This window comes from Oryza sativa, chromosome 6 (assembly GCF_034140825.1).
Source record: "Oryza sativa Japonica Group chromosome 6, ASM3414082v1".
Lineage (NCBI taxonomy): Eukaryota > Viridiplantae > Streptophyta > Magnoliopsida > Poales > Poaceae > Oryza > Oryza sativa.
The window spans coordinates 2,012,011-2,147,030 of NC_089040.1; the positions used below are offsets into that span (position 1 = coordinate 2,012,011).

The following is a 135,020-nucleotide window of genomic DNA, read 5'->3' on the forward strand; positions in this document are numbered from 1 at the left end:
CAATATAAATTTATTATGAAAATATATTCAATTGTTAATTTAATGAAACTAATTTGGTATTATAAATATTACTACATCTGTACATAAACTTAGCCAAATTTAAAATAGTAGTCAAAACGTATTATAAAAAAAAACAGAGGAGTATATCAGATGGAGTTATGTAGGATGACGGCGATATGGTCTCTGCAATTACATGGGAGAGATGTCTATCGATGGTCTTTAATTGGTCGTTGCTTATGTGGCTTGAGCCGCTTGATTGCTACAGTATATTTGCTAAGGGCGTTCGCGAAAATAAAATTTTTGAATGTCACATTAGATGTTTAATCGGATATCGGAAGGATTTTTTTTGACACAAATGAAAAAACTAATCTCATAACTCGCTTGGAAACCGCGAGACAAATATTTTGAGCCTAATTAATTCGTCATTAGCACATATGGATTACTGTAGCACTTATGACTAATCATGGACTAATTAGGCTTAAAAGATTCGTCTTGCGATTTTCCCCTTAACTGTGTAATTAGTTTTTCTTTTAATTTATATTTAATGCTACATGTATATGTCCAAAGATTCGATGTGATGTTTTTGTGAAATTTTTTTGGATAACTAAACTAGGCCTAAATTGACCTAACTAGCTGCAGCATGGCTGCAGATCGTGACTAAATGCAGTTTGAAGATGGAGGACTTACTTAGGATGAAGATCCGTGCTCTGGTGATCCATGATAAGTTGATACTCTGGTGATCCGGGCTCGAGCCGTTTTAGCAGCTGGAGCCTGGAGGAGACACAAATTAAGACGGTGTATTTCGTTAAAAAATTAGTTTAAGCGGGCACGGGCCGGGATTGGGGGCGATTTATATGAGAAAATTGTAATTATAGGACTCCAAACAGTACGCTTCGCAGTTATATGACTCCAATCGTCGACTTCGCTAAAACAAATAAGGCCTCGCAAAAAACAAATCAAAGGCATTTGCAAATCTGTTTTGTAATCGGAATCGACGTGCACATGGTACGTACAGTTTGCTCAGAACACGCACTTTCCCAGCGAAGATGTACTGGAGTATATAAATTGACTACAAATCTTATGTCCGCTTAAATTAATTTTTGTTATTCAAAGGCCGTCCTAATTTTGTCCCCACAAGATACCTACGTTTAGCGGCTTGAGCCATATACTTCCTCCGTCTCTAAATATATTTGACGCCGTTGACTATTTTAAACATATTTAATCATTTATTTTATTCAAAAACTTTTGTGAATATAATTCAAAAACTTGAGTAGTAGTAGTATATTTAGCAATAAATCAAATGATAGGAAAAGAATTAATAATTATTTAAATTTTTTGAATAAGACGAACGGTCAAATATATTTAAAAAAGTCAACAGCATTAAATATTTAGGGACGGAGGGAGTATATACTTACAAGTAGTAATATACTCCATTTCCTAATAGATAACATGTTTGACTTTTGATTATATTTAATAATTATTCGAAAAATTTAAGATGTTTATCATACTTAAAGTGTTCTTTTATTAAGTAATAAAACAACTCATAGCAAAATAAATAATAATCATGTAATTTGTTCTTTTAATAAGACTAGAAAAATGCCCGTGCGTTGCAACGGGTAAATGCTATTTTAATTTTATTATTGCTATACAGTTTAGCTAAGATAAAATTCAGTGTGAGAATTCACTTGAATATATATTTTTAAAAAAATCATGAGCTCCAATTAGGAGTCTAACTTTTACCTCAAGTTAGCATGCAGAGTTTTTTAAAAGAGATTTCTTGTACGACTTATTTGTATTTCCAAAAACAAGCAAGCTTAAAAACTGACTCAGATATGGATCTGTATTTCCAAAAGCAAACGAACTTAAAAACCGGGTTAAATACGGATGACGTACCAAAGTACCGGCAAAAACATCTTCAATTTTTATAATAGAAAAAATGCCCGTGCGTTGCAATGGGTGAATGCTAATTTTAATCTTATTATTGTTATACGGCTTAGCTAGGATGAAATTCACTGTGGGAATTCGCTTGGATATTTTTTTAGAAAATCATGAGCTGCAATTAAGAATCTGACTTTCATCTCAAATTAGCATGCAAGTTTTTAAAAGGAAATTACTTATACGACTTGTTTTGTATTTCCAAAAGTTAACGAACTCAAAATCCAATTCATACACAGATCTGTATTTTCAAAAGCAAACGAGCTTAAAAATTGGCTCAAATACAATACAGATGACGTAACAAAATATCGGTAAAAATGTCTTCAATTTTTATAATAACAGAGATATGGTGTTGGAAGCACCATCCATGTCATAATGGATTCATGGAACAAATGGCATCTTAGTATAGTTGCTCTACATATATTAAATGGATAGTTGATATATATTAACATGCATGGGACTGATTTAGGTTCACTTTCCATAGTTTATGCGGGAACCTGCCAGAACCAATCTGGATAATCCCGTGCCTCGCCGTTCGATTCCAACCAGGTCCTCCGCATGGCTCAATGAGAAATTACTGAAAATTAATCTATTGCCTCCGTGACGGTGTGACACCGATACGGATGCAACGCGGAGGGAGCGAAATGTAACCGTGCGAGACTTACAATGACGGACGAAAATCCCAGACAAAAACATCTTAAATTTTTATAATAGATAAAGATAAATGGTCAAACGTGGTCGATCGGATATAGCATACACACGACTCATTCTCAATCAAAAGCTTCTCAAAAAACAGTATATACAGGACTAGATGGAAAGCACAAGGTTTAAGGAACGTATTACGGTTTAAATTGAGAGGACACACAAGTCACGACGTCGACGTGTGATGATTGCAACAAGAGTTAGAGCGCAGGTAGTACGCGAGAACGAAACCCCAACAATTCATAATCAAGATCAAAGATAACTAAATAAAACTACAGCTCCACAACATGGTTGCATGACATATGCTAATTATAAATCCGTTACAGTTGCAACTGACATGATCTCAATCAAAGAGCTCTTCACATACACCTGGATCATCAAGACCCTAAGAAAAACACGAGAGCAATTACCAATTGAGAGAGAAAAAAAAAAGACACCATACTGCATGCATAATAACGTTCGGTCTGAAGCATGTCACATACCTGATACATTTTTCTTAGCCTCTGCTCCTCTGCATCCTCATCCTGTCAATCCAAGGGCAGAAAAATGTGTCACTAACATTGTAATAATGAATCTTAATATATGCATGAATGTCTTACAAAAACTAAATGGGGGAAAAGATAGATCATCAGACCTCTTCAGAGTCACTCGACACTATAGTGTCATATATTCCTTTGATATAACAGTGACCACCAACATATGAATTGACATCACTTGGGTGCTTCATACTTTTATTCCCAATCTTGCAGGTATAGCAGTTACCTGAGAAAGAAATAGGTTGTTCGTGAAATGACAGACACACAATCAGTTAAGCACCAATTATATGTAAATATCATAAATTCTAGTTGAGCTAATGAAGGTAAAAAGGAAAAAAAATGCAAGAACCGATGAAAAACAGATTAACTAGACATGCAAAACCGATGCTTCTCCCAGGTGCATGAGTATATACAAATTATGAAGTCTCCCAGGTGCATGAGTATATACAAATTATGAAGTATGAATCCAAGTCTATAAAAGTTAAGATGGGTATAGCTTACCATTGTCATCAGAACTTATCAAAGAGCAGCAAGTGACCACATAATCTTTTTCTCCTTTCAAAGACATCGCTTCAGCGAAAAATAGATGGTCACTGTCCAACCCATTTAGTCCTTTAGTAGTCGCAGTGAAATTAATATGATCAAACCACCTACGACTTTCAATAATTGGTTCATAGTTAATGACACCTTTGAGCTCAAAAGCAAGATCCTGCAATAAGAAATACAATAAGATCAGAAAGTGTGGAATCAATTAGACATCATCACAGTGCAGAAAGAATGAGACAGACAACGAGGGCGATAACAAACCTCCAAAAGATTGTGGTCATCGTTATACATGTCTAATATCACCTTAGCCAGTTGATTCATATTATTATTGACATTCTGAAATGCTTCTGCTTTGGAACATTTCTTCCTAGTGCCATCAGGCCAATAAAGTGCTTTCCTTATAATCATGTCCACGTAAGATTCCCCAGCTCGTTCCTCGAACCTAACTCAAATCAGATCAGTCCATACCATTAGTATAAGGCAGAATGTAGATAGTACAATGCAGGGGTTGCAAAGGCACTGGTAAGAAGTTTGTTATAGAGATTACATTCCAATAAGTTAAGAGTTTCAGGATAAGAAAAGTTTGAGTAAATGTTGTCAAATTGAAATTTAGCACTCATATTAGTTCAAACTAAAACAGTAGTATGGTTTTTTGCAGTTATCAAAGAAGCACGAAAATGCATAATTCAAAAGGCATGCGTAACTGAATTTGCTTGTTTCTAGATATATAAGGGCATGGCTATCGTCTTGTAGTTTATCAATCTATAGAAAGTATCATAGTTTCAAGGTTTAGATCCTAAACTCATCCTGGTTTTTCCGTCCTATTTTTACCTGCGATTAGACTAAGTTCTGTGTGATCACTCGTGTTTACCTCTGACACATTAAAGCTAGCTGAGCAGCAATATAATTGTAAACGCTGCAAATGAAATTGAAAATTCCTAGGTAAAAACTAGTGAAATGTAGCTTATTTGTGAACTTCGTGTTATCTTATGGTTTGCAGTCATTTTGTGCTTAACAACTCCATGCCCCCATATATACAAAGTTACCTAAAACTGCTCGTTTGCTCAACTGATCTCGTCACTATCAGCTACTTTAAATTACAAGTTACAGCCCACAATTCTGTTCATGACTCATGCCCTGAATATCATACCAAACACATGGGAAATAAATGGAGTAGTTGCAAGCTACAACAGAGTGTAGGAACCTTACTTAACTGGTGGATACAGCTTGTTAATATGGCTACTGATAACATCTTCAGCTTCATTCAAGCTCTGAAATGGACCACCCAGATCAGGATACGTATGGAAAGACCCCAAACGATCCTTTCTAATGTGGTATACGCCAGGTCGGCCATGAGGAGGTTTCTGAACCCAAATGATTGAGCCAAGGGATGAGGAAAGGCAGTGCCCTGACTGCGGAGCATCAATGGTGTCATCTGGTACTGCCTGTAGGGAGGAAGTGGGACTGGAAGCGGTTGATTCTTTCAATGTTGTAGCACCAGGAAAGTCCCCTAAGGATGAAACATCTGCAAGACCAGAGGTACCTCCCACATGATCCTCACACCTGCAGTGAACAAGATCAGTGAGTACAAACAATTCATCTTATGAAATCAATACTTCGTTGTACAATGCAGGTTAATAGACCCAGAAATATATATATAACTATGATTCATGGAAATGCATATTTTTATGAGATAACCTATTTGACACTTGACAGAAGACAACCCCAAAAATCTTGTGAATTGTGGACACGTTGGATCGTTTTGAGATTCATGCAACCAGCCCTAACCCCTTGTTCCTCCCTCCCTCAGTCCTGCCGCCATTCTGCGGATCGCCTGCCTCCTCCTCTGCCACCGGCCCAGCACGCCGCCGCTGGAAAGCACAACGGCGAGGTGCCCCCACAACCTAACCACTCGACCAGTAGATGCCTTGTCCACTCCGGCCTACCTCTAAACTCAGGAACCTCCCCCCTGTTCCCCCTCTGCCCACCACCATCGTCGCCGGAGATCAACGAGCTCACCAGAGCAGGAGGTGATCATGTTGCATGAATCTCGGAGCAGACCAGAAGGTCAAAAATCTGTAAGATCGGGGCTTCGATTTTCTATCAAATGGAGGTCCTCAAGCCTTCTTCCTCTCCTCAAAGATCAACAGTCGCAACTCGTCTCCTCCTTATTAGGGAATAGCCATGACCACAAGTAATTAAAATAATTCGATTTAATCGAAATTAACCAATCCTAGATTCCTAGTTCCTTCAGGTATTCTATCTATCAAAACAAAACTCTCTCTAAGATACCAATTAGAAACAGAGAAAGGATCGAGGGAGGTGGAAGGGGAGAGGTGGTGGTCGTACTGTGCCGGCAGCAGCGGCGGCGGGGATGGATCGCGTCCTGAGGCGAAATGCCCACGAGAATCGCTGCACGCTCGTGCGTCCTCATCGGTGAAGCGGGGTCGGAACACCGCATCCGCACAGGGGAGCCGCCGTGATCTCATGGACGTGCGGCCGCGCGTCGGTGGAGGGGCGATGGATGGATGGGGTTGGCCTCCTCCGGCGGTGGGGGCGTCGCCGGCGGCCGGCGGACGGTGGCGTGGCGGGGACTAGGGCTTGGTTCGTCGTGGTCGCCGGCGAACGCGGGTGAGCGAGGTGAGGAAGGATGGCTATTGGGCCTAGCAGAATTGGGCCCACTTTCCTTTGGACTATCCCCTCGTGTGCAAGGCCCATAATTACTTCTGTTTGGTTTCAAGTTATTTTTTTCAGATTTTCCTTTTTATGTTTTTTTCCCCTGATTTTGAGCAAATCCTCCAGGTGAATTGTGATGAACTGATGATAAAACAAAACAATAGTAGTGTAATAGAAAACAAAAAATAAAACTCGCAAGAAAAATTAATGCGTGGACAAAGCAATATTGCATATAGACAGGTGGACTTACGTAGTATGACGATCTGGCCGGCTGATCTGCTGCTCCTCCTCCATGTCGATGATTATTTTTTTCTCTCGATAGTTTCACGATTGGTCTAATTATTGGTGGAGATGAACAAATTTAGACAGGTAAACATGGATTAGCGGCTAAGTGCGAGTTATGTACGTACTACCTAACCGAATTTTTATCGTGTTCTGAACAAACCGTGCATACTACATGTACGCTGAGTCCTACAAATACACAGATTCGCAAACGCAACATCACGATCAGATTGGTAATTGGATTGCATAGATACCCAACTGAGAAACAGATCAGAAGCGAGGGAGAATCGGTGGAGATATGTACGGGATGATCAACGGAGGGCGGCTAGATGGAGACCGGCTCCGTCCGATCTCCGGTGGGGCTTCGCCGGAGATGACTGATGAGGTAGACGATGCGTAGCGGGGCCGAGGGCTTCGTGGGGCCTCATTTGGAAGACCACTGGGCCAAAATTACCGGCCCATTACTGTTAAAAGGCCGGGGATTATGGGCTTCAAAAGCAGGACTCCTTCCGACAAAGAGCCTGGAGGAGCAAAAATATCCATAATTATGAAGCAAAATTTTTATCTATGTACTCCCTCTGTCCAAAAAACCCTAGGACTGGAAGTGATATATTCTAGTACAACGAATCGGTACAAATGTATATCCAGATTCATTGTACTCAGATGTGTCACATCCAGTACTAAGTTGGTTTTTTTATGGAACGGAGAGAATACTCTTAGAGCAGGTACAATAGTAGCCTATAAGCTAGCTATAAACATATTTTAAGGAGATAAGAGAAGATAGAGAAGAGCAGTTGGCTACAGATTTGTAGCCGATGTGCGTATGGCATGTGGGATCAGATATTAATAGGTAACTATTGTATGAATTAGCTATTAAATTGACTATAAATGATTTGGAGCTGATAGTTGGCTACACTATTAAACTTGTTCTTATAGGAGTAGCAGTTTTTAAAAGTAAATATTGAAAAATAAACCATAATAAGAGAAACCTTAGATTGGACTTTAAATTAACTTTTACAATTTAAATTGTAGTTGTGGCTGGTAAGCTATCAAGCAAACCATGTACACCATGTTTCAAAGTCTTCTGTTAGACGGATTTTCATTCCAAGTTTAGAGAGGTAAATTGATTTGCTTGCTTATTCTTGTTATGCCATTTTCATGTTGTTAAACCTGTCTTTAAGAGAAAACAACCAACTTGCATTTATCCCTGGTTTAGTTTCCTAATTTTTTTCCAAAAACATCATATCGAATCTTTGGACACATGCATGGAGCATTAAATATAGATTAAAAAACTAATTGTACAGTTAAGGGGAAATCACGAGAGGGATCTTTTGAGCCTAATTAGTCCATGATTAGCCATAAGTGCTATAGTAACCCCACATATGCTAATGACGGATTAATTAGTCTTAAAAGATTCATCTCGCGATTTTCAGGCGAGTTATAAAAATATTTTTTTCATTCATGTCTGAAAACCCTTTCCAATAGCCAGTCAAACATCCGATGTGACACCCAAAAATTTTTCTTTTCGCGAAGTAAACAGGCCTTAGGCAAGGCCTGGTTTAGTTCCCAACTTTTTCTTTAAACTTCCAACTTTTCCATCACATCAAAACTTTCCTACACACATAAACTTCTAACTTTTCCGTCACATCGGGTTTGTTTGGTTTAGTGCCCTACCAAAGTATTGATAGCGCCAAAATTTAGGCATGTTTTGGCACTACCAATATTTTGGTAGGGTAGTATTTAAAGTGAATGAGTTTGGATTATACTAATTGAAAGCCAAATTTTATATTATAGTTAAGAAAGTTTTAGAATTATGCCAAATTAACTATGGGCATTACCATTTACTTGCCTCCAAACCAAACCATTAAATTCACTATTTAAGCTACCAAAAAATTGGTAGGGCACATTTTAGCATCAATCCAAAATGACCCATCGTTTTAATTTCAATTAAACTTCCAATTTTAGCGTGAACTAAACATACCCTTAAGAGCAAGTTTAATAGTATAGCCCACTACTAGCTCCAATTCATCTATAGCCAGTCTAATAGCCAATTCATACAATAGATGCTTACTATACTATTAATATATGGTCTTACCTGTCATACACACACTGTGTCTTGGAGTCTGTGCTGCAGCTGGCTACAGATCTGTAGCCCGCTGCTCTTCTCTCTCATCTTTTATCTCATTAAAATATGTTTGTAGCTGGCTAATAGTCTGCTATTGTACCTGCTCTAAGCACAATTGAAAAATCTTGGAAGTAGGGAACGGCTTCTTCTCCCTCACCACAAAATGAACATTGAACAAACCAAGAAAAAAAATAATGAAATGACCCATTTGCCCTGCATTCCAAAGCACTCACATTCATTGCCTTTTGAGCTTGACCCACACCACTCTGAGGGCCCTTTGAATAGCAGGGTAGAAAAAACGGAGAAATAGCAAAAACATAGGATTCTGACAGGGATTGAAGTGTAAAACAGAGGATTGCAAAACACAGGAAAAACATAGGAATTGTCGTTTGATTGGAGCGCAGGAAAAACGCAGGAATCGGATGAAAGAGATAGACTTAAAGGAAATTTTCCAAGAGGTTGGAGCTCTTGCTAAATTTCCTCCAAAATCCACATGTAATGTGCCATTCCATAGGAATTTCATAGGATTTAAAAGCTTTAATCCTTTGAATCAAAGGGCTAAATAGGAAAATTTCCTATAGAATTTGAATCCTATAAAATTTCTGCATTAAGGCCCCCTTTGAATCACAGGAATGAAAAAACGGGAGAATGGGAAAAACATAGGATTCTGATAGGAATACAAGTGTAAAACAGAGGATTGCAAAACACAGGAAAAACATAGGAATGACCGTTTGATTGAGCCGCAGGAAAAACACAGGAATTTGAGGAGAAACACAGGAATTTGAGGAGAGAGAAAGACTCGAAGGATTCTTAACATGAGGTAGAACCTCATGTTAAATTTCCTTCAAAATTTGTATGGGAAGAGGTATTCCATAGGAATTTTATAGGATTTCATAGGATTCATTCCTTTGATTCAAAGGGCTATATAGGAAAAATTCCTATAGGAATTAAATCCTTTAAAATTTCTATGAATTTCCTTTAAATCAAATGGGGCCTAAAAGGGGGCCATGAATCTTTCACTCCACTCTGCTCAAATATAGCACTCCACTCCCTGGTCAGTGCTACTTCACTCTCCCACTTCGAGGCTACAAGCTTTTCTTGCTTGCTGCAATGGCCGCCTCCTCCGCGCAGCTCATCTTCCTCCTCCTCCTCGCCGTTCTTGCCGCCGCCTCATCGCGCAACGACGAGGAGGCCCGCGCGCTGATGGCGCTCAAGGAGAGCCTGGACCCGGCGGGGCGGGTGCTGGGCTCGTGGGCCCGCTCCGGCGAGCCCTGCGGGGGCTCGTTCGTCGGCGTGACGTGCGACAGCGGCGGCCGCGTGACGGCCATCTCGCTGCAGGGCCGCGGGCTCTCCGGGACCCTCCCTCCGGCGATCGCCGGGCTCCGGCGGCTCACCGGGCTGTACCTCCACTACAACGGCATCAAGGGGGCTATACCCAGGGAGATTGGGAGCCTCTCGGAGCTCACCGACCTTTACCTCGACGTCAACCACCTGACCGGGCCACTGCCCGTGGAGATTGCCGCCATGGAGAATCTCCAAGGTGAGGTTTCTATGCTGCGTTCTTCAGTTCTTGTACTATTTCGTCTCCAAGATTGCATTTCTTGGGTTGAACCTTCGTTTTTTTTGTTGGGTAGATGGGGTTTGCATTTGATTTATGGTTCTTTGTTTTCTTAAAGATTGTTCGGTACTTCTTCTTGTTTCTTGTGATGCTTTTCAAATAAAACTGGCATAAAAATGTCGCTTAGGAGAATGGAGCAGTGAAGCCTTCCATTTTCCACGGTTTCAAAAACCAATGATGTACTAGTAGTCTACTAGTTCCAACTACTCCTTGGTTTGGTATATAAATGCTCCATTTTTGTATTCCATTTTTCGTCAGTTTGTGGCGGGATTTTGGCATGAATCGGTACTTTTAGTTTTGGGTTCATTTATTAAGCATCAGTACAATGGTTGATTTTTGAAATGGGGCAGTTTATCTGTTATCAAATCCGATTTGTATGTTTCTATTCCGATTCTTCTCTTGGAGCATTGCGACAGTCACGTGTTCATCCATTTTGATTTGATTTATCCTGACTGAACTGCTGCTTGGTTTATTAGAACCCCACTTGTCTCTGGTTTAGATTTTTGTGGTAACTTCAGGTTGAATCTTGGTACAAAACACTTTACAGTGCATTATGAACTTCTTTGATTTGATTTACTACTCGGCTGTTTCTGTCCAATGTTTGTGCCTTTTCTGTAAATAAATCCAGTAAAGAACAAGTGACATTTTGTTCTTCTGCTGCCTTGGCTCCTTCCTTCAGATTTCAGAATCTGCACATATATCTCATACTTGTTGATTAGGCCTTCGTCGAGCATGTGATGCTTCTGTTCATGTTTTGGAAGTCTACGTACCAGTGCCTGCTGTTCCCTAGTTGTTAAAGAGTCAAATATTATTTTCTGCCACTAGATCTGTTTCAAAGATTCAATAATATGATACATAGACTTCGCAATGGCTCATTGAGAATCAAAAGTATGATATGATGTGGTGCAGATTTTTTATGTAGCATTTCTTTCTCTTTTTTGCAGTTTTGCAGCTGGGTTACAATCAGTTGACAGGCAGCATACCACCCCAGTTAGGCAAGCTCAACAAGCTTGCTGTTCTTGCACTTCAGTCCAACCAGCTGACTGGGGCCATTCCAGCAACACTCGGCGACCTAACACAGCTTGCACGGCTTGATTTGAGCTTCAACAGTCTTTTTGGTTCCATCCCTTCAAAGATTGCTGAGGTTCCATTGCTCGAGGTCTTTGATGTTCGCAATAATTCCCTTTCTGGGAGTGTCCCAGCAGGTAATATACCCTTTTATTACCTTTCTTGAGTAAAACTTTTGCTATGTTTATATTTATCACTGTAACTTGTTGTCTGGATGCTAGGATTGAGAAGACTGAATGGTGGGTTCCAGTATGTGAACAACAAAGGTCTTTGTGGAGTTGGCTTCAGTTTGCTTGATCTTTGTTTGTCATCGGAGGATGGCTTGAAACCTAGTAAACCCGAGCCTTTTGGCCCAGATGGTACTGTCAAGACAAGGCAAGTTCCTCAATCAGCGAATACGGACAATCACTGTGAGGGATCTGGTTGCTCGAAATCTTCGAATGCATCTGTGGGAGTGCTTGTTGTTGGTGTGGTTGCAGTGGTGATTGGCGCCGCATTCTGCGGAATATTTGCATTCTCATATTACCGCCGGCAAAAGCAGAAGATTGGCAGCTCACTGGAGGTTTCTGATAGCAGGCTCAGCACTGACCATTACCAACAGAAGGAAGTTTGCCGAAGAAGTGCTTCCCCACTTATCAGTGTTGAGTACTCGAATGGATGGGACCCTTTGTCTGGTGGAGGCGTTGGGTCATCCGGCGAGGTTGGTGATAGCTTTAGGTTCAACCTTGAGGAGGTTGAATGTGCAACTCAGTACTTTTCTGAGGTTAATTTGCTGGGTAAAAGTGGCTTTGCTGCGACATACAAGGGAATTCTACGAGATGGATCTGTTGTCGCTGTTAAGAGTCTCAACAAGACAAGCTGCAAGCAAGAAGAGTCAGATTTCTTGCGTGGCCTCAAGATGCTCACCGTGCTGCGACATGAGAACCTTGTTGGCTTGAGGGGTTTCTGCTGCTCCAGGGGGAGGGGAGAGTGCTTCCTTGTCTATGATTACATGGTTAATGGTTGCTTGTCACAGTATCTGGATGTTAAGGAGGGTTCTGGTGCTAATGTCCTTGATTGGCCAACAAGAGTTTCCATAATCAGAGGCATTGCAAAAGGTATTTCCCACTCAAGCATTATCTTTTCCAGCTTTATCTTCATTTACCTCTGACTGATATGGCCATTCAAGTATTGTCGGTGTCGGTGGTGTTCTAATGCTTAATCTGATGCACATTTGCAGGAGTTGAGTACATGCACAGTAAGAAAGCTAACAAGCCATCAGTAGTGCACCAGAACATATCGGCCGAGAAGATCCTTCTCGACCACCACTTAACGCCACGCTTGTCGGTCCCAGGGCTGCACAAGCTCCTTGCTGATGATGTTGTCTTCTCGACCCTGAAGGCCAGCGCAGCAATGGGATACCTTGCCCCTGAGTACGCCACTACGGGCCGATTCACTGAGAAGAGTGATGTTTTCGCATTTGGTATCGTCGTTCTCCAAGTCATCACAGGCAGGAGGGCTGTCTCACAGCTGAAGGTCAGCACAGTTGCCAATGACCTTGATAGCCTGATCGATGAGAACCTCAATGGTGTCTTCTCAAGAACTGAGGCAGCTAAGCTTGCTGCCATTGCTGCACTTTGCACAAGCGAGACGGCGAGCCAGCGTCCAACAATGGAAGCTGTGGTTCAGCAACTCAGCAACTGCCACTGAAGAACTGAAGCTAGCTGATGATGGGATATCTTTTGGAAACCTTCACCTGAGGTATTTTGTAAGGGTAGTGAAAGGGTAATGATCCAGTTGCCACTGACATGCTAGTGCTGAACATTTTAGTAGTACTGATTAACTAGTCACTCTTTTTCTAATGATCTCACCATTTCATGGTTAGTGTATCACTATCCTTTCAACATTAGAATGTTGAAAACTACTGATGTGTTAGATGTTGAACCTTTGGTTCGGTTGATCAGTATGCAATGGATGCTGATTTGTGAAGCCATCAGGTTCAGAGAGAAATTCAGCATTTCTAATGTAGCAGCTCTGGCCAGCTTTGTAACGGCATTACTTGCATTGAAATGCTTTACCGTAATTCAGTTTAATGCCTTTAACAAACTCACGAAGAATACGTGATCAGATGTTGAATTACGGATGAGAATTTTATTGACCCTGACATGTCATTCATCATTCCGTTGTCCTATAAATCTGCATCCGCTTTGTACTGTACTACTACTAGAGGATTTCTAATTTAGCTGTGATCAGCTTTGTAGAGAATTTGCTTGCATTGAAATGATGTACCATAATTCAGTTAATGCTTCTAACAAACTCACAACGAATGCGTGATCAAATTTAGAATTACGGATGCGAATTGATATCTGGGCGTTATTGACCCTAGTTGGCAATTCATCATTCCATTGTCCTGCAAATCTGCATCTTGCTACATACTCCCTCCTTCCTAAAATAAAGAGAATAAACCCTCTTCTGGGTATGAATGTTGATTAAATAAAGAGAATAAACCCTCTTCTGGGTATGAATGTTGATTTAGTGTCTATTCAGAGTGAAATGCACCATTAATACCTTAACTCACGAGGTGGGTGCAATTTAGTCACCCATTTTGTAAAATGCTCAAACAAACAAGTCACTCATCTTGTTTCGTGGGTGCAAATCACATAAAACATGTGTCGTATGGAGTGTTCGCAATGAAGTTATATGCTATGTTAATTTGTTTACAAACATGGTCACACGATTCATAAATAATCCAATGTGCAGTACTACCGGTAGTAAAATTCAATTAAAGATGAATTTTGTTATTGATAGCCAAGCATAATATGGTAATGTTCATTGAAAGCAGGAGTAGTAGCATATACATGGAAATATAAGTGTTAATATGTAATTTTAATGCTTATCCTGTCCACATTGGTAAAAAAATACATGATGCTAGGTCAATATGGACTCCAATTTAAAAACAAACAATCCGTGTGAAAATGTATTTGGTAACATTTGCACCATCGAAGCAAGATGAGTAACTTGTTTGAGCAATTTGCAAGATGAGTGACTAAATTGCACCCACATCGCAAGTTGTGATACCACCGGTGCATTTTACTCGTCTATTCATATTCATATTTAGAAGTTTTTTTTTACGGAAGGAGTGGTAGTGTTTACCTTAATGCCTTGTACTTTTCAATATTGGTAATTTCTGGCCTTGTAGAAATTTTTAAGAGCAGTTTTTTTAAGGAGTACAGTTTGACAGAATTGCAAGATATTGGGAGTAGCTTCAAAATTTGAATCTCTAAGCAAGAAAAGGACAGTTCCACACATTTATATACCCTGCTCTGCATTTTCTGCACAAGAAGCATGGGAATGGCTTTTTTCTCCTTACCAACACTACCAGACTGCCCTTGCCGTTGGCCATTGGCCACTGTTCTTCTCCTGTGCCACTGTACTGCTCTGTTCCTCGTTTCCCTTTTCTCTTCAGAAGTTGAATAACCTGTCACAAAAAAAAAAGAGAAACAAAAATCACTACTAGTGGTTTGACAAAAGCATGCCAACACTGTTAATGCACAAGTTTACAGGGCTAAAATGCAAACTTTTAAACATGGAGTACAAAAAGCCTTGAAACATGTACTAGTACTGTACTACTACTCCTATGCATCACTTGCACATGACTTGAAAATTCAAATAATATTCTTTCTTCGACAGGGGAAAAAAATCAATTGTACTCCTACTGAATTGTCACAAAAAGGCGAAATTCAGCCAAGTTCCAACAGCACGAGCAGCAGCAGAATCTGCCCGTTCATCGGGGAGCACAACACTGCAAAGATTTGTTTAAGCAAGCCAAGAACAAAAGGACTCTAAACATTTCTAAAACAAAAAAAGAGAAACTAAACACAACCTAATCAAAGGCTCAATCACCAACCACTCCCGCATTTAATCACAGGGCCATTATGCCATAATCTTGTCTGCTCAGTTATTAGGACAAAGACAACCAATCTTTATTGAACTGAGCAGCCATTAACAATCAGCAGTCCTTGTTTCTTGAAACGAGACGGTCTCTCATCAGCCGCGTGCTTTGCTGCAATGATGTTTGCATTGAGCATTGCTGCATTGGCATTTGAAATGTGTCCCCCAAAGCTTCTCTTCTGTTTGCATCTCACACTGTCTCACAAACACACTGTAGATTTGCAGCGCTCAAACAAGACAGCACAGAAGCAATAGAGTGTGGCAGCCTAGAGAGAAGCAGTACTACTCCTCCTCCAGGTCTACAGTGATTTTGGTAGAGGAGCTGCGTATTCTTTCGAGGCTGCAACTGCAATGGCCAATGGCAATGGCAATCCATACTTTTGTGCGTGTCCAAAGCGGTATTTGGGATTTCAATTCTCTCTTTGAGACTTGAGAGTTGAGAGAGTAAAGGGCCACGGCGTGCAATCTGATCTGCCTGGCTGTCCGCCATTTGGTGGTTCAGTTCAGGGTTCAGGCTCTAGCCAGAATTGACTCTGCCCTGTTTGGTGTTTCTCTCTGGAATCATGACCACTCTACTGTTCTGGTTGGTCTAAGGTTGCCGTTGCATTCGTCAGTGTTAGTGAAATCCCAACGTGAGAATGCAGCACCAGCAATTTGAATCTCCTCTTCGGCCGAGTTTAGTTACAAACTTTTTCTTTAAACTTTCAACTTTTCCATTACATCAAAACTTTCCTACACACACAAACTTCCAACTTTTCCGTCACATCGTTCCAATTTTAATCAAACTTTCAATTTTCGTGTGAATTATTGTTTGAAATATTATCTGGCAAGAAAAAGAACTGATAGAAAGATAGGACATGCCTGAATGAGATGTTCAATTTTGTTTACATGCTCACAAATCAAGTTGATGAGAAGTTTCCTGCTGAATTTCTTGTCTTGCTTGCTGGCGCTGAAGGGATTTGCAACTTTGTCAATCTCTGAGAAAGTGTCTTCTTGGGAGAAGGATGGATTGATACTATAATAACACTAGTAAAATGGTTTCTCTTGCTTTGATGGTTACCAGTGAAGTGAAGCATAGGGCGAAAATACTGGAGCAGTAGTACTTTAGTGTCACGTGTGCACATGGTCCCTCCATTTTAGTTTAGCACTTCTGCCTATCACTCGCACGCTGTTGTATGTAAGCTACAGCTACTATGAGTACCACAGGTCCACAGTAGCACTAGCAAAAATATTTATTGCCCTGTCAATGGTGGTCAGTTTTGTCACCCACATTTGAAGCTTTTTTCTTAGGAAAAAAAATCACGTTTTAAGCTATAGTTTCTACTACTATTAGTTAGGGTTTGTTTGGTTTTAAGGAAAAACAAAGGATGCTTCATAAATATTAATCCCTATATGTTATTTGATTTGTAGGAATAAGATATAGGAAAATAAAAGAAACATTTATTTCTTACATGTTGTAAAGAGAAAACATAGAAAAGCTTCCATCCACTCAGAGCTCTTGAAAAAAATTCCTATTTTTTATTCCTATGAATTGAAATTTATCCAAACCAAAAAGCCCTTAACATGTTTCTTTTTCTAGTATTACTAACTCACATTTTCCAGTTTAGCAAGCAGTAATATACGACCTTGTCAGTACTAATTCACACAAAACCTGTGTATTCCAAATAGTACACCACCAGTGTACACTACTGCATGAGTTCTACATGAGACACAGTAGCCTCTTCCATACAAGAGATGCTGTACTCTTTAGTCTCTACTATACAGACGTCAAAAACTGAAACACCTGCATTTGTTGTCCAGTGGAACAACAGTAGCACCAGTGTTTAGATTTTGGGAGGCAAATCAAATGCAGTCTCGTTTCGCTTCACACATTGGCACTTTGGCAGCAACAGCAAAGGACCAAAAAAAGATATAGGGAATCCAAAGCATTCTCCCTCTCCGTGGTCATGCATGGCTTCATCCATGGACCATGGTCAAGGACTCCTTGGTGAGCTGTGGCCTTCAAGGGAAATGTCCTTTTGCCCCAGTGCTGTGATCACTCTGCATTTTGTACCAGCGGCAGCAAAGGTTCCCCCAGTGTGGTCCTTCGGTTCAAGGTCAAAACTCATAATATGTGCACAATTCCTCTACTACTCCATAGTTTTTTTATTTGAGGGTCATAGGATCTGCATAATAATAGATTCAATAAGACTGACATTGATTTTTTTTTACACTTTCTACTATTCTAATTTTGAAGAAAGAGGACCACATAATCTTATTTTTAGCGTGACATGCTTGAGGGAAAAACAGTACATGAGACCTGACTGTTTTGTTCGCCTTCCGTCATCCGACACAGAATTACTGTTTGAAAACAATGCAGATTTGCAGTTTTGCAATCAGATAACAGTATATTACAGAAAACAATGTCCAGGAGAGAAACACCGTAGAGGCAAGACTGAAGGAGTATCATCATGAGTCTGATGGACCGTCTGAAATAAACAGTTTAGTATAGTACTACAGGATCATCAGTATTGCTGGCAAGGCAAACTGTTGACAAGAGTAATTTATTGAAATGAGTGTTTCAGGGTTGCTGGCAAGGCAAACTGTTGACAAGAGTAATTTATTGAAATGAGTGTTTCAGGGTTTGGTCATGTACAGTCACTTATTTATGGTCGATACAAGTGGAGAGGACAGAGAAAACAAAACAGTCTCTGCCTTCATACATCAGACAACATGATCAAGTAACTGTGTCAATTGTTAAACTGAGAACATAAGCAAAAGCTGCTAAACTGAAATTGCTCTGATTGCCTCTGAATTCTGAAAGGTCCGTAACGGAATCCTGTATTAGTTTTCGGCTTTAAACTCTCCAAAACTTCACTGGATATTTCAAGTGAGGAACTGAACATTCTGAACTTATGATGTCAAGCAACAGCACTTTGCTGCTCAAGCATCTGTGTCCACTCAACCGGCCACCAGTCTGGTTTGATCGCCTTAACTCTCACATCCCTATTATCCTTGATGGCAAGGCTTGAATTTTGCTTCAGGGCTTCTTCAAGTCTCAGCAGGCCCATACCACGGCTGCCAAGAGCAGTGTTAACTGTACCGATTTTCTTGCCAGACTCCTTGTCCACGACTTCTGAGCCTGGAGCAACAGCCTGCTTGAGTTCTAAACAACAGAGTTCGAATAATGAATTAATGAGTCTCACAAAATAAACATGAAACACTTTGCTAAATTATTTAGCACACAATCCATACCTTGCCCATTTTCATCTTCAAATATTAATGGCATTAGGCGTTTCCTAATGACACCACGATGGTGTGTACGTGCAATAAGTTCCTGTCCGATATAGCAGCCCTTCTCAAATGAAATTGCATTCAAGCCAGCAAAATTGTACTCAAGCGGAATTGCTTCACCTGATTTAAAGCAAGACAATTTCAATTAATGAAACTAAACAACTTCATATCTGATTAGAAAAAATATCACAAAAGTTGAGCAATGACCAAAGTGATGTCATATTACCCCCAGAATCAAATATTGGCAACAGAACAGACGCTCTTTACGTACTTCAACATATGAATAAGGTCATTTGTGCAAGTTTATCATTGTGCTACAAGGGAACCAGGAAAGCTGCTGTCTGAGAATAAAAGACTCTATACAGTCTATGCTTCTAAGCTATCTCCCATGGAATACAGAATGATGGTAAATAATCCACCACTGACACCAGCCAACAACAATACCCTCGTGTCATAGCTATACAGATCATAACGTCACCTGAATCCAGTCGCCTTCAAGTTGTTAACCTTGTTTGCAGGATGCACACGCTTTCTGGGATAATACTTGTTAAATGCGCTAAAGTAGATTATGGAACCTTTGAAAGAGGTTACAGGAGATACTACTTGGTTACTATCAAGTTCATCGACTTCAATAGATAATTGAACTTGGAGCAGAATGGTTTTGACCAAATTGGAGACAGTGAACTAGAAAACTGTAATGCAGTCAACAGACATTTATGCATTGTAGAGACATCTTCATTGTTATCAACATCATCTCTAGACTTGGAACCATAACAAAATTAATTAAAAAAGGTATAAATGTGAATCCAACCTTTCGGGATCTCAGTTGAGCCTTCTGCAACTCCATTCTCTATCCGCCAGAGCAAGTAATGGCGCTCATCGGCTTCTTTGTCAGACTCAACTAGCGGTGCTGTGGAAAACAGAAGAGATCAAGTGTTCAGATGGATCTTGCTAGATATTGAATATCATGCCACAAACAGTAGGAAACATCAGGAACAGATTACTTACGTATAGTATTAGCTGGAAAGATTCCTCTGTAACCAAGGCAATCCAATCTCGGGTCTTTGAACCACTCCCAACCATGGCCATTACCTTGTGCAGCTGACTCGGCAGCATGGTCAACACCTTGCCCCCATCCAATGGATTGGGCCTCAGGTTCTTGAGTAGAAGGTCCGGTATGCTCCACATTGCGTCCAAATCTTTGCCAACACAGGAATTCCTTACTAACATTGTCTATCTCAACCTTGGATCTTAACCGATATCTGAATGGGCAAAATATCATCAGGCCATAAGATACTTGAACGGATAAAATGGTTATTAAGGACAAGAGGGATAGATCACTGATTCCACCGCAAAACTGTAACACAATGTCTCTTTTTTTGGAACTAGGAGAGCCAAGCTCCCCCCCCATTTCCATTAATAGAAATGAGAATTACCAGTTTACAGACCAAAAGAATCCAAATTCCCAGCTTGCAGGACACACTACAGTTCATGACAGAAAAAGCTATAACACAATGTGATCTCATGTGTCATTATATTCCTCAGCTACAAGAAGATCCTAATTCTCACGTTCTCCTTCCTACTGGATCTTAACAAATCAATCTTATCCACCACAACTTTAGTCCAAGGGGAGCTGCTTCATAGGTGAGTTTGCTGCCAATGGTCCTACTTGAAAGTTGAAACTAAAGTCGCTAATTAGTTAGTTCACGATATTCTTCAGTTTGGAATTAGTAGCCTTAAGCTGAACGCCTAAAACTTTCAATACTAACCAACTGACTCCACACGAGAGCATGAAATGTCCAACCAAACTGTCATCGAATGTTTTACCAAATCAGTCAAAATTCCAACATGACAATAAATATCTAAGCAAAGTCCCAATAATAATTAAGCCACCCATCATGATCACAGTTAAGTTCAGTTTTCAGACTTGAGTTCTCGAACTAGCAATTAGATTAGTTAATGAACTTGCAGGGTTCTTTCTCAAATTAATCCTAACTGTCAACTCACGGTCTGAATTTAATCCACAATCTCTCAGAAATGGAGAATATACACTAGAAGTTCCGCATTGGAGTAACAGCTTTGGGGATTTCACCTCTTGAAGCAAGCGAGTAGCTCGTCGACCTCGGCGGCGTCGACGTCCGCGAGCACCTCGCCGGGCTCGTCCTCCCCCTCATCCTCCTGGTTCCCCTTGGGCCTCTCCCCGGTCAGCGGCGCGGAGCCCGTGCGGTCGAGCAGCTGCGACGGTGGGGGCGGGCGGTAGAGGAAGAGGTCGTAGAGGAACCTCCCCTGCGGCGTCAGCAGCGCCGCGTACGCCGGCGGCGGCGCCCGCGCGGGCGCGTTGGGCGTGGGCGCGTACCTCTGCTGCGACGACGACGAGAGGAGGAGGTCGTTGGTGAGGAGCGAGCGGAGGAAGCGGCCCGCCTCTGGCCCCGCGAAGCGGACCACCGCGCGGGAGGCGAGGCGGCAGGCCAGCACCCCCGGCTCGCCTCCGGCGGCGGCGGGTGAGCTCGCGTGCAGCAGGCGGCGGGCGAGCGGCGTCATGGCCGCCGGGATTGCGCGTTTTTTGCGGGGTTTTGGTTGGTTTTTTTGGGGGGCGAAATCATGGGGGGGGGGGGGGGGGGGTTTTGCGTTTTTGCGGGTGGATGGATGAGCGCTCGGCGGCGGACGGCTTTGATGATGTTGGTGGCGGTGGAAGCGACGGGTGTACGCGTGGGGGAGAGACGTGGCGGGATGGCTGGTTGGGCTCGTGGCAGGACTCAAGACGTGTTGGGTCTTGTGGATTTTGTGCTCGAAGTAGGCGATGCCGCGAGAAGGAAAGCCATGACATGTCATGGCCGGCACGGTTAAGAATAGCTTTGGAATTCTCAAGACAGGGTACAGATAAGCAGCTAGATAAGCTTTTGGAATGCATCTGAAATTCACTAAACCATTTTGGGAATTCACTAAACTATTTTGAGTAGAATATCACGGTAACCGTATGATTACCGTACAGTTACCGTAAATTTTACTATGGTTTCAAAAACTGAAAAAGTTATCGCACATGCTGAAAAAGTTATCGCACATGCTAATTGGCTAGGCTGTGAACACTGTTGTTATATGGGGTTAAATTGCGCAAGCGCAACTGGGTTTGCCGATACTGGTTTCTTCAATGATGCACGCCTGGTTTAGAGACTACATCTTCAGACAAACACGTCAATATGATGCGCTGCAATACGGGGCAGGCACCGCGAGCATCATCCCGTGCTGACAATCAACTCAAAAGTCAAAACACACAGCATCTGATCACATATAGGAGAAAGTATTTTACATGGACCCTTCGGGGTTCCGGACAAACACACAAGTAGAGCGAAACGTAGGCATTTACAAGAACCGTGTTTTCAGTTTTCCCCATGAGCAAAACAGCAACGTGGTGACAGCGTATCATACATTCGTGCTGCTACAGATCGAAAGGCAGCACATACCCTCGACAGCGTTTTTACAGTTTCCGGTACACAATACAGATTACACCATACAGACACACGAGGTCGTAGGGGACACTCGGGACATTCAGGAATCAGGACTATTCACCTGAACCTAATTAAATTCTCTGGACCTGAATCTTGCTGCTTTCACAACTAGCAGTTTACTGATTCGATCCGTAGATGTATAAGAGAAATCCTTTAGGAGATTGGTATGACACGTGATTTCGGTCGTTCCCCGTTCCGTCTTTGATCACGGCCTTGCTCTCTTCCAGGAAGAGCCCAACCCCAAGCGGATTGCCTGCCACGTCCACTGGTGCCACGGTTACCTGTGGTGCATTCACAACCATGCATTAGTCGATCAGAAAAAAAATGCAGACAATGTCAAACGAGCATAATCATACAGATTTATTTTTGAGGCAAAAGCATAATCATACAGATAGGAGACTACTTTTGTTGGATAGGGAAAAACAGCGACAAATGATAAAATGTCAGCACCACACTAAGATTCAAATAGAAGAGATTTCAGTTTATCAGCAAGCTGGTCTCTAGAAAAGGTTATCGACAAGCTTAAGCTGGCATCATGTTCCATCAAACTAACCTTTTGATGTTATTAGCTGCTAACCACCTAGAATAAGCGAAAAAGTAAAGGTTATGTTCGCTTGTGTTCAGGAAACCCATTCATATCTATCCAGTCAGACCAGGTTCGAATACTCATCAATGCAGAAGAGCAGCAAAAGAAACAACACTTTATCCTCTCATCTGGCATCACGAATTTCATTTAACCTTCTCAATCATCTGAAGAGTTAGTATCAAACTCAGCAAATGTTTTAGTCAACATGTTTTCATTTGTCAAGCTTCAAATTTCTATTAGCAATTTCACCAAATTGGTGAATATGCTACTTGCTGAACACTGCGCACAAGTCAGACGCTAAAGTTTAAGGCTAGATTGAACAAACAGTTATTAATTCATGCTGGAGATCTTCCCACAAAAAGAGGGGAAAAACTTGAGCGCTGAGAAGATCCCGTGCAACAATGGCAGTAACAGGTCCTAACCCATTTTGTAAAAAGTGTGCAAAGTACAACATGTCTCTCTGTGTTCATTTGCATGCATCATGTTAGTATTTGATTATCTGCTAAACTATTAGTACCCAGAGACATTTGCACTACGACTACAGTTTGAGCAGCGTACATCATTTATCCACTATGGCACTATCTATCCACCTATTAGAAATCAAGTTCAATTAAAGAGGTGTTCATATGAGGACACTCAGTCTAGTTTTTCTCCTTGACACATTTCAGCCTACCCTCTCTTGTCTAATATTCTTAGTTATGCTTTGATTTACACTATGCTGCTCCACCAATGAATTTGCAATCATTAGGAAAGTTTTATATTAGCTAGTCTTCAGAAAAACAGGATGATATCATTCTTAACCTAAAGATTGAATGTCTGAGAACAAACAGCTCATTTTTTATACAAGGGCAATTTTGACCCACCGTAAGCAAAGCTAAAAAAAATAATAAAAAAAATCAAGTTTTATCCTAAAAAGAAAATGTAATCATAAAGGTTATTACAAATCTAAACCATTCGTTACCTGGTTCATTATTATTAGATGTACCAGCATTTTGGTTCAAGCCAGCCAAGTGATGCCTAGCATTCCCCTTCCATGATTCCTCGAACCCAGCTAGTTCATCTGTATCGCGTGCTTGTGTGAAAAATATATCCAAAATGCAATCACAATGAAGCACCCAAAGCTAAAAACAAACCTTCATGGAGATTGTGCAATATCTGTGTAGTGTCCACATTGCCATCCGATTTCAGCTTCCTTGTTAGTGAATGTCCCTAAAATTTCAAGTTCAAAGAAAATTAGTGACGGACCTAAACAAAACTATAATGAACTTAGCTTTAGATAAGAGGAAATCTTTGATACTATTGTGCTGGTTCAATTAATGAGATTATAGTTTATACGATATATTTCAACATGGCAAGGTATCTACCTTGTCATGAATTCCTCGAGAGATTCTATGAGTAGCCTCTTTAGTCGTTGTATCAGCTTCCTTGCTTTCTTCCACAGTTATCTGCAGTAAACATAATTACTGTCACTTATGTGTACCAAACAGTGAGGAGTACATTAGTAGGTCTCTAGGATATTTGCTTACTCCATCACTTCCTGTCCTTCGAGTTTTTGAAGCAGTGTAGTAAGCTCCATTGACACCACCATAAGTCACGGAAGAGCTCTGATATGTGAATGTACGAGCTTGTGGCTGCCCTTCATTTGCCCTGTTGAAATCCCTCCGTGGCTGGAGTTGGCCCCCTTGCATCTCTATAAATAAGAAAATAACAAAAACGACATAAACATACCATTGATACAGAATCCTAGATAAACTATAAAACAGAACTGATTCAAACCCAACTCCTACCATCATCTGGTTCTTGAACATACGGCTCACGATTTGCTTGGCGTTGCCTCCCTGAGTTCTCTCCTTCCTCCTCATCAAGCTCAGTAATAATAAGCTTCCTGCCATTACCTCTGGGAGGAGCTTGCTCAAGGAATCCATCATTCCTTATGTCTCCAAATGGTCCTCCCATTGGCCCAAAAAGGCTAGGACCGTGCATCCCGCTTCCAAATGGCTGATTAAAGAACGGATCATCGAAAGGATCCCTGCCTCCAAAGACACCAGAGATCAAGCTCCTCTGGCGACCAAAGCCACCGAATCCGGCAAACGGGTCCCTCCCACCAAAGAAGTCATCTCTTCCATTTCGCCCTCTATCCATTTCTAAGTGATTACGTAGGCTCTGCAAGGTTCAGCAATTACGTTACCTCGAGTAGCCGGTAACATATGATACAGAAATCGTTCAAAAATTAAGACACCATTCATTTCACAAATTAATCCGTTCAAAGGTACAGGAAAACGATCGTGTGCACATGGTCATATGCAATTTCATATTTCTTACAGAGCTCACTGTATCTCCAATTCATTTCACAAATTAATCCCACCGAATTCCACCATATGATAGCACCGCAACCGTTGTAGAACCAAGACTTCAATTTAGGCCATAGGAGAAAAACAACACATGAATTTCCCCCAATTCGCACTTGCAGAATGCTCATCTCACCGATTCCCCCCACGAAATACAGATGCTACCACCGAAAATCACCTACAGGCTCCAACTACTTCTAGGCTACAAGCTCTAGCACTCTCTCCTCACGTCACGAATCAACGATCCTAGGAACAACAGCAAAAAAAAGAAATACACCGAACAAGCTGATTAACATGCATGATTTCCTAGTATTTCCTAACCGCGCAGGCATCAATCAACCAACCTTACCTGAATCTCCTCGAGGCCGGAGCGCACGCAGGATGGGTGGGGGGGGGGGGAATTGCGCGCGCGCTGGTGGAGGGAGACGGGTGGGGATCAGCCGCCGAGGACGGGGAGGAGGAGGATTTGTCCTGGTTTGGTGGTGGTGGGGAGCGGCCTTTATCCGTGGCGTTGGCAGCCTGACGTGACGAGGAGGGAGGAAGACGAAGACAAACGAGGCCTCTCGTCTCGCCTCGACTCGCCGGGATTTCCCGAACATTCTGGTGGTCGAAGGCCCACGACGCGATGCGAGGAAGCGTCCAGACCAGACAGGGCTCACACTGGGCTTGGCCCAACACAGCCCATCCTGGTGGCGGACGTGTCCCCGCAAATTAAACGGAGTTGATAAAAACTACTCCCGTCCCCCCGCATTGACCTAGCAAAGTTTCCTTTCCCCAATCAATCGCCAATCCCCCTCCTCAATCTCTCCTCCTATTTTCTCCTCTCGCCGCCGTTTCGCCTGGCAAATCTGCATGCCAAGCCGCGATGCCATGCCATGGCAAGGCCAGGATGGGTCTGAATTTGTCGTGTCATATCCACTCGAGTCGCGAGTTGGCCGGACGCCGAGGAGAGTAGCCGCGGATCTGACTGCATGACGCGGTCAGCGGGCCTGGATTCCTACGAAAGGAGCCGCCTTTGATCTATAATCGGTGAGTTTCTTTTGGTGCATCTAGTTCCCTATGGTCGGATTTTTGATCTAGTATAAACTTTCTGCCTTTTAGTTATGCGTGTCCTTTCTTGAATAGGAGGAATATGAAGGATTAAATACCTTAACAACTGCCAAGGCACCATTGTTCTCTACGGTGCAGAAGCGAGCCTAAAGTGCCGCTCATTTTGGTTTATAATCGGTGAGATCTTCACATTCTATGTCCTTAAGGTTTCTCAACATGGGATATTTCATATGATGTGATTTTATTATGTTGAATTAATCTGCAAACTTGCTGCTTTGTTCCATTTTTTGTCCTCAACATTAATCCACAAGATTAGAGTTTGTTGGTATGTGGAAACAATAGTAATGCTATTCTCATTTTGGTTGCTCACGATCCTATTAAGTCGGTTCTCCATTTTTGCGTAATGCTTGCTATTCAAAGTGCACTGATAGGAAACAAATTGTATTTTAAATTCTTTCACAACCCTACTGCGGGCTTCCGTAGGAACAATTCCTTCATGTCTAACTTCTAGTGTAACTCTGGGGTGATGGGGTGCGACTGCCCTTCAAACTTCTGGTGTAACTCTGGGGTAATGTGGGTAACTTCTGGTGTTATATGATCTTCGATTGACAACAAACTCCTGCGGAAAAAGGCATTACTCTTAGCAAACGGTCGATAGGAAGTCAGTATGAAGAAAACAATAGAGTACCTTACCCTTTTTACTGTATTAATGATCAGATGTTTCTGTCGGTGTTAGCAGGTCTTCAGATGACTGTTTCTGTCGGTGTTAGCAGGTTTTCAGATGACTACAAACTCTTGTGGAAAAAAACATTAGTGTTAGTAGCTGGCTGGCAAGCACTAAGTAGTCATTACAAATACAACAATAGAGTAATAGTAATTTGCCCGTGCTAACGCTACGGTATATTTAGTATGTTTCCCCAAAACAAAATAATTCAAAAATAGTATGTTTTTAAATTTTTGCCAAAGGGAGTAGTAAATCTAGATGGAGCAACTAATTGCATCTTACAGATATGCGCAAAAAAAAGGTAAATTGTGAATATTTGCAAATGTATCAATTTTGTAACATGAATTGTCTCATTTCTTTCCCAAAAGGAAAGATCTAATAATTTTTTTACCCACAAATTGCACACATTACATCTTGTCAATCTCAAATTCCTATCCATAAATTTTACAATCAGAACTTCACGTTTAACGACCTACAAATCTCTGCCCATGTCTCTCTGTCCCAGATCCGCGCATAACCCATCAACACATTTTCCTAGAGGATGTGGATCACTCCCACAACTCATCACCCAAGAAGTGCACCTAGGTGACACGCATATTGTTATCCTAGGATTGTTGCAGCAACATATTTGATAGTAACATGGTAAATTTAATGTTATGTGCAACCTCATTTAACAGCTCAACTTTTATAATATTAACAAAAATCAATATTTTACGGTACATTACTTATTGACATGTTTACTCATTTGTAAAATAAATTTAAAAGCATTGTACAATACAATCATGCATTTCATCATTGCACATAATATTTTAATCAGAAAATTGCACCAGAAAGCAACGTACATGACAAAGCACAAAAAGTCATATTATTCATTATTGGACCATTTGCTCAGGTGATCAACAGCATACTAATTAGCTAGAAACAACAATAGAGTAACTTACTTGTCTGACATACCATTTGGTGTTAATGGTCAGATGTTCATGATGGTGTTATATGATCTTCGAATGACAACAAAATCCTGTGGAAAAAGGCATTAACTTTAGCAAACGCTCGATAGGAAGTCAGTATGAATACAACAATAGAGTACCTTACTGTATTTAATGTTACTGGGTATTAATGATCAAATGTTTCTGTCGGTGTTAGCATGTCTTCAGCTGACTACAAACTTTTGTGGAAAAAAGTATTAGCGTTAGTCGCCGGCTGGTAAGTACTAAGTAGTCAGTACAAATACAACAATAGAGTACTACTCCGTCCATTTCAGGTTATAAGACATTTTGACTTTGGTCAAAGTCAAACTGTTTCAAGTTTGACTAAGTTTATAGACATATTAATATTTATAGTACTAAATTAGTTTCATAAAATCAATAATTGAATATATTTTCATAATAAATTTGTCTTGGGTTGAAAATGTTACTATTTTTTTCTACAAACATAATCAAACTTAAAACAGTTTGACTTCGACCAAAGTCGAAATGTCTTATAACCTGAAACGGAGGGAGTAGTAATTTGCCCGTGCTAACGCTACGGTGATAATTAGTATGTTCCCCAAAACAAAATAATTCAAAAATTGTATGTTTTTAAATTTTTGCCAAAGGGAGCAGTAAATCTAGATGGAGCAATTAATTGCAACTTACAGATATGCGCAAAAAAGGTAAATTGTGAATATTTGCAAATGTACCAATATTATAACATGAATTGTCTCATTTCTTTCCCAAAAAGGAACATCTAATAATTTTTTTATCCACAAATTGCATACATTACATCTGGTCAATCTCAAATTTCTATCCGTAAATTTTACAATCAGAACTTCACATTTAACGACCTACAAATCTCTGCCCATGTCTCTCTGTCCCAGATCCCCGCATAACCCATCAACACATTTTCTAGAGGATGTGGATCACTCCCAGAACTCATCACCCAATAAGTGCACCTAGGTTTCATGCATATTGTTATCCTAGGATTGTTAGTGCACCTAGTTTTCACGCATATTGTTATCCTAGGATTGTTGCAGCAACATAGTTGATAATAACACGGTAAATTTAATGTTATATGCAACCTCATTTAACGGCTCAACTTTTATAATATTAACAAAAATCAATATTTAACGGTACATTACTTATTGACATGTTTACTCATTTGTAAAATAAATTTAAAAGCATTGTACAATACAATCATGCATTTCATCATTGCACAGAATATCTTAATCAGAAAATTGCACCAGAAAGCAACGTACATGACAAAGCACAAAAAGGCATATTATTCATTATTGGACTATTTGCTCAGGTGATCAACAGCATACTAATTAGCTAGAAACAACAATAGAGTAACTTATATGTCTGGCATAGCATTGGGTGTTAATGGTCAGATGTTCATGATGGTGTTATATGATCTTTGACTGACAAAACTCCTGCGGAAAAAGAATTTACCTTAGCAAACGGTCGATAGGAAGTTTACTGGGTATTGGATGAACAGATGTTTCTGTCAGTGTTAGCAGGTCTTCAGCTGACTACAAACTCTTGTGGAAAAAAGTATTAGCGTTAGTAGCTGGCTGTTAAGTACTAAGTAGTCAGTACAAATACAACAATAGAGTATGTAGAGTACGTTACCATATTTGGCTGTTAGATTGTGTTAGCTATCAGGTGTTCCAATTGGTGCTAGCAGATTAGCGACTGTTTCCTCTAGTGTCTTTTTAACAGGGGAACTGTGCTTGTTTGGGTATTTTTTAGCTTGAGGTTTGGCTTTCTTCGCTTCACTGTTGGCTTTCTTCGCGGCCTTGCTAGCCTCCATTGCCTTTTTCGCTTGTAGTTGTTGTGCTCGAAGGCGAAGCAGATTCATCCTCTCTAAATTCTGTTTGCGGTGTTGTTTAGCATGTGCCTTTTCTTGTACAGATGGTACCCAATCGTCGATCCCGCACTCCTTGCAGTACACGTACTTTAATCCGTCTCTGTTGTCAGCCATCCTGCAGTTCTGCAATATGTCAAATTATTGTTGCATATCTGCTGGCTTCTCGTCTCACAAGTCTTTAATACTCATTAATATTAAGAAGTTGATTACAGGTTGCAAAGATATTAGGTGCCAGAATGCTTAAGGCTGTGTTTAGTTCACGCCAAAATTGGAAGTTTGGTTGAAATTGGAATGATGTGATGGAAAAGTTGGAAGTTTATGTGTGTAGAAAAGTTTTAATGTGATGGAAAAGTTAAAAGTTTGAAGAAAAACTTTAAAACTAAACACGGCCTAAGTAAGCAGTCCAGCAATGCGGTATGCGAAATTATTCACCCAAGTCATAATATAGAAAGTGACAGAATGATAAGCAGTTCAGCAATGCAGTATGTCAAATTATTATGTCATCCAAGTCATTACAAAGAGGTTACAGAATGCAGAGAAAGATAGTACTAGGTGACAGATTGATAAGATGTTGGTGGCATATGCGCTTATAAGCTAGGGAATTCAGGAAGCGCATAATCGATACCACACGTTGATAGGTCTGTATCAAATCAGATACAGGCATCGCTGCAGCCTAGTTTAATGGCATGTAGGTAGATTGTTTTTTTTTTTTTTTGACAGAGAGGCCACGGTGGAAAACACATGCGACCCTTAACAAAAGAACATCTGGGATGCGACAATTAAGCTAGGGTTTGACAATTTTCTAACGAAGTTGTAATAATCCCAAAGCACGGGCAAAATCAGATCTCCACGCGACGCCGACGCGACCAGACCACGCTAGAGAGGCGGTGGCAGCAGCCGTCGTAATCGAAGACGAGAGGAGGTTGAACTGGAGAATCATGGTGCGGGTGCGTGGATCAGGCGAGCGTCGAGGCGGTGGAGAAGTAGGGCGCTTCGTACGCCTCGCGGAGCCGGGTCTCCACCTCGTCAACCCTTTGGCCGGCGAGTGCGTCGCTGGCGCTCTCTCTACCCGCGTCCAATCCAATCCCTCGACGTCCGTGTCGAGACCAAGACCAAGACCAAAGGTTTCTTCGGCGCCCGTTCCCTTCTCGATAACGCTGTCTTTTTGTTCGTTTTTTTTAACTAGCAAAAATACCCGTGCGTTGCAACGGGTAAAAAAATTCTAATAATAATATACGTTTTTCATGTATAATCATGTCAATGACAATGTTTCTATTTTAACGAGCGGCTTGTTTTTTTATAAACAGTGTTTTTTTTCTTGCGCGATTTTCTCAAACCATTTTTCAGAAAAGGCGCATTTCTTTCTAATAGTTTTTTCCTACCATGTTTTTTTTGCTTTTTCACTTACGAAGAAAACCATATTTTTCTCCTTTTTTTGCTTTTCTTTTCTCGTGTGTTTTTTCTTGTTTTCTCCCACGTTTGTTTGCTTGTTTTTTTCGAAGGATCTTTTTTGCTTTTTTCAAATACAGGAGAATATATGACAAAATAAAGCCACATAGTAGATGGCAAAAAATCGATGGATCCTATCCGACTCAAGCGTCCATCAATTTAGCTTTTTTCTGACAGTTTTTTCAGAACGATTTTTTTTAATAGACGGTGTTTTTTTCTTGCACGGTTTTTTAAAACAATTTTTTAGAAATGGCGTGTTTTTTCGACAGTTTTTTCCTTGCATGTTTTTTTTAAAATATTTTACCGACAATGGAAATAATTTTTCTCGCGCGTCTTTTTATTTTTTTTATTGATGATGGAGAACCTTTTTAGCGTGTTTTTGCGCTTTTTTCTGACTTTTGCCTCACACGTTATTTTAACCGTTTTTATTTTCTCATGCATTTTCTCTTTTTAAATAGTTAGATTAGAGATAGAGAAGAGATATATACTGGTTAGAAATCAGATTTTGTTTCGCCCTTTCCATTTTTTCTCTCTTGCATTTTTTATTTTATACGAACCAGCTTTTTATTTTTTACGAACCATTTTTTCACCATTTTCTTAGGAAATCGAACGAACTTTTTTAGATGTTTTTTTGCCTTTATAGGAATCAGACTTTTATTCTGTTTTTAAAGGATTCGAATCTAGTTTTTTTTTGTCACCACTTTTTTTTTGCCTTTTATATGAATCCGATTTTTTTCCGTCGGATCTACAGTTTTTTTGGCCACTCAGGAAAAAAAACTTTTGTTGTTGTTGTTTTTCTTTATTTTCTTTTTTGTGCAGCTTTTCTTTTTTCCTTTTATGCACCTATCTGTCTTTGTTCTCTTTCTCTTTTATTATTTTTTTTAGCAAAAACAACCTCAAGTAGCTTGTTGCAAGATTATAGGGACTCAAATGTAAATATAAAAAATACAGGGACTCAAATATAAAAGTACAAATCTAAAAATTAAAATCATATAAAAATGGAATGCTCTCTACATGTAGATTCCGTTTTTGCTAACAGATCTTCAATCCGGCACATTAATTTTTTTCACCAATCTGAGTCAGACTTTTTTTTTTTTGCTTTTCTTTTTCTTTTTATGCACCTTTCTGCCTTTGTTCTCTTTCTCTTTTATTTTTTTTAACAAAAACGACCTCAAGTAGCTTGTTGCAAGATTATAGGGACTCAAATGCAAATATAAAAATTACAGGGACTCAAATATAAAAGTACAAATCCAAAAATTAAAATCATATAAAAATGGAATGCTCTTGACATGTAGAGTCCGTTTTTACAAACAGATCTTCAATCCGGCAGATCAATTTTTTTCACCAATCTGAGTCAGACTTTTTTTTTGGTTGATATAGGAGTTGGACTTATTTTTTTTTATCGGACAAACATGGTTTTTTCGCCTTTTTTCTGTGGATCGGACTCTGTCCGGTTTTTTTTGGTTTTTTTCGCCTTTTTTTTCTGTATCGGACTCTGTCCGCTTTTTTTTGGTTTTTTTCGCCCTTTTTTCTGGATCGGACTTCTTTTTCCGTTCTGGTTTTTTATTGGATAAACCTGGTTTCTACCCGGTTTTTTTCACCCGGTTTTTTTGACGGACGATGGAAGCACCTCTTATTTTTTAAGTAGTAGAGATAGAGATTATAGGGTAGCCCCTATACGTGTTACTACGCTAGATCGATCCACTAGGAAGGTTCAATCCCGCTGGTGAGGGATTTATTAGTTATCTTATCTGGCGATCTGCTCTTCCGATTCTAGATCAGTAAAGGTTTCTCGGACCTGACAAGATCCCATCATACTGGATGCTAGCTTTGGTTTCTGGATTCTCTATTGTTGAAGTTTTTAGCTGATGCTATTTTGGCATGTTTCCTTGTATATGGTGCGTAATGCATGGCCGAATGGTCACTGGCAGCGTATTGTGCATGACAGATTGACAGGTTACTGATTCCTACTTTAGGCCCCTGCGTGCTTGATCCATCGTGTAGGTTCAATCCTAGCCAGGTTGTTTGAAATATTTGTGAAGTATCGGTGCTAGATTGTCTTTTAAGCCTTGTTCGTTTAATCCCTCTCGTGAGAATTGAGAGGGATTTGAATGGGATTTATTCTTCAATCCCCACCAATTCCTCTGTCTTCGGGATTAAACGTACAAGGTCTGTCTTCGGATTAAATGAACAAGAACTTAAGGGAAGTGGTACATCTAATGAGCTTTAAGTCTGTTGATGTCTCCATGACAGTAAAAGACTGTTCCGTACTTATTGTATATAAAACTAACCCTGAGAAATTAGGTTTACGAAAAAGCATCATTGACTACATGAATGACTTATTTGAGCAGTGAATGTTGGTTTTTCTTTTCCCCATTTTCTGAGAGATTGTTTTGGTAGGCTGTCCATGGTAGCCCAATTAATCACGCATTGTAACTATGTGATTGTCTAGATCTAGTGCTTTTCAATGAAGTGAAATATTATTTTCATTGATGGAACTTACTGTCATTTCTTGCTTTTTTTCGTTACTTGATGGAACTTCAATCTTCTTTTCTTCTGCAGGATTAGTCTTTGTTCAGCTGATCTGCGCAATCCAATACCGAGTCGTGAAGGAACATGCTGATGATGCATTCTATGAATTGCAGAATCCCCAACAGCAAATTCAGGCCTATGCCTTTGATGGTAAACTATTAACATTGAGCAATTAAATAGTTGCCCATATCAAATTATTGACTCAAAGCTTAATCACTTTCCCCTCGAACTTAGTGGTCCTGGCCCTAGTTCCAAGAATGAATCTTGATGACCTTTTTGAGTAAAAGAATGATGTGGTGAAGACTGTACTTGAGGAGCTTGAAAAGGTAACTCAAGTGCCTGTTTTTACTGAGTCCAGCTCTCTAGGATTAAGTTGATCGGCTGATTATGCAAACTCCAGTAAGGCAAATCATTGTTTTTCCTTGTTTGCATGTATTGCATTCTGCCATGGTCCCAGGGACGAAGCTAGCATCAAAACAAGGGGGTGCACTACCATTGAAAATCTAAAAAATTTCAGTACAACACTGTACATTCTAGTGTTTTTAAGTGAGAAATTAGAAATTTGGGGGGTTCATGTGCACCCCCCAAGCATAGTGTAGCTTCGGCACTGCATGGTCCATCATTCCATGTACCGTTGTCATCCTGTCAGGATTCTAAATCTAGTCAAACACATTTTTGTGTTAGCTGAAGTATTATTCTCTCTTTTTTTTTCTCTTGTGCACCTATTTGCATGTTGAAAGAGTTGGAATCTTTGTTTGGTATACATTTTAAGCATGTTATTTCGTTACCCACAATTCATACTATTCTTCCAAGATTGGTTTACATGCTTATGTGGAATTCTAGTCCCAGAATACTGTTTGATGGAACTTGGCTGTATCAAAAGGAAATCTGGCATTGGGCTGTCTGCATCGCTTATCTTTCGTTGGAAACTTACGTGCTTACCAAATTTTAAACTCTGTGATTGCTTCTTCCTCAAGTGTTGGATATTCCATTCATGATAACCAATGCTCTCTCTGTTCGTTCTAAGTTCCATTCCTAATGTGTAGTTTTGTCCTCAAACATTTTTTTATCTTAGTACTTGTTAGTGATAAGCAGTTTATTATTTGTACCGTTATATATTATATGCCATCTTTGTAAAAAAAGACTGTTCTGTAGTCTATACATCGAACATATTCTTATGGTTGATATCATCCCTGATACTTCTGTACGCAGAGCAATGAATGACATAAATGCAGGTATTATTCCCTTTCAAGTATATATGGTACTTCTTTCAGTCTGTGCAACCTGCATGATGTTTATTAGTCTATTTAATGTTGTAATGTTTTCTGAAGTAATAATCTGTCAGACTTCTTAATTGATGATTATAAGCTCTCTCTCTCTCTCTCTTCTACTTATGCTTCGTTTGCTTTGTTTTCCGATGCTTGTAGTGTTTGGAGTAGCTGCTGTGAAGCTAGCCCACAACGTGGGTAAGGTTGTCTGTTTGGGGGGTGGGTGTGTTTTGTGTGTGTGTGTGTGTGTGTGTGTTTTGGTGTTTGGGGGGGGGGGGGGGGTTCTGGCTCTGCATAGCACATTTTAGAACCATTGTCAAGTATGTAGCCTACTGCAACTTGCATAGGACCAAAGGGTGATGTTTCTGTGTAGAGAAGTTAGATGGCGATGAGTCAATGACTTGAATTAGAAATGCTCTAGGTGAAAGGGAAAGGAACAGATCTAGAACTACAATTGGAATTAGGCCAATCAAGTACAGACCACTGAAACTGAAGACTTGAGGGGCTAATCTTTGCTAATTAATTATTCAGTCTTAGAATCATGGCTAGGATCATATATAACCTAACTAATTAATCTGAACTAGAAAACAAGCTGAACTAACTATTCTTAGGTAGCTAGTTTGCTTTTGCCAACTCTGGACGCTTGTGCGGTTTCTCCTGTTGTCCTGCATGATGCTAGACTATTGATCATTGCTGATTGCTCATACAGTCGCACTGGTATATTGCTGTAGTAGACCACATATATATTATAATGTTTCATGTTCAGTTACCTTTCATGTTATCTCCATGTGTGCTCATAACTAGTTAACTCCTGTCACAGCCCAAAGTCTTCAGCTTGCAAGTGTCTACAAAGGGGAAGCAGAAAAGATTCTTCTGGTGAAGAAATCAGAAGCAGAGGCAAAAATACCTTTCTGGTGATGGCATTGCTAAACAGAGGCAGGCTGATGGCCTGAGACAGTACCACAGCAAAAGAAGTCATGGACCTAATCATGGTCACGCAGTACTTTGACACCATAAAAGAACTTGGGGATGGCTCGAAGAACACAACGGTGTTCATACCTCAAGGCCCAGGCCATGTCAAGGATATCAGCGAGCAAATCCGGAATGGTATGATGGAAGCGTCAAGCAACAATGTGTAAATTGTAGCGATTCACAGAACAAGGTTGGGGATGGTTCAGATGGGAGGAGCCTGTTGTTTATAATGAATATATTACCTTTTGTTTATAGCCTGTTGTCAAGCAACACTAGCACCTTTTGTTTGCACACCTACCTGGATGATAGAATATGTAGTTTTGGAATAACAAATAATGTTTGGAAGGTATAAAAGGAACAGGATATATATTAAGTTAAGGAAACTGCATCGATTTATACACATTAAAAGCCTGTGCTTGATTATTTTGAGCATACGCTTCTTCGGTAAAGAGGAATCAAACGATTCAAGTGGAAGTATCAATAAGATTGGCAAAATTTCTCTAAACATTAAAGTATCAATAAGATTGGCACCTATGTACGTGCAGGAATCATCCAATACGGGCGGCACCATGTACCATCAGCCGATTCAGCAACGCCTTTGAAAGGATCCCTCACTTCTTCCGTCCTCTTCCCAAGCTCATACACGCGCAGCCGACGATCCCCCGGGTTCATCCAGTAGATGCTGTTGGGCAGCAACCCATGGCGGCGAGCCCTGCACCACCCAGCTGCTCCCATGTCGTTCCTCCTGCCGCCGACGAGGATGGCGCGGTCGCCGATGCTCCCAATCCTGACGTGCTTCCGCTTCTCCAGGTCCACCCTGTACACGGCCACGTCGGCGACGACACCGCCACCGCTTTCGAAGATGAACACCAGGTGGAGCTTGCCGTCGACGTCGACGGAGAAGATGGAGGCCACGAACATGTCCGTCGTGGTGAACGGGCTGGCCGGCTTCATCCGCACGGTGGTGAACACCGGCTCCGGCGAGAGCTCGAGCACGCCGTACGCTGTCGACCTGATGAAGTGGTACAACTTGCCGCCGCACGACGTGATGCAGTGGATGGACCGCTTCATCCGCTGCCGGCCTTCGATGTCCATCTTCCGTGTCCCGATGTCGTACTCGTGCCTCACCCATGCCGCCGGCGACGACGACGAGGAGCCGACGTGGCAGAACAATATGAAGCAGCTTCCCGGCGGCTCGACCATGACCACCGTGAAGCCGCCGCCGCCGTCGTCGTCGGTGGGCTTGCCGGATAGCGCGCAGAAGGAGTCGGCCGGCGGCGGCGTCGTCGTCGTCTGCCCGAACGACGGCAGGACGATCCTGCGGCGGCCGGCGGCGTGCGGGTTCCACAGGAAGGTGGCGAGAGTGGTCGGGTCCCAGGTGAGCACCCAGCCGTGCGAGGTCACCCAGCTCCGCTTGTCCCGCAGCTCCTCGAACTCGCAGGGCCGGTGCACGCCGTCGGCGACACTGTACAGCGTCGTGGGGCGACGTTGCTCGCCGCCATCTTCGCCGTAGTCGAAGACGAGGCACGGCAACGCCTCCGGCTGCTGGCGGCTTGTCGACGCCGCCATGTTGCCAACGGCGTTTTACTTACGTACGGACACAATTCAACGCACGGTTGACTTTAAATAGATTGCCGTCTTGGCGGCCTATGAGAGTTGGTCTCGGACACCGGGCCGGTTTGCATATGCGTTACACACACCTCAAGATGTTACCCTTAATCTTAATTAATTGTAAAATTCCTATTAGGATTCTTGAAAACTACCCACCTGGCTAATCATCATCCGTTTCGATCTATCCATCAAGTTATTTCGTAAGCATGTGTCACTCAAAATTTTATAGAATTAAAACAATGCCATCATCGTCATATTTTCCATCTCCTTCTCCATCCGCCAGTGGGGCCCACACGTCAGATTCCTTTTTTCCTTCTTTCTTCCCAGGTAGAGTAGAGGGAAGAGAGTATTGGGGTGCCGGTGCTCCGGTGGCTAGGAGGAGGCAACGCAAGCAGCCGAATGTGTTCCCGAGCTTGGCTCACTCGAAGAAGGTGCCGGCCGGTACAGGGAGATGGTCAGAACGGCGGGTGGAAGGGCTTGGCCCTGGTGGCAAAGAAGGTGATGGTGGTGGCAGGATGGGGTGGCTAAAAGAGAGGGGAAACTAGGGGAATATGTTCTCGTCGGCGAGGCAAAGCCGTGGTGCGAGGGGAGCCGTTGAGGGAGATCGACCAATGGCAAGGTGGTGGCCGGACTTGAGGAGCGCGCGTGGAAGGAGCTCGTGGCAGGGGCGAAGCCCAGTAGAAGCCCGTGGGTGCAGATGAACCCCCCCAAAAAATATCTTTTAGTTATTACCTCCATATCTCGGCCCTATATGCACCCCCCTCAGCCCAATATAGTGCACCCACAGCCCAAACAACAGTTCAGTTAACATGGTAAGCCCATGAGCAGGCCAGTAGGGTGGAAGCCAGATCGATGTTTTCTCCTCTCGACTTCTCGTATCGTGTGCCGCGCCGCCGCCAGTCTTGATGACTCCGCCTTGCGTCTGTTTGGCTTCCACACCGCTGCTCTCAATCAGCCAATCCCAGTCAGCACTTGCCCATCTCGGCATCTCGCCGTCGCCGGTCGCCCTCTTCTCAGTTGGCGACTGGCTGCACATGCGTTGCGCACCGCCGCGGCTAGTCTCACTAATCGTCCAGCCGCAGGAAGGCAGGAAGCCGACAGCTAGGCAACCAGGAGCTAGCGTCACAAGCCAACAACGACATCAGTCCATCTCCACCAACTGATCAGCACACAACCACACTGTGCGTTAGTAGAGCCAAGGTAAGAAACATGCTTCATCTATTTCTTTTTCAATCAATTTAATTTATTAGATACGAAGCCCTAAAATTTTTATTGGTTGTTAATTTTTACATTGTAGGACTAGGAGGCCAGTAGGCTTCAATTTGGGGTCCTTCAGAATCGGAGTAAGATTGCAGATTGGAGGAAAAAATTGAGAATTTGAATTGAAGGTGCAATTTGGATGTAAGTCATGTCAATTTTCATTCTATTTCTTTAGTTGAATGAATGATAAAATCTCTACACATTTACATCTTCATGAATCATCTTTTGCTCATGGGTCAGTAGCCATTTATCAATTTTATTAGTGGTTTTCTTCATTTTAAAAAAACAATGTTTGCCACTTCTTTATTTTATTGATGCATTTATGTCTTTATTGTTGATGTCAAAAATTTATCGATCAGCGGTTGCATTGAAAATTTAGCTTGAAGTTATATATATATTGATATACTTGTGGTACAATTATGAACCCCCTCCATTTCGCTATAGCTTCGCCCCTGGCTCGTGGTAGCCGTCGGAGGTGTTGGGGGACAGCAGCGTGTAGGGGAGCCTCGCCGGGCCCGTGCAATTCCTGAGGCGCGGGTCCCGGTTCATCTCCGCGATGCGCGCCTTGATCCCGACAAGGCGGTCGCCGAATTGCCGGAATGCCTCCTTCGCTGTGTCCAAAGTCCACTCCGGCGTGTCGCGCTGGCCGAGGTACACCTCGTCGTCGGAGTGCTTGGACAGTATCTCGATCAGCGAGATGCCGCGGAGCGTGCGCCGCTGGCCGGCGATGGTGCGGAGCTCCACGTACTCCTCCGTGTCATCATGGTGCTGCACGACTTGAGCAGCGCCGCCACGGTGGTCATCTCCGGCCACCATGCCCGGTCCTTGGTGTGGACCACTCGTCCTCCCCAGCCGTCCTCTTCACCATGCATTGACATGCGGCCGGCACGGGATGGAGCACGAGGGCACGGCCGCACGGGATGGCTGTGCGCATGCATTGCAGAGTGAGATGCAGAGAGGGAGACGGGAGAAAGGAAGAAGATGGAAAGGGAAGTTATGGATGGAAAAAGTGACGATAGTGGCACAATTCTAATTTTATAAAATTCTAGTGGCATCGTTACGAATAAATGAATTGTAATGGTATTTTTTTAATAGGTAAATTTGCAATGGCATGGATTTAATTAACCCATAATCAAAAGGACGTGAGTCCAGCAACACTATATTCCGTACTTGGGATTTGATTGATGATCTTATGATTCCACAGCTAATTAGGGTTTAATCGATGGCGGTTTGATGACCTTCTGATTCAATGTTTATTTGTTTCGAAATAGAGATACAAACTGAAGGATTATTTTCTTTTTCACAAACATGCAAAAGCTTTGCGTGTTTAAGGATTATTTTGCTTCTGGTAGAAACATTGTTCAGTTTGTTCATTCAATGATTCAATCATAGATCGAACTGATACTCTGACAGAAGTAATGTACGCTTTGACTGAAGAAGTGTTATCATCATCTACGCCTTGCTCTGACCACCAACTGGCACAGCCATACTACTAGTCGCTTTGATTTTTTCTTGTAAGGTTTGTTCATTCATCTTATTTAAAAAGTTAATGTAGATATAAAAACAAAGAAGTCATACTTACAATATTTTTTGATAATAAAGCAAATCAAAAAAAATAATAATTCCATAATTTTTTGAATAAGACGAAAGCTCAAAAGTTGAAAAAAAAACTCAAAACGATAAGTATTCTAGAACGGAGGTATTATTATTATTATTATTATTATTATTATTATTATTATTATTATTATTATTATTATTATTATTATCATCGCCGCCTTCGTCGTCGTCATCATCTTCTTCTTCTTAAAATATCCCAAAGAAGTTTTAGATATCGAATTACCTTACCTAGTGATATTTGACATGTATTGTCCTTATCGGTTGGTTGAACCGACAAATGCAGAAGGTGAAGACACTAGGTCCAAGTGGTCAAGGACATCTCAATTGATAAGCTTCGCATTTATTTAGTTTACAACAACAGATGAATCAAAATTATACCTTATTGGGTACAACAGAAGATTACATGTACAATTTTTTTAAGATGGTGCATAATATATTTCTTATATTAGTCTTCTTATTGGTGACCGACACAAGTAATATGTCCTTATATTTTCTTTATTATTGCCCTTGTGCCGAACAGATAACAGTGATGAGCTATTTAGGTCAAAATCGTTTTTTTTTGGGAGAGGGGAGGGGGGAGGAGGGAATATTTGTTATCGACGACGACAGCAACGCCGACACCCGGGCGCCACTGGCCGCGACGACGACGACCTTCGCGACGCGGCGATGGCTCCCTCCTCTCCTCCTCGATGGCGACCGACGCGCTGCCGGCTCCCTCCTCGCCGCTGGCTGGTCTCGGGGAGGGGAGGGGAGGGGAGGGGAGGGGAGGCAACGCGCGACGACCGACGGCGCCGACACAACGATGACTGCCGCGAGGATGACGACTGCTGTGACCACGATGCGACGACGACGAGACGATGCCTGTGGGGGCGGCGACGGACGAAGGAGGAGGCCGGCGGTGGCGATGCGTTTTTTTAATTTGCTAAAATGCTTTTTACAGGCGGGTGACTCTACCGTTTGCGAAGATGTTGCCCCCTGCGAAAATGATTTTTGCAGACGATAGCTTACCGACGGTCCTTTTCTCCGCCTGCGAAAACTATTTTTGCCGCCTGGAAAAATATTTTTTCTAGTAGAGTCAGCTAGCGTTTGTACGGTCTTATCTTTTCGTTTATACTTATACTTATCGGCCAAAATATGAATTTTTAACCTTAAATTTGGAGTTGATTTTATGGTTTTTGGATCGTTAAGAATACGTATATAAAAGTTTTGTTTACGAATTATTTTTTATTTATAAATATACTGTTTAGCTTATTCCACGAATAAACGAAACGATGGGACCGTTATTTGCAGGCCGTAGCGTAGAACACCAGCCTCATACGCATAAAGCCTTCCATCATTTACGTATGTGGTGTTGTACAGGAGGGATCATCCAAAACGCCTGACACGATTTACGATCACCAGCAATTCCTTTGCAGGGATCCCTTATTTCTTCCGTTGGAGCACCAGGTGGAGCTCGCCGTTGACGTCGACGGGGAAGACGGAGTACACCAGCAAGTCCGCCGTCGCGAACAGGTGGGTCGGCCTCACCCGCACGGCGGTGAACACCGGCCGATGGTGATCCGGCGAGAACTCGAGCACGCCGTACGACGACCCGCCCGGCTTGATGAGGTAGTACAGCTTGCCGCCGCACGGCGTGAAGCTGCAGATCGTCCGCTGCCCTCCGATGTCGTACTCGTGCTTCGCCCACGACGCCAGCGAGGCGGCGGCGACGCCGGCGTGGCAGCATGGGCGGAGCTACCATGATTCCCGGGTATTCCCGGAAATACCCAACTTTTTTATCGAAAAACAAGTATATTTCTAATATATACATATGTACACATATTAGTGCACCTAAATCCTCAATTATTCGATCCAAACATAGCCCTATACACATGTACATATATTAGTACACCTAAATCCTCAATTCTTCGATCCAAACACAGCCCAACCGGCCTATATGACCCATCAGACATCAGTTGATCCACTTAGCCACCACTCTTCCAGACGGCCCCCTCTCGCTCTCCCTCCATGACCCATCCCTCCCTGGCTCGGCTCCCTCGCGCCGCTCCCCATTTCCAAACCCTAGGCGGCGGCGCGGCGAGGCGGCAACTGGCGGCGAGAACTGGACCGCGCTACCACGGAGGGGGAGGCTATTGCCGCGGCGGGCAGCGGGTGGCGCCCGCCACTCCGCCAAGCTCAGGCAGTCAGGCCGGTTGGGTGGCCGGCAGCCGCGAGGGGTAGAAGCGGCCAACGGCTCAACGCTTAGACGGGAATACCCAACTTTAAAATCCTGGCTCCGCCACTGCGTGGCAGTACCACAGCACGTTGCTGCCCCTCTCGACCATGACCACCGTGAACCCGCCGGCGCCGGTTGGCTCGCCGGTTGATATCGCGCAGCAGGCCTTGATGGCCGGCGGCGCCTGCCCGAACGACGGCAGCGCGACGCTCGTGACCTCGCCGGCGGCGGCGGCGGCTTGCGGGTTCCACAGGAAGGTGGCGAGGGTTGCCGGGTCCCAGGTCAGCACCCAGCTGCCATGCGAGGTCGCCCAGCTCCGCTTGGTGCGGAGAAGCTCGTCGTCGACGTCGCAGGGGCGGTGCACGCCGTTGGCGACGTTGTACAGCGTCGTCGTGGGTCGCCCTCCATCGGCGTCGTCGTACGAGACGAGGAACAGAGACGGCGCCGCCGGCCGCCGGCTTGTCGACGGCGACATATATGGTAGGCCGAGATCACTAAACACAATTGTCAATTGTGGCGGCGGCTGATCGACACGATCCGATTAAGAGGATCGGAGGTTGATCGTGTCGATCTTAAGTAGGATTTCACACCATAGTCGATGTCGGACAACAAATTAAATTTGTTATCGATTCAGATTCGTGTACTTAGCAGATTCAGAGAGGTGACAGAACCCATGCTACTCTGAATATGTCACGAGCTGGCTGATTCATCTGAGGCTAGTAATAACCACCTTTTGATAATTTGAAAAAAAACTGGATTTTTCAATTTTCTAGCATTTAGTTTAGTTTTTTTATTCTAGATTCTTAAAAGAGAGAATCGCTTATATGCCACTGAAAATTTGTCTGATACCTTATATGCCACTGAAAATTGGCTCTTCTCTTATATGTCATTAGTCTAAATTTGCGCACCCTCTCATGCCACTCCCGTTAGTTGACTGTGGGTTGACCATTAACTCAGAAGGACAAATACGTCTTTTTTACTTTAGAGTTAACGGTCAACACACAGTCAACTAATGGTAGTGGCATGAAAGAGTGCACAAATTTGGACCAATGAAATATAGGGAAAGAGCCAAATTTTAGTGGCATATAAGGAATCAGACCAATTTTCAATGGCATATAAGGGATTCTCTTATTCTTAAAATCTAGATAAAAGGCTTGGGGTTCTTCCGGCGGCTTACACGCACATAAATGATCCAAAATGATCCTCGTGGCAGTTTTCACGAGGACTTTGAAAGACTCCCGCAATTTCCTCGTGTTGGTGCCTTGGCGGCGATATCACACACGTGCAAGCACTATTGTCATACGGGCTCAATTCGCCTCCCCTTCAAACGTAGGCACATGTACGTGGTACTAGGACTACAAAGCCCGAGTCTGATTTCCTCGTCGCCATAAAATATATAATTTGATTCATGACGAGATTATTGGAATCCATTAATCCATGATCATAAATAGAAAACTTTGGGCAAAATTAAACAATGCGAATGGAGTGGAGAAATTTTTACCCCCAATGGAGAGTGAGGGGATGCATCTGAGTTGGGTATTAGGAGTGGGGTGCTTTCCTGTACTTGGCTTAGTCTTTATCGAGGTGGGCCCCCCTACACGGCATGACCGAGCTGCAGGGGGCCCTATATGGCACGACCCCGTTGCGTTCGAGGTGGTCCAGGGATTATACCCGCCCGTACAGTATACAACGGTAGCATACCATCTATACAAGAAATACAAATCCCAATATTCTATTAAAGCAAGACAGATTGAACAATACAACACAAATCTTCGTGAATGATCCAACGGTGATGCCTGTAGGGGATGTCCCCTTAGAGGACGATAACACTTTCGCCAACTGCGGTAACTGTTCTATATATGTTACATTGGTAAGAAGAATAAATAATATTGTGGGGGAAAATATGTTGTCCACATTCAGTAGATTTGACACTTCTACTCACTTGGTATATAATATAAATTAGACTATGAAAAAAAGGTTGTAATTAACTAATTATTGTGAGTACTCCAGTCATTGATGACAACATTGTCCAAAGTTTCCAACTGTTCATAGCAATTTTCTCTATTTCTTTGGGAATTTTTGGTTCATAGCAAATGGTGAAACGTTAAACTCCGAGTCCGAGTCCGCGACCACGTACACGAACGTAACAAGTTTTGCCTACATAAGACAAACCCCGATGCATATGCGTGTCCATCGCGAATCATCTCTCATCTGTCGCGCTTCTGATCCGTTTTGACCGTGTCAGATAGCTGTGTGCGTAGCGTGCACATGGCGACGTCGACACCGCCGCCGCTGCCGTGCCTCGTCGTCGACAACGGCGAAACGGCGGCGACGTTGTACGGCGTCTCCGACGGCGAGCACCGGCCGTGCGAGGCCGAGGAGCTGCGCCGCAACCGGTGCTGGGCCACCTCGCACGGCTGGGTGCTGTGCTGCGACCCGGCGACCCTGTCCACCTTCCTGTGGAACCCGACCGGAGGCGACGACGACGGCGGCGGCGGCGGCGGCAAGATCGCGCTGCCGCCGTTCACGCAGCCGCCGCCGCCGCCCAATTCCCAGTGCGCGCTGTCACGCGAGCCCACGGACGCCGGCGCCGGCCGCTTCACGGTGGTCATCGTCGAGCCGTCGGGCAGCTACGTCCTCTGGTACTGCCACGTCGGCGGCGGCGGCGGCGGATCATCGTCGTCTCCGTCACCGGCGGCGGGGTGGACGAGGCACGAGTACGACGTGGGTGGCACAAACGTGAGGGTCGCCGGCGGCCACCGCTTCGTGCGGCGGTCCGTCGCCGGCCTGACGGCGTGCCGCGGCAGGTTCTACTGCTTCCACACCGCCACCGACTACGGCGTGCTGGACTTCTCGCCGGCGCCGGTGTTCGGCACGGTGCCGATGAGGGCGGTGGACATGGCGGAGAAGGTGGCGGCGGGGGAGGCCATGGCCAAGGCGTCCGTCCACACGCTCGAGATCGGCGGCGAGCTCTACATGGCGTACATCTTCTTCCACGGCGACGACGGCAGCCGCGTCGTCGAAGTCGGCGTCTACCGGATGGACTTCCGGAGGCGCAGGGCGGTGAGGGTGCGCAGCGTCGGCGACCGCGCCATCATCGCCGGCTCCAACATCGGCGGGTGGTGCCCCGCCGGCGGCGAGACGGGGCTGCGACCCAACTGCGTCTACTGGACGAGCCCGTACGATAAATGCTTGCACGTGTGTGATATTGGCGCCAACGCCAGGAAATTGCGAGAGCCTTTTAAAGGACTCGCGAAGCTGCCGCATAGATCGTTTTGGATCATCCCTGTGCATAAGTGAACTATTCCCTCCGTCTAAAAATATAAAGAATTTTAGACAGATGAGACATTTTCTAATACTATGATACGAATCTGAACAGATGTCTCATCAGTTCAAAATCTCTTATATTTTAGAACGGAAAAAGTATATATGTATAATTAGTTTTCCTTTTATTTCTTTTATTAAGATAATATAATCTATTCCGGCCTACTTGAAATAAACCATAGCAAATTATTACAATGATTTGTGGCTCAAATGATTGTGAATTATTAAATTTCATAGCTCGGTTAAAAAAAAAACTATACAAACTCGACAGATACGATACACATTGAACTTACATCTATAACTAGCCTATAAAGTCGCACATTCGCACCTCTATAACCATTTTCCACATCGCCATAAATAACTCGATTTCACGACGAATTATCGGAATCGATTGATCCATGAGTGTAATCGTCACCATGTCATTGTTGTAGTGTTCATAAATATACAAATTTGGGCAAAACAACTGTCGCAACTGTTCTACGTTTTACATCTGAAAGAAGAATAAATAATGTGGGCAAAATATGTTGTCTACATACATGTTTTAAGTACATTTGACACTTCTTCTCACTTGGTATATATACTAGACTATGAAAAAATCGTGTAATTATTGTGAGTAGTCCAGTCATTGATGACATCCAACGTTTCTAACTGTTCGTAGCAATGGGTTTCTGCAATATGAAGCAGCATACATGTTTGTGTTAAAAGGCACTCGAATTATTATTATTATTTTGAAACAAAGATACTCCAAATTGAACCAACAGAGTGGAGAAAGGAAATTATAAGAGTAGACATGCAGTACGAGCAGGTACCTTACCAAAAGGTGACAAGTTTGTTTCATCGGTTGATTTGCAAACTAAGTGCGAAGTTTAGACGTCATTGGCACCACCTGCAGTTAGCATCTTCAGCTTCTGCATTTTTGAATTCAAACAATGAGTACAATTGGTCAAATATCGCCTGGCAATTCCACATTTAAAACTAATGTAACAGTATAATCCAAGAAACTTCTATTTGCCGCAACAGGATTGCATGATAATGGTAAAAGAAAGAAATTCGAATACATTATTGTGTTGTACAGGATGGGTTTACCGAAATAAATTGTGGAGGGTCATCTATGCTAGAAGATCCCAGGACAATTTCGCGCTTCAGTTTCATAGTAAGCTTGTGCACCGTCCGCAGCTGATCCATTTAAGTGTAAGAATTGATGACCACATAAACAGAATGGGATTTGAGTTATTAAATAGTTTGCAGTAAATGGCTTACTTCCGATCTAGTGGCTCCACCAATCATGAAGACAAAAATTCGGTTGCCTAGCCTCTTGAAGTCATTAGATCCATGTCTCAAGACCGAGGAGTCACTGCCAATCCAGTTTGTGATGATAAGAAAGCAGGTAAAAGGTATGAAGCTGATATAACACTTTTACTAGAAAAACTTTTATATGGATAAGTGGTTCAAATAGAAAATTATATTTGTTGAATACCTTGATTGACTATCATCAGAGTTTCGAGACTTAGCCCAGGTTGGTGTCCGCCGCGATCTCCTGGACATGGGTTGTGCTTGTGCTGGTTTAGTCGCGGCTGCACTTTGTGTAGATCCTTGTTCAGTGGAACTGGGTTCACTCATGGATGGGTATTCATTCAAAGGTAATGCACCTTTGCTCAGTTTCTCAATCAACTCCTGTTAGAGAATGAATGCAAGTCCTTAATTTAAACAACGAATAAGAACCATTATTTTAAGTACGATTTGTATATAACCACTCAACAAAAGTATTATCCAACAGGCATCACCAAAAATCATTGCCACTATGTTTGTTATTATCCAGTTCAGTTTATTACGAACCGGATTTTATTAACAGAATGTGAACCACATTCTTGAAGTTCCCATATTTAGAAATTTGCTATATGTTGGTTTCAGAAAAGGTGAATAATAGAATTTCATAAGAAAATATTCTTAATTGTACTAAGCACACAGAAATAAATTAGCCAAGGAGATATTTGATGCAGGAAGTTTAGAAGTAAACTAGTAGTAATAGTTATACCACATGCCTCTATAAGTGGGAAAAAACGTGATAATGCCCAGGTTTCATCGCCATCCTGCCGTTCTGTCCTCGCAGCATTTTTTTTCTGGTATATAAGTCAAGCACACATGTTAGTTCAAGGGAAGAAGGTAGAAATAATTTAGCTCAAATCATGACCTCACCTTTTGTGCATCAAATTTGAGAGAGAAGCCGCCAGGCCGTGATGCCTTTTTTGTATCTGAACCAACCAAGTATCTTAAACTATTTATGGCATCCATCTCATCATGTGGCAGTTTTGCTAGCTGCATAAATGAAAGTTTGTTCAAAATGTCATATGTTTATATAATCAACTGCATGCAATTGTACCCCCCAAAACCAACTAATAGAACCCTCTGTGTCACATTTTCTTTAGTAAACACTCCGAATAGCACTATAGAAGCACTCAAGGAAACCATTGAACAATGATAATAGTCAACCTGGTAATCTATACTTCCACGCTTATAACAAGCAAAATCCGAAACTGTGTTTATGTATGATTATGTCATGGGTAATTGGGCTGAGAGGCTGAGGCCAGTGGTCATCCCAACACCCTCTGGGTAGCACGCTACTGTAGTAGTTCGTTAGGTAAGATTAGATTGAGTCCATTCTTAGGGGTTAAGTCGTCCCATCTATATAAGGATGGATTGTATCCTATGCAATTATGAATTAAGTGATAAATCAGATTAATCCAATCTAATCCCTCTCAATGTCCTACCAACCTAAATCTACCTCTCACCCCTAGCAGCAGCAGCCGCTTCCACGCATCTATCCACCCGACGGTGTTTATCCCGTCATGTCCTCGGGTTGTGACAGATTAATGTAATAATTGCACTAATAAGTAATGTAAAACTTGATAGGAAATACCTGCATCAACTTTTCCCCTTTGTCACCTTCAAACTTCTCTGGATATACAATTGCATATATAATAAGCAACCTCAATTTGTTTTCTGGGCTCATATCCTGAACAATAGAAAGTTCAGTAAGCATTGAATAAAAACTGACAAATAATTAGCAGTAAGACTGCTTTCATTCTCTCTTTCTTAACAAACCTGCTTTGACCTGAGGATACTGATCACCTCCTTGGCTGCTGCATCTCCAAAAACTAGATCCTGCTCCACCTGCCCAATGTCACGGAGACCATACTCTCTGATAAACTTGTTGATTTTTCCAGCAATCTGAATAAAAGTTCAATAGTGAGTATTACATTTTTTATTATTTTGATGATAAGATAGAAGTTGTAAAAAAAATCATAAATCAAGGATGAACATATAAGTATGTATTAAGGTGACAACAGTCAACATGTTTTTCTAAACAATAGCTGCTTCTTTTCACATTTACTTGATAGTTCCTAGAAATCCCGAACTTATTTGTAAGGGTAAACAAAATAACATAAAGCACGCACAGGAAATACTATGGAAATAATCATCTACCTCTATATGGAGGGTCAATTTCTCAACTTGTTCACCGTATTGTGGCAAAGCTTGAACGATCTTCTGCAGATCCTTTGTAGAAATTTCACCACCATCTCTAATTGAGAAAGGGAATCATAAGCATGCAATATGAAAGAACTTAGAACAATGCACTTTCTGTACTTTGGCTAGCAAACAACTGATCGATCAACATTTGATGTAACCTTGACATCAAACTACAAACCACAGCTTACTTTGTTGAGAAAATCCCTTATATACCCCTGAAATTTTTCCTAATCCCTTCTATACCCCTGAATTTTGCTTACTTCCTTATATACCCCCAAAATTTGATTTTGATCCCTTGCATACCCCTCCCGTCAGTTGACCGTTAGTTGACCGTGTATTTTCTATAAAAATGACCATTTTACCCTTGGATGAACAAAGAAATTCATGAATTACATTATTAAAAATATAAAAGCTTCTCGCATGAGACTATTATAGTTATGAGTTTGTTGTGCGATGCATTATTTATCCCAAAAAAATATTTTTAGATAATGAAATAAAAAAAATACGTATTTATTTTTTAAAAAAAAGGTCATAAAAATGAGGAGCATTCATATAAAGATAGGTATACCAATGTTCACAACATTTTTTTTTATGAATGCTCCTGATAAAAAAATCCATTGTCCTATTAAAATTTCAAATAAAAATTTTAATTTTTTACATTTATTTTATTTTCAAAATTTATGTCAAAATTTTCTGCACTAATTATTTAGTCTCATTAGTTTTATAAAATGCACACGATGTGCACTCAAACAAAATTTTCAATTATTTTTGAAGCTTATATTTAAACCTAAAGCATCAAGGGCAAAAAAGACATTTGCAACCAAACGTAACAGTAAAATGATGGAAAATGTAACGGTAGGGGCATGGAAGGGATCAAATTGAAATTTCAGGGGTACAGAAGGGATCGGGTAAATTTTAGGGGTATGAAAGGGATTGAGTGAGTTTTCAGGGGTACACAGGGAATTTACTCTACTTTGTTTCCTTCGAATTGTAAGGATTCCAGTAATACTTGTCTATCAGAGTTACAGTTCATATCCAAACTAAATCAGTCGTTCAAAAAATAATGCCATATGCCAGTAACTTAGTAAAGATGTAGATCAAATTGTGTTTACACTGCAACAAATTCTGTTGCAGATAAGTACCTAGCATAATGGATATCCAAGAGCTGATACAAAACATGACTGCCATCAGTAAACTAGAACGGTAAACGACACCAATGGAGTAGCATTGTTCAAATGGCATATTGTATTCGACTCTATTAAAACATTTACAGTTGTGTTCCTCTAAACCGAGGAAGATCATGCACCTTGAATGAAGTTGAGCTGCTTTATTCTTTGAAACAAAGTTATTCATCTTATCATACAACCTCTCACTAGCCTGCCATTTCAATTAGTGTTAGAAAGCAGAGACCAAATTGTACTTAAAACAATCTTAAACAACAGTACAACACATAACTCACATCAGCTATGTGAATGTGGCGAAGCTCAACCCAGAGAGGATCATGATCCTCCAATAAAGCCTCCTTTCTCTCAGGTTCTGATCCCGCTTTCGACACCTTCCAACAGAAATTAAACATAAGAATAGGGCAAGTGAACAGATCATGTTCATTATTATAATACGATATCACATTTACCTCATATATGTATTTTTGGCCATCCATTTCAAGTAGATCATGGCACATTGCATCATAGGTCCATTCATGAATAACAGGTGCTATCTTTGCAGACATACGGAAATTATTGTAAGCAGTAGGAAAGATACTGAATTTCTTCAATATACTTCTACACTGACAAGTTATTGAAACATAAGTTATCCTTCAGCACCTGATCTATAGGCCTGTCGACAATGAGCAGTTCACATGTCTCCTTCTGGGGAAATTCAGGTATTGTTGATTTATATTTTGACACAATATCCCAAACAGCAGTCGCTAACCATTTTGGAACCATGTCAAATTTTGGTGTTGTCATTGGATCTGTGCCCTTTGGGGCACGATACCGCACACAAGGAAATTCCTGTTATAACTTGAATCAGATTGTGTTTGACAAAAAAGAGGAATAATGATGCTATATATATTTCATTGATAGATTTAAAGACTGGAAGAATACATAAGAACGATATGAGATACTCAAAACTGCTGGTGTCCAGTAGATCATTGTATATGTATACCTTTTAAAATATTTAGTTCAGAAATATTCACAAGGGGAAGGTATAGTCTGCCACAACAACACACAGCCACAAGAGATTGCTAAGACAATATCACCCACTTAAGTCAGTTACCAGGCTATTAATGAAGTTCTGTGAAGTGCATTAACATGACATATTCTTTGCATTTTTCAAGGAATTTAATATGTACTTTTTACGGCCTGGTGATTCAAGGAAGGAGATCTTCAGGGTTGGCACTTTTGGCTGGAGAAATGGGAATGAAAAACTGACAAGCAAGAACATATGTCATCAAACATTTTGGAACCATGTCGATCAGGAAAAAATACATGCTACACATGCTGAATTGGAAAGACAGTTAAGAAATATTTCGGTAATGTGATGAAATTAGTACTAGTGGACAGGAAATAGATAATAATAATAACAAATGAAGTATGTTAACATGCCTTCAACGAAGCAAATGTGGTAGCAATGCGAGTAGCCATAGTGCTTATAGTGTCATTGAACTTTTTCGAGTTGTGCTGAGCACTATATAAATCAGTGAATGCCATGTCATGGTCAGTTGTGAATCCCTGCAGATATGCCACATAGAGAAATCATTACATTAATCTTGAGAATTCGGATTTCTATTTTTTTTAAAAAAAAAAGAACAGACCACCCTAATATCAAATGAAAGAACCAGCCAACAGCATGCGAATACATCCACAGTCCATCCAACATGTGTAGCATGGTAGCAGGCATCATTTGCTATGTTTTCACCTTCGGTAATATCACGAATATTTCAAAACTGGAAATGAATTCATTTGATTGATGCAAATGAACCGTTTTAATTTTCCTTCACGGTGCAAATGCAGTTCTAAATTGTCCAAACTTCTTATCAATCAATGCTAGTTTTATGTTTGCGTCCAGTTGCTTCTTATAATTGCCATATGTTTATCATACTTGACAGTAACAAACTAAAATCAGAACTAAATAGATTCTTAGCCAGCAATGAAGAAAAAATATGCATAACTAGTAGATCATATAGATCGAAGGCTATGAATACCTGCATGTCAATTGCAAAGAACTCCAAATTCATCTGGAATTAACAATATCGGCATTAGAAAATCCATCTGTAAAAATCAAAGAAATAAAAGGTACAAACTACAGGATAATTAACCTCTCTTAGTGCACCAATACGTGGTATCACACTGCTGTCGTTCTTTATGTAAGAGACCAGCTCCTTAGGAATCGGTGAACTAAAGAATATGTATGCCCTATAAAATCAAGTGAGATATTAACATGTGAGTCAAAATTTTGTTGCATTTGAAGCTTTTGTAATTGGCATTCCGGGTTACAAATTGAAAATTCGGTTTGACATACTTCCTGTACAGTGGACATCTCCCAGACATGTCAGATAGAAGCATTATGACACTGCAGGTTGCGAGGCTCACATATCAGAGAAGATTCAAGACAATATAACTTCAACCGTTGATTATGCGGCGTTAATTAATTAACTAGCAGAAAAATCGTCTAAGGAAAAAAGGTTGCACCAAAAGGAAATGCAGTGTTACAGCTTTGGCTTGAGATGCATATATGCCTTCAGTATCATACTATAGACTACACACTGACTACAACCTAAAAGAAATATCATAATCACAAAATGAATCAAAGACGAGATCATTACTCCACGCATATGGTACTTGCGATCAATTTTGCTGCTGCAGAATGATAAAACGAAAGCAAGTGGTCAATGGCGATCGAATAATACTTTTCTTTCAGTGGCTGGAGGAAGTAGATTGCATCCATGGAAGGCATGGGCTCCCTTCGCTTGAAAAGATCTTCAACCACTGCAGGACAAGATAAAATGTCCATGTAAGTGTCTTTTTTTTATAAATTAAAATCAACCAGCTTACTGAAGTGCTGTTTGCTGAACCAGGCACCTCTGAATAGGCGCCCTCCAAGTGAATGCAATAGAAAACAAAACACATTTTTTTCAACAAGTCCACAATTATCTGTTTGTACGCTAGAATATGATGACAGGTCCAGACTTGATAAACTTACACGAGATTCCTGCATCGGTAATTTCTGCCATCTTGCAGGCATAAGCCATGATCCTCACCGTAAATTTGTCCATGATAAGAACCTGCACAGGAGATTAACGAAATCAATATGTATATCCCCCTTCACACTCGATGCATTGATAGTTTTTTGAAGAATAACCACATTTGGGGACAATATAGTAGTACCTTGTTAGGAAAAAAAATATGAATTAACAGAAATGTGAATAGATGGAGCCAAAAAAGAAAGGGTAAAAGGAATGCATTTCTTTTGTACTACCTTCCATGAGCTTTTGGTCTCCTTATCTTTGTCCGGCTGCAGCAAGTCCTTGAGTATACCTGTGAGAAGAGCAGCAAGCGATCGATTCGCGCGGCATCAGCGATCAGATGATACAGACATAGATAAACACGAGGAACAGAGAAGAGGTGGGGGGTGGGAGGAGCGAGCTTACGATCCCGGCAGATGTTGCGGAAGATCTTGGGGTCGTCGCACGGGGCGCCGAAGTCCGACCCCGACATCGACATCCCGCCGCCGACCGGAGTTGATCCCCTCTACCTCCACTCCTCTCCTCCCTCTCCCTCTCCCTCAAACTCCGTTCCCCCCCCCCCCCCCCCCCCCCCGGTTTCCTCTCACCCGATTTAGCTGGAATGCACCTTTGTGGAGGAGGGAGACGGAGCGTGGGGGGCCTCTCCGCAGGAGGAACCGGGGGGCCGCGATTCCCGCGGGGATCGAAGAGAGGGCACGACCGCACGACGCCATGGGAGCACGCGGCCTGCGCTGCCGCTGCCATGGTGGCGGTGGCGCAGAGAGAGAGAGAGAGAGAGTTGCTGCTTCGTCGCATGCACGTCCCGCCGCTCGCGGCTGCCGTTGCACTTGCAGCTATAATTCGTGACATCACGTCGCACTCGTCAGTTTTAGTTTTCTTTTTTTTTAGCCAATTATCCTACTACTAAAATTTTGATAGTTTAGGATTTAACTTAGTGCGGACAAAAAATTGATAGCAAACCAAAGTACCAAACATTCCTTTGATGCTACTGTTAAAGCTAAAAAAATGGTACTACTTTATCCTTAAAAAAAAGCAAATCCTAGCTACAAACCTCAATACACATATATAACTAGGTTTGAGTTTTTTATAGAACAGAGCAGATAATAGGTCGTATAGCGGATTAAGTTATGGAGACGACTTCTTGTGAGCTAGAGCTACAGGATTTAAGAACCCAAATGCCACAACTTTACTGCAGAATGACGCAAAGGATTCCCGGTGTCTAACCATCAGCATTTCAGTAACTCACCAGTTTTTTGCAGTTGAGATATTGCCATGCATAAATCGGTGCAACTTTTAACTCACAAAAGGAAGACATGTGATTTTCTTTTACATAAAATTCAGACAATATTATTATGCCAAAACTCGAACTCTATCTACCACTGCATACAACTCCAGGGCGCGCGTGCAAACAACACATGCTACTAGCATTCATTCGTACTATTCACTATAAACAGGACCTCCCATCTGAACCACCCCCAACCTTGGTTCCGCATTCGATACCGATTTACACGTTGCTGCAGGACGCTTCCATCATACCATTCCGGATTTGCTCGCTGATATCCCTGACATGGCCTGGGCCATGAGGTATGAACACCGTGGTGTTCTTCGAGCCATCCCCAAGTTCTTTGATGGTGTCGAAGTACTGCGTGACCATGATGAGATCCATGACTTCTTTTGCTGAGGTGCCTGAAACCGAGTGCGAGAAGTTCAGGATGTTCTCTCTCAGGCCATCAGTTATCGCCTGCCGCTGTCTAGCAATGCCGACACCGGAAAGGTGTTTTGCCTCTGCCTCTGCTTCTGCTTTCTTCACCAGAAGAATCTTCTCCGCCTCTCCTTTGTAGACACTTGCAAGCTGAAGCCTTTGTGCTGTTATAAGAATTTAATAGTTGAGTGAGCACACATGCACAAAACAGAAATTGTCTTAACATCAGACGTTGCTATAATTGTGGTGTGGTTTGTACAATATGTAACTATGAGCAATGAACCAGGACAGAGTCAGTACAAGACAGTTGGCATAATTTAAGTTCAGATTGAGATAGATAGGTTGCAAGACCTAAAATAGAGGGTAGACTCATTCGTAGGTTGAATTAAGCAAGCATGAATAAACTAATCCTATTCCTTTCAATATTGCAATGGTCTTTCCCTGATCATATATTTTACATATGTTTCTTCCCCAACCTATTCCCTGCTTTCACTGTTTTAACTCAAGTCATCGTCATTCAACTTTCTTCCAACATTACAAGAAACAGAAAATGAAGCATGAGTAGAAAAGATAACATAAAAGCATTAGATAACTATAAGAACTGTGATAGGTTTTGACTTCGAGAAAACATTGCGGCATCCAATAAACCGAGAAAAGGTCCTCCGGACTGTACACTATGAAAGAAGTACGACATATAGGGCACCATACCTGCATTTATTTCATTCATTGCTCTGCGTACAGCAGCATCAGGGATGATGTCAACCATGAGAATGTGCTCAATGCTGTAACCATAATCTCCCATCACCTGGAAGCATCTAGGATTTATCAAATTGCAAGACGACAGAAACTACAGTACGAGAAGACCATCGAAGAAAAAGATGAACAGACCATGGACATTGTGATTCTTTTGGGGGGAAGAGAAACTATATAGTATACAAGAAATTGCTTATCACTGACAATAAGAGGCAACAGAATTTTCATGACAAAACTAGACTTTAGCAATGAAACTTGGATAAACAATGATAGCATTGGATAACCAGAAACAATTTTATTTTTATCATATTTATTACCAATCACCTGTGGAAGAAAGAAACACGGGTGTCCAAAAGTTAGTAAACACTTTAGTTTCCTGAGCAGAACTCATTGCAGCATACAACACAATATCAAAGTTCTTTGTGATGCAAGTTGTACAAACAACAACGTTCCACCAAGTAGTATCCTGGAACTATCCCTTGTCCCAATAAATAAGTATGTTAAAACTTAAAACCAATACTTTTTTTAAAAAAAAATGAACTGACAGAAACCAAACGGCATGTTTAGAATGAACCAAAGAAAATTCCCAACTCTCGAAACATGCAAAAGGAATCAAAGGGGAAAAATAACAAAAAGAATACTGCAACAACCACAAAACAGATGGGTGACGGCAGTTAGAATCCTGGCAGAATTGTTTAAACACATGAAGTGTTTACCATGAAACAATAGAAGCAAGCAATACATGTAGAAACCTAAAATATTGATTAGATGTATACTGGAATTTTCACAACTAAAAGATCAAGTTAATTGGCATACGGTTACCTTTTCTAGCTCCTGAAGTACAGCTTTCGCCACATCATTCTTTTGCTCAAAAAGATCATCAAGATTCATTCTCGGAACTATAGCTCGGACCACTGATTTCAAGGAAAAAGTGGTTAGATTTTTGAGTCAGTAATTTGCTATGAGCAACAGCTGAATTGTTCAATATTAATAATTTTACCATCAAAGACGTAGGCCTGAATTTGCTGTTGGGGATTCTGCAACTCATAGAATGCATCATCAGCATGTTCCTTAACAACCCGATATTGGATTGTGCAGATAAGCTGAACAAAGACATTATCCTGCAGGGGAAAAGCACATCATCCAATGTTTCATCAAGCAAAGAAACAACCAAGTGCTAGCATTAAGTAAAATTGTCATTCCATAGCAAATATTTCATTTCATTTGTAAGCGCTATATAGCAAGAGCATCACAAGGATATAACATGTTATTAATTGCGTTTCCATTGCTGTCCTGGCAAAGCATCTCCCAATAAAAGGAAAAAGGAAAAATCTGCATATCACTGATCCTCAAATAATGTTGCTCGACAACTTCATCTCATGAACCAACTAAATTTACAGAGTAACAGTAATTCCCTTGGTTCACTTAGCATGACATCGTTAAGCATCACCCAGCAGACACAATGAAATATGCCCAATTAGCATTGACTAATTACTTTTTTTCCACCATCACGCACACCCATCACAAGCATACCAGCTCTGTTACTCCCATCAGTAATTAGGACAAAATGGACCCTGTCTGGTTCAACAATTAGATACTAATCTGGCGCACCGAGAGAACTGATCGAATACATACTTTGAACCAAATCCCCAATCAGTGGGCTCAGGTGGAGAATTACGAATAATTCCATGGTCTGCCTAGTATTGAACCTTAACATTGGATAATGGCCATGGGGGCTACACTAGAAATCCAAAACAAACAGAAGAAACTCGCGAGGTAGCGTGACCGAGAAGGGAAACCTTGGTCTTGGTCTCGACGCGGACGTCGAGCGACTGGACGCGGGTGGAGAGCGTCCCGGCGACGAACTCGCCGGCGAACGGGTTGAAGAAGTGGAGGCCCGGCTCGGCGAGGCGGAGGAAGCGGCCCCACTTCTCCACCACCGCGACGCTCGCCTGGTCCACGCACCCGCACAGCAGGAAGAAGGCGCTCACCATGGCTCTCACCTCAACCTCAACCTCTCCTCGTCGGCCTCGATCGCGGCGGCGGATTTGGATTTTGGACGCGACGGGTGGGGAATTCGGCGGCGGATTTGGACGCCCCTCTTCTTCGTGTTCTTTTTGCCCTTTTGACGAGGAAACGAACACGATGATGACGTGTCAGTGTCCGCGTGGACTTTTAGGAAAGGTAAGCGGTTTAGTGATGTTTCACGGTGAAAAGGGGCCTTATGAGGCCCATTGTAGAATTTTCTCGAGGGGATCACGGCCCGTTTTAATTTTCCAGCATTGGGCCGGTATCCGGGAGGATCGAATGTTTCGGCCTAATACAGAAACACTGTAGCTATGTGCTCATATCCTATATATACTTATATAGTTTAAAAAGTCATGAAAAATATCAACGGTGAACAATCACCCCTAAGGCCCCAAACCTTGTTCCACAAACGGTAGCGCCGCTTGTGGCGGAGCTCCTCGACCTAATATTTTAATCGCCAAGAATTGATCACGTCTAGGGCCAAGCAGGGCTGAGTTAATGTGTTCTTAACAAAACTCTTTATATCTTCAACTTTTTACAATATTTTGAATAAGATTTTAATAGGAATTTGGTCCTAAGCCTAGGGCCCAAGCCCTAATTGTCCCACCCTTGTCTCCGCCCCTGTCTAATACCATTAGTTTTACTATATTGAATTTATGCAGTGATGAGAAGAATACCCATATCAATAGGCATTGAGAGAGGAGGAAATGGATATTTGATATATGTTTCACATGGTTTCTCTTTTCTATTGAATCAGAAAATGAATGCTCTAATGGGTGCGGTCTTTAGCAGCAAAATTCTATATTTTGAGAATGTATTTTCCTAAAAGTTACTTCATGTGGTGTCTTATAGCTAAAATCGTAAAGTCCAAATATCCTATAATAAAAATTGTCTTTTCAGAATGAACCATTTTTTTAAAAAAAAAACAAAGAATGAACCATCTTGCTATAAGCTACTATTTTAATTCTAAGATTCACAAACGTAACATGGAGCATGCATGAGGGTGCTACATTTAAGGAAAAAGTAAAATACTATGATTTCCTTCAAAGGAGTAAATTAAAGTGTTGCATGTTGCTTGTTGTCAGTACAAGATCAGGCAAAAACAGTTGTTGCAGTCTGAATATTTCAGCCAGGCAACATGGCTGAAATAGCTTCATTTTCATATCAAAAGTTTACCGACTGCCTTGCTGTAAGATTCTTGGATTGAGTGTGATGGTATGCCATATTTGGTTGCAGGTAAAACCACATTTTTAAAGAGGGGTCTTATTGGAGAACTTGAGAAGAAATACTGAAATGTTATGCAAATTGTCATTTCAGCTTTCAGCAACCATTAGCGTGGATGTTCATCCATTCCACTAAATTTACCACCAATTGTGATAAGATGCGCTTCTACTGCTGGGGCACTGGTGGACAAGTTCGATGGTGATAAGTTTAACTTGTGTTACATGAATGTATACGATAGCACATTTGCCTAACACATCTAGTAGAAAAATGCAAGGTTCCAGCTTCAACCAGCTTCCACACCAGCTTCCTCCTCAGTTTTCCACACAATTCGTGTTGCAAATTTAGGGATGGGTCTCTTGAATCCGCCTGGCTTATCTAGGCCCTAAAAAATAAAAACAAGGAGCACTCAATCAACAATGAACCGAGCAACATGTGTACAGGTGGAAGTAGATCTTGTTGTGTTATTACCTTGTACATACGTCTTAGCATATCTTCCTCATCCTTGACCTGTAAAAGAGAAGATCAGGCTATTAACTGTTGAGTACTTAGAGCAATACAACAATGATAGATGCTTGTCAGAAATAAATTGTCATACACTGAGTTCCTCATCATTATTGCGCGCATAGGAATTGACCCCAAAAGGTAAATATCCATCCAAATGACCACCACTGTATGCATCATTGTTAGGGTGCTTCATGCCAACATAACCATTATTCCTACAGCCATAGCAATGACCTTCAAAAATGGGGATATTTGTCAGTTTTAACAGCCAAAGTAACTGGGCAGATGGTTACCATGCTGATAAGTGATCAATGGTAAATAAGGCATGTCTTCAGTACAAGGATAATGAATCACATCCTATAGAAATTTTCAATTATATCGAAAAGAAACAGTACTCCCTATTAGTGTGAGCTAGACAGACTATTTCAAACGTGAACACTGAGGTAGTGTTTTGATACAAGTTGCTGAAGGGGCACATGCACTACAGCATATATCCTAAGCCAAAAGGCATGCACAACTTACCAATTTGCTGTTACATACAATTTTTTAAGCAGAAAGTTATATAGGATAAGAAATTTGAACTAAAATTGTGCAGAAGATATATTACCGTTAGCACTAGGTTTAATTATGCAGCAACAGCTGACCACCCATTCATATTCTCCTTGCATATGTGATATTTCAGCAAAGAATAGGTTCTCCACACCACACCCATCAGCTCTTTTCACCTTCGCAGTGAAATTCAAATGGTGGTACTGCCTTTGATCCTCATAAATTACTCCATGTTGCAAAAAATCCTTAAGTTCATACGCAAAATCCTAAAACAAAACGCATGGATCAGATAAACAAATGTTAAAATAGTAAGACATAAGATATAGATAATATATATTTGTGTGTGTGGAGAGAGAAAGAACATACCCCCAAAAGATTATGATCCTCATTATACTTCTCCACTAAAGCTTGGATCAAATGGCACTTGTCTTTTTCAAAATACCCAGCTGACTTGCAACGTTTCCGCTTGCCGTCAGGCCAGTACATCGCTTGCCGTATCATCTTCTCCATTAGAGGGAGCCTATCAAGCTCCTCACCCCTAATTAGATCAATGAAGATCATGTATGATTAGTATGCTGTACTTTCTCAAAGTTGTCGATACAATGTGCTATAAAGTTGTTTGCACATGTTACCAAGTCTGGTGTTCCTCAATTAGTTCACGTAGAAAGATAAATTTAACACAGCACATGATAAAACAATGGAGAGTGATAGTTGTTTCCATGCCTAGATTATATACTCTCAAAGCATCATTAAATTTCAGATTTCTAACTCACTTGGAACATGGGACACTGTTTTGAGCAATTAATTAGACTAACATGCAGCAATTCAGAATATAACATCAGAAATTATGGAAGCCCGGTATTTTTGTAAACGAGAACTAGTCATCTTTTCTATAACTAGGGTCTGGGTCATCCATTATATTCTGATTTTTTTCTCAAATACTATTATATTCTGATTCAAGCTCTCAAAAGTTTTTTGTTGTCAAATCAATTCAACTGATTTTGAAGTGTATATGTGTGTCCTAATTATTACTATGATCCTAAATCAACCTGAAGCTCCATGAGATGAAACATGCACCGAAATATAAAAGGCAGTTACTGTCTGCCCTAAATAAATACATCCAAGTATCCAACCACAAGAGTTTGCAACAAATAAACAGATAACAAGATAAAACAAAGTTAAGAAGCCTCACATTTCTGGAATCCGCAGGTCATGAAGATGTTGGTTTATAGCATCATCAACTTCTGACAGACTCTGATATGGCCCACAACCCACATCGGGATACATGTGGAAACACCCCCCAGGATCCATCCTGATGTAGAATACAAAATACCAACCACGAGGTCTCCTGACCAAAATGGATGACCCAGGAGATGACCACAGGCAGCACTGTGATGGCGTCGAAGTTTCAGTGTCGTCATGCTGCACAGTAAGTGGAGAGGAAGAGGAAGAGGTGTGTGCAGTTATCGGTTCTTTCGATGCTGTATTACTGAGCAACCCCACAGAGAAGGAAACATCTGGTTCTCGCAGCACTTGTGCAGACGAAGGCTCAGCAGAATTTACCAACCTGTAGCAAACAAGCTCAATGAGTAAGAGAAATAATTTTATTCTGGAAGGATCTCAATCAAAACATATTTATTCATTCTAAATAAATATTGCAGAAGGATCATTTTGCAGTGGCCAAGTTAGCAGGGGTCAAAAACTATATAGACTTTACCAATTTGTTACATTAATCCCTAGAAATCACATATGAATACACCGGTTATGTTTGTGCTAGCAAACAGCGCTTTTCCCCCCTGTCCTGCCTCTCCACTCCCAAGAATCTAGTGTCACAAACTGCTACTTCCACTAATCCATCGCAAGTCTTACAGAAGACGTATACTGTCTATCAGTCTTATAAAATACACTGTTCTATCCTCCCGAACGACACTAAGGGTGTGTTTGAGGGGAAGGGGATTGAGGAGATTGGAAAGATACGCAAAACGAGGTGAGCCATTAGCTCATGATTAATTAAGTATTAACTATTTTAAATTTCAAAAATGGATTAATATGGTTTTTTAAAGCAACTTTCCTATAGAAATTTTTTGCAAAAAACGCACCGTTTAGTAGTTTGAAAAGCGTGCGCGCGGAAAACGAGACTCAATCTCCCCAAACACCCTGGAACGAACGGTGCCTAAGGCTGTGTTTGAGAAAGGGGAGATAGAGAAGATTGGGAAGATACGCAAAACGAGGTGCATGATTAATCAAGTATTAATTATTTTAAATTTCAAAAATAGACTAATATGATTTTTTAAAGCAACTTTCTTATAGAATTTTTTTTGCAAAAAACGCACCGTTTAATAGTTTGGAAGCGTGCACGCGGAAAACGATGTGCAATCTATCTCCAATCTCCCAGAACGAACGCTGCCTAAATCACACATAGAAAATCGAAGTACTTAAATCACAAATAGCGTCGAGAGATAACAATACGTGGAGACTAGCAGTAAAATCAATACACGCATAGCAAAAGCGAACTAAATCGCGGGAAAAGGAAGGAGCGAGAGAGAGAGAGGAGAGGGGATGCACATACGGTGGGCGCGGCGGCGGCGAGGCTCGACGGAAGTTCCGCCCGTAGCGAAGGAGGTCAAGGGCACCTGCTGTGGTTGAGGACGACTCCGGAAGCAGCCGGGCAGCCGGCGACGGCGGCCGCCGGACGGCCAGCGGCCACCGCCGCCGGGCGCTCCTGCGCCCGCGGTGGATTGGCACCGCTTGTTGGCAGAGCATCGGGTTCTGCGTCGCCGGGGAATCGGAGGAATTCGATTGGAGGTTCGGAATTTGGGTTCGATGTGGGATCTTGCGATTTTTAGGGCTAAAATCCTCCAATCCGGTTGGGAGCGGAATTGAGGTTGGGGAGGACCTCCATGCTTTATATCTCTCCCTACAATGCGATTGCTAGTTGCGACCAATTCGAATCTCAAAGCACGTCGGTTTGTCTTCCCGACTCCGGAACGGAACGAACCCGCTTGACTTGTCTCGCGATTATGGCCTTGTTTAGGGGTCGGCTTCGTGAAAGCTTGACAAAGAACAGGCTCGGCTTGGTTTGGCTTGGCTTGATTAATGAAACGAGGTAAAATAGCCGCTCGGTTCGGCTCGTTTCGAAGCTCGAGCTAGCTTGGTTTAGATACAAGCAGCGAGACGATGGATGGCGTCGACGCCATAGGGGAGGGACGCGGTGGACCGGCGGCACTGGGACGGAGCCGGCAGGCCGGCGATGCCGTAGATGAGGGAGGTGGTGGACCGGCGGCGCTGGCCGCTGGGGATGGAAGCGGCACCGTAGGGGAGCAAGGCCGCGGCGTAGCCACGCAGGGGACGGAGATGGTGGCCTGACGGCGCAGGGATGGAGGCGACGCCGTAGGGGAGGGAGGCGGCGGACCGGCGGTGTAGCGGAGGGAAGAGGTACCGCAGGGGAGGAAGGAGATGACGCAGTGCAGCGCCTCGACGTCCTCCCTCCTCAGTTTCTCATGCGGTCGCGGCACGACTTCACGTTGAAGGAGGCGAGCGGACTCGTTGAAAGGCGTCGGTGGCGGACTCGCGTGGTGGGAAGGGGAGAAGATAGCACCTACGAGTGGGGTGGGTGGGAGATTAGGAAAATAATAGTTAGGGACTAAGGCTGAGTTTGAGTGGGAGGAGATTGAGAAGATTGGGAAGATACGCAAAACGAGGTGAGCTATTAGAGTATGATTAGTTGAGTATTAATTATTTTAAATTTCAAAAATGGATTAATATGATTTTTAAAGCAACTTTCGTATAGAAACTTTTTGCAAAAAACACACCGTTTAGTAGTTCGGGAAACGTGAGCGCGGGAAACGAGACAAACTCACTCACAATCTCCTCCTGCCGAACGCTCCCTTAGTGTTTTTTATGGGCCTTGGGCCACACCAGCGACAATAATGGGCCAGGCCATTTTTATGCAAAAGCTTGACAAGTTGAACGAGCCAGCTTGGGCTCGGCTCGATTTAGAAACGAGCTGCGCATACGGCTTGAGCTCGGCTCGTTTAGGTTTCAAGCTGAGCCGAGCTTTGCGAGCTCGAGCTAAACCCGAGCCTGCTCACGAGTCCAAGCATTTTGTCCACCCCTACCGACCGCACGATCACGATCCAACAGATTTCATGGACTCAACGCGGGCTAGGAGAATTATTCTCCAAACCCTCCTGCCCCAGCATCACCGCACTCTTTCTAACCGCATGACTTTTGACCGCGCATTCTCGATCGAACGGTTCCTGTTAACCAAACTGGGGTTTGGGGAATAATTCTCCGAACCCCTGGCGCCTCCAATCCTTGGGACTATCTGCTCGGCGCTTGGCATCCATGAACTCACGTGAGGTTCATGAGTTCATCGTGAAGCCCGCGATTCATTTTGTTCTTTGCAGCGGACGTTTGGCCTTTGATTCAAATTAACACTGAATAATTCGGTGTTCAAACGACAATTGTACGTACAAGGAGATTAGTGGAGAATTATATTGTGAGTCATTTGGATGTGTGTGCTCTCCTGCAGGCTTGCGTCTTCTGCTTTGCATGCCCGGCATCAAGCAATTGTTCTCAATTCAGGTTGGCATCGATCAGAGGTGGCGAAAGCGAACAACTAGTTTTGTGGCTTTGTGCCGATGGGTTGCAGTAAGAATTTTGCACCTCAACGTCACATTGAAATTGGATAAAGTGTACTACATGTATACAGCCACCGCCCCAAATTGAGTGCCTCAGTTTCCATGATCACACACACGAGACATTCTTAGCTAGAGTTGACAATTGACAATAGGGCCTAGTGACTTGAGACCCCATGGGTTAAAAAACCTATCAACAAAGTAAAATACAATCCAATACTTATACACATCGGTCTACTAATAGACATAAACCCTACACATCGGATGATCACCCGCACACCGTTTAACTCGTTGGTAAAATTACCTGCAAGCCTAGCTCTGAACAATGAGTGGCCTAACAAACTAAACCGTAGGTATAAAATCCATGTGATTTTGAAAACGTTTTTTCAGTTGATCCTTTTATTAGTGAAAGTTGGGGGTTATCCTTTCACGTCTTTTTTTTAAATTTCTTTCTTTTTTTACTTTGAGACTTGTTGGTTGTGTGCCCATAGACAAAGGCTGAAGGCGTCGTCCATTTCTATTATCTAAAAAGACACGGGCGGAGGTAGAGTATGGGAGGAGGGTGCCCATAAACTCGGTCAAGAAATTTTTTTATTTATAACTTATCGATTTTTACCATGTGTACACCTCTCCCAATACAAACTGAAAAGCACGCATCAACTTAAACTTGATCTAAAGTAGAGTAAATTAAACAAGAGACACCCTCTTCTATTTCGTTCTAGCTCCGCCTAAAAAAGGTATAAAATTGTCTACCCCGCAATCCTTACATTTTGCGCCCCCCCACTTTAACACTTCGCACATGCACGCAGTGAGAGCAACAACGTGCAATGTTTGTGTGTTTTAAAAAAAAAAGGTAGCGAGCCAGAAATCACAATAGCACTGCGCTGTCGTGCATGATGTGGCCCACACGCATAGTGCGACAGCAACTTACTGTAATTGTGAATCAGGGCAAGACGTGGGTTGTCATGTTGTCGTCTCACTGACACGCGCGAGGCGACCGCATCTCCCTTCCCGCCATCTCATCGTCGTCCCGCAGGAGGATGTCAAGAAATGAAAGAATGAATTAGTGTTGGCTTTCTACTAAGTAGATATTGGAAAAATAAAGGTTTTCTAATATGTTGAATTATTTTTTTACTAAGTGAAAAGATGTAATCTTTGATGCATGGGACGTACATTTATTTCATAGTTATGAGTCATAAGCTCGTAGCTCTTTGAGTTGACCATAACTACAATCAAATGTTTATCGGGGTCTTAGAAAACAAGCATATTATAGCCAAATCAATAAAAGAAAAGAAGTGCAATAGAAAGAGACCTTTAAACACGTTGAATAGTATCAACATAGATTAAAATATATAAAAATATTAGGATCCCTTATTTTTAAGGCACTTTTTGTCGTGAACCCTCATCAATATTCTTCTGCTTTTCGATATACTACTTTGATCAAATATAATTATTATTGTACCATATTTAAGTTATCGTAGGGTGTACATATTTTCGATATATTTCATAGATGTTAAGACAAAAGTAATCCGATCGAGAAGTGAGAGTAGTCCATGTGTGCCTTGGCGGCTCGATGAGGCACAAGATGCGAATGCTCCCGACCGTCCCCGTCGCGTCGCGCGACGAGAGCCGCCCGTTCGGCGCGGCCGCAACTGGTTCAGGCGTTTTCCGCCGCCCCGCCTGGATTCCGACTTGCTCTAGCCTGACTGACGTCTGCACAAGCGCCCACGTGTTGCCTCCCGCTGTTCCCTCTGCATATGCGGCGCAGGCGCGCGGCGCATCCGTGCCACGTCTGCGCACAGCCACACATCAGAGCAAGTTTAATAGTATAGCCAACTACTAGCTCCAATTCATCTATAGTCAATCTAATAGCTCATTCATACAATAGTTACATATTACACTATTAATACCTGGTCCCACATGTCATACACACGCTGCGTCTTAGAGTCCGTGCTACAGCTGGCTACAAATCTGTAACCCGCTGCCCTTCTCTCTCCTCATTTATCTCCTTAAAATATGTTTTCAGCTGGCTTATAGCCTGCTATTGTACCTGCTCTCAATGGTCAATCTCTCTTCTTCCTCTCTCCTCTCCTCCTTCTACTGCTACTGCTACTGTTAATCTGTGATGACCTGAACTACGTACAACTGGGTTAATCTCAATCAAAATATATACTCCCTCTAAAGGTTGCAAAGCGTTTTAACTTTAGTTAAAATTAAACTGTTTTATATTTAACTAAATTTATAGATAAATATAGTAATATTTATAATACTAAATTAGTTCCATCAAATCAATAATTAAATATATTTTCATAATAAATTTGTCTTGAGTTAAAAATATTATTTTCTTTAATTAAATTTAAAACAATTTGAGTTTGATCAAAGTTGAAACGGAGGAGGGAGTAGTTTGCACTAATTTGACACGAACACTTATTTCACACGTGGATTGTGCGTTTATGCTTTGATTTTGCAGTGATATTTGATATATCCGGAAGCTATGGCTGCTGTGGCTGTAAACGTCACGCGTGCCTAACAATCTGCTGCTTTTTACCCGCCAAGTATCTTGTTCCTCCACGCTATATATCTTACCCCCATATCCTCCTCCCCGTCTCTGTCCGTACTCACCACCACCAACGCTGTGCACCGCACAAGCAAGCACACGTACGCCACAGAGCACACACAGCCAAGGCGAGAGAGCGGCCATGGCGCCGAGCGCCGTGCAGGCGATGTCGTCGAGCCACGGCGCCGCGGCGGCGATGGTGGCGGCGGGGCAGAGGCGGCGGCTGACGCGGCTGCTGCTGAACGTGACGGTGGAGCAGAGCCTGTGGCCCGTCCACGTCGTGATCGGCGCGGACTGCACCGTGGCCGACCTCGTCCGCGCCGCCGTCGACGCGTACGTGCGCGAGGGCCGCCGCCCGCCGCTCCCTTCCGCCGGCGGCGGCGGCGACGCGGCGGCCGGGTTCGAGCTGCATTTCTCCAAGTACTCGCTCGAAAGTGCGTCTTTCTATTGCCTTTTCTCTTATTTTTCAAGCTCCATTTTCGTATTGTCATCGTGACAGAGTGGTTTCTTCAGAGCACGAGGCCATGGAGTCGGCTTGAAAATTTCGATTCATTCATGGATTAAGCTTGAGAATTTCGATTTGTTCTGACCTGTTGGAGCAAATTCATCGCGGACTGATTCGATTCTTGGCAGGTCTAAGGCCGGAGGAGAAGCTGGTGGATCTGGGCTCTCGTAACTTCTTCCTTTGCGCACGGAGAACACCTGCTGCTTAATTTTCAATCTGCTTTCGTTTTTGTTAAGCATCTGCTTTCTGCTCTGCTGCTTAGGACTTGTTTAGTTCCAAATTTTTTTTTTGTCAAACTTCCAATTTTCCATCACATCGAACATTTTATACACACGCAACTTTTCTATCACATCGTATCAATTTCAACCAAGCTTCTAAATTTTAAAATTTCAGTGTGAACTAAACACGACCTTAATTGATTCAAGCGAGCAGAGCATGCAACTGATCACCTGCTCGTCACGAGCTGCTGCATCACGAGCTCGTGATCATACGTGTTGTGCTTGACATGCCGTCGGCTAGCTCATCGCGACGTCGCCTCTACTGTTCATCTTTGATGGATCTTCAGAGCCGTGGAGAGACTGAACTTGTACTTTTTTTTTTCCTTTTCTCTTCTTTTCTGAAGATCATGTTTGTACTGCTAGCTGTTGGAGTGCAGGAAAAACATAATAATACCCTGTTTAGATGGGACTAAAACTTTTAAGTCCCTATCACATCGGATGTTTAAACACTAATTATAAATATTAAACGTAGACTATTAATAAAACACATATATAATCTTGGACTAATTCGCGAGACGAATCTATTGAGCCTAATTAATCCATGATTAGCCTATGTGATGCTACAGTAAACATTCCCTAATTATAGATTAATTAGGCTTAAAAAATTTGTCTCACAAATTAGCTTTCAATTATGTAATTAGTTTTGTAAGTATTCTATATTAATCTCTAAATTAGTCTCTAAATACAGAGACTAAAGTTAAGTCCCTGGATTCACACACCACCTAAGTTGCGGTAGAACTAGGCAACATGCACTGTCTCTCTCTTGATTCCCCAGAACGATCGAGGCTGAAACTGAAACTGTTCGCCTTTTTTTTTTACGACTCACACCAGACGTGCAATGTTCATATTAATAGAATAGGAAAAAAAATAAAATTATAACTGTGGGAGGCCGTAATCAGGAAAAAAAAAACCACCCAAGTACCGACAGCATCAATACATATACCCGGGAGAAGACTAGTACCGAATCAGTTGCCGCTAAGCATGACCAGCCGCCGCTAGGCCATCATGGAACTACAACCGAGATCGTCTAAAACTTAACCCTAACAACCGACACTAAACACCACCACTCTATCCACCTCTCTTTGGGATTGAGAGAGAGAAAGAGGGGGTGAGAGAAGATGTAACCGCTCTCCCCTAAGTCCCACATGGCCAACTTAGTAAGTTACATATGTTCACCTCGTACGTACGCACTGGCTGCGTTTTTGTGCTTCCTCGTGTTGCTGAAACTAAAACTGAAACAACACCTCGTGCTAAATACATTCCAAAATTATTGAAAGGCCTCACTCTTTAAGATATATGCTCGTAATACATGTATCCAATTTTAAAAGTGACATTTCAAAGCAACGGTCTTATTTGAATTAAAGCCCGAGCAAATTTCTAACCGAAAATTTTGGTCTCCATCATTTCAGTTTCGGTCTCAAGTTATTTTCGGTATCGGTCTCCGACTCCATCCCGTACGCGCTCGCACGGTTGAGAGATCAGTGCAAATCACATACGGACACGGCTAACCCTCTTCCGGTCTGAAATCCTCGTGATCACCGGCAGTCCAACACCGATTCCCGTACGTACGTACCAGCGCAAATATAATCTGTCGCGTACGTACGCTAGATCGATCGATCGATCGTGCCAACCACCACAAACTCTCTAAACCAAACTCGAATCCATCCACGCGAATTCACGTACGTACGTAACGCGCCACCGCGAAACCATATGGCGTCGTGGCCGGAGGAGGAGGAGGAGATGTACATGATCGTCCTCGGCCACGGCGACGTCCTCCACGGCGGCGGCGGCGGCGAGACGAAGCGGATGTGGGCGACATCGCAGGACGGCTGGGTGATCACCTACGACGCGGAGACCCTCGCCACCGCCCTGTGCAGGTGCAGCAGCAACGGCGGCGGCGGCGGCGCCGGGCGGCGCAAGATGGTCGTCGTCCTGCCGTCGTTCGGGCGGACGCCGCCGGCGGACGGTTCGAGCTGCACGCTCTCCGGCGATCCCACCGACGGCGGCGGGTTCACGGTGGTCATCATCGAGCCGCCGGAGGGCTCCGCGCTGTGGTACTGCCACGTCGGCTCCTCATCGGCGGCGCCGGCGAAGTGGGACAAGGTCGAGTACGACGTGGAGACCCTGTTGAGTTAGTCTAAGCTTTTTTAAGAACGGATATATCATTGCATTGATGATTGAGTGATTGATCCAGCTTTATATGAAAGCAAAGAAACATAATACTGTAATAGTCTGTTTAAAAAGATCGTCCATCGTACATATCAGACGCGTTTTGGACGATCCCATGTACTACATCAAGTAACTAGTTTTTGATGCATTATGTCATTTTTTGGTTTAGTGCGAGATCATTGTTATTCTTGGATGTATATAGTCCGCTAGTACGATTCATAGCATCCGTGGCAGGCAACAGTTGGCTAGCTATCAACGAAACTTCTGCACGGACCCAACACATATCTTCCTCGTCTTGCTTCTATCTGAAAGAAGCTGTGTCGTAGGAGTAGGCTTTGCTTCTTGCGCTGCCGCACGCACGTGGAAGTGGAACACGGGAGCTGGTGATACGTGTTGTTTCATGGCTTTCTTTGTCGTCTCTCTTTGATTGATTCGATCAGGTAGGCGCCGTACGTAGGGTTCTGAACAGACTGAAAACCTGAAACTGAACTGAATTATTGTGACCTTTTCTTTTCGAAGTAACTCCCTCGATCCGTCTCTTAAAATATAACAATATAGTTGTTCCTGATTTGTCAGGCTCAGAGGTCAGAGCAGTCTACAATATAACTAGTAAGCTGAAGCTGCTCATGATCATGCAAGTGTAGTATATACTTATCAAACACTCGAACAGGAATAGGGTAATGGTGCCATTTACTTTAATTTTAGCTGTGAATGGTGTGTTTAGTTCACGTTAAAATTAGATGTTTGGTTAAAATTTAATTTCAGCATTCACAGGGTAATGGTGCCATTCACTTTAATTATATTACATTTCGTGGAGGGGACGCGATCTGTGAATGCTGAATGCTCAAACAGTCTTAACATATAAGAGAAACGATGAATGCAGAATGCGTGTAAAACGTCTGAAACTCTCAATATAGTTTCCTGGAAACAAGAACATTCAGTGAACGGCAAGAAAAAACACCACTCCAGGCTTCCAGCTTATCCAATTCCATTTGACAGAGTCAACCAAACAGCCCACCTTGCCACTGATTGGCAGATTCGATCATACTAAGGTTCATGTTACACAAAAAAATTATGTATTACAGCTCGCCTCTATTTAGTTCAGGTACTAGTATTGTCACCGTTTTCCACCAAAAACTTGCTAACATTGCTTAATGTTAGGTGCTAAAAATCTTTGCCGCATCTTGACAAATTTAAGAGAATTTTTGTTACACTTTGCTGAGTTGTTGACAAATCTTCACTTGATTTAGCTTATCAACCATACGTAAAATTAGGGTAAATCATTAGCACATAAATAATTAAGTATTAATTATTACAAACTTTAAAAATAGGTTTATTTGACTTTTGAAAATAACTTGTATATAGAAAGTATTTAAAGAAACGTACCGCCATTTAACATTTTAAAATGTATGATAATAATGAAAAATGCGTAAGTTGTAGTTTGAAGTTAAAAGAAAAGAAATTTGCATACTCCCTCCGTATCGTAATAAAGCAATCTATTACTATGAATCTGGACATGCTCCCTATATAGATTTATAGTATTATGATACGTTTTATTTGGTATTAGGTTACTACTCCCTCCGTTTCGTTTTATTTGACGTCGTTGACTTTTTATCACACGTTTGACCGTTCGTCTTATTCAAAAACTTTTGTAAAATATGTAAAACTATACGTATGCATAAAAGTATATTTAACAATGAATCAAATGATAGGAAAAGAATTAATAATTATTTAAATTTTTTGAATAAGACGAGCGGTCAAACATGTGCTAAAAAGTCAACGGTGTCAAATAAAACAAAACGGAGAGAGTATATTATAAGATGGATGGAGTACTTATTAGACGTGGTAAACTGTGGCTGCAAGCCAAAAGAGACCCTAAGAGAATCAGAGCCGTTTATTTTGTGACAAGCTTCTAAGAGAATCTGCATCTTGTGGGCCGCGTCCATCGCACTGGTCCACTCGCCTCTCCCCTCCCCCCTCCATTCCGCTCCGATTTACCGCCTCGCCGGCCGCCGCAGTAGGCGGCGCTACGGTTATTTCGGTTAGGGTTCCGGCGAGGCCAACGCCCACCCCCCACCTCCACCTCCACCTCCCCCAGAGCGAGCCGCCGCCGCCTGTGGAGGGCCAGGGAGAGATGGTTTTCGTGTGGCTCACCGCGTTCTTCCTCGTCGTGGCGCTCATCGTGCTCGTCATCTACCAGGTGAGGGAGGGAGGGAGATAGCTAGCTACCCCCCGCCTCCTCGGTATCTCCGCCCGTCTCCGGGTCTGACCCGTACGGGATTTCGTTTGGATGGAGAGGGCTGCGGATTTGTGGATCGATTGAGGAGAAATTCTCGAATGATTTTGGGGGGTTAGAGCGACTCATGATTCCAAATTGCTGGGGTTTGGTGGGTATTCTTGGTCAGTCGAGAAGGGCTGAGGAATTCCTTTGCTTTTATATGTTGCGTGTTCTAGCGCGATACTGTTCAATGTGCGATCACCGTGGTCGATATCCCTTTGTTCTTGTTTGGGTGTAGTAAATTATGGTTTAGTAACTTACAATTTTGGTTACATTATTCATCCCTTTGGCTGTGGAATTTGGTTTAGAGAATCATTTCCTGATGTTTTAGTTCTACCCTTTTCTTTTGTTTTGCAGCTGATGTGCTTGGCAGATCTGGAGTTTGACTATATCAATCCATTCGATTCATCCTCCCGGATAAATAAAGTGGTTATTCCAGAATTCGTATTGCAAGCAGCTCTAAGTGTATTATTCCTCCTATCGGGGCATTGGGCAATGTTCTTACTTTCTGCCCCGATGGTGTACTATAACTATACGCTGTAAGTGCTGCTGTCTTCTATCCGCCTTTCAGTCTTTAAAACATTTTATAGTGCAAAATGGACCAAATGAAAAGTCCGGGACTGCTGTCTTCTTTGTCCTAAGTTATTATTTTGCCATGACTAGTATAAACAGATGAACTGAAAGTTAGAAATGGTACAGTCATTCATGTCTATTATGTGAGAACCAAAACAATAATTTGAAAATGGAAATGGGTGTTCAAGGTTGAGATACCTTTTATAAAGCTGTTTAGGCTGTTTGTTCAGAAAATTTTAGATTAAAATGGTCAGTGAAGTTCTTGGTCTCCTTCAGAAAACAAGTTTTGTACTTTACACATAATATGGTATATGACCTACTTTTGCATTGCCCTGATTTCTGACTTTTGATATACCTTAATACTGCACACGTCTGGATCTTTATTAGTGTAACTTACTAGACATCCTTCTAATATCTTACTGTATTTTCTTATCTGCATTCAGGAAGCACTAAGTTCTGATATGTGTGTCAGGCATGCTTGTTTTGGACCATGATTTTACTTTATTTGATAACTCTGAATTTCTATGTAGCTTTTTTGTGCCTCTTGTTGTACTAAGTTTTATAGGGTAAGTGGTCTTATGATCGATAATATAGGTGTATAACTTCTTATATCTTATATTTGAACAAATGAAGGGATAATGCTGGCTCCTGCATGCAGTATCTACAAGAATGCCTGAAAACTGAAAAGTAGTTCCTACAAACATCTGCAAAACCATCATATTTCATAGTCCTATAGAAAGCACAATCTATATACCCTTCCTAACTTTGTGAATATCTTTTCTTAGCCAACCCTTTTCCTCTTTGACGAAAAACAGCAGGAGAGGCAGAGGCTCCTACTGTGCTATATATATTAGATTAGATAAAAGAAAGTTATTTACAAAAAAAAAAAACAAAGAAGAAGAGGGAATTTACAAAGCAGATGCTATGCTAAATTCTTAGACGACCTGTATATTGATGCTTGGGACCCCATGTACTAGTATGGTGAGATTATTCAGTCTCGTGCTGTTTAATGTTTGTCCCAGATGAATTAATTCCTTCCCACCCACCCGGACCCATGTTCGTTGCATGTTTTCCATGCTATGGTGTTGCTTGTGGTTGATGATGTAGTGATGAAATCACGAAATTTGACTGTTATTGGTGTGTTCGTGATAAAAAACAACAACATGGGACTGAGAGAACTAGGGTGGATCTAATAGCATACAGTCAGATTTAACCATGTCAGGGAGCTACTGAGAAACTAAATATTGTAATTTTCCTGTAAGCATATTGGTGTAGTATGTGACATCATGGTTAAAGATTCTTGCCTGATTTTAGGTTGGTTTTGAATTGAGGTCTTAGAAGTTAGAATCACTTAGAAGGTAATGGGTAAATATGGTTTTAGAAGGCAGCATATTGCTCAACTTTTGTTGTTAACTATTATTTGATTATCCAGGAATGCAAATCTTTAATTCCAACCAATCAACATATATGTTATCATGTTCAATATCGGATGTAAACAGCATGCGCTATTAATGGAACAGATGTGAACATGCTGGTGTCAGAGTATCAGCACTATAGCGAGATATGGCTGTATCACAAAAGTGCAAATTTCAAGGGCTTGAACTTTGTCAGTGTATTGTATATTTCCATTAGAACTGTAGTCAGATCATCCCTTGTCACTTAGTTTTTTCCTTTTGAAGAAAGAAACATGACTGAAACATGAGTTAAGGTTCCCAGAACTGTCACCATTCTATAGAGCTAGGTTTAGCAGTTTTTTTCAGAAAGAAACATGAGTGATAAACTTGAGCTAAGGTTCCCTGAACTGTCACCACTCTATAGGTCTAGGTTTTCTGTTGATGATTTTATACTTGTCTGCTACTTAAAAGAAATCAAAAACAGTTTGTCGACTTGACTGGGAACATTTTTATGGTCTTTGCATGCTGCAGGTACCAGCGACGACAACATCTTGTAGATGTAACAGAAATATTTAATCATCTTGGCCGGGAGAAGAAACGCCGCCTTTTTAAGATAGTTGGTCTCATTATTCTCCTATTCTTGTCCTTGTTTTGGTAAACAAGCAACAAACAACCATTTGATATTTACTGCAAGTCAGCAACAAACAGAGTAGATTATAACTACCAATTGTTTGCATGTTTTGCCTTCAGGATGATCTGGACTGTATTATTGGAGGAGGATGAGTAGAATGAAAAAAAAAACACTATGGTAGCTCATATTGGCGTTCCAAGTTCCAACCATTAGTTAGGTATTACTACAACATTATCCTCATTGCATGCTGAACACCCTGTTGCAGTCCTATTAATCGATACCAAAATTGTTTTCGTCAAATGCAGGTCATCTGGAGAAGCAAGACAAGTGAAAAACATTGTGCCCCAAAAGTATTGTTGGCTTGTGGAGCTGTTTTTTCTCCGATTTATAGTGAAGCTCCTATTATTGTCGCATGTAACATGTAAATTAGGAGCTACTGGGCATCAGTTCTCGTGGGGGCAAAGGGATTAACTTCGTCGTTGTGCGTGCGTTGTCTTGCCTTGCACTGCAGAACGGCCTTGATTTTATGTTGATTTTGTGTGGTTTGATTTTTGTTTAGCAAGATCATTTCCTCTAAACTTGATGTTCTCATCTTTTGTTGTCGGTCTGAAATGCAAACACGAAGGGAAATGCCAGGTGCTATCAGCCCCAGAGCTGAGCATGTGTCCAATGCTCTTATCCGAACTTGCTCCTGAAATTTTGTGTGAACTTCGTGCTATCCCCTTTCCGATTGAGTGCTGGATCCTGACCCTTAGTGGTACGACTTCTTTTTTTGCCAAATTTTGATCAAATTTACTGCTTCAAATTTGTATTCTTGAAAACTAGGATCTGCTTCAAAATTCACTCGGGATCTACTTCCATCCCACGTCAAAACCTCAAAATTTCACAGTTTTTGATCGATTTTTGTCGAAAACTTGAACCCTGAAGCTATCTATCCACTACATCAACAGATTAGCCTTTTCATTACTAAACGGTGATCTCTCGGTGCTATAAAACCAAAAATAATCTCACTCTCAGCTTGGCAACACCAATTCCATTTCACTTCCAACTCTGAGCTTCACAGCACAAGTCAGCACAACGAATTCAACTTGTTGAGTGGGGAAAAAAATACTTTATGATGAAAAATCAAGCGATTTGCTCTTTTATTGATCTTACATATTGGTGCTCAAGTGTGTCAACACAGTAGTAAGCAAACAATCTGGCCATTAACGAAAAAGCGAGGGTAACTAAGCAATTTCTGGGACTGTCAAGAAGTACTAATTTTATTGCCCTTGTAGACTCGTGTAAAAACGCAGTAGTAGATTGATGGCACCATGGTCCATAGGCACAAGATCACCGCAAGGTGCCAAGGTTTAGTACGGCTCCACAGGGGCTCTGAATTTTTCTCCAGCGTAAACTGCAGCATCGCCCAGCTCTTCTTCTATCCTGAGCAGCTGCAACCACAAGCAAGCAACGACACAAATTGTATATATCACCAAAACAATAGTGTTGTGTGGAACCTCTTCATTGAATTTTCTGGGAAAAAAAGTCTAAAATAATTCTCTGGAAAAAAAAAATGATGCTCCTTCCAGGACAAGCAAACAGACTCCCGCTGAAACATAATACTACCTAGTGACAAGTTTGCAAATCGCCGTTCTTTGCCCAGTGTTCTATCATAGATTCCTGCTTAAACTATCAAGCCATGCTAAATGAAATGTAATTTAATTCACACACATAATCACTTCCACTATAGATTACAAAATCACACAGCAAAAGGAGTATTTTAATGGTCTTGTCGGATGAATTACTAGTAGTGGCTAGTGAGTAAGGCTCCATGAAAACAAGCAGAGATTCAAAGTGTATTTGGCTGCAAAGGAGGTAGTAATGACTAATTTGGGTTTGAGGCAAGAGGCTTACCTGGTTGTATTTAGCCAGACGCTCTGACCGACAGGGAGCTCCTGTCTTAATTTGACCCTGAAACAAAATTGTGGGATATGATGTTATTACCATTGAAGGTACTCAGAACAATCAAATTCAAGTTTAACCAAAACCCATACCGTAGACAGACCAACTGAGAGGTCAGCAATGAAGGTATCCTCTGTCTCACCACTGAAAAGATGACAAAAATAGTTAAATGAAACAAATCCTACAAACAATGAAAACAGCTGAAAGAGTTACAACTTGCAACTCTTACCTCCTATGGCTTGCCATCACTCCCCATCCAGCACGCTTGGACATTCTAACAGCCTCAATGCTCTCAGTAACTGAGCCTATTTGATTCACCTGACAGCATAAACAGATGGTATAATCAATATTGCACTACATTCAATGTCCTAGCAAAAGAACTAGCAACTCTGAACAGCATACAATACCTTCAAGAGAAGAGCATTGCAAGTCTTTTCACTAATTGCCTTGGCAACCCTCTGTAAAAGGCAAGTATTGCATTGTTAAAACATAAACTTCGAGAGAACTAACTGAGATTAGTAGCAATTAATTAATTAACTAACTGTAACTTACTGTGGGATTAGTAACAAGAAGGTCATCCCCAACAATCTGCACTTGCTGTCCAATCTCATCAGTAAGCTTGGCATAGGTAGCCCAGTCATCCTGATCGAATGGATCTTCGATCGACACAATAGGGTACTCAGAAACAAAGGACTTGTACACATCTTTCAGGCTGTCACCTGAAATTTTGTGTGAACCGTCGTTGTTCTGGTCAAGAAATTTAAGACATGTTAATACACACTGAGTTTTATTTCTTATTGTAGTTTCATGGAACAACACAAAGAACTATGTGCAGATAAAGATTTGACAAGAAGTTGCAGGCCGATCTTACATCCTCCTTGAAGTTAAGATCGTAAGTCTTGTCCTTTTCACTGTAAAATTCAGAAGCTGCAACATCCATTCCTATGACCACCTGCCATATAAACGAAATCAATAGATATTGATGAATCATAATGATCACGCAAATACAATCAAAGAGATGCTTGAATTATGAGCTAAATTAAGAGAAAAAAGGGAATTACTTTGCCTGTGTAGCCAGCCTTAGCTATTGCGGCCTTCAACAGTTCGAGGCCCTCTTTGTTTTCCTGCACATGAATATTTCAGTTCATGTATGCAACAAAAATGAAAAGTAACTGCAAATATTGCTTCACTAAGATCCAAGGGGTCGCACAATTTTGGACACATGAGACTGACCAGTGGGCCCCGACTACCATCCATCGTTAGATCCACGTATCCGGCCCAGATTAATGTTTTGTCCATAGTCCATACTACTTCGGCTGGAACGAGATTCCGGTATCGTGGTTTAGGGGTATAAATCAGATTCGGCCAATAGTTAAGGGAGCCAAAGTGAACTTATTCCTCCGGTGTGATGGTGCGGCCCATATTAGTTGGACCTGAATGGGATCAGTGGTGTTTATGCGGCCCATACCACTAGGCCCAGAACAGGGTGCGGTCCTGGCTCATATTAGTTGGGCTGGTTTGTGTACATCCGGCCGAAATTAGCCGTAGACGGCCCAAGTACGTACGGTCCAACTCGCTGTACTACTACTCTAATAAAGTATTCTGAACGGAACCAATACCACCACCTTATTTAAAACATTTGAAAACTCTTGTCAAAACTTTTAAATAAAGCTACTTAGTTTTACTAATACAGATGTTGTTTAGTTGATAGTATCTGAATAGTTTAGCTTTACTCATATTCTCAGAACATCTTAAGTGACGTTAACTGCTTATGTTTACGATCAGTTCTACACTTCTACTACTTCATAATGAGAAACCCGTCAGATTTGCCTAAAAAATACTGGGACATTCTAAGAAGTTTTATTGACTTGAAAGCCGTGCAGAGATTTATGGAGGATTACCTGAATGTTAGGAGCAAAGCCACCTTCATCCCCCACATTTGTGGCATCTTGGCCATACTTTTTCTTGATTATACTCTGTATAAAGAAGTTCAGATAACACATTCTGAAGTTTCAGATACAAAATGAAAAGGTTGATTTTTTTTTTTCACCTTCAAGTGGTGGTACACCTCAACTCCCATCTTCATGGCCTCCTTGAAAGAGGATGCACCAGTAGGGAGGATCATGAACTCCTGTACAGCAGCTAAATGAGCAGAGAATATGACTGAATCATGCATCGACATGGTCTTGTTATTCAAGCAATATTTTACCTGCATGGCAAGTTTGTTTCCAGCATGGGATCCTCCATTGATCACATTGAAAGCGGGTACAGGCAGCACGAGAGTCTTGTTTCCAGCAAGATTTGCAATGTGCTGCAATTTCTTGATGTTTTAGCATAGGTTCTGAAGTTTCAGAAGAACAAAGTTATATACCGATGCAGTTGTTTAACAGACCTGGTAAAGGGGAATCTTCTTCACCATGGCTCCTGCTTTGCACACAGCAAGTGAAACAGCAAGAATAGCATTTGCTCCAAGCTGTCATTGTTTTTACCACATCAAAGGAAGTCAGCGCAAAGAGTACAGTGTCTGATGCAATTAGATCCAAAAGCATTGTTACTACACAAGTAATGGAGTAATACCTTTTGTTTGCACCAGCCCCAGTTGTTGGAGGTTCCATCAAGCTGTTGAACCATGAAGTTATCAATGTCAACTTGCTCAGTGGGATCCTGCAACAAAAAACACCATTAGTTAAGAAAGCTATCCTTTTTTTTTCTTTGTTGTGTGTGTGTGTGTGTGTGTGTATGATATCAATAAAATCATGTAGTATGGGATGCATACCTTTCCGATGAGTGCTGGCCCAATAATAGTGTTTACATTGCTCACAGCCTGCCAAAAGAGGACATTATCACCATTAGACATGGAGGACTTACTTGATTGGCATACATAGGTGCCATCAGTTGTTAGAAAATGGTAGAAAACACCTAACAATCAGTTTTTCCAACAAAAGTTCAATGATTTTCTCGCACTTGCAAATTGAAAAATGCAGGTCCAAATAGTTCCTTTGAACCAATTTTGTGACCCACACAAGAGATAGACAAACATATGACGGTTATCTTCGTACACGCTGCCTTACTTAAACATAAATTACAGAGACTTTGGATTGTTAACTGTTCAGCTGAAATATGATCTGCTCAATCAAAATGCAATATAAACGAACAAGTTATTTATAGATTGTAAAATAGTCCTAACATTCGAGGGAAAGCCAATAAGCTAACCTTGAGTACACCTTTGCCAAGATAGTCGGATCCTCCATCTCTTAACTCCAAGGCCTCATATATTCCTACAGTCAAAGCAGGAAACAGAAAAATCTAATGAATTTTAAGTACACCTTTGCCAAGGTAAACGACAAATCTAAGATCAGCGTAAAAAAACACATGAACTAAGATCTTTAAGAAGGAAACCATCAGCGCTTGAATAACGTGCTAATATTGTCATCTCTATAAGTTTATAACAAACTGAAGATATTTCAACTTTCTTAAAAAAACAAAAACTGAAGAGGTTTCTCTTGTTTCAGTTACGGTCCACATTGCAAGTGCTTTGGGCGATGAGCTAATGAATTTCAATACACAGCCTTGACAGACAGAGATGATCGTGTTACTATTACTGTTTGAGTGTTTTCAAAAATCATCAATCCCCTGTCCCATCTAAATAACTATGCAAACATCTCTTTCCACGCACACACCAATTCATTACTGCCATGCCCAAGAATTATTGGGACCAACCATTCGATGATATCGAAGATACGCGTTTCTTGGAAATCGAAGATCAAATGGTATTAACATATAACGAATTATCACTACAAAAAAAAACACCCATTGTTCTTCAGAATGGAAGAGCCAGTGCCTCAGCCATCTGCTTACCGGTGGAAGCACCGCTCGGCACGGCGCCCCTCGCGAAGCTGCCATCGCTGAGTCCCACGTCCACCTGCGCACAGCGCAAACCCCAGATTTGAACACAAACAGAAAACTTCTCAGCGCTTCAAAATCAAGAACCGGATAGATACAAAAACAGAACCGAATCGACGCAACAAAATTTGAAATTCCAATTCCAGGGGATCGAATGAATGTCTCGCGTATACCTCCACCGTGGGGTTCCCGCGGCTGTCGAAGATCTGCCTCGCCTTCACGGACTGGATCGTCACCGCCATCTCGCTGCCGCCGCCTTATCTCTCTCTCTCTTCTTCTTCGCCGCTCGAGTTCGCGTTCGTTTTGTGGCTTCCACCTGAAGAGTCGAACTGAGACGAGCAGCGGCGGCTATTTCAAGAGGAGAGGAAGCTAGGATGGCGTGGGGCCACTTGGCGCGCGGAGATTTTTTTTCTCTGTAGGGCCCACATGTCAGTGTCTCTTGATGTACGGAGTGGTAGCTTTGATTTTCTTGGAGGAGGGGGAAGAAATCCGATGATTTCCTGGAGCTCACATCATTTGATTTCTTCCCAAGCTAATCTACGAGTATTAGGCTGCAAATCATTCGGCAAATTATAACTATTAGTATTTGTCCATGTGTGTGCACGAATTTAGCAGGTACGAGAAGGAGGCGAAGTGGCATTTGATCGTCCAAACCAAGATGACGATTTTGACAACGAATAATGCTGATAGAAATTTAAAAGAAAAATGCTAGCTAGGTTGTTCCAATCGGCAAGAGAATTCTGTCCAGGAAGCAGGAACAGATCATCCAGAGAGCTTAAGTTAATTAATCTCCCCTCCTTTGGACAAATGCGCCTTTGCTTTGTCTAGAAATACTGCACACCTGGCACTGTTTGTTTAGTAATTAAGTTGCTGTATCCGTGCTTCACGAAGCAAACGATATCAGAGTTGAAAAAATATGTGTGAGTGTGTGCGTGGTATGAGCGCTTGTGTTTTTTTACCTTTTCAAATAAAAAGAAAAAATAAAAATTTAGAAGGTATTGTAATAAACTAATAATACTCGATCGTACCGTTCCATGCATGTATATTGGGTTGATTCTCAACTCAAAGGCAAGAATCAAAGCTGACAGATGCCAATGAAACAACATAACAACTTAGGGTCAAAACTTTGTCAAAAATGCTGCTCAGGTCAACCGCAATTCTTTCGTCCTCGGTCACTTTTATTCTATTGACGTAACCGAGGTCATTCTCATGTGATCGTCCATTTCAAGGTTGGTTCAGACAAAGTTCGGACAAAAAAAAATGAAACAAATGCAATACTTTCTGTTACATCAACAAACAGCACCATTATAAACGAAAATTCTTTTTTTGAACGATTTTGACTTTGCATTTGTAATTTCGTTTGATCTTTTTTTGGTAAAAATCAAGATGGGCTTTGGGCCTTCGATAACCTATGCCATGTCAGTTAAAGACCAGGACAACAACACCACGTAAGCATCACGTAGCACGAAAACGCCATCCAAACCGTTAAGGGACTCATTTTGCAATGGTTTCATAAGTTTTTGGATCTTTGAATCCGATTTTGAGGTTGAGGGACGTGAACAAAAAAAACTCAAAAGGGACCCAATCGGACAAACTGGATGGCCTGTGGCAACCGTGACGGGAGACTTGTTTCGGCCCAATCGGCTGGAAATTTCGAGAAAGAGCCCAAACAATTCACGGGCCTTATCGGCCCACTCGCATCAAAGGATAGAGCCACGCTTACAATTTCTCGTAATTTTGGGGGTTCATCTGAATAAAACACAAAGCAGAAGAAGAATTGGGGAGATTGCAGGGGCTTGGATGTAAGATTTCCTCACACTCCCCTCCCCTCCCCTCGCGGCATCTGCTCGACGGCCGGCGACCACCGCTCGCCGCCGGCGATGGCGTCACGTAAGCACCTCGCTGGTTCCCCTCCCTCTCTCTCTCTCCGTACCACGGTTGGACTCACTCCCCTAACTCTGCCTGCTCTTGCTCCCGGCGGCAGTCTTACTCGAGCAGCAGGAGAAGCTGCGGCGGCACGTCGACGAGTGGCGGTTCCGGTGCCGCGCGGCCGTCGCCGAGATCGGGCCCCGCTCCGCGTCCACCTCGGTGTCCTCCGCCTCGGTCAGGCTCCGGGTGGCCCCCACCGACCCCGGCGTCGGTGTGGGCGCCGCGTCCCTCTTGACCGCCGCGGCGGCGGCCGAGGACAACGTCGACGTCTCCAAGTTCGTTGCCGTGCTCTCCCACTCGTGCCTTGAGATATCCCGCCTCTCTGATGCTGTAAGCGCGCTAAAGTTGATCCGTTTATCTCGAATTTAAATGTGACGTGTTACTCAATTTTAAGCTTGTGTAGGATTACTTCTTGTCGATTATGTTCCATGATCTTTGATTTTTGCTATTCAATTATGGGACTCACTTTTGGAGTAATTTTGTAGTCAATTTAGTATCAGTGGCGATACTAGGATGCAAAGTCAATTCAAATGCGTCAAATGAGAAATGTTACTTTCTGAAATGATTGCAAGTGCTTAATGAAATATCCACTATCTAAATGATGTCAAATGCAAGCCATAAATGATGGGTGATTGCTGCTTTATTACCTTTTCCTTTTGAAATGTTATTGTTACAATGTTGAACACATGCAAGGAATGCAAGCGATAAATACAGTATGTGATTGCTACCTTATTTTCCATTTCTTTTCTAGGCGTCAAGTAATCTCTATCGGCAACTGCTCCTCTTTGGGCACACTGCAGAGGGACCAAATGAGGCACTTCTGGAGGGGGAGCCACAAAAGACATTTGCACACTCAATTCCATTGTTACTTGAGGTGTATGAAATCATCAATGGGCTGGTGATGATCCTTGGGAACCTGCTCCGGCAGCTGGACGCAATCTGCTCAGTCCGTGACAAGAATGTGCGTCCATTGAACTCATTTAAGGGTTTAGATTTGACAACCGTATTTGGATCACTTGGCGAGGGGCTTATGGTGTTCCTTTTGGTAGATGAAATTTTGAGGCACAATGGCAATACCAGGAGTTACCTATCTCTATTCTCAAGGTATTAATGGTCTCTAGTTTATTAGGTTCATTTGGTCTGGGTCATTCTACACATGCAGCCTGGGAGTATTAATTACATATGTAACACTGAAAGCACATCTTTTAGTTTCTCGGTGGGGATATAATTTTTCAATGGACAATATGTTCAAAGAACCATCCATAACTTACCAACACTGATAAGTGGTGTCTTTTAACATTCATTAAACACTTATAATTGGTGTCTTGAAAGTTAAAATACGGAGTATTAATTGTTATAAAACAGGTAAAATTTCTTAAGATATCTAGATAAAGATTGACTCCAAAGTGTTTCAGTTATGTGTCAATGGATAGCTTAAAAAAATTGTTGTGGATCTTGGTGAGCTATCATTGAAGTATTTTCTTAATGCTATAGCCAAAGTCTTCTACTTTTGCTTGGTCCATTGAGAAAATATAATATCAAATGATATGCTATCCACCCATGCAACTCATTATCATCATGCATCAATATGTTCAGAAAATTGACCTTTGGTTTCCTCATAGGATGCTGGACAAGGTGAAATCTGAGGTCGATGTATTTAGTATGTCATTCGAGGATGTAGATTTCCTTGATCAAGTTGTACACAACTTACAGAAACTTTTTGACATTGGCTTCTTCCAAGTGAGTGTTGCTGCATCACCTTCATGTTCTTTCATTATTTTCTTTTATAAACATATAGCTTAAATTATTCTTATGTTCATGTCACTGTATTTTTATTTCTATGTCAGCGGTTGGTGCAAGAAGATTCACCTTTGTGCTCTTCAATAACCCTCGTTAGATCTAATAAGAAACTGTTAGACACATTTTATTCTTTCTTCTCTGAGAGCAGTTCTGAGATCATTCAACGCATCGGTGAGCAGCGTGCAATTTTTTTTAGTTCAGTACATTTACTTGTATGTTTCAAATGCCTGTTAGTTATGTTATCCAATAGGACCAATATTGATTTTTACACTTCAGGTTCTTTGAAGGAACTCCCCATTGATCGAAGGACTATACTCCATCTTCTAGGCCTTTTTTTGTTCTTCACAACGACAACTGGTACTTGATGAATGTTCTTGGTTATTAATACCATTATATATGTTCTTTTCTAGTCCTCTTGCATGCATTTCTTATTTTGCCTTCTCCGTGAAATAATTCTTCTTGTCTTAGATACTGTATACACTATTATTTGTACATTCCTTTTGCCTTTCTATTCAGCTTAATTTTTTAACCAATAATTCAAGTCAACCTATCATTGTGCCTCATAATAAGATTGCTAAGATTTACAATGTTCTGAAATTTCATATTTTGTTAGGTGAAGCTCCTGATAAGAAATCAATGAACCTGTTAGTGGAGATATTTCAGTTGGTTCCAGTGGTCTATGTTGAAGGTGGAAAGCGTATTGTGCTATCTGACTTAATTAGGTTTCATTGCTCTCCATCACTTTCTTTGTTGCCACCCATTAAGGAAGCTTGTGAAGCTTTTGGTATCATGAAGAATAGCTATCTGGCACGGTTAAATGAAATGCATTCAAGGTAGGACTATTTGGTCATCTTTACATATCAATCTTAACAGGATCCCTTTCGCTCGACATTCTTAGCCACTACAATTACTATTTTCTTTACCTGTGGAATATTTAAATATTGAAGCTGTATGTCTCATTGACTTACATAAGTATATTTTGGGAGATAATCATCAGAGAGGGAACATTTGGATGGGTTACATGCCTTGCCTATTTTGCTCTTCTGCCAGGACCAATTTAGCATTAGCCTGTCATCTCAACATGACATCCTTCCAAATGGCCCTTTCTGCTAAGTGTTCAGTATAATTTCGGGCACTTCAGTTTTACTGTAAGTGTTGTTTGTCATGTGCAGGGATATTCAAGCCATAAATGATTCGTTATCATGCTGGTCTGTTTCATTCCAGTCAGCCATTCATCCATCGGTAAAATTTTTTTACATTTCTGGGAACTGTACTAGATTATGTGTTTTGATCTTTCATGGTTTCAGTCGCAGATGCTGACTGAAGAGTGGGTTCGACATCTCCAGAAACAAATTTTGCAGGTCATATTCTAACTTTTATTCTGCTTTGTGTTTTGACTCTTTCCTAATGCTGTCATGTAAATCCATTGAGACCGCTAAATTTCCAAAATACAGAGGATAGAAGAACTTTGCTGCCCTTGTTGACCTGCAAAATGGTTTCTTACTTTCATCAAGTTCTTTGTGTTTTATGTGGCTTAATTAGTATTTCTGAGGCATGATTGTTGAGCATGAATGCCTTTTGATCCTTTACGAAGAATATAATTTTGCTGTTCTGTAAGTTGATAAGAGTTAACACTTTGGGTGAGTGGGCCAAAACTGCTTCCCATTTACATACATATCGATTGTTGCGATGTAAGATAACAGACACTTTCCTGATGAGTTAAGTAGCCCATGTTTATTTTTGCTTGCTCTTCGGTGCAGGGAGTAGTGCTTGCAGATAGAATACATATGCTTGTCCTATCAATGCTTGACTTGCATATGCATCTTGAGGTACCTACACTTCTCACTTTTCCTTTTGCACTCTTTATATTTTGCCTTGTCAGTCTTTACTGATTACCATGTGGATCCTGTGACCTATCCATTTAAATTTTATTACCCTGCTTTGAATCACGCAATACCAATTTGGGCTCATTGTTTCTTCAATTGTTACTTGGAGCTGTCATCAATTTATAATTTTATTTTTGTATGTAGCTAAGTTGATTGTCCAACTTGATAACATTTGAGGAAGACACGGTTCTATTAGAGAACATTGTGAGAGCCCAATGGGAAAATAAAAAAGAGGAGGAGAGCTCTAATCCTAGCCTACCACTAGAATATAACAAATAGCCTTGACACATACATACTATTACACTATAACCTTTATACTACCAACAGAGAACTTAGTATTTGTAATTATTTGTTCGAGCATTACTTTTTCAGAGACTTTAACATCTGTACCACTACCTCCTTTTTGTACTACGTAGTATTTTTTTTTTATGAATTATATGGACTAATTTCTGTGATGATCATTGCCTCGTTGGAAGGTTCCACTGAGAAGGGAGAAAGCCAAGTCTCTTTGCCAAATGATTGTGTCATTGAAGGTAGTAGAAAGCTACCAACATATCCTTGGAATTTTTTTTTCCTGAACAAGGCTTTTCCTTGAAATATCAAGTGGCTCTGTTATTTAACATCGTACTAACTCTCTTGTATTAGGCCATAGGAGACTTGTTCCACATGAAAGGGTCTAGCTTAGTGCGCAGTCTTCCTCACATAATCAACATCATTCAATCTGATATTGAACAACTCATAATATCATTGAAGGTCCATTCACCAACTGCCTGAACTATACAATTTTTTTATTTGTTTTTACAGTGCTGATTGTCCTTATTGCTTTGCTTGTGTTAAGCAGACTAAATTACAAAATGAAATAGCCAAGGGGAGTCAGGCAGTCAAGACAGGATTTCTTAGTTCATTGATACGTGGTATGTGAAGCAATTCTTTTTATGTGTTCTGTGAAAAAGAATCATACAATACTATTTTCAGAAGCTTCTTATACATGGAAATGAGAAGCATCATTCAGCCTTGCATTGTGAACTTCTGTCCATCGAAAGATGTTTAGCTCTAGATGTAGCAGTTTAGAACTATAGCTGTTTGAAACATTGTGCCGTTTAGGGTACACATATTCAACTAAAAAGTCTTCTTCAGTTTGAACAAAAGGGTATAACGGATCATCATATATAGCTTAATTTCTTCTTAGCGTGCTACTTGATCCTTCAATTTTTACAATGACTATGGGAAGCGATGATTGGTAGTGTTCCAGAAATTTGTGATAGAACATAAAGAACGCGTCCAGACATACTTTCTTTGTATACCATATAATGCACTTATTTGCTCATTTATTTCCTTTTTGATACTCCTGATATAAAATTCCATTGACTTTTAGGTGGTACAGACACGGAGACAAGGCTTATTGATTCACTTTCGTTGGTAATACATCTTGGAACAATTACCCATATAGATAAACATGCAAATTTTGTCGAGTCTGTAATGCTGCTTGTTTGCCTTCATGGTATGAGGATTGCAGCAAATGCAGAAATGTAATGTTCAATGAGGTCCTATTTTTATCTATTTGTTCACATTAAAGGCATCTATTATTTTCCTTTGTCTGTTTCCTCTGCCTAATCATTGCGATATGAACCAGCCTGTCCTGTTCCTGGTTATCTCTTGATTGAAGAGGAAAGTGTTTCAAAATGTTTATGATGTTTAATTGTTTGTTACTAGGAAAATATAACAAGTTGGGAGATATTTCCTGCAGCTATTCATCTTATGTTTGTTAATGATTAATTAGGGGACTAGTAGTTGTTTAGTGTTGACGCACTCAAGTGTTTGTACTCAAGTATTGACATGGACCCTTTTTCAGCTAATTGTCAGATTCAAACGTCAAAATCATCATTTTTCCCTTTAAGTTATTAAATTGGTTGTAGTCCATTTGTTTTGAAGAAGATTTTCATTTTGGAACCAATTTCAAAATTTAGTTTGCTCATGGGTTCATCTCTGAGTTACTCCAGGTTCTGATGTCCTTGCAATTGCTTGAAGGAGGTGGGAGTTCTCAGAGGCAACTGACACTTTCTATTACAATGGATATTCTGCACAGTCTGGTACACTACACATTCAAATCCAACCTTTATTACCATCTTGGTTTAGCTGGTTAGAGGGTGTTCCAAGGGAAAACAGTTAGCCTTTTGTGGTTCCTATGCGAGTGCAGTGTATAGCACATGAACTAATTAAGTTAGGGAGCTAGCACATATTATAACCAAAATGGGATATTGTTAAGATATGTAGAATTTACATCTGCACATCTCCATTTAGTCTGAAGTTGGAGCAGATTGCGAACTAATCTTTTAGAGTTCTTGTAAAACGATTTGATTGCAGACTTCTCTTGAACTTCAGTAAATGCTATTATGTGTTTCTTTATTGCTGGTGTTATTTAATGCATAGCCTGATTTCTCTGATGTTTGTGACACTAATGTCTTAGCCATGAAACAGGGTTACTTGGATATTGAGTTGGTTGGTGTGAGAAAGCTTATATCGAAGTTCAGCATTCTTTCGAATTTCTGGTCTCTGATTGATGAAAGGACGAACTGCAGCTTTTTGTATTGGAGAAAAGAGATGCTTGTGACTTGGTTATCAATGGTATATGGAGATGCCTGCAAATTATCTTGGCTACAGTAAGTACAGATAATCATGAAGATGATGCCCTAATGTTCTTGTTTGATTTTACAACATAAGTTGGAATGTTGGATGATAGTTGTTCCAGTCATGGAATTAATTCTCGTAATTGATAGCTGAACATAAGTTTGAACCGAACATCAAAAGATTTTTTTTTACTTGTTCAACCTTTTTGAGAAATCTCCATTATCACTGGTTTTTCTTGGCATTCATTATTTTGAGTTGACAGGAACATCATTGATGCATTTTCTGATGGAATGTCACTTCTTACACTTGGGAATGTGGGAACTGTTACTCTTCAGCACTATGAGGAAGAAATTGAGAATGCTCTGCGAAAGGTATGGACCAAGGTTCTTTTGCTCGTGTACTGTTGTAATTTTGTGGTGTGGACAAGCTAGGCAATTCCATTTTGTATAAGAACCAAATGAAGGCCTGTTTTTGGTGTAATTGTAATCCTATAAAAGCAGTTTGTCACTAGCATAAGTACAACACCGTTCCTTGCAAAATAAAGTCAGTACTCTACTACTATGTTGTTTCTAAAAAAAAAGTAGCAAATGCACTTGCAGAATATTCATACTAAAAAAATCAGGGCACGGGCAATGCCTTAAAACATTTTCTAGCTTTTGCAGGTTCTCTTTGGAGGGTATACTTAACTTCATTCTATCTTACTCTGTAGGAGGTTGTTGCCCCACTGTGTAGAGATATTGAGACAGACCTCCGACTCCATGTTCATTCCACTCACTTAAAAGGATCAGTCTTTGTGAACCCAACAAAGGTTATGAAGTGCATTAAATTAATGGTCCCTAAATTAATTGAGCAGTGTGCCATTTATTTTCTTATGGTGACACTATCTGTGCTTATACTGTTGGCCAGACTGGGGTTCGTAATCTTTCGTGGTACTTAAGAATGAAGCCCTTGAGACTACCTTCCAAGTTTGTTGATATTAAATTTCTTGTGGAGAACCATCTAAATTCTGCGTTCTATACTTACTCAGTGATGTCTAACTATGACAACAGGGTACGCAGTTATGCACCATACTTTTCATGTATAGATAAGAACTGTATGAAACTTAAATATATTTCCAAATACTTTCTTATGACTGGTGTTGAGTATATTCTAGATGTATGCAGAGATGCATCAACTAGGAGAGCTGAAATATGGTGTTGAACTGGAAGATTTCCATCTTACTGTGGATACCGCGGATCAAGATTTTGATCTAAAACAATCCATGGAAAATCTTGATTCATTTAGTGAGGCATATTCCTACAACATTGTCAAGCAGGTGGGTACTAATGCCCCTTGTACCCTGAAAATTGGATGCTTTAGTGATCATGGTTCATATGGATTCCTGTGGAGGTCATAATTTCGTATTTCTGACCAGAATGATGATAGCCCACAAATCCCCTTTATCTAGTCTGTGAAAAAGATAGATTTCACATATTTTGCACCTGCACTGATGTATTAGCATGTAACATACTTGATTAGGATATTTTTCTAATTAATGTAATGTCCAGCCCCCTCTTTCCTCATCCCCACTCCCTCCCTCTCTTTCCCTCCTTTTTTCGAACTGATCTTTTCTAATGTTTTATTTCATGCAGATGTTTATTGAGAATGATCTGGGTGGCCAAGGCCGAAAAAACTTGAGAGTTTTATGTGTGGATCATATTGCATCTTCAGCTGCCATGTGCAATTTACAGCGAATTTCTGCATATATAGATTCCATTTTTGTTTTCTTAAACCGGATGTTTGTAGATCTTCATGCTTTGCTTCAAAGCAACATTGAAATTGATTTATTAAGGGATTTCAAACAATCAGAGGTAATATTTACTACCACTGTTCCAAATTATTCGCAACGTGTTACTCGTAGTTTACAGGGTAAAACATACTATTTCTGTCACTGAAGTTGTCACAGTTTGTCCTTAGGCACTTCATCCTGTTCAGAACACATGCATGTGTTTTTCATAAGCACTATTTAAGCTACCAAATTTAATCAACTCTTGTAGCTTTACAACAGAACACTGGAGTGTCCGATGCCCATCCTGCTACCCAAGGAGACATGAAATTTGCCCTAGGAAAGCTTGGGCTTGGAGACCATGCTCTAGACTTGCTTGAACAAGTACAAGCTGCTGTTACTAGAATAGGTAGCGTACTAGGTCTCATGATGGTACTTACGGCTGGCCGCACCCGTTATTTGAACAACATGTCACGGTATGATGTACAAAACTTCATCTGTAGAGGTTATTATTGTGTGTTTTTCTTCATCAGCAGGACCTTCTTTTCAATCGTAGATATGTGAGAAAACCCAAATTTGACTTGAGATACACGACAAGTTGCAAGCTGCTGGGGTGGGATGATGACATTGTTGAAATTAGTAAAGTTTTGGACATGGGCACAAGAAACAATGATCCATCAGACGATAGAATTCAGCCATTTTCAATATTAGCAACCAACTTTTCAAAGGTACTATCTTTAGTTCTTTAGTATATTCTACCTCCATGCCAATTGAAAATATGATATTCCAGTTAACAAGCAAATTTTACCGCATTAGTTGTGACGCATTCTGTCTGTGGTTATATTTGTTTGGACAATGTTTTGGAACAGTTATACAAGGGAATAACTCCAAACTTTCATATGATTTTTCCTGTGGTTTGGTATTTGCATCATTCACCTGTAACATTGTTTCTTTTTCTTTTTCTTTTTTTTTTGACGTAAGAAGGTAGAGCTGGCTCTACCTTATAGTCATTTCATTGATAGAAATGAAGTTTACAGGGTTTTTTTAAAAGATTACAAGGTTATAGAAAGAAAGAAACAAGAGAGAAGAGAGACAGAGAGAAGGAGAGGGATGGGGGTGGATTTACAAGAGGTATATACATGAGACTGTTCCTTAGGGAAGCCTCGAACACCAGGAGCGAATTTTCTGCCTGGCTATCACGTTGGCTCTGAGACTCCAAAGCTCTAGGGTGTCGGAGATCTGTTTCTCAACGACTAGGGAACTGATGTTCCATCTTTTACCCTGTACACTTGAAATCTGGACAAGTTCCATTATGTGTAGTGTGCACTTTTGTACTGTTAAAAGCATGGTTACTAGTTCAGGTCAATGCTAGTAGTGGATGCAAGAATTCCAAGTTCAGGGTGATGCTTGCTGTTATGTCGTATTTGCAATCAGCGGTTATGGCCAGAGTGCTAGCTGGTATTTGGTAGTCCATGGAGCATAGCAGCCGAAGGCTCACTTGGGTAGTCAGTGGTTGAAGTGAAAACGAGAAAATATTGAAGAAGTGAGAAGCCATTTTGAGTTTAAGTGAACCGTGCACTCATGCAGCCCACCAAATCTAAATCGTGTACTTGTAATCCGATGGATAAGATCCGCTCGCACCTAGTTGCTTCCTAAGGTCCACTGCGTAGGATACCAACCGAAGATTTGTTATTTCTTTATCACTGACAGCATACTTTTCTTGTATGCTTGTAGAAGCTCCAGAGCAATAAACTTCACGAAATGAAGGATTTCTTTCAAATTGTTCCATCCGTAATTGCCCACATGATGGAATGTAGACTTCTTCTCAAGGATAAATTATTAAGACGGGGGCATGAAGACAAGAGATACACACATACTTACGATGGTTTCCTACTTGGAGTTGCTTTTGTCCTCAAGGTAACATTGTTCAGATGCAGTTTTCATTTCCTTCCAGTTTATTTTACAGGAACATCTATGAACATGTTCTTGTTGTCGGTATTACCCTGCTGGTAATTTATTCAGTTTCTGATACAAGGCTTCTTCCCTCTGCACACAAGTTCTTGCTCCCAGATTAACGTATATGAACGTTCTATCTTGCTTCTGTTAATCATTTCCAATGTGATGGCACTAAGGTTTTGGAGCAAGATAACTCATTTGATGAACTCAATTGGTTCGCTTCCACAAAAGCAAAATTGGAAGGAGAGGCAAAGGACAGGGACGACAAGAAAACCGATAGAAACACGAGCGGAGCTAGCTTTGTCAGTCTGAAACTCTGGCGCTCAAGTCCACCTGTTAGGACAGAGCAGCAAAAGGTGCTTGATTTATCGTTTATTTCTGATGATACGTTCATATCACGTTGCATCCTCCATAGGAATTGCATGGCTGATCTCTTCTCCTGAACTTGCCTAATTTGCCTGACAGGGTGGTGTTGACAAGGGGACGCGCTACATGCAGGAAATTGAGCTTATAGAATGTCTATTCAGGCTTGCTAGAACAGTATTGAGATGAAATTACCTGATGGCACAACACTTCTATTTTGTTGCCTAATGTACTTTGCATAGGTCGTTGAGTATTTTTTGCATGAAACCTAACAAAGAATTCAGAGAAGAACTACTGAATCATCTGACCTTAGTGTAGTTGACAAACATCTGGCCTTGCTATATTTATTGAGTTTTAACTTAGTTCAGTCCTGACAAAAAAAAGAAACATGGGAGAGAACTCATGCAATGCTGGATGCCTGGATCACTGGATGTGAAGGTGAATTGCACTGTAATAATAACCTTTAAATGTTCATGGTTTTCTTTCTCAACATCTGAAGTGAAAATTCAGTAAAAACGTACTATAAATGGTGGTCACGACTCAAAAGAAAAACATGGTTTTCATATTGTTCCGTTGTCAAATGACTGTACATCTTATATTTGCCAACTTGTAATAAGGCATTCCTTTTGTTCCGTATCATAAAACACTTTAACTAAGTGAAACCAAATTTATATAAATATATATCAATATTTTGAAAAGGAAACAAACATACTATTAAAATATATTTATACTAGATTTAATAAAAATCCATTTGATTGTTATACATATTATTATGTTTTTTCTATGTACTTATGGCATATTGAACGGATGGAGTAGACGAGTAGATTACTGCTGCCTCCAGCACGTCCTGTATTATGCTTATAATCGATTTTTTTTTTACATTTTGACCACATAAATTTCTCTCTAATGCGAACATTCAAATGTGAAATTTATTTTGTTTTCATCCTAAAATAACCAGCATATAACTACGAAATTCACTGTTGAGAAACGAGACAAACGACAGCACGCTTCCTCTTCTGCACCTACGGTGATCGAGCGACGCACGAATCTCAACGCGCATCTTCGTTATCCACTACTGCGTCAGTCACTCCCCGCGAGCTAAGCTCTCCTCCCCATCACTCCGATGGCGCTGTCCGCGGCGGCGCCGGCGAACTCCTCCTGCTTCCACCCGCGCGCCGCCGCCGCCAGCGCGCCCTCATCTCTCAGGTCAGCCGCCTCCCGCTAACTCCTCCCCGTTTCTCCGATCCCCAAACCCCCAAAACCCTAACCCTCCCTGCAACTTCTGCTCTTCGTTTTTTTTTATTTTTATATCTCTCCCCTTTTTGCAGCGTGGGCACCAAGGTCTTCGTCGGGTTGAAGGCCCAGACCAAGCTAGGTGAGCGAGGAGCTAAAAAGATTAATTCTCGAATTTATGTCGGATTCGTCCTCATTGTTGTCGATTGTTTGATTTTTGGTGTTTGTGGGGTTGGAAATTGCGGTGCAGGCTCGTCGGAGTCGTCGTGCCCGAATGTCACCGCCGGGTTCTACACCGCCGTCAACCGGAGGATCTCTCTGGGGTACGTAACAAGTGCGCAGCCATCGATATGCTCAACTTGATGTTGGGGGGCATCGTGTATGTGTTATAATGTGGGAAGGATAAATGGGATTGTGCTACTGCACAATCTTCAGAGTTCAGCAACTCTTCATTCTGGGTGCTGATTATGCTTGTTGTGCTAGTTCAATTTTTTTGTTATGCGTCGCACTTTTCATGCAAGTGTCTGTAGGTTTGTTAGTATGTGAAAGGATACTTTTTGTAAAATCTAATAGCTCTGGGCATTTGTCTGTGTTGATGGATAATTTTGCAATTTTCAAAAGCCAATTTTCAACACCCATCAGGTTTATAGGCAATATTTTGTTCTAACAATAATATGTATGTTTGTTAGCGCTTGAGGTAGCCAAAGAATATCTGAATAATGTCGGTGTAGTTTGTCTGAATTGTTTGTTCACTTATTTTATCTCATTGCACTTCAAATTAAAATTTGCTAGATTATCAAACAAGAGGGCTACCAGGGCGCGCATTTCAATGATGCCTGTTGGTACACCACGGGTGCCTTACAGAACACCTGGTGAAGGAACTTGGCAATGGCTTGATATATGGAATGCTCTAGTAAGACTACACAATGCCTAATGGAGTATGATGCTTCCTTGAAGTGGTGCATCTATTTCTATCTGTGTGACTGTATTAATGTTTATCTAATTCAAATTGTTCATGTGCAGTATCGCGAACGAATTATCTTCATTGGGGACAGTATAGATGAAGAGTTTAGTAACCAAGTATTGGCGAGCATGTTGTATCTTGACAGCGTTGATAACACTAAAAAGATTCTTCTATACATTAATGGTCCAGGAGGAGATGTAAGAACTTAACATACCACACCTTGTGTTAGCTTCAATTAGCCTTTTTTTTATGCCACTTATTTTTATGAGTAAATTGCGTCTATAGTACACAAACTTGGTAAGTGGGTGCGATCTAGTGCAAGAATTTGAAAAATGATTATACAGGTGTAACAACTTGGTTAGTGCGTGCATTTTGGTTAAAAGATCTCTCTTCCAAACCATACTTTTTCAGCTATGTAAAGAAAAAGCAGCCAGTTAGATCATCTTGAGTTCTGAACAAGGTTTTAGATGTATTGCATTTGCTTGGTTATCATACTAAATAATCTACTATTTAAAATTGGAAAAAAATAATGATTATCAAAACTAAGTGCATGCCAACTAACAAAATTTCTGAGCGATCCAACTAATAAAAAAAATCGGTGATGAGCACTGCAAAACATTCTCATTGCCAACAATTAATCTAGCAGTTATATATGTTTACAATACAACCAATAAAATACGATGAATCATTGGTATGTAACAGTGTTTTTATCAAAATGCACGTGATTGTTAAGTTTATGTACCGGTTTGCTCATTTTACAAGTTTTTACACTAAATCGCACCCACCTGCCAAGTTTTTGTACAACTGGCGCAATTTACTCTATTTTTATATATGTGGATATGCCAGGCCATGATTTTGTGATTTTCAAGTAGCATTGTCACTTTAAGAAATTGAACCGGGGTGTTATTTCAAAAGTTTAATAAAACTGGGATGAACTAATCAGTTGCTAACACCGCATGTATAGCTCATTGAAGGGGCTTCCTGCGTTCCAGTGCTACTTTGTGGTTTGTAAGTTAGAATGTTTGGGATTGTCCGAATATATGATCTTATTTTTCAGTGTTGTACATGTTGACAAAACCGATACAAAAACTTATGTATCTAACTATTTATATTGGATCAAAACACTTATCCTGGAAAGAGGGCCACTCTAGTCATGATAATCTAGGACGGGGGAAAGTTATGACAACATGATCCTTCAATTGTTTGGAAAATTGTTTTACTTTAGATGATATATATCAGACCTGGTATGGAAAGAAAGTTTATTGGAATTCAAAATCAACTGGAAATCAATGTGCGCAATGCTCACTGAGCATAACAAGAGTACTTTAAAACCTATGTTCCTCAAGTATACCTTATCAATATGTCAAATGTTTGTTTCAATGTTCCAACTAGTTAACCGAGATATCTAACCAAGTCAACTTACTGTTAGCTAATCTATGTCGCACACTGCATTTTTTTCTGGGGGAGTGACTTTCTAAACTGTATTCATCAATGATGTTGCAGCTTACACCATGCATGGCATTATATGATACAATGCTAAGCCTAAAAAGTCCTATTGGTACTCATTGCCTGGGCTTTGCATTCAACTTGGCAGGATTTATTCTTGCAGCTGGTGAAAAGGTATCACTACTCTAATATCAACCTCATTTTGGAATTTGTCTTGAGTATGCTAAGTCATTATACTCATTTTCTTGCCCTTTTTTATGATAAGGGTTCACGTACGGGTATGCCTCTTTGCCGGATTTCACTTCAGTCACCTGCTGGAGCAGCTCGAGGGCAGGTCGGGGTTCTTCGTAGATGGTTTGCTAAGTGGTTAAAGTTGGGAGTGTCTGGCAACACAGCTTTGAATTGAATTGGTTTCTTGCACACTCTTTTCCCTGCAGGCTGATGATATAGAAAATGAAGCAAATGAACTTATTAGGATCAAGAACTATCTTTACAGCAAGTTGTCAGAGCACACAGGTCATCCTGTTGATAAGGTAAGAATTTCGCTGTGCATGCTGCTGTTACATTGTTTGGCACTATCTCCTATGATTTAGAATGCCTAGTTACTCCAAAGAAGAGATTTTGGTTGTTTATTGCACCATTCCCTATTGATCAAAAGGCTCATTCAAGCTTGGTTTATTCTGTTTCCTTGTATCTCATACTGAGGCAATAATCTGATCCAGATTACCAAGTTTCTATTTTCCATGTACACGCAAAATTGTCATGCAATTGCAATCCTTCCTTTCATCTTAAGCATTTCTTGTTGCAGATTCATGAAGATCTATCTAGGGTGAAGCGCTTCGATGCTGAAGGAGCTTTGGAATATGGGATTATTGACCGTATTATTAGGCCTTCTCGCATCAAGAAAGAGGGATCCACTGCTCAAAAGAAGGATCTACGTAATCTGGGACTTGGCTAGTAGATGCTATTGTATCAGTTATACGTGTTAGATTGTATTGTTCTCCCCTCATTACTCCTGCTTTGAAATCCTACTGCTTTATTTCATCAACAGGAGTTCATGTGGAGATATGAGATTTGTTTTGCTGTCTCCATTGGTATTGGACTTAAAAGAGAGAATAATGTTGTAGCAGTCATAAGAGAAATACGGTACTCTAGTTGCCATTCTGGTGATCTCATTTTGTCAAACATATCGAGAGACGCGTCATACATTTTGTGATATCAGGCGAGAATGTTCTTGTTAAATAATGTGTTCGTTGCCTGAAAATCTGCAGAAAGGTTGCTGTGGTCTGCAATATGATACTCCTAACTGAACTCTCTGTATCAGTACACATGCTAGTGATCACAGGGCAAGGTCCAAAGGGGAAGAATTCTTGGCTGCACAACTGTTTCAAACTTAATACTTTCCTCCGTTTCACAATGTAAGTCATTCTAGCATTTTCAACATTCATATTGATCTTAATGAATCTAGACATATTTAATATCAATATGAATATGGGAAATGCTAGAATGACTTACATTGTGAAACGGAGGGAGTAGTTATATCAGGTGCACATGTTCCGTATGCGTTTGCCCATGTTTGTTATCTTCAGAAAAGCTTCAAAGATTATTGGGAACTGGGACTGGAACTTGTACTCTTCCTCTCAAAGGTCAAAGGCTCAAAGCAACCCTGGTGGTGACAACCTACCGTACTTCCTACACAAAAAAAAAAAACTGCAGAATGTTTCGTCAGAGAAAAATGAATGAACGCTTTCTGTGAGAGATGGGGATTGGTAGGCGAAGAATAGTTTCTTGGTAGCCCAAATAAGCTGCCACAGATTGTAACAAACCTGCTTGACATTTACTGTTCTCACAAAGGCTGCAGGATTTCGTTGCTGAAACAGATGAAAATGTGAAACAACTCCAAACATTAGCAGTGCCTATCTATCATCATAAACTCTTCATTTTTATGAACATATGAACAAAGAACCTGTTTGCTAAGCTCCAGCTTCTATCATTCAGTAAGTGCCACAATTTAGTTCAGGGTCTTGGGACCTAGTACTATTCAAAATTCAGAGGCCAAATTGAATGGTTGCAAGTAAGCATGGCCCTTCAAATCCGGCCGAATAGTAGAAGGTGGATGTCTGCATCTGCTTGTTCTGCCGACAAGTACAAAACAGAAGCAGATAAGAGCACAGTTTGTTAGTGTGATAATGACATTCAGGTAGGGCCTTTCTTTCACAGCACCAACTTCAAGGAAAGCAAGAGGAGGAGACTTTAGGAAATTAATTAAACTGAAAACCACATGAAAAGGGCCCCATCTTGTGGGTGTGGGTCCCAGCAGTGGTCACTGGTCAGCATCATCATTCATCAGAGTGGTTGAGAAGGATAAACCTGCAGGGCATGCATGCACATACCACACACAGACAGACAGGCAGAGGAAAAACGAGACTACTTTTTTTCAGATGGAAAAATGAGACTGCTGACCTTGTTTGAGTGAGTTTGGCCTGGTTTAGTTTACAACTTTTTCTTCTAGCTTTTAACTTTTCCATCACATAAAAATTTTTCTATACACATAAACTTTTAACTTTTTTCTTCAAACTTTCACTTTTAGTCAAACTTTCAATTTTGGCGTAGAACTAAACACACCCTCCTAGCTACAACTTCAGCTCTTAGATTCTTAGAATCAGTAGTAGTTGTATACATTCAAGAGAAACGTTCAGCGGTCTTCGGACTATTCTCACAAGGTGATGGGCTAGTTGGTTTGGGTTCGAAACCTCATCCATTCTATTTATTTGATATTAGTTACTTTCCTAATATTTACTTTTATATATATATTTTTTTATCGGCGGGCTACTTACCTACTGTTTGTTAAAATCTCAGCTCCCGAAACGTGCTCGTAGATAGACACAACCAAAGCAAGCAAGCATGCAGGAAAACATCAGCCTTGAGCCACTCCTGCCTGCCCTGCCTCTGCATCTGCAAGCAGAAACACATACACTCTCTTGTCAGTGCAGTGTGTGATACTCGCTCATCCAGTCCTAGGATGTACTCCTACTCCTACTACTCATCATCTATAGCTATAGGCTATCTATATCTATTCTTTCTCTGCCGGTACTACTACTATGCTTCCACAGCTTTGGAGTTTGGAGAGATGAGTACTTTAAAACATCCTTGTCCTCCAGTGCTTCAGGGCTTCAGGCTTCCAGCTTTCAGCTTTCAGTCAGTGTGAGAAACTGATGAGAACAATTCTGCTCATCCCAAATATCCCCAACTGATTACCGAGTAGTTAATGGTAACTGCCCTTGTCAATTCAGACAAACAAGTTCAGAGTTCAGACAAAAGACAAGCCGCGGATTCCCAACGAAAAAGTGGCATTGGCATGCAGTAATAAACTTTCACATGCATACATGCAGTAGTACTTTATATTCACATCAGCGTTTCTTCAGAGTCTCATCACATGTACTGCTCTCACAATCGATGAGATCAGTAGTTTTGTACGTATTCATGCATGTATATACACGACATGCACTAGCAGTATATATGTACTGTGTACTGACACTTCAGTTCTTCAAAAAAAAATAAAAAAGAAAAAAAAAAGAGATGGAGACATGCATGACCTGACTGACACTTGAATTGGATTCTCACAGTCACAGCTGCAGCTACTCCAGGCAGCAGAATTGTTGACCGATGGCCGTTGTATGAACTCACCTTGACTTGTGAATTTCTCTCTTAGAAAAGACGTACTCAAAGTTCAGACGTACTCGTAAGTAGATGAAAGACGATCGATCTTGTCGGACAAATGTATGCAGGCGATCGACGAAGAACAAGAACAAGGCCGGCCGGGCGAGAAAGCAGATGTCACCGTCGCAAAAAAGGCGTCGTCCTCGATCTACTCCGGCCGTGTGTGTGTGTACGTGTGGCAGAAGAAGAAGCAGGCAGCTATCTGCAACCTGCAGCTAGCTGCAGGCAGTCACTCGATCATGTCGCTTTCGAGAGATAGGGATGTATCAGAGAGAGAGGAGATCATCCGAGACGACCAAAATCTCTCCAGCCTCGCTACTCTGCCGGCCGGCCGGCTGTTCGTCGTGCACGTAAGAAAAATTCAGACAAAAGATATATACAGACATACAGTACATATATACTCCGAATATGAGTATATGATATGGATGATGATATAATACATAGTAGAAAAAACATCCCTTTGTAAGAATTAAATTAGGCATCTTTTTCACCGAGAAGAACGATCTTTTTTTATTCATGGAACTAATTGGTACTTCTAGCTACTCCCCGTCCTAAAATATACTACCTCCATCACAAAATGTTACTATCTAGGATGAGATTTGACACATTTTAGAACAACGAATTTAGACAGAACCTCTGTCCAGATTCATTATCTTAGGATGAGTCAAATCCGGTTCTCGTTGTCTTAGGATGGGATTTCAAATCCCATCTTAGATAGCAACATTTTGTGACAGAGGGAGTAAGAGATTTTGGATATATGGGACAAGCTGATACTGGAAGGCTGAGAACAAGAGAAATCACAGTTTATTGCCTGTGCTTCTTCGACCTCCAGCTAGCTCTCTCCGGCAGCTTCTTCGCCAACGACGGCAACCAATGGCATCGGGCAAAACTGGCCGGATTAATCTTGGGTGGGGATCGGATTCAGATTTCAGAGGGACAACGGGGCAGCAGAGGCCCCGGATTTTATAAAGTTGGTGACTTTTTCATCCGTTAGGTCGAATAGAAAAGGTCATCACATTAATATTCAGACAAAATGAAAATTTTGATAAGAGAAAAGTTGGCGACCTAAGGGAAGCACTAGTATAGTGTGCTTGAAAGTTATGGGTGTATGACTCCATCCATCAGAATTTAACTATTGACGCTGAGGAATATTATGTATACTTGTGCGCTTTTAACATATTTTTTATGAAGCTAGGGGAACTATAGTTGGACCTCCATCGTCTCTAATTTGGGCATGTTTTAATTAAGAAACACATATATTTTCCAGTGTGTGAGTGTGTTATGTGTGCGTACGCGTCTTCCATGTAATCGAAAAAAAAATCAGATTACCTAAGAAATACTCCATCCGTCCCAAAATATAAATATTTTTAACATAGTGACAAGTCAAACTATTTCAACATTGACTATTAATAGCAACAAAATAAAAAATATTACTCATGTAAAATTGATGTTACTAGATTTATCATTAAATAAACTATCATAATATATAACTTTTTTTATTTAAAACATCTTAATTTTTATAGATACTGTTGGTCAAAATAGCATCTTGGAGATCGTGTCAGAGTCTAAAAATGTTTATATATATTTTGATATGGAGAGAGTACAAAGCAACTTGTTTGAAAACCCCAAAAAATTGCTGGTAAGCTACTAGTAGCTGCAATTGTCCAATGGAAAGGGCTGGAGGAGAAGAGAATTACGTACGGGAATTCAGCATCTCTGAAAAAAATTGTAGTCTTTCTGATGAGCTGACTAGCAGGGAGGCCGGCAACAGATGAACCGAATTCAGAAGCAAAAAATTCAGTTAGTCATGACATGCACGTCGCTGAATGATCATATCGCTAGCTGGTGGTATGTACTGATCTGCCAAAAAAAAAAAAACTAAGGCCGGAGCTAGCACGCATGCACTTGTGTTTCCACATAGTATTTTGCTGCACTCTTGATTTTTCTATTGAAATCCTGTGTATCAACACAGTTCACGCAGCTGGATAACTAATGGAGAAATAACCGATCGCCAACGCTGGCACTGTCCAATATATATGACTCAAAATCGCATGAAATTAGTTGCAAAAGTTCATCACGCACTGCATGCTGGAGTAGTTTTCTCTTAAGACTTTTTTTAGAGTACTGGTGTTTTAATTTCTTTCAGACTTTCTTTCTGAAAAAAAAAAGAACTCCTTTCAGATTATCAGATATATCGAAGGGGGGTGTATCAATAAGCTTTTGCATCTCCACATGAATCTCCTGCAGCAATATGGATCATATCGATGCATAACATGTTCTGCGTTATCCCATGAACTCGATCTCAGTCACAAGCATGACCTGAAGATGCTCCTTTTTTCCCCAAAAAAAAGATCATGGCCTGAAGATGCTCGATCATTCACCTCTCGCGGCCATGCATGCATGCAATGCATGGGACTGAGTACTGAATAATTCATGCCTTTGCTTGAGTCTTGATTTCACACAAATTTAGATGACACGAAACGCCCTCTCTCATCGTCATCGATCGGCAATTTTATACGATCAATCCATGCACAACACTGCTGGATCGTCTGCATGTACAGCATGCATGCATGAGCATGACGATCACATCATGCATGCTCAAATTTTTCTCTTTCTCGATAAATTCTCTCTGTTTAGTTTACACTACTGAAAGTTTAGTTGAAATTGAAACGATGTGATAAAAAAGTTAGAAATTTGTGTGTGTAAAAAAATTTTAATATGATGAAAAAGTTGGAAATTTGAAGAAAAAGTTTGGAACTAAACTCGGCCTACAGTGTTAGCTTGGGCCGACGTCCCATCGATCTGAGCTCAAAATTTTCTCTCTCTAGCTGTTGCGCGCCATACCTTCCCAACTGTTGCTGCCTCGAAAAGGCGCCAACTGCACGTGTGCCCCTGACCACCACCACCTCCAGCCTCTCTCTCTCTTCATCTTCTCCTCTTCTCTCACATCACATATATCACACCCACACACATCACATCACACGCATCCATCCATCCATCCATCTGAATTCTCCATTTCACTCTCTCTCTCTACTCTCTACAAGTGATCAATTCTTTCTTCTTCACGGAGCTCACCTCGATTGAATTCTTCTTCAGGTGGCCCATACCTCACCTCTCTGCATATTGCATCCATCCATGTCGCCCTCCATGCCTGTTAAATTACCGCACTGGGTAGCAGCAGCAGCTGCTAGCTGCATCTCTGCATCTGCATCTGCTGCTCACAGCTCACTCTCTTGCATGCTGCTGCTAGCTATCTACTGTTCCTTGCATCAGCCTCAAACTTCGCGCTAGCTACTCGATCGAACGATCCCTCTCGCAAAGCTGCAAACGAGCTGCTGCTGCCTTTGCTCACGCGGCTCGATCATTCATTCACATTCAGATTCGATCATGGCATCTATATGCATTTTCAGTAAAAAAAAAAAGTAACCAAACAAATTGATCGAATTAACTGCAACTGCATATACATCGATCGATCTGAATATATGCCAAGCGTGCATGCATGCAGCTAGATCGATGCAGTGCAGGCACCGGAGAATCATTTGCTGCTGCTTCTCTTCTTGTTTTTTTTTTAACATTGCTCTCTGGCCTGCTCTGTGGCTAACAAACCATGCATATTCATTCAATTCTTGCATGCATGCGAGCATGCGATCGATTGAATATGTACAATTGCAGATTGATCGATCGATCGATGCATCATGCAGGCTGCTGCTGGACATGCAGGATCGGAGGGGGTGCACTGTGCACTAGTCCTCCGATCCCAACCATGCATGCAAAGATGAACAGTGTACTCATGCTTCCGAGGCAGCATATGTCCAGCACTGGCTGCTCCCTGCTACCTTAGCTGCAGGAGAAGGAAATGCTCGGATGCAAGTACACACACATGCATGCACACTAACTAGCTCGATTGATCCAATTGCATATATATACTGATCATCAAGACATCAACTGAGTGTGCAGTGATGCATGGACAATATGTGCAGCTAATTTACTCACCGCAGGAGGCGGATCCAGAAAAATGGTTCACTGTTACAAAGCACTAATTTCACTCAAGACATGGGGTATCTATTGAGAAATTTACGGTACGCGGTACGCGAGAAGGGACCAGGTATCATATTTTGTAAATGTTGGTTTTGCGGTATTGGAAAAATCATATTTTTTTAGTATAAATTTTGGTACCTTTTAGTACATTAATTATGGTACCTCTTAAGGACCATAAAATTCATTTTTTAAAAAAAAAATGATACATGCTGATATCTGAGATACTGAGAGGTATCCCTCTAAGTACCATAAAGGAATAATTAGCCGTAAGTATGATCATCCATGTTACGCTTATTCGGATTACGAGATTGTAAAAATGCAGGAGTAATTCTGTAAAATAGAGAAAAAACAGAGGATTGAAAAACACAGTAATTCTGTAGATAGGATTGGTAAACATGTGTTTGGATAGACAGAGAAAAAACGTAAGAAATGGAAAAAATGAGGTAGAAGTGGATGGAAATTTCCCTTTGTTTCTCTATTGATTCCACGGGAAAGGAATTTTTCCTCCGATTTTCCTTTGTGTTGATTCCTATGAACTGAACGACAGGAAAGGAAATATTTTCTATCTACAATATTCCTTTGAAAATTCTCTAAAAAATCCCTCAATCCAAAGAGGCCTAGTGTAGGGCTCAAATTTGTGTGGGCAAGTTCCACCACTAGAAACCTAACCAGTTAAGTTACACTCACTTCGCTTTTATCTTCATTGTACACAACGGCAGGCCCAAGGCATGTGTGAACCAGACAAGTTGCCCGGGATGGTTTGGGTTTCATAACTGTGATGGCCTATACATTTTTTATCTAGTGTTCAACATGTTTATAATAATTGTTCTCTATGTGTTTGCTCAAAGTGGAAGAAAATTCTCAGCCTATATGCCCAGTAGTTTTACATCTATTTGCTTCCTTTTACAACACAAATACACAAATGGAAATATTGCAATAAATGCATTGGTATTAAAATCCTCCGGTTTTTTTTCTTTATTATGAAATCACAAATCCCCTGACAAACGAATTTGCGAGACAAATTAACGGAGTTATTACAAAGTAGGCAATGCGCATTAGATTTATATTTGTAAAAAAATTGGGATTTTATACGAACCATGCACATCTAGTGGGCAATGATATACTCCATACAAGCTAGCAGACAAAACAAAAAATTTAATAATTCTATGTTCACTACCAGGATCATGAATTTTCTTAGAGTGCCACAAACCGTCACTTTTGTCGGCCAACCTTCAAGGAAAATGAACACACCAAATCTATAGAGCAAGGGGAATGCCTTTTTTTTTTTCCTCTTTGCGGTTAACCGGTAGGGAAATCTATTTTGGCGGTCAAAGCAAAATACAGCAATGTCAAAGTTTTCAAATCGACAAAAAAAAATTACTGGCGGTCAAGACCGCCAAAATATGGGTCCATAATTTTTTTCAAATTTATTGTTCATATATTAGTAGCATATAATCTTAATATATTTAAAAGAAGCAACGAATTAAATACCCAAATATATATATTTGAGTAAAAAAATGAAACAACAATTTTCCACTTGAAATTTCGGAAAATTTTCCACCCCCACCCAAAAAAATTCCTTAAATTCAATAGTGCTAATCCTGGATATAAATATCTGCACATAAATACATATATGTAATTTTGTATACATATATATAGTAGTCCTCGATCCTGGCTCAAAGAAATAATCACAACAATGACGAAATGCATGCGCCCAACCTAATTGTTGGAGTGCAAGTTGTAGCTACGCACGCACAGCTGAATCTGAACAGCTGATGAAACACACACCTGTGAGGATCCAGCAAACGTCTGTTCCGGAGACATAAAATATAGCAATAGCTGTGTGTACACGTATGTGGTGCCACACAAGCATATGCATATGCATCATATAGAAGGTGAAGTGGTTGTGCTTAATCCCATCTGAACACAACCAAAACGGAAAGGAACAGAGGATATCAACTTATCAAAAGTAGAGCTAATCAAGCAATTATTCTACCATGTAATAATCATCTGATCGATCTGGTCATCCATTCGTTGGTGAAGTGGTTGCTCATGTGATACCATCTGTCCATCCATCCAGAGATGCCTTGTTTGACATATATGCATATGTGTATGTGTGTGTGACCGGATGAGCCAACCCCAAGAGAAACAACAACGAACTGACCCATCATTCTCCATAAAATACGCAGCTTTGCACACTAAGCTAGCTACCCCCTTGCTCCCAGCTACAGACAAATTAAGAGAGAAAGGTGGACAATGACATGATTAGTTTAATAATTGATTGATTGATTGGCTTGTAGACCCTTAATTAGTTGACTAATTACCACTATCTAGCTAGCAACTAGTAGTACTTGTATCATGCCTCCCTTCCTTAATTACTACTACCTGGCTACCTTAACTAATTAAGCTACATGAATCATGCATTATGCTAGCTAGCTTAAGGTAGTCTATTCAAGAGTAAATAAAAGGTAAAAAGAACACAAAGTAATTAATTAATTAACATCAACACTAACAGAGAGCACTAGTTTTAACCATCCAACCATCCTTAGCTGCTGCTTAATTGCAGTGATGAGCTTGCAATTAAGCAGATTGCCACAGATTAAACAACACGAGAGCATCATGATTAGCAAAGGCGGAAGAAGAAATTAACTCTTAGCTTAATTCATCCTACACCATGCACGGCTCGCTCCGATCCTTCTCCTCCATTTTTTTTCTCTCCGGCGAGATCGATGTTGATCAGTACGGCGCCGCGCGGCCGCCGCCGCCGCCGCCGCTGGTCCAGCCGTAGGCGGCGTCGCCGGGGAGGTGGATTCCGTTCATCAGGTTGTGTGGCAGATGGTCTTGAAGAATCGGCTGCTGGTGTGGTGGTAATGGCAGCGGCGGCGGCGGCGGCGAGGACTGGCCGCCGCCCGCCATGTGCTGCGGCGGCTCGTCGTCCTCGAGCGGGAGGCGCTCGTAGGCGGCGTTCCCGAACGAGGCGGCCATGATGACGACGGGGCCGACGGCGATGAGCGGTCCGGCGACCGTGCCGCCCACGACCTGCCCCTGGCCGCCGGAGACGTAGACGGTGAGGCCGGTGGCGGAGGGAGGCGCCGGCGGCGGGAGGAAGGAGCCGGACAGCGAGAGGATGTCGAAGCGGCCGGTGAGGTTGACGACGGCGCCGGGGCCCGCGCCGGGCTGCCGGACGGAGACGTTGGTGACGGCGCCGGTGGCGCTGAGCACGCAGACACCGACCTGGCGGCGGCGCGCGAACGTGGCGACGCTGTCGACGAGGTCGCACCCGGAGGCGACCTCGAGGACGTGCGCCCGCAGCGCGCTGGCGCTGTCGCGCGTGATGATGACCGGAGGCTTGGGCTTGTTCTTGGAGCCGGCGGGGCGGCCCCTGGGACGCCGGATCACCACCGGCGCCGCCGCCCCTTGCTGGTGCTGCTCCTCCCCGGACTGCTGCCTCTGCTCCTCCCCGCCGCTCCCGTTGCTCCCGCCGCTGTTGATGGTGTTGTTGCTCTCATCCACCAGCTCCTGCTTCGCCATCCCACCAGCCGCCGCCGCCGCCGCCACAAGCTGCTGCTGCTCCTCCTGAAACTGCTGGAACGCCGCCGGGTAGTGCGCCCCGCCGCCGTGGTGGAACGGGTGGTGGTGGAACGCCGCCACCGGTGGCGCTCCGAAGTGGTGGTGGTGGTGGTGCCCACCCCCATGCGCCGCCGCCGCCGTCACCGGATCCATCTGTCTCCCTCTCTCACGGTGGCGCGGCGTGGCGCGGCGCGGCGGTGGTCAAAGCGGAGGCGAGGGGTTTGGTTTGGAGGAGGAGACGAGAGGAGAGGAGAAGGGTTAAAATACAAGCGCGTAGATTGGGGAAGGGGGGAGTGGGGCCCACCAGGGGGTGGTGCGGTGGGACCCACCAGGGGGGAGCGGGCCCTGGGCTGGGCTGTCTGATCCTGATCGCGATCGCGCGGTGGCTGGCTGGTGCTGCCCACGTCTCTATCTCTTGCTATGTCACACCTCGCTCGATCGCTGACATGGCTGATTTGCGGCCGTGTTGTGTTGACCGTGTTCTTATAGCCTTTGCACCTCCACCATTGCCACCACGGCCACGTCACTATGGCTACTAGTATAACGTTGTCAAGACACTACCAAAGTATGGATCTTGGGGAGAATCAGAGATAGGGTGTGGGTGGTACGTACTCACGCCGCGATGCCAAACGGAGCGTCAAATAAGTGACTATACATGTGCTTTACTCTATCTTATAGGATGCGCGTTAGTTACCCTATCTTATAGAATAGACTGGTGCGTATTCACACCGTAACACCTGAACCTGAACGAAGCATCAAATTGGCGACTACATTGTGCGTTACCTTATCTACTCGCCATCTGTAGATACTACAAGATAGGGTGGTACGTATTCACGCCGCGGCGTACACCAAATGGAGCATCAAATAAGTGCCTGTGTGCGTTACTCTATTTGTCTATCAATCTATTCTTTTTTTAGAAGACTTCTTTTGGAATTGGGGCTTAGTACGGAAGGGATAGATAAGACGTATCACTGCAGATAGTGTGATACGTTACCGGTTACGGTTGCTTTGGCGTTGCGTGATGATTTTGCTGAGGCAAGGATAGAACCATTGTATGACCTGACACGTTGCAAATGACAAATTTAGAAGTTGACCACTAGAGCCGTCGATTTAGAAGTTGCACCCAGAGAAGCAAGCCAGCCTGATACAACCAACCAAATATGCCATATAGGCATGAGTATAATCACGTGGATACTATGATGATGCTACCAATGTGGGAATAAAATGTTATATGCATTTGTAAGTTTTCTTCACATACGAATTAGTTTATATATTAAATATATGAATTACATGTCAAATATCAAAATGTGGAGCATTATGCATGATCCACACACTTTGATACAATATATGCTATGCACTCCAAGGAACATGATCTTCAGCAGCTGCAACTATATTGTTGCCATATTGTAACCATGACATGTATGTTTTGTTTCTACAGTACAAACCTATGTTTTCTGAACTAGAATTTGATTGTTGTATATCAACATTAATTATACATGTAAATGTGTCATCCCTTTGACTAAAGCATGTTTTTATAGGTGCAAGCTAAGGTATGTGTTTTAGTTTTGCATCACATCCTAGATAATTAATGAACTAATTAACCAATTGAGAACAATAAGTGCACTCACTATATGTACTGTATTTACTAGTATTTCATTTATTCTAGATATTGTGTATATATATATATATATATATATATATATATATATATATATATATATATATATATATATATATATATATATATATATATATATATATATATATATATATATATATATATATATATATATCTTATTAGAAGTAGTGAAATGAATTCCCTGATGATCAAGAGAGAATCACCAAATAATTATATATATGTATGCTACTATATATTATCCAGAAGTTAGACTATTTTAGGGTCAGTCTTGTACGTGGATGAAAGATATATAGAGGGGCAACATCACAAGAGGTAGTGTGACGTTGTCTCTGTAGTTAAAGGCATGTGTGTGGGTGTACAGTTTTTGATATACTTTGACTATGCTGTATATATATTTAGGAATAACATTCAACATGAGTAATGTCTTCTGATCGGTCAACTGATCAAATATATGGCTTTAATTTACACCATAGTACATGTCAAGTATAACTATATGGAGCATGTATGTTCTAGCTAGGCTACTGAGTACCGGTCACGTACTCCTCTAAAGGACTTTATGCTCTCTTTCATTGTTTAATTGATGATGCCGTTGATTTTTTAGACATGCATTTGATTATTCGTCTTATAGAAAAATTATGCAAATATATAAATCATGCTTAAAGTATATTTTTTTATTTATAAAACAAATTACAATAAGATAAATGATACGTAAATCTTTCAAATAAGTTGAATGATTAAACGTGTGTTAAAAAGTTAACGGCGTCACCTATTAAAAATAGAGATAGTATGCTATATATTATACATATTATTTGTTTGTGAGGATCATGCATGACAATGTATGTTTAATTAGCACACTTTGTGTAACCTTAATTTGATCTATATATGTAAATGATGGGTTCTATTCTTCAAACTAAAAGAAAAAAAGTAGTGATGGGTTTTGACTGAAGACAGCTATTATTGGTGCACACCTTTGTGGCATTTTATTTTCTTGCGAAAGAAGACTATTTTTGGGTCGTCTTGAGTCTTTGACCTATACTGAATGCATGAGAGAGATATATCACTAGAGATATGATGTACTATAATAGTGTGATTCCCGTTACGATTGTGCTAGCTTGGTTCTCTGCATGCAAGGATTTTGTTGACTTGAAGACAGAACCACAGAAATGCCGAGGAAACTAATTGTATATATGACGTAATGTAAATATGGAGGGGATTGACTACCGGAACCCGAATAGATAATTTAGATTAGAAAAATACTCCTTGACAAAAATGTCGCGAATTATCAATTTGTATTAGCATTAATTCCATGATAAAGATTTGTTAGATTCATCCTACCACGATGGGATACACTTTGTCAATGCAATATGTAGGATCATTTAGGTTTTCCAGTCGATCAAATGATCACTACTACTTCCTCTATTTCATATTATAAGTCGTTTTAATATTTTCTTAGTCAAAATTTTTTAAGTTTGATTAAATTTATAGAAAAATATAGTAACATTTTCAACACAAAACAAACATATTATCTAAATATATTTAATGTTAGATTTGATAAAACTAATTTGGTGTTTTAGATGTTGCTAATTTTTCTTTAAACTTCGTCAACTTAACAAAGTTTGACTAGAAAAAAAATCAAAACAACTTATATGAAACGGAGGAGTAGTAGAAAAAACGGTTTTCACAAGCACCCCCTAATTGCACAGGCGGCATAGTGCCACTGCCTGTGCAGTACATCTAAAGAGTAGTGGGTGTGTCATTGCGTGAAAGATCGGTAGCAGAAATATTTTTCAAAGGCAATCGTCTTAAGCAACCGTCTACAAAAATTATATTTTTAAAAGTGGTCACTTAAGCTGATCGCTCGTGGAAATGATGTTATTTCGACATTAAGCTGGCCGTCATTGAAATTTTATTTTTTCCAGGCTATGCTCCTATTTATCTGCTTGAATCTTGTCTTGTCGTCTTCCTCACAACTCTTCGGTGATCGGCGCTTCAAAAATCAAGCCGTCGATCAAACGCTGGTCGCATCTCCATTACCACTAGTCCTTCTATCCTCTGCTTCTTCTCTTCTTTCCAATAAATATAATATATAGAGGACAACGTTGGTTTTCTCATCACACTTTCTTTTATCTTTTTTCTCCTTGTCTCTGGCTGTTTTTTTCGCGAACGCACAAAAGATTACACGTCAATATATTAGAAGAAAGCAAAGCTTTTGTTATATAACGCAACCGATCATATGACCATTGCCTGGGGACAAGGGAAAATAGAAAGAAACAAAAGGACTGCTAAAGTAAAAAAAAAAACGGAAAAACGCTGCTCCTCTATAGGAGGGTGGCGGCTGAGCCCCACTATACTTCTAATAAACCCCCAAAAGCAGCGGCGCCAGTGGATGACCACAGACAATCTTCCTGTAGGATGGCCTCCAGAATTGCTGAGACTAACAAGAGAGAGAGAGTAATCGAAAACCCTGAAATTCCGCTCTTTCCACGGCTCCTAGTCTCCTGCCATAGCGAACTCGTTACACCAACCTCAGTGCATCACCACAAGCGAGGAAGAGGAGCACCCAGAGCTGTCATTGGTGGAAATCGATTTTATCCGCACATAAAAAATGGTTTTAGCAGTAGTAGATGTGTCTATATGGTCACTCTATGCATGAATATTGAGTATATATTGACCCTTGGTCGTTGCCATTCATCCACATTTTGTATTATCTACGCACTTGATGTACCAGTGGCTATCAGCACAGCTATATCTGACATTTTTTTAGGGGTACAACCTGACAAAATTTGAGGTATGTTCTTCTCCAGCCGTGTGCATTCCATCGATTGATCTCGATACACTGACACTTCTCCTTTTCTACTCATCATCATCTGATGATCAGGTGTATTTTTCAAGTGCATCATAATTATATTTCTGTGGCTCTCATTCATCCTGCCGCCAACTTGGAGTGAATTATATATTAGTTCTTCTGTCTTAATTTTATATGTTCTGGTGTATAGAGAACTTATATATTTAAAAAGGTATAGAGAAACAGTGATATAGTAGTATATAGTATACTCGATCCAAAGAAGTAGAGTATATCACGCGAGCTGGACTAGCAAGAATATATATATTTTGGTTTGTGCTCATGTTAATTCAGAACAAAAGAATGAGCACGCACTTTGATGCGTGAGCATCACATATAGCCCAGCTGCTTGTGATCAAGTCGTCGTATCGACACTGATTTTCTTCTGAAGAAAAATCCAAAGAGAGAATCAATATATATATATATATATATATATAGGGCAGTAGAACTAGGTCAACAATCCATAGGTCGATATTACAGTACTGAAACAACGGCAGTGTCGATGATGATACTGCAGTAGTATTGGCATGCACTAGCAGACGACTGGATCAACATGCTCGATCATGCTGTGTAATATTATATCCAATCAGCGTGTCATATTCATATATGCTTGCTTTGCTTGATAGGTACTGCAGGAAAGAGAATTACTGACGAACCAACGAGAGATCGAGCAGTATTATTGATTCGGTTCGATCAATGATTCAGAAGAAATTAAAACAGGAGCTCAGCTAGCCGTCCATCCCAATTAACAATTAATAGAACTCTTCGATCGAATCACCGCTCCAATTTTCAGCAGCAACACCTGCAGCAATGCGATTTGCAGCTAGCTATCTCCTCGCCGGCGGCCATGGCGTGGTGGCTGCCGGCGGTGAGATCGATCGAGAGGGAGCTAGGTCGACCTCGCCCCGGCCCACAAGGGCAATGCAAGATGGGAAAAGTGGATGGATCGAACAGTGAAATGAACAGCAATCTGAGCTGAGTATGTGTGTTTGCATGCATGCATATGACTGCGCCTCCTCCCAGCAGCTAGCGGCATGCGCGACGGCCGGACCCCTACACATGCCCGTCCCCTCTCCGATCGACGTCGCAATGCAGCAGCTGCTGCTAGTGCTACCTAGTACATATATAGCTCCTAGTTTAGCTGCAGCCGGCCTGCAGCGACGCAACCTAGCTAGCTTGCTTCAGGGTTTCAGGCATTCAGCTCAGCTTCAAGCTAGACAAACTTCAATTACTTCAAGCAGCTGTACAGCTTGTCTCTTCTCAGGCGCCGGCCGGCCGGCAGCCAGCGTGCATATGGTCCACGGCTGATAGATCATAGATAGGAGTAGTATATATATACTGATAGATTGTAGCTGCATCTGCGTGTACAAGTTGATCAAAGATTCAACCGAGGAATGGATGTACATATGTTCTCGATCGATCGATCGATCGATCAGATCATCAGTATAGTACAGGGTACCTGCACAGAGCGATAGATACACTACTGACAGGCATGCAGATCGGGCAGCAGATGATGAGTGTCGTGCAGTGTCGCATGCATTCAGATCATCCAGAGCCTGCATCTGCATGTAGTACATGCTTTTGCATTGACGTACTTGGTTAATTTTGTGATCGATCGAGCTGGCCGTTCAAAATCAGCATGGGCGCCTGGCTGCATTGCCTGCCCCTGCAAGAGTGCAGTTGTGTGTTTGGCGATCGGTCGACTCGTCGTCGTCTTCGTCAGGCTGTGGCCACGACCAGTCCTCCCCTCTCGCTGCTGTCGGCAACGGAGAGACGATCAGACGACGACCTTAATTGGCCGGCCTGCATATATATAGTTTCTTGTACTACCTCCGTCCCATATTACTTGTCTTTTTGAGTTTTTGTTTATTAATGTTTGATCATTCGTCTTATTCAAAAAAAATTGAAATTATTATTTATTTTGTTTGTCATTTGCTTTATTATCAAAAGTACTTTACATATGACTTATCTTTTTTTATAATTGCACTAATTTTTCAAATAAAACGAATGGTCAAACGTTGCAAATAAAAAGTCAAAAACGTCACCTATTATGGGACAGAGGGAGTACTGCGTTACATGCATGTAATCTATTCCCTCCTCCGTCCTTAAATATTCTACACCGTTGACTTTTTTAAATATATTTTACCGTTTATCTTATTAAAAAAATTAAGTAATTATTAATTATTTTCCTATCATTTGATTCATTGTTAAATGTACTTTCATGTATACATATGGTTTTATATATTTCACAAAAGTTTTTGAATAAAACAAACGATCAAATATTTTTTAAAAAGTTAATGGTATCAAATATTTAAGGACAGAGGGAGTATATACTTATCTGATTCTCTGTTCCGAGGTAGAGTAGTATCAGCTATATATGCCTGCATCCAAGGACGAACGAGAATGAACGGCTGCAGGTAATAACTTAGTTTTGAAGCTATATATATGAACCCCATCTGGTCTTGTCATGGTCTCGTTCTATAATTTCATGGATCGGGACCGACCGACCAACCAATCGAGATCGATCGGTCAAAGCTATACACGCATGATGCATAATTGCATATGTGTGTCCTCCTCAAAAAAATAATTGCATATGTGTATATGTAGCCAATTTAACGAGGCAGACAGGGAACTAAATTGCATGCCATATCGCGTCGCTTTCGCCCCCCGTCGTGTTTGTACATATGCATTCAGGGTTTGGGCTGCCACTTACTGTTGCGTCGTCGATGGAGAGTACTCCCTCCGTCCCAAAAAAAAAAGACAGACCTGGTTTCCGTGTCCAACGTTTGACCGTCCGTCCTATTTAAAAAAATATGAAAAAAATTAAAAAGACAAGTCACGTATAAAATATTAATCATGCTTTATCATCTAACAACAATAAAAATACAAATTATAAAAAAAATTCATATAAGACAGACAGTCAAAGTTGAATATGGAAACTAGAGTTTGTTTTTTTAGACGGAGGGAGTACGTAGGACCGGACAATTATAGGGGGCATGTGGCTGATAGCGATACAGGTAGTACTTCTAGCTAGCGACATGCTACGTACACATCTGTCCCAAATATAATCATTTGCAGAGTTTTGGATACAAGGTATTAAGGAAAGTAGGTGAAATTAATCCAAAATTATATATTGTGATTAGCTGAGAAGAAAATGTGGTTGAAAAAATTAATTAAATCAGGAACAATAGATGAGGTTGGTAGGTAAAGAAATATCTTTATTGTAGGACAAAACTTAAGGGGAGTAAAAATAGCCTTTATTTTGAGATTGAAAGAGTATGTGGGGGCCTTGATAGAAGAAAATATGGATGAAGAAATTAATTAAATGAGGAACAATAGATGAGGTAGGTAGGTAAATAAATATCTTTATTGTAGGACAAAACTTAAGGGGAGTAAAAATAGCCTTTATTTTGAGATTGAAAGAGTATGTGGGGGGCCTTGGTGCGCCTTTATATTAGGGTTAATTGGATCCATGCCACTACAAATATACCATTTTAGATAAATGCCACCATTGTTCATGATATCGGCATGCATGTGCCACTGGAATTTGGAAAAATTAGAACTGTGCCACTCCGTCGCGATATATGTCAAAAATCTCTGTTAGCCTTAACTGCACGTGGGACGACTTAGCTGTCAGTTCCATCTTCTTCACCTCTCTCCCCTGTCTTCTCTTTCCCCTACCTCTCTCTTGTCAGTCTCTCCCTCTTTCCGTTGCCACCGCTGTTGCCGAACTTCTCTCGTCCAGGGCAAGAGGGTTCAAGAGTCGTTGCCGTCTTCTTTGACTCCATCCGTGGCGGGAGGGCTCGGGAACCGTCGTCATCGCTGGCCTTCTCCCATCCGTGGCAGGAGAGCTCAGGAGGCACCACCGCCATCGTCTTCAACCCCATCCACAGCGGGAGGGCTCAGGAACCGCCAACATCGTTGTCCCTCGTATTAGACGTGGAAAATGGAGGAAGAGATGGGAAGAAAGAACAGGGAGAATGGAGGAAGATGGAACTGACATGTGGTTCCCACGTCTACGGGGTCTGATGGAAAACGTCATGGCGATGGCGTGGGGTTTCACTTTTTCAAAATTTTATAGTAAACGCAGCCAATATCGTAAATAGTAGTGTCATTTATCTGAAATGGTATATTTAATTTGTAGTAATATGGATCCAATCAACCCTCGATATTATGCGGAAAAATCTCGGCCCGTTTCGGGCGGCCGGATTGGGTGATGCTTCGAGTCCGCCGGCTCGGCTCGATCAGGTGTGGTGGTAGCTAGGCTGCGCGCGATGGATGTATGATCCTGTGGAGATATATATATATGATGTGACGTGACATGTCCACGTCGTCCACCGCCCGCCCCCGACGCGGACAGTCCAGCCTCCGTCTCGTCACCACAGCGACGCTAGGTGCCGGTGGACGACCCGCCCGCGCCTTATAAAATCCTCGCGCCGCGCCGCTCGTGGTCGTGGCCCCCCGTCGTCTCCTTTGCCCTTTGCCCCCCACTACGACGACTACGACTACGTCCGTCTCAGTGGCAGGAGAGGCCGCAACCGGCAAGGCGTTGCGTGCGCGTTGGTGCAATATGCAGTACGCAGCTAGCGGATCAGTGGAAGAATCTGATGGTCATTGGGCGCATCGCGCTCGATGGAGGAGAGCCGTGTCTCCGGGGACGTGCTACCAACAACTTAATTTAGGTAGGAGCCGGCCTGTGTTTCAGTTCAGGGTTTCAAGGTTTGGACGTTGGTCCTACCGATCTTTGACGTGCAATACCATACGTGCGTGCGTGATCAGGTCATCAGGATTATATTCAGGGGGCAAGGGGGCCATCGATCGCCACCTCTGAAAATCTCAAGGATAATCGACGACTCATCATCATATCATCATCATGCCATTCGTCTTGTTTTAACTCACAACAGCAAAGAGGTGTAGTACAAAACACGCACGTACGCACGCTGCTGACCTTGTCCGTCCTCTCGCCAGCCTCCGTGCGTCCTGCGCCCCGTCTGCCGTGTGCCGTGCTACGCGACGACGTACACCGCTGCCTTCGCACTGCGTGTCTGCCTGTCTCTCTCGGCTCGCAGTCGCAGCGCAGCCGCGTTGCTAATTAATTAGCACAGCAAGTACTCCCTCCGTCCCAAAATAAGTGCAGTTTTACACGATTCATGTTCAACGTTTGACCGTTTGTCTTATTTGAAAAAATTTTATGATTGGTATTTTTATTGTTATTAGATAATAAAACATGAATAGTATTTTATGTGTGACTAAATATTTTTAAATTTTTCATAAATTTTTCAAATAAGACGGACGGTCAAACGTTGGGCACGGATATCTACGGCTGCACTTATTTTTGGACGGATGTAGTATTTGCTGTGCTAGGAGAGTACTAGGAGGCGAGTTTCTTCCCTTTTCGTTTGTTCGGTTGCTCCTCAATTCCTCGTTCCCTCCTCAGGTAGAGCCGTAGAGGTAGGTTGGTAGGTTTTTCATCGATTTACGGCGAGCGACCGCGGCGTTCTGCTTGCAACCGTGCGACAATCTACGTCCTCGAACTCTGCGTGTTGCAGTGTTTTACCACTGTCTGCGCCTCGCCTGTCCATATTTCTACTGACCAAACAAATATTCAACGCAAATCCTCCAAAAACTACAATCATGCATGGGATGGAAGAGTGAATTTCATGGGTAAACGCACACGTGTCAGGCTATTCAGATTCAGCCTTAAGCCTTCCATCCCTTGCATGCCATGAGTACAATTGGTACAGTTCGAGTCAGAGGTAATCAGAGTAGCAACTAATATCACGCCTTTTTCAGTAATAAGTTACAGACTTACAGTAAAGATCAGCTACTGTATAATGAATACAAGTATTATGATTCATGGCCAAATCTACACCTATCTGCTGTCTCTCGGTCTCTAAGTGATAACAGCTCTCATTTTTGGCCTTGCTGATATTTTTACAACAATTTTACAAACAACGTAAAATACGAACCCCTACCATAATGAATAAATCAATTGCAACCCAGACTTTCAACTTCTCAGCAGCCAGCACAACGAAAATATAAAACTCTTGAGGAGAACAGGGGACCTGTCGAGATGAAAACTCAGGTTCCCATACGCTTGCAAAAATTGGGTAAATCATGACCTATATGCCTGATTGCCAGCTCTTGGCGCAATGGCACCTTGATTGTGAGGGCGGAATGTAAAACCAAGCAGTGAACCAGCAGCAAATAGTCGGTTATCAGCATTCTATGCGCAATCTTCTCATCTCTGATTGAAGAGTGGGGCTGGAAGTCAATGTCCGGTACGCTAGCATCCTTATGTCCTCACGAGAACAATCCCTTGAAATCCGAACAAGTTCCCATAAAGCACCTTCACTAATGATATCCTTTGAATTTACTTCTGCAGAAAGGTAAAATTAACACCATAAGTATAATAAACGTATAGTTTTACAATTACATGTACATACTGTATGAACAACGGAGTGTATGAAGGAGCAATGTTGCAAGCAACGAGAGAGAGGGATACCATGTTGCGCCAAATGGCACAGTGCAAGCTCAATGTGCCTCCTAATTGGAGCAGCTTCATTATTTGCATTTTTTACAATCCAGGGAAGCGCACCATCATCAATTAATAACGATTTTCCCACCTTATTTCCTGATGAAATAAAATTGCCAACGTGTTAGTTAGAAAGACATGGTTAAAACATGAAGAACAATTCTAGTGATGGCATAAGATTATACATAAAAATTTGGCTTCTGACAAGAATTATGTAGAACTGCATTAACGGTCACAAGATTTACTGTGTCAAATTAGATCAGCATGGAGATATGTTTCCTTGAAAGAGTTTCAAGATAATGAGAACTGCATAATAGCTAATCTCAGAGTATCATCAGTCATCAGTCCTTTAGCTAGAAAAGGAAATCTCAGTTATGGTCTCATGGACAAGATCATAAGATGGAAATAGCAAGTTCAAGCTATGTGCCTATGTGCCATTACAATCTGAAAAGCAGAAAATGTCCCTTGCATGGCATCTTTGAAATGTGGAATGTGTCACCCACTCATACCAAAGTACGATAAGGGAAAGGGACATAAGGGAAAACATATGAACATTAGATTGATCGGTACCATTACCTTGCGTAGCTGCTCTAGATTCACATTTAGCAAAGTTTGCGATGCCACGTGCAACTTGAGCAAGGACATCAGGGTGCCCGCATTTGACCATTCCCAGCAATGCTTTGATGCCACCTTCTCCTCTCAACCGTGTTTGCAGTTTGTCTGGTAGAGGATAAAAATATGATATTGAGGACATAGTCATATGGATGGGAATATGTTTCAAATCCAAGAAAATTATTAATTTTCTCTTAAATTTGTAGGCTCCCACACTAGTCTTATCAACTTTTCTCCCAACAAAAATTATCTGGCCATTAACCAAAATTTAGACTTCAACAATTTTCTCCTTTGGACGGAACTTAAAGCTACACGTATATGCATAGCAGGGATAGTTAATATTAAATTGAATGGCCAGGGTGTTTTGCACTGCCAGCCAACCAGCCAGAAATATTAATTTCTTAGGGTACTAACTCCTCGAATGGCAAACATGCAGAAATATAGAGTTTACCATTGCCACAAAGGTTGGCGATGGCTCCAGCAACCATTCTTAGAGTTTGTGGGTCCTCCGCATCAGATGCTGTCATAGATAACAGGCTTACACCACCTTGGGCCATGATAAGATCTTGGTTTGTTTCTGCATATATTATTGACACAATGAGATAAGAGACATTCTACAAACAGATATATAATCACTATTTAAGGCCCTCTTTCATGAATTACTACTGGCCTACTAACCATTCATTGCAAGGTTAGCAATTGCTCCTGCTGCTACTCTGCGAATGGTCTCATCCTCGGAGCTCCTAAGCAGCATTAGGAGAGAAGTAAGGCCACCTGCTTCTACAATCTTTTCCTGATTTGCCTCTGAAATACGCAAATGCAACCGCAGTTAATTCATGATTGCAGCTCAGAGAAGAAAAGTGAATAGAATCAATCATTTGCAAGTCGCATCAAATGCTGTTGATATAACATGATCAAGAAGCAATGTGTATCAAGTTAAACTGAGATCGGGTTCCATAATTGTAATATCAAGGCATCAATATTTAAAATGACGCAACTGCTAGTGCGACAAATGTATGTTTATATTATCCGAATACTTCACTTCAGCAGTATCCAACATAGGCTATGCATGACATGCAGATTGTAGAGTATCAGATGTAAATGCTTAAAAATCAAATTTGCATATATGGCGGACAACCATACTATACATCAAATGCAAATCTTGACACATCAAATAAAATATAACAAAATCCATGTTTCCAATTAAAACATGGTGAATATGAACACCGCACCTTCAGCTGCCAGATTCGCGACAACTTTCACTGCATGAACACGAACATCAGGTTCTTCCGATTCAAGCAACGACAGTATCTTCTGTAACCCAACTGAAATAGTTGAAGAGAAACTTTCATCATCATAACCAAAAGCAAAATCACAACTCAGGTTTATTTATGTACAGGATTACAGGAATAACATAGGTAAACTTTTATCACATTTTTTTATAATGGTCTTATTACATGTAGATATCTTACAAGGACTAGAGGATAAAAAGATACAATCTGAAAGACAGGTGCAAATGAATGAAATATGTTCTCAAGTAATGCATACCTTGTTCAAACAGTTTAGCAATGGGCGGCTTAGGTCCATTGCTCTGCTCTCTAGGCTGAGAATTCCTTGAATGAGACATCAAAGAATCAAACCCAGGAAATATTTTCCCAGATCCATCTCCTCTGTCGAGGCTCCTCCTTGTCTAAAAAGAAAGAAAAAAATGAACGGTACAAAAGAAGAGAACATCAGAGACCTTACGCTAAAATCTTGGAAACAGTCCCCCAAGAAAGCACGTATGTGTTTCATACAAATGGAATAATTGGAATAATAGGAAGGGTGCAAGTCAAAAAAACTGTGGATGAACTTAATTAACTTTAACATTTGCTGTGTTATGCACTACAAAGCCAACAGGCAATAATATGAGAGAATATATGCATCACTAGGTATACTACTTATCAAATTGATCAGATAATACAGAACCATCACATTAAAAAAATGAGAGAATTGCAAATATACCACTACTTTCACCCCCTAACTCTCAATAGCCATTATAAAAACACGAATTGCTAATTTGCCACCAAAGTTAGTCTCCTCTGCTTCTGTTTGCCACTACCGTCTATACCGATCCAACTAAGATGATAGAAATAATTTACAAAAATCAATGTAACTTGATAATACTATTTTGCCCTTGTCAAGTTGATCTTTTCCTTGCTGCCCCGAGTCCTGACCGGACCAGAACCCTCCCTCTCCTCTCCCTTGATCTCCCCCCTAGATCACCAAGTTCTCTCATCCTTTCCAAATCAATAGCAAACGAACCGAAAATCAGTGGAGATGGCTTTCGACGAGTCAGCAGCAAGCGGCCAGCGACGGCGGCAGGCGCTGCGGCGGTCGGGGCGGCGGCGGCAGCAAATGCAAGAGGCAGAAGCAGCCGACGGCTGGGGCGGCAGCAGCATGTGGCGGAGGCTTGGGCGACAGGCGACAGGCGACAGATAAGAGGCACCAGCATATATTCATTCAAATTATTGGTATTTTTCTCTCCCTCCGGTGCAGTAACATTCATGCTAAAATGATGTTAATTTTGCAATTTCATTGCAAGGGTATCCTTGTCCCATTTTTTTAAAAAAAACCACCTTTCAACGGTGTTAGTCGAAACTGTCAATCCAATGGCAGAAATGATGGGTTCCAATGTTTTTTGGTGGCAAATATGCAATTGCATTTTTTGTAATGGCAGATTCACAATATCTGTTCAAACTAGTGGCAAATATGCAATTGGCCCTAAAAAAATCTAGAAATTCAGAATGATCAGTAAGAAAAAAAAAATGGAACCGCCAGTAATTCTTACCTCATCAGCATCAAGACTTAGCTGCAATAACTGGCTTTTCAGAACAGCAATTTCTTCATCAAGTTTTTCTTTTTGGCTAGCTTCAGTATCCAGCATTTTCCGTAGTTTGACAACCTCAGCAGTAGCTGCAGCCTACAAGATGAAAACAAGGTTAGTGTATTATTACAGGCGGAAAACAATTATATACTGACAGTACCTCCATCTTTTTCCAGTGTAATACTTGATTCTTAAGGTCATTAGCCTCATCTTCAGCAGATTGGCGCAACACTTTCTCATTCTGCAGTAAGTTCTGCACTTCTCCTACCTCACTGGATGTAGGTTCAGTTTCTTTAATCTACAGTAAAAATGTAAAATAAAATGCATGAGTTGATGGAAAAATGGCAGATTGTCAGAACATGAGTTGTTATTGCTTAAGAAACTCTAAAACGAAGTACAATGTAAACACGAGACTCTCATGCCAATCAGCCTCAAGCTTACATGTTTACCCATTATTGGTGCACATCAATCGCTTTAAGTTAGAATATACAAACAACTTGTGGATCTTTCCCCTTCTCTCCCAAATGAGAAACTAAATTATTAAAGTTAATGTAAGTGATTTTTTTAAGTCAGACATTAATCCAGGCCAACAATGAGAAAATAATAAGAGGACTGATGAACTAGTCAGTGCCTAAAATAAAGATGTACCAGTTTCTTAGGTGATTGTTGGTGTATTTTCCATTTCTCCTCCAGTATCTTTATAGAGTCAAGGTATTCCTGATGGTACTTCGCTTTCTCATTCTGCATTAAGAAAATGCATATAAAAAATTAATATAAAAAAGACATCCTCAATCAAGCATGGTAGAACTAGAATGATTATTTAGGATTTAGGAAGCTTAGAGATGAAGCGATTTAGACTATTTGTGAAATTTACATAAATTTTTTTGTTCTGTAGTTTTTTTTTTCTAGAGAAAGGTCCCACAAGATGATGTTTCTAGAATCACCTATGATGTTTCTACTCACAGCTTACAACACTGACATCGCTGTATGTTTGTAGATGGCCCTTTAAGAGAATTCACGAGCAGCCGAGCACCTAAAGATGCTCAAGGCTTTGAGATATAGATGATGAATTATTGATGATAGGGGCGGTATATTTGAGGAATCAAGACATGATTAAGGTATTGACTAATAGTTAACTTATTCATTATAAGATCAAAATTGGATACTCCTTTATGGTGTCAATGTAAGGCCCAATTTCACTGTGGGTTTTTGTCAAAGAAAACTTCTGACGACCAGTATTCTGACTAAAAGATAAAAGTATATGAGAAAACAAAGTCAAATATTTAGTCACTGCACTATTGATTCCTATAAATAGCATGCTCATGAAGATCAAGATATCCCCAAGAATAAACACTTGCACCAAGCCTAACAAAATATATAAAACATTATAGTGGAAAGCAAACCTCTAGAGAAATTTTGTATTCTCTTTCAGCCTCCGTAACACGCAATTGAGCTTCTGCTGTTATTCTTTCAATTTCATCATCAAAATATTTCCTCTGTCTTTCGTTTTCTGCAATTAACTTATCTAATTCAATATCAAGTCTTCTACATAAGCTTTTGTAGTCAAATTCTTCCTTCAGTTTCACCATGTTTTCAACTTTCATTGCCTATACATGAAACAATGAAGAAAACATTAATCACTTCATAAAAAACTTGGAATTTTGTTCCAGCACGCAGCAGTAGCATACACGATGAAATCGTGAGATGGTCTGTCAATGAATATTTTTGCAACTTGAAGGCAAGAGAATCTAAAATCATTAAACCTATCTTAGCATAAAAACTTACTCTTTGCCCAAACATTATTGTACTGGTAGTCTCACCCCGATGTCTTGGAGATGGACCAATTGTCACAACCAATGATGTCCTTGCAGTGCCTATGAATTTCAAGAAAAGCACCTCAATTAGAACAAAAAACAATAAGTGTTACAAGCAATGAGTTGTACAGGGATATGCTCTTGGCTCCTTATTAGCTTTTAGATAAAGATGAGCGTGCCTCCTAAGCTATGGCACAATTTCATTTTTACATAGACCAAATGACAGGTTAGCATGTATTTACCTCCAAATGAATCTTTAAGCAATCTTGTAAGCTTTGAATCACGAACTGGTACATGTGGGCTGTTTTCAGCTAGCGCGTTGATGCATTTTCCAAGTGCACTTAGGGACAAGTTGATAGACTTTGCCTCTTCTAATGTATGACCCTCACTTCCTGAGAGATTAATGCCCAATGCGTATGTTAGCCTTATTATCCTGTCAAAGGTATAGAAGTGCAGCAAGACATGGCATTTATCGACGAGAATGCACTCACCTGACTTGTCTATTCGCTCAGATCCCGCCAAGTCTACAACCACAAGCTTGCTTTTCCTAACAATAGGTGGTCGGAGTGAACCCACCATGGAAGATGAATGCCCATTTTCACCAGAAATGCTAACATCCATTTCATGCTTGCCTTTCACGGCCCTTCTAACATTTACCTTCACCAACAGATATAAAAGAAGAAGAAGAAAAAAAAACTCATAAGGCATATCCATATTAATTTGCCAATAAACTGCAATGTCTAGTAGTACAAGATTACCATGAGGAGTGCATGACTACGAGAAGACTCAGTATTCAACTTCGTGTTTGCAGCAACACGATGAGCCTCCCCAATCCTTAGAAGATCTACAAAACTCTTCTGATCTCGAACCTCAACTACTGTAGCCCCAGGTAACGAAACATCCCCTGTCCTCGGATCTTCTACAATGGCTATATTGTCATTTACAGGATCAAGGAGGTCTTGTATCATTTCCATATACAACTGCAATAATACACGTAATATACATTTACTACAACGCAAGAACATGAAAGCCATACGTTGAAATTGGAGAAAGTATATACAATGCCATGGGAACTCCTAGAATCACAAACCTGTAGGTAAGATACTGATACTGTATCAGTTTCAGGTGTTATATCTGCCAAAATATCCTCCATTGCACGGACCATGATTCCCCGTGCAGCAGTATCTTCTTCACCAAGTCTTCCAAGTGTAAACGTTTTCCCAGTACCAGTCTGCCCATATGCCATAACGGTACCATTGTATCCCTCCAAAACACTCTGCAAAATACAAAAAACACTACATTGGTACAGCCATTGGTCAGAAGAGAACAAACATGAGTCCACTAATAGCTTGCGTGGAAGAAAGTTTGCAGAACCACTAGCTACAAGAGGACTCAAGGTTTCTTTTACCTCACAGAATTGGGTCAAACTTTACTAACATTGCACAACCTCTAGCAAGATTCATTAAAAGAAGGATTTCTCTGATTATTTCATCAAAAATTAAGAAACCTCCAATTGTACCAATATTCCATGCTCCAGCTGGTTTGTGTTACACCCAGCATAGTCGTATATCCCAGTCCAACATCCAAACCATACTTGTTTACAATTTGCCAAAAGATTTCATTCACAAACAATTGAAATTATGAATAACAAAAACAAGGAAATGCAAAAAAGGTTTCGACTGTGTCACATACCTCTACAACTGGTTTTGCAACAACCTCGTACACTCTCTTCTGTGAAGCAAACTCTGTAAGCACTTCATCAAATTCATATGTTTCTGACTCCCAGTTGTTTTTACGAAGCTTTAACCTTTTGAGCTTTATAAAGAAATCATCAAGTAAGACTATAAGCAAAGCAAATGTTCTTTTTTTGCATTGCATGCTAATAAATCGGAGGGAGGGGAGGGGAGTGCAAACCTCTGGCTGGAGCTCAACACAATCACCAAAGTCAGCATCTGCAGCCAACTCATCTGCATTTCGAGGCCTAAGCCTTACAGCAACTCTAACTCTACTAGAAACTGCTAGGATAACAGGGGAGAATGAAGATACATCAGTTGATAGAAATAGAGATACAGGTCAAATCAATATTTACACACCAAAAAACAACACGATGAATCCTTCAATTTTTAAAATAAGGCATGAGGTCTGTCAATTAAATCATGAATACGGAATGATCGTGCCAGACAACATATATGTACAAATATGCTAAAATAATGTGTAGCATGGGAGGCATGGAAAGTGAGATGTCTACTTGGCCTCCCATGAGAGTAATGCAAGTTCGACTATACAATAATAGCTCAACATGAAAATGTTTCAACAAGAATCCTGTATGCAAAATCAAAGTCTCCCGAGAAAAATGCAGGTACGAAACCCCAGCAGAATACTTGGTGTTGGTTCTAAATGGCAACTAAGATAGGTCCAATATATACTTAACCAAAATGTAAAATAATACAGAATTGGTGGGTCATAGTATTGGTGGAAATTTCTAGAATATATATATACTTAAGATAGGTCCAATATATACTTAAGCAACTAAGATAGGGCCAATATATATTCTGTATTATATTTTTGGTTAAGATAGGTCCAATATATACTTAACCAACTAAGATGGGTCATATGTTAGTATTGGTGGAAATTTCCTAGATGAAGTCATATGGACTGCTGGTTTCTGGTAATTTCCAAGATGAAGGAACCAAACTGCATCCCATTCTAAATGGTAATCCCAATATAAGATTCACTAATCACTCCAGAGCCCAATTGTTTATATACACATCTACCAGCAGGCGTTCTTCAGAAGGTTCAGCGTTTGTGTTAGATTTGCAGTGCAAATTGGAAAAGTAGGTGGCGGTCTGGTGCAAGGGGTGCACGGCCATCATGATTAACACGATGCAACAGGACGAGGAACGTATGGTCCCAGCACAACTAGAGCTCCTAGACCCGCGATTTGTGCCCTCGTCGAGGAAAATGCCTCCCTAATCTGAATTAAACAAACGATAGCTCTGCCACTACAGCTACAGCTTCCAAGATGATACTATGATCCAACCACCAATTGGAGCGCATCACTACAGTTTCAGGGTTGTGCACACGTTCCGAATCACACTTGCATCCAAGCAAGGAGTCAAGTAAACGCAAAAAGTCATCAAACAAAGCAAATCCAAAAAAATGCGAGGAGATTCAGCAAACCGATTGAATCGCAGTATCGAAAAGGTGGAAGCATCTCAGCTAGTTGAACACATGTTTGCTTTAATGGACCCAAAAAAAACACACTGAATCTAAGGAGATCAAGCGGCGGATTCAGCATACACGCGCGAGCGAGGTTAGCATCTCACACCTCGCGAAATGCAGATCAACCCAAACCCCACAAAACCCCCCCCAAATCCAAATCCGGATCCCACTCCCACCCAAACCCACCTCCAGATTCCGACGACGCGCGCCCCCCGCCGCCGCCCGCGGAGGGGAGCGGCCCGGAGCTGGTCCGCCGGTACGCGCCGCCGCCGGCCGCCGACAGCCGCGGCTTCCCCGCCGCCGCCTTGGGCGTCGCGTTCGCCACCTTCCCGCTCATCCTGCCCCCCACCCCTCCTCCTCCCCCATTCCTCACCCCACTCGCCATAACACCACCACCCCACGAGCTCGTCGTGGAGGCACAGAGAGAGGAGAGATCACGGGAAGGCGATGAGCCGAATGGAAGAAGAGGGGAGGAACAAATAATAAATGCCGGCGAGCGAAGGAGGTGGGGCCCACCGACAGCGAGACGGGGAGGCCGGCGAGGAGGAAGAAGAAGAAGAGGAGAAGCTAGCGGAGACGAGGTTGGTGCGGCAGCCGCGCTCCACGAGAAGACGGCGAGACGAGGTGTGTGTCGTCGTGTCGAGCCGCGGTGGGCCCCACCTGTCGCCTCGCTTACAGGTGGGGCCAGATGTGCTGTGGCCCACCTGCAGTGAGTGGGTCGGTGGTCCATCCCCGCCTGCGGGGGTCAGCTCGGCGTGTACCCGTGGAGCTGGCGGTGTATGACATGTGGGGCCCACCGTGCGCGGCGAGGTTGTGGGGGATTTGAATTCGGGTGCCTCCGCGTTTGGGAGGTTGGGAAAAGGGAGGGTGTAAAAAGCTGTGACCACTGTAGTATAATTTCTGGGGCTTTTGTTCAGTTTTACCTCTACTACTGCCTTGATCTTGCTGTTTGATCCATCCAGTGGAGGGGAAATGGTTCAAAAATTTGAGCAACTTTTGAGACTCTTTTGCTGTTCTAATCTTTTTTATTTTCCTATGCAAACATAATATTAGTACCATTTCATTCTTGGAATACCTTTTTTGACAAAAGATCATTCTTTGAATCAATGCTACCAGCTGTGTGTCAAAAGCAATTAGGAATAGGCATGTCATTGTCAGTTGTTACCATGTTTACATCGATCTACAGATTTAGTATGGGAGTTTGTAATTGCAAAGAAAATTTGTTTCTTTGGTTGATCCGGATTTATGAACAGCAGCTCCATTTCTTTTACTTTTAATCTTAGATATACGCTTCATTTTATATTGAAAATCTATATCAGTGCTTTACTCTGTCCAGTGTTAACCCTTTAAATACGTAGCAGTTCGTACCAAATTAGGTTGTTAAGGTGGGGGGGAAATTTAGAGCAAGAAAGATAAGTAGGCTTGGACTAGGAATTAACCTTTGCTTGGCTTGCAGTTTACATTTAATCATAAAAGGCCTATTTTTGTTCGTACTATTGTCACATTTCAGAGATTTTGTCCTTCCATCGGTGGGTACAACTTACTACATTACATCATGTGAGTATCTGACTTTACTGTAATGTGTGTGTGTGAGTGAGAGAGAGAGAGAATCTTCAGATGTTGAACAAAACAGTACATCACTTTCACCTTTGAGTTCAGCAGACAATTTTAATTAAACCTCCCATGATTATGTATTACCGTGCACATCATCTTTGGTTGTTGATGTTCACATCAAGATAATGGTTGAGCACAGATGCTTGTAGTGCTCACTATTAGTAGAACCTAATACTAGGATGTAATCAGTTTATCCATCCATAAGCTTTTGACCTCTCTTTAAGGCACTACAAACTGTTTCTGATCAATGGCAGTACAAGTAACTTGGAAGTAATGTTAAATGCAGTGGCAGTGGTTGATGTTGTAAATTCAAATGCTCTGAGTACAATTAACTGGAGAAGCTGGGAATGTTTGCAGTGTCTGCGCTGTACTACTGCATCTTAACCTAGTTACTCTGTGTTACTGTATGAAATAAGCAGACTTCATCTCCAAAAAAGAAAATTGAGAAGACATTTGTTGGCCATTTATATATGAGTGAACAGTGATAATCATGGCAGCAAAACTAGCTGGTGTCTGCTGGTAGAAGGGTAGTTGGGAGCCCTGAGCAATCAGGGAAAAGGTGCTTGAAATCAGATGAGATTAATTTCTTTCCTGTCATGGATCAATTATTTCACTTTTTTTTCCTGCAAAAAGTAGAAGATTTTTTTTTCATAGACAAATATGCCTGGCCAGATCTTCAGAGCCAATCATGAACTGTAACTCCATTACCATGACTGCATTCAGTTCAATCTATGATCAGATTGGTCTGCAGTAAACAAGGGAATATATGTTCAGAGATACAGCAGAAAATATGACAATTATTTTGTTCCCTTGTTCTTTGTTGTTTTCATGTACAACAACAGTACAAGTCAATGCTCTTTTGATAATATTCCTACATACAATCCGCAGACGTGATGAGTGGAGCACCAAGCAGTGCATGCAGCACGCAGATTATTCGATTTTATTTGGATTTTTGTTGGTCCACTGCTCGATACTTTGTAGCTTATAGCATGTCATCTAGCTTGCACAGCAACACAGAACAAGATTTGACCTAGTCTGACCTTTTTCAGTTTTCCTAATAAGGCCAATCAATACCACTGTTGGACAAATTACTGTCGATACTGTGTTGTAACTTTGTCTCTTCAGATCAAGATTCAGAGTTTCAGAGGCATACAGTGATAAAGTCCAGAACAAATTAACTAGCTGTGCATACAGTGATACAAAGATGTAAATCACTTGAGAGAGGGTAGCAATTGAAGAAGCTTTACCTCATTGCTAATGTCGTAGTACTACAAGATTACATGAATAAAAAAAACTCTGAACACGTTTGCAGATATGATTATGAAGGGTGATCGCAAGAGCTCCAAAACGGGCACACATGCGCTTCTGCACACGCACGGTCGGATCTAGAAAAAGGCGATTAGAGCAAGAAGATCTGGCTGCTTTCCTGAACATAAACATACACTACTCTATTAGAGATTCAAAGCTACTACTACTAGTACTTGTCTACTACTTTGATAAGTTGAGATACTTGAGTTGGTCACATGAACAGAGGATGGGAGCTAGGGACCAGCACACACAGCACACCGAATATACAGAATCAAAAATGAATTTTTAGCTTAGCATATGGCATTGGCAGTTGGCTAAAGCTAGATCAGCAATGAAGTATATATTCAGGTCACATAAACAAGAGGCAGCATCATTGTGGGCCTGTGATCTGAGCTCCTGGTTAGCTTCAGATCTAGCTTTGAGCATGACATTCCCTGCCTGGCTACTTGATCCAATCGTCACGAAAACTGTAGCCATAACGGCAACGCAAGATCGAGAGGGCAATCGTCCAATTCCGTATCCTGCTCCAGGCAGACTCGATCGGATGATTGGTTTTGCTCGTATAATGCACTGTTAGTTAATAGTCATAAAACTGGCATTTCACGAAAGCAATTTGAAAGGACGTTGTTGTATTGTACCGTGGACCGCTTGACAATGAGCGTGATTTGAAATATGAATCTGCTGGTACAAGTCAAGTACTGCAGTACTGCTCATATGAGCATATGTACATGGCAAGCATATCAAACCACAATGGTATCCTAGCTATATATAGACTGGGAGTGTTCTCGGTACAATTGTATCTTCTCGAATTAGTACGTAAAAGCTTATACTTATCTAAAAATAAATAAAGACCAAAATTGAGAATCGAAACACGAAGTGCATGCACTAAACTCAATATTATTTTAAAAAATACGCTAAATTAATGCACATGAAAACATAATTGTTTTGAAGAGAAGAACTGGCATGAGAAATGAAGAGCAGCTAGCTGACAGTGCACAGGGGCAAGTGCAGGAACAGTTGGTGCGTACTACAGTGATAGACGACGGCAGTTGATTGATTAAAGTGAGTATGAGAGTCGCTTTCTGCATGATCTCTCCTCTCCTCCATCCGCCTCATATCAGCAATGCAGCAGCTTCTTCCACTAGCGCGATTGCTGTCTTGCTGACGCGGAAGGGAGGGAGCACGTTGCGCGGGGCGTGGCTTGTCGGGGCGGCTTGCCTCGCCGTCGAAGCACAGCAGTGGGGCTAGAGATTGAAGTGGATCGATCCGCGAATCCACTTATAAATAAAATTAGTATGTAACCTATGAATTGATCTGCAGACTGCGGGTTACATACTAATTTGGGTTATAAGTGGGTTCACGAATTGAGTCACTTGCATCTTAAGCCGAATCATGATGTAGAACATATAGATTATTTACTTATTTGATCTATAAATAAATGAATTCATGGGTCGATCCAGTTGAATCTTCTACTTAGTGGCCAGCGGATATCGGCCGGCATTCCAGCGTACAGGAGGTCACTTTCCGGGCCGGCGGCCGGCGATGAGGGAAGGGGGCAACGGTACGTGCGTGTATGATATGATAGCTGCCACCACCACGGCGACTTTAGAACTAGCTAGTATCTCTCTGTCCATCTGCCTGCTAGCTAGGATAGCCCGGGCACAATGCTTGCTCGATCACAAATTCACAGTTCACATGGTAGTTCAACTACTACTCTTGAAGGGGGTAAATTTTCACGGAATTTTTATGGGAATTAGTTCCATTCGTCTAAAATTATATTCTTCGTTTTAGGAAGCTGTAGTTTTTTTTTTCTCTTTTTTGCCTATGAGCGTCTCCAAAGATAAACAGAGAACCAAGCAAAACATGAACAAATCCTAATTACACAGTAACTTTTATAGACCGTGACCGTGATAGTCATCCGTCCTAAAGAACGGATCTAAATAATCTCTTAAGAATCATCACCGGTAGAAGTTGAATTCAGATGCATCAGTAAATTCGGTGTTAAAAGGAATAAGGTCACCGGAGGTTCCTCAACTGAACAGTGAGATTTTCTAAGGTCCCTTAACTAGAAAACAAAAAATGTGTACCCCTAAACTCTCTCAAACCATTCACCGAAGGTCCCTTGGCAGTATTTTTGCCTGGTTTTGCTGACGTGACATCCTAGTCAGAAAAAAAATTAAAAATTACGTGGGGCCCACATGTCAGCTGCACTTTTTTTCCCTTTTCTTTTCTTCTCCTTCTGTACTCTCTTCTCTGATTCTCTCTTCAGCAAGCGCGGCAGCCACAGGCGGAGCGGCATGACGGGGTTCTCTTCCGTGGAGGCGACGAGCACGGCCGCGGTGGCAACAGCAGGTTCCAAGACCCGGAGCTAGCGATTGCCGACGCCGACGCGACAAGTAGCGGGCGAGCGCGGCTGGAGCAGGTGGAGGGGTGGTGGTCAGTGGGAGAGCGCGGCTGCAACGGCGGCAAGCGGCGGGCGAGCGGCAGCGAGCGGCGGCACGCGGCCGGAGCAGGCAGAAGGGCAGCGTCGGCGGCTGTAGGCGGCGGAAAGCGGCGGTCTGGGCCCGGGGACTCGAGGAGAAGGAAACGCGAGCACCGGGGCCGAGGCGCGTGGGGAGCTGGTCGCGCAACACAGTGACGTCGTCGGGGCCGAAGAGGAACTTGCGGTGCACGAGCTCGTCGCCTGGACGGAGCTTGTCGCTGGCCTCGTCGGACGCCGGCTCGTACTCGGGGTGGTCGTACGCCGAATGCGGCGGGTGGCGCGCGTCGAGGGGCTCCCTCACTCACACCGGCCGGACGCTCCGCGCCTTCTACGAGCTCACCGACAGCCTGCAAGAACTGCATGATCCCCGCCGCGTCGACGAGGTTGTGGCAGATCTGGGTGCTGAACACGAAGCCGCCACACCTCAGTCTCGTCACCTATGATGCAACACGAAGCCGCCACACCTCAGCCTCGTCACCTATGATGCAACACGAAGCCGCCACACCTCAGCCTCGTCACCTATGATGCAACACGAAGCCGCCACACCTCAGACGAGATGCATGGCATCATGAACACGTAAATCACGTACAATACAAATGGTGCAAAATTTGCAAAGTTTATTCAAGTTTTATGATGACGTACGTACCTGCACGTAGAGTAGTGGCCGGTCGGTGACGACGGCGAAGTCGCTATCCAGCAGGGTCAAGAGTTCGCCAGCGCAAGGGATCGGCGGGCACAGCGAGTCACCGAACTCCTCCAGCGAGACGTCGGCGTCGGCCTCGACGAACGAGACGAACGTGGAGGAGGCCGATGAGGAAGTCCACCGCGTCCTTGTGCGCCTTCGCGTACAGCACGCGACGTGAGCGCTTGTCCACCAGCAGCTTCAAATGCGGCCTGGCCCCGGCGGGCTTCGCCGGCGCCGTCGTGTCGTTCGCCGTCTGCAAGCACGTAGTGCTCCTAGCAATCAATAATGATGTCCACATTTTTATTGACGGGAGCGATCAAGGAGAAGCTGACGGTGAGCCCGGCGGTGACGCAGGCGCAGCAGCAGCATCTAGGCGGCGGCGAGGAGCGCACGGCGGAGAATGCGGTGTCGGTGTAGCAGCCGCTGCTCCGGCTGAACGCATTGGCTCCGGGTCTGGGAACCTGCTGTCACAGCCGTGACCGTGCTCGTCGCCTCCACGGAGGAGAACCCCATCACGCTGTTCCGCTTGTGGCTGCCGCGCTCGCTGAAGAGAGAAGAGAGAAGAGGAGAAGAACAAAAAAGAGAAAAAAAAAGATGTGCAGCTGACATGTGGGCCCCACGCAATATTTTAATTTTTTTGCTGACTAGGATGCCACGTCAGCAAAACCGGACAAAAATACTGCCGAGGGACCTCCGGTGAACG

At 41.7% G+C, this 135,020-nt stretch overlaps 14 protein-coding genes, 1 long non-coding RNA gene and 1 pseudogene across 18 annotated transcripts; 7 read left to right on the top strand and 9 right to left on the bottom strand.

The window, feature by feature from the left end:
• Window positions 1-2,679: 2,679 nt before the first annotated feature.
• On the bottom strand, window positions 2,680-6,384 carry LOC4340031 (uncharacterized). Its single transcript, XM_015786506.3, has 7 exons — window positions 6,069-6,384; window positions 4,929-5,282; window positions 3,981-4,161; window positions 3,675-3,882; window positions 3,272-3,399; window positions 3,120-3,161; window positions 2,680-3,022 (listed from the first exon to the last, which is right to left on the bottom strand). Exons 1-7 carry the CDS (start codon window positions 6,206-6,208, stop codon window positions 2,981-2,983), a joined length of 1,095 nt encoding a protein of 364 aa, XP_015641992.1. The 5' UTR covers window positions 6,209-6,384; the 3' UTR covers window positions 2,680-2,980.
• Window positions 6,385-9,862: 3,478 nt separating this feature from the next.
• LOC4340032 (LRR receptor kinase SERK2-like) lies at window positions 9,863-13,573 on the top strand. The gene is made up of 4 exons (XM_015786495.3): window positions 9,863-10,342; window positions 11,365-11,625; window positions 11,710-12,585; window positions 12,708-13,573. Exons 1-4 carry the CDS (start codon window positions 9,913-9,915, stop codon window positions 13,175-13,177), a joined length of 2,037 nt encoding a protein of 678 aa, XP_015641981.1. The 5' UTR covers window positions 9,863-9,912; the 3' UTR covers window positions 13,178-13,573.
• Window positions 13,574-18,001: 4,428 nt separating this feature from the next.
• On the bottom strand, window positions 18,002-21,294 carry LOC4340033 (putative transferase At4g12130, mitochondrial). Its single transcript, XM_015785737.3, has 5 exons — window positions 20,784-21,294; window positions 19,700-19,953; window positions 19,503-19,601; window positions 18,653-18,811; window positions 18,002-18,563 (listed from the first exon to the last, which is right to left on the bottom strand). The coding sequence occupies exons 1-5, from the start codon at window positions 21,230-21,232 to the stop codon at window positions 18,319-18,321; spliced, it is 1,206 nt and encodes a 401-aa protein (XP_015641223.1). The 5' UTR covers window positions 21,233-21,294; the 3' UTR covers window positions 18,002-18,318.
• Window positions 21,295-22,032: 738 nt separating this feature from the next.
• LOC4340034 (uncharacterized) lies at window positions 22,033-25,604 on the bottom strand. Of its 2 annotated transcripts, none has more exons than XM_015785484.3 (7): window positions 25,481-25,604; window positions 24,571-24,946; window positions 24,310-24,473; window positions 24,148-24,228; window positions 23,917-23,992; window positions 23,745-23,843; window positions 22,033-22,478 (listed from the first exon to the last, which is right to left on the bottom strand). In XM_015785484.3, the coding sequence occupies exons 2-7, from the start codon at window positions 24,923-24,925 to the stop codon at window positions 22,351-22,353; spliced, it is 903 nt and encodes a 300-aa protein (XP_015640970.1). In that variant the 5' UTR covers window positions 24,926-24,946; window positions 25,481-25,604; the 3' UTR covers window positions 22,033-22,350. The 2 variants fall into 2 exon arrangements, with proteins under 2 accessions (XP_015640970.1, XP_015640971.1); XM_015785485.3 differs by having other exon boundaries at window positions 25,476-25,604.
• Window positions 25,605-33,764: 8,160 nt separating this feature from the next.
• Window positions 33,765-36,348, top strand: LOC9270731 (protein PPLZ12-like; annotated as a pseudogene).
• A 2,190-nt stretch (window positions 36,349-38,538) lies between these two features.
• LOC136356850 (uncharacterized) lies at window positions 38,539-39,969 on the top strand. Its single transcript, XR_010741876.1, has 3 exons — window positions 38,539-38,781; window positions 38,879-38,982; window positions 39,286-39,969. It is a non-coding gene; the product is annotated as an uncharacterized lncRNA (long non-coding RNA).
• Window positions 39,970-46,209: 6,240 nt separating this feature from the next.
• Window positions 46,210-54,324, bottom strand: LOC4340037 (probable protein transport Sec1b). Of its 3 annotated transcripts, none has more exon segments than NM_001421047.1 (22): window positions 46,210-46,665; window positions 46,812-46,905; window positions 47,084-47,173; window positions 47,258-47,351; window positions 47,475-47,671; window positions 48,040-48,117; window positions 48,194-48,313; window positions 48,915-49,010; window positions 49,100-49,225; window positions 49,481-49,577; window positions 50,832-50,902; window positions 50,985-51,080; window positions 51,159-51,242; window positions 51,349-51,537; window positions 52,132-52,257; window positions 52,731-52,763; window positions 52,845-52,941; window positions 53,048-53,098; window positions 53,436-53,514; window positions 53,729-53,810; window positions 54,005-54,063; window positions 54,177-54,323. In NM_001421047.1, coding segments are annotated over 21 exon segments (1,980 nt in total). In that variant the 5' UTR covers window positions 54,250-54,323; the 3' UTR covers window positions 46,210-46,665; window positions 46,812-46,863.
• Window positions 54,325-55,008: 684 nt separating this feature from the next.
• LOC4340038 (hypersensitive-induced response protein 4) lies at window positions 55,009-58,376 on the bottom strand. Its single transcript, NM_001421063.1, has 5 exons — window positions 58,026-58,376; window positions 57,227-57,347; window positions 57,049-57,140; window positions 56,182-56,278; window positions 55,009-55,637 (listed from the first exon to the last, which is right to left on the bottom strand). The coding sequence occupies exons 1-5, from the start codon at window positions 58,218-58,220 to the stop codon at window positions 55,276-55,278; spliced, it is 867 nt and encodes a 288-aa protein (NP_001407992.1). The 5' UTR covers window positions 58,221-58,376; the 3' UTR covers window positions 55,009-55,275.
• A 1,164-nt stretch (window positions 58,377-59,540) lies between these two features.
• On the bottom strand, window positions 59,541-63,403 carry LOC4340039 (uncharacterized). The gene is made up of 7 exons (XM_015785643.3): window positions 63,098-63,403; window positions 61,721-62,095; window positions 60,895-61,066; window positions 60,587-60,794; window positions 60,074-60,213; window positions 59,947-59,985; window positions 59,541-59,860 (listed from the first exon to the last, which is right to left on the bottom strand). Exons 1-7 carry the CDS (start codon window positions 63,289-63,291, stop codon window positions 59,762-59,764), a joined length of 1,227 nt encoding a protein of 408 aa, XP_015641129.1. The 5' UTR covers window positions 63,292-63,403; the 3' UTR covers window positions 59,541-59,761.
• Window positions 63,404-67,696: 4,293 nt separating this feature from the next.
• LOC4340040 (uncharacterized protein At4g22758) lies at window positions 67,697-68,940 on the top strand. Its single transcript, XM_015788257.3, has 2 exons — window positions 67,697-68,159; window positions 68,359-68,940. The coding sequence occupies exons 1-2, from the start codon at window positions 67,868-67,870 to the stop codon at window positions 68,436-68,438; spliced, it is 372 nt and encodes a 123-aa protein (XP_015643743.1). The 5' UTR covers window positions 67,697-67,867; the 3' UTR covers window positions 68,439-68,940.
• A 3,694-nt stretch (window positions 68,941-72,634) lies between these two features.
• LOC4340041 (protein cornichon homolog 4) lies at window positions 72,635-76,229 on the top strand. Its single transcript, NM_001421065.1, has 5 exons — window positions 72,635-72,877; window positions 73,313-73,494; window positions 75,454-75,576; window positions 75,673-75,770; window positions 75,859-76,229. Exons 1-4 carry the CDS (start codon window positions 72,812-72,814, stop codon window positions 75,707-75,709), a joined length of 408 nt encoding a protein of 135 aa, NP_001407994.1. The 5' UTR covers window positions 72,635-72,811; the 3' UTR covers window positions 75,710-75,770; window positions 75,859-76,229.
• A 421-nt stretch (window positions 76,230-76,650) lies between these two features.
• On the bottom strand, window positions 76,651-81,722 carry LOC4340042 (enolase 1). Its single transcript, NM_001421064.1, has 17 exons — window positions 81,574-81,722; window positions 81,356-81,419; window positions 80,711-80,775; window positions 80,274-80,321; window positions 80,075-80,161; window positions 79,890-79,970; window positions 79,707-79,808; window positions 79,548-79,628; window positions 79,399-79,473; window positions 78,559-78,621; window positions 78,369-78,449; window positions 78,050-78,244; window positions 77,905-77,955; window positions 77,727-77,815; window positions 77,590-77,641; window positions 77,450-77,506; window positions 76,651-76,986 (listed from the first exon to the last, which is right to left on the bottom strand). The coding sequence occupies exons 1-17, from the start codon at window positions 81,640-81,642 to the stop codon at window positions 76,906-76,908; spliced, it is 1,341 nt and encodes a 446-aa protein (NP_001407993.1). The 5' UTR covers window positions 81,643-81,722; the 3' UTR covers window positions 76,651-76,905.
• A 1,480-nt stretch (window positions 81,723-83,202) lies between these two features.
• Window positions 83,203-94,254, top strand: LOC4340043 (uncharacterized). The gene is made up of 26 exons (XM_015788881.3): window positions 83,203-83,290; window positions 83,385-83,659; window positions 84,081-84,433; window positions 84,952-85,069; window positions 85,177-85,300; window positions 85,406-85,486; window positions 85,743-85,962; window positions 86,302-86,371; window positions 86,437-86,490; window positions 86,890-86,958; window positions 87,492-87,548; window positions 87,661-87,768; window positions 87,857-87,929; window positions 88,391-88,434; window positions 89,016-89,105; window positions 89,494-89,675; window positions 89,906-90,014; window positions 90,353-90,451; window positions 90,550-90,693; window positions 90,797-90,958; window positions 91,275-91,493; window positions 91,691-91,884; window positions 91,965-92,136; window positions 93,143-93,325; window positions 93,541-93,720; window positions 93,830-94,254. The coding sequence occupies exons 1-26, from the start codon at window positions 83,281-83,283 to the stop codon at window positions 93,914-93,916; spliced, it is 3,477 nt and encodes a 1,158-aa protein (XP_015644367.1). The 5' UTR covers window positions 83,203-83,280; the 3' UTR covers window positions 93,917-94,254.
• Window positions 94,255-94,804: 550 nt separating this feature from the next.
• LOC4340044 (ATP-dependent Clp protease proteolytic subunit-related protein 2, chloroplastic) lies at window positions 94,805-98,634 on the top strand. Its single transcript, XM_015785669.3, has 9 exons — window positions 94,805-94,933; window positions 95,056-95,102; window positions 95,211-95,283; window positions 95,753-95,873; window positions 95,984-96,121; window positions 97,428-97,544; window positions 97,636-97,704; window positions 97,808-97,903; window positions 98,179-98,634. The coding sequence occupies exons 1-9, from the start codon at window positions 94,851-94,853 to the stop codon at window positions 98,326-98,328; spliced, it is 894 nt and encodes a 297-aa protein (XP_015641155.1). The 5' UTR covers window positions 94,805-94,850; the 3' UTR covers window positions 98,329-98,634.
• Window positions 98,635-107,597: 8,963 nt separating this feature from the next.
• LOC4340045 (AT-hook motif nuclear-localized protein 18) lies at window positions 107,598-108,926 on the bottom strand. The gene has a single exon (XM_015786239.3). The coding sequence runs from the start codon at window positions 108,849-108,851 to the stop codon at window positions 107,865-107,867; it is 987 nt and encodes a 328-aa protein (XP_015641725.1). The 5' UTR covers window positions 108,852-108,926; the 3' UTR covers window positions 107,598-107,864.
• A 10,011-nt stretch (window positions 108,927-118,937) lies between these two features.
• LOC9270139 (kinesin-like protein KIN-UB) lies at window positions 118,938-128,830 on the bottom strand. Its single transcript, NM_001424865.1, has 19 exons — window positions 128,415-128,830; window positions 126,921-127,021; window positions 126,699-126,821; window positions 126,097-126,282; window positions 125,765-125,986; window positions 125,498-125,663; window positions 125,249-125,398; window positions 124,978-125,066; window positions 124,596-124,799; window positions 123,841-123,933; window positions 123,353-123,490; window positions 123,157-123,288; window positions 121,875-122,016; window positions 121,559-121,651; window positions 121,005-121,130; window positions 120,778-120,903; window positions 120,291-120,434; window positions 119,685-119,813; window positions 118,938-119,558 (listed from the first exon to the last, which is right to left on the bottom strand). Exons 1-19 carry the CDS (start codon window positions 128,611-128,613, stop codon window positions 119,398-119,400), a joined length of 2,724 nt encoding a protein of 907 aa, NP_001411794.1. The 5' UTR covers window positions 128,614-128,830; the 3' UTR covers window positions 118,938-119,397.
• Between the last annotated feature and the right edge of the window lie 6,190 nt (window positions 128,831-135,020).

Coding starts and splice junctions, on each gene's coding strand:
- LOC4340038 (NM_001421063.1), bottom strand. CDS start 58,220: ATGGTGAGCGCCTTCTTCCTGCTGTGCGGGTGCGTGGACCAGGCGAGC. Junction 57,141..57,226: donor TCAGGCCTACGTCTTTGATG/GTAAAATTATTA, acceptor CCTTGAAATCAG/TGGTCCGAGCTATAGTTCCG. Junction 56,279..57,048: donor TACTTCAGGAGCTAGAAAAG/GTAACCGTATGC, acceptor AGATGCTTCCAG/GTGATGGGAGATTATGGTTA.
- LOC4340032 (XM_015786495.3), top strand. CDS start 9,913: ATGGCCGCCTCCTCCGCGCAGCTCATCTTCCTCCTCCTCCTCGCCGTT. Junction 11,626..11,709: donor TTCTGGGAGTGTCCCAGCAG/GTAATATACCCT, acceptor TCTGGATGCTAG/GATTGAGAAGACTGAATGGT. Junction 12,586..12,707: donor AATCAGAGGCATTGCAAAAG/GTATTTCCCACT, acceptor GCACATTTGCAG/GAGTTGAGTACATGCACAGT.
- LOC4340037 (XM_066311131.1), bottom strand. CDS start 54,249: ATGTCGATGTCGGGGTCGGACTTCGGCGCCCCGTGCGACGACCCCAAG. Junction 52,764..52,844: donor GTATTGGTGCACTAAGAGAG/GTTAATTATCCT, acceptor TGTTAATTCCAG/ATGAATTTGGAGTTCTTTGC. Junction 51,538..52,131: donor CCACATTTGCTTCGTTGAAG/GCATGTTAACAT, acceptor AAGTTATAACAG/GAATTTCCTTGTGTGCGGTA.
- LOC4340042 (NM_001421064.1), bottom strand. CDS start 81,642: ATGGCGGTGACGATCCAGTCCGTGAAGGCGAGGCAGATCTTCGACAGC. Junction 79,474..79,547: donor AGGTGTACCACCACTTGAAG/GTGAAAAAAAAA, acceptor TTCTTTATACAG/AGTATAATCAAGAAAAAGTA. Junction 78,245..78,368: donor ATCTTAACTTCAAGGAGGAT/GTAAGATCGGCC, acceptor TTTCTTGACCAG/AACAACGACGGTTCACACAA.
- LOC4340040 (XM_015788257.3), top strand. CDS start 67,868: ATGGCGCCGAGCGCCGTGCAGGCGATGTCGTCGAGCCACGGCGCCGCG. Junction 68,160..68,358: donor CTCCAAGTACTCGCTCGAAA/GTGCGTCTTTCT, acceptor GATTCTTGGCAG/GTCTAAGGCCGGAGGAGAAG.
- LOC4340033 (XM_015785737.3), bottom strand. CDS start 21,232: ATGACGCCGCTCGCCCGCCGCCTGCTGCACGCGAGCTCACCCGCCGCC. Junction 19,954..20,783: donor CTACTCGCTTGCTTCAAGAG/GTGAAATCCCCA, acceptor TTGCCCATTCAG/ATATCGGTTAAGATCCAAGG. Junction 19,602..19,699: donor CTTTCCAGCTAATACTATAC/GTAAGTAATCTG, acceptor TGTTTTCCACAG/CACCGCTAGTTGAGTCTGAC.
- LOC9270139 (NM_001424865.1), bottom strand. CDS start 128,613: ATGGCGAGTGGGGTGAGGAATGGGGGAGGAGGAGGGGTGGGGGGCAGG. Junction 126,822..126,920: donor GTGTTGAGCTCCAGCCAGAG/GTTTGCACTCCC, acceptor TTCTTTATAAAG/CTCAAAAGGTTAAAGCTTCG. Junction 125,399..125,497: donor TGAGCGAATAGACAAGTCAG/GTGAGTGCATTC, acceptor TTAATCTCTCAG/GAAGTGAGGGTCATACATTA.
- LOC4340039 (XM_015785643.3), bottom strand. CDS start 63,291: ATGCTCTGCCAACAAGCGGTGCCAATCCACCGCGGGCGCAGGAGCGCC. Junction 60,795..60,894: donor AGGATCATAATCTTTTGGGG/GTATGTTCTTTC, acceptor GTTTTGTTTTAG/GATTTTGCGTATGAACTTAA. Junction 60,214..60,586: donor AATTAAACCTAGTGCTAACG/GTAATATATCTT, acceptor CCATTTTTGAAG/GTCATTGCTATGGCTGTAGG.
- LOC4340031 (XM_015786506.3), bottom strand. CDS start 6,208: ATGAGATCACGGCGGCTCCCCTGTGCGGATGCGGTGTTCCGACCCCGC. Junction 3,162..3,271: donor TGTCGAGTGACTCTGAAGAG/GTCTGATGATCT, acceptor TTGGATTGACAG/GATGAGGATGCAGAGGAGCA. Junction 3,023..3,119: donor GGCTAAGAAAAATGTATCAG/GTATGTGACATG, acceptor TGTTTTTCTTAG/GGTCTTGATGATCCAGGTGT.
- LOC4340043 (XM_015788881.3), top strand. Junction 84,434..84,951: donor TACCTATCTCTATTCTCAAG/GTATTAATGGTC, acceptor GTTTCCTCATAG/GATGCTGGACAAGGTGAAAT. Junction 85,301..85,405: donor TGAGATCATTCAACGCATCG/GTGAGCAGCGTG, acceptor TTTACACTTCAG/GTTCTTTGAAGGAACTCCCC.
- LOC4340045 (XM_015786239.3), bottom strand. CDS start 108,851: ATGGATCCGGTGACGGCGGCGGCGGCGCATGGGGGTGGGCACCACCAC.
- LOC4340044 (XM_015785669.3), top strand. CDS start 94,851: ATGGCGCTGTCCGCGGCGGCGCCGGCGAACTCCTCCTGCTTCCACCCG. Junction 96,122..97,427: donor TTAATGGTCCAGGAGGAGAT/GTAAGAACTTAA, acceptor ATGATGTTGCAG/CTTACACCATGCATGGCATT. Junction 97,705..97,807: donor CTGGAGCAGCTCGAGGGCAG/GTCGGGGTTCTT, acceptor TTTTCCCTGCAG/GCTGATGATATAGAAAATGA.
- LOC4340041 (NM_001421065.1), top strand. CDS start 72,812: ATGGTTTTCGTGTGGCTCACCGCGTTCTTCCTCGTCGTGGCGCTCATC. Junction 72,878..73,312: donor TCGTGCTCGTCATCTACCAG/GTGAGGGAGGGA, acceptor TTTGTTTTGCAG/CTGATGTGCTTGGCAGATCT. Junction 73,495..75,453: donor GTGTACTATAACTATACGCT/GTAAGTGCTGCT, acceptor TGCATGCTGCAG/GTACCAGCGACGACAACATC.
- LOC4340034 (XM_015785484.3), bottom strand. CDS start 24,925: ATGGATAGAGGGCGAAATGGAAGAGATGACTTCTTTGGTGGGAGGGAC. Junction 24,474..24,570: donor TGTTCAAGAACCAGATGATG/GTAGGAGTTGGG, acceptor TCTTATTTATAG/AGATGCAAGGGGGCCAACTC. Junction 24,229..24,309: donor GAAGGACAGGAAGTGATGGA/GTAAGCAAATAT, acceptor TGTTTACTGCAG/ATAACTGTGGAAGAAAGCAA.